The 105,109-nt window shown below is 43.8% G+C and overlaps 5 protein-coding genes across 8 annotated transcripts; 3 read left to right on the top strand and 2 right to left on the bottom strand.

Annotated features, from left to right (window-relative positions):
- Nucleotides 1-426: 426 nt before the first annotated feature.
- LOC124009850 (retinal guanylyl cyclase 2-like) lies at nucleotides 427-34,361 on the top strand. Its single transcript, XM_046322058.1, has 19 exons — nucleotides 427-1,383; nucleotides 1,868-2,166; nucleotides 2,572-2,941; nucleotides 3,060-3,138; nucleotides 3,267-3,381; nucleotides 3,706-3,825; nucleotides 4,064-4,147; nucleotides 4,274-4,450; nucleotides 4,551-4,707; nucleotides 5,274-5,423; nucleotides 5,567-5,715; nucleotides 29,421-29,584; nucleotides 29,781-29,973; nucleotides 30,165-30,339; nucleotides 31,199-31,297; nucleotides 32,019-32,113; nucleotides 32,440-32,525; nucleotides 33,299-33,391; nucleotides 33,708-34,361. Exons 1-18 carry the CDS (start codon nucleotides 573-575, stop codon nucleotides 33,381-33,383), a joined length of 3,408 nt encoding a protein of 1,135 aa, XP_046178014.1. The 5' UTR covers nucleotides 427-572; the 3' UTR covers nucleotides 33,384-33,391; nucleotides 33,708-34,361.
- A 3,464-nt stretch (nucleotides 34,362-37,825) lies between these two features.
- On the top strand, nucleotides 37,826-46,051 carry LOC124009859. 2 transcript variants are annotated; one of them, XM_046322069.1, is made up of 3 exons: nucleotides 37,826-38,144; nucleotides 42,655-43,641; nucleotides 44,796-46,051. In XM_046322069.1, exons 2-3 carry the CDS (start codon nucleotides 42,664-42,666, stop codon nucleotides 44,979-44,981), a joined length of 1,164 nt encoding a protein of 387 aa, XP_046178025.1. In that variant the 5' UTR covers nucleotides 37,826-38,144; nucleotides 42,655-42,663; the 3' UTR covers nucleotides 44,982-46,051. The 2 variants fall into 2 exon arrangements, with proteins under 2 accessions (XP_046178025.1, XP_046178034.1); XM_046322078.1 differs by lacking the exon at nucleotides 44,796-46,051 and adding an exon at nucleotides 43,757-44,584.
- Nucleotides 46,052-51,211: 5,160 nt separating this feature from the next.
- On the bottom strand, nucleotides 51,212-53,846 carry si:ch211-284e13.5 (uncharacterized protein LOC793850 homolog). 2 transcript variants are annotated; one of them, XM_046322110.1, is made up of 4 exons: nucleotides 53,521-53,846; nucleotides 52,719-52,731; nucleotides 52,249-52,608; nucleotides 51,212-52,017 (listed from the first exon to the last, which is right to left on the bottom strand). In XM_046322110.1, exons 3-4 carry the CDS (start codon nucleotides 52,580-52,582, stop codon nucleotides 51,437-51,439), a joined length of 915 nt encoding a protein of 304 aa, XP_046178066.1. In that variant the 5' UTR covers nucleotides 52,583-52,608; nucleotides 52,719-52,731; nucleotides 53,521-53,846; the 3' UTR covers nucleotides 51,212-51,436. The 2 variants fall into 2 exon arrangements, with proteins under 2 accessions (XP_046178066.1, XP_046178057.1); XM_046322101.1 differs by having other exon boundaries at nucleotides 52,719-53,843.
- Nucleotides 53,847-59,027: 5,181 nt separating this feature from the next.
- LOC124009869 (insulin receptor substrate 1-B-like) lies at nucleotides 59,028-72,871 on the top strand. The gene is made up of 3 exons (XM_046322090.1): nucleotides 59,028-59,620; nucleotides 61,321-64,611; nucleotides 70,644-72,871. The coding sequence occupies exons 1-3, from the start codon at nucleotides 59,260-59,262 to the stop codon at nucleotides 70,649-70,651; spliced, it is 3,660 nt and encodes a 1,219-aa protein (XP_046178046.1). The 5' UTR covers nucleotides 59,028-59,259; the 3' UTR covers nucleotides 70,652-72,871.
- Nucleotides 72,872-75,747: 2,876 nt separating this feature from the next.
- Nucleotides 75,748-78,377, bottom strand: LOC124009888. Of its 2 annotated transcripts, none has more exons than XM_046322133.1 (6): nucleotides 78,153-78,377; nucleotides 77,901-77,999; nucleotides 77,573-77,611; nucleotides 77,064-77,144; nucleotides 76,804-76,893; nucleotides 75,748-76,695 (listed from the first exon to the last, which is right to left on the bottom strand). In XM_046322133.1, the coding sequence occupies exons 3-6, from the start codon at nucleotides 77,576-77,578 to the stop codon at nucleotides 76,555-76,557; spliced, it is 318 nt and encodes a 105-aa protein (XP_046178089.1). In that variant the 5' UTR covers nucleotides 77,579-77,611; nucleotides 77,901-77,999; nucleotides 78,153-78,377; the 3' UTR covers nucleotides 75,748-76,554. The 2 variants fall into 2 exon arrangements, with proteins under 2 accessions (XP_046178089.1, XP_046178079.1); XM_046322123.1 differs by having other exon boundaries at nucleotides 77,064-77,206; nucleotides 78,153-78,376.
- Between the last annotated feature and the right edge of the window lie 26,732 nt (nucleotides 78,378-105,109).

Here is a 105,109-nt window from a genome sequence, read left to right on the forward strand (position 1 = left end):
TGGCAGCTATAGTTTAATATGTTATGTAATAAACCTATATTAATGGTAATATAAGTTCAAGTCCAATTATTATAGAAACAGTGAATTTCTGAGCCTCTGGTGACACTGTAGCTCACCAACAAAAACAGAGTTTTGTCCTAGAAAATTGAGACAGTAAATAATACATGTGTCAATATTCTAATTTTGTTCTCTCTCTCCCTCCCTCTTTCTCATATATTCCATGGAAGCAGTAATGGCTGGGAGTCCAGTGGTGACCTTCCCAGCTCTGGGCTAGTGCCCTACAGAGCGCTAGGGGTCAGAACACACACACACACACACACACACACACACACACACACACACACACACACACACACACACACACACACACACACACACACACACACACACACACACACACACACACACACACACACACACACACACACACACACACACACACACACACACACACACACACACACACACACACACTTCCCTCCCTCACACTCTTCCACACACACAAACTTCCTCACTTCCAACCCTCCACTCCTCATCTGTGGTGTCTGACTAGATAGAAGCCCTGTAGGAGAATGGCAACTCACAGAAACTCTAGTTTTCTCATCAACCTCTCCCACCACCCACGATGGACACAAGATCCCTCAATGAGGGAGAGAAGGAGACAAAGAAGGACAGAGGATACAGACCCATTGAACAGTACAACCCCCACATCTAAATCTGCAGTGCTACGCTCCAGAAGCTGGTGGGGCAACTGGCTTATGTTGCCCCTGCTGATGGCCACCTATCTACCGTGTGAGGCCTGGGGTGCCACTTTCACTGTGGCCGTAGTTGGGCCCTGGACATGTGACCCTATGTACTCCAAAGCCCTCCCTGACCTGGCTGCCCGCCTGGCCACCGCCCGCCTCAACAAGGACCCCTACACTAAGAAAGGCTACTGGTACGACTATACTCTGGTCAATGAGGACTGTAAAACATCCCGCGCTCTGGCCCGCTTCACCTCTCTGGAAGGCTATGGCTCAGCTTTTCTCGGCCCTACTAACCCAGGCTACTGCTCTTCGGCTGCCCTGTTTGCGAAAAACTGGAATAAGCCCCTTCTTTCCTGGGGCTGCCTGAAACCCAACATGGAGGATGGACAGTATCCCACCTTTCATCGGCCACTGCCTCTGTCCTCCCGGGTTCTGTTTTCTATGCTGCGGTACTTCCGCTGGGCCCATGTAGTCATCGTGACGTCAGAGGATGACCTGTGGGAGGCTACGGGACACGAACTGGCGGCCTCTCTGAGGGCCCTGGGCCTGCCGGTCAGCACTGTGGTCACCATGGAGCCTGACAAAGATGGGCCCACAAAAGCCTTGAAAAGGATACGGGAGTTCGACCGTGTCAGAGGTGTGTATGCGCATTTGTGTTTGTTTGTTTGTTTATGTGTGTGTGTGTATTTGTTTAAGTGTGTGTGTTTGTGCATGCATGCATTCTTGTGTGTGTGGTAAAAGGTGAGAGGAAAGATACACAACATCACTGACTAACTGTCATCTATTCCATTGTATGACACTGCCACACTGCAATGACTAATAATTGTCTCTACTATTTCCTTCTTCTGTCCCCTATCTCTGACTTTACTAACTTTTTACTCTCCTCCTCCTCTTTTCCTGCTCCTCCTCCTCTTTTCCTGCTCCTCCTCCTCCTCCTCCTCCTCCTCCTCCTCCTCCTCCTCCTCCTCCTCCTCCTCCTCCTCCTCCTCCTCCTCCTCCTCCTCCTCCTCCTCCTCCTCCTCCTCCTCCTTCTCTTCTCCACCTTCTCCTCCTCCTCTTCTCCACCTCCTCCTCTTCTCTTCTCCTCTCCAACACCCCCTCCCCTGCCTCTGGCTCTGCAGTGGTCATCATGTGTATGCACTCAGCTTTGATCGGTGGTGTGGCCCAGTATCAGCTCCTTACCTCTGCCTTGAATATACGCATGATAGATCGCGGCTACGTTTTTATCCCCTACGACACCCTCACATACTCACTGCCCAAGGGCACAAACTTTAATACCCTGACCAATGACAGCTTGTTGAGAAAAGCCTACGACGCAGTTCTCACAATCACCATGGATTCTGGCGAGAATACTTTCTATCAGCGCTTCAAAGATGCTCAGGAGAAATTTGAGATCCGCACCAGCATTCCACCAGAGCAGGTGAGACATCCCAGAACACAGCTCCTGGGATATTCATCTAGTCATCATTAGTCACACATGCCATGGACATGCAGCACTGTAGCAAGCACCTTTGGATGAACAACAGTCCTCTTGAGTTTTAGTTCTTCACAAACAGGTTACCTATAGGTCTTTGGACCTCTCCAGCCTTAAAACCAAATACATATGAATGTTGTTGGATTGTTTCATTATTGATGATAATGACCAGTGGTTTGTCAGTGCTGGACCACTGTCTTAGTAATGGTATGTTCCTCTATTTCTGTACTCCTTGCCTAACATCATCAAAACCCTTAGTGCCAGTCTAAAGAGTCTACAGACAGAGTCTTCAATAACAGTCGGTCAGATAAACGACTTATACATTGTCCCCACTCTTCTCCCCTGACGTAGGTGTCTCCATTTTTCGGAACCATCTACAACATGATATATTACATGGCCTATGCAGTGGAGAAGAGTCGGACGGCAGCGGGGCGCTGGGTGGATGGGGAAACCATGCTCGAGAGCGATGGAGGGGTCAAATTTGAGGGCTTCAACCAGCACATCTCATCCGACAAAGATGGGTTGGGGATGCTGGCTCGCTACGTGGTCCTGGACTCAGACGGGGGAGACAAACTCTACATGACACACACTCTGGAGGCCCCCCACACCCTTGGCAAATTTGGGGCGGTCAAGTACAATGGGCGCTCCATCCACTTTTCAGGCAGTAGCCCCAGCACAGACTCCCGATGCTGGTTCAGTCCATACATCACCTGCGGTGGGGGTAGGTAGTCTAGCGTTGGGGTCAGTGATGTACCAGTAGCCTATGGTAAAATGAGGTCTGTGTTCCCTCAAGCTATTTCTCTTCATAACTCTTTCTCGATCCCCCTCTCTGCCTTTAGGAATGGATGCGGGTACTATTCTCTTTCTGTTTGTCCTGTTCTGTGGGTTGGTTGGAGGTGGAGCTGCCTTCTATATGAAGTAAGTTAAGCTTAAACACAGAGAGGAGTGTGCCAATCAGTGGCCAATTTTGTCTTCTGCATTGAACAAACTTTTGATTGTAAATGAGGTTGCTGATGTTTTGGAGTTTTCCCTTTGTGTCTGACCAGGAGAGGTGGCCAGATTGGAATCAGCTTTGGAGGATCAGGGGAAGGAGAAGGGTCCTTAAAAGTAGTCTTGAATCTGAATGACCTGATTTTCATCAATACCCAGACCAGCACAAGGGTCAGCTTGATGCCTATCATACCATAAAAGGATTATAGCCTAAATACTGTATTTGTATGTGTGTGTGAGTTTTTCTGTTTAAAGTCCCTTATCTTTGATGGACTGTCTATTCTTAAGACATTGTAACCTCTCTCCTCTCCTCTCCTCTCCTCTCCTCTCCTCTCCTCTCCTCTCCTCTCCTCTCCTCTCCTCTCCTCTCCTCTCCTCTCCTCTCCTCTCCTCTCCTCTCCTCTCCTCTCCCTCTCCTCTCCTCTCCTCTCCTCTCCTCTCCTCTCCTCTCCTCTCCTCTCCTCTCCTCTCCTCTCCTCTCCTCTCTCTGAGTAGAAGCTGAATGAGGACAGTATGATGAAGAGTCAGCTGGATGTGAAGACGCCTCGCCACTCAGTGTCAGGACGCAGCTACTTTGCATCAACCCCTGACAGCTCCAACGTCGCCGTCTTCGAGGTGGGTCACATGTTAATGTGGTGAATCTACTTAAAACTACTTTCAAACAGAGACAGCAATCCAATATTCCAATGTGTGATGTGCTGCATGAAGAAATAACACCCAATGTTGCTCATTTTGCCTGTCTTGGTGACAAACAGTTATAAACAAATACATCTCTGTTTAGTGTCCCTGTCCCTAGCTTTCGGGGTTTTCTAGATAAACATTTGCTAATACCTTTGTATTATGTATTCACTAGGGTGACTGGGTGTGGTTGAAGAGATGTCCCAATGGAAACACTGTGTCTAGTGTCAGTAATAGCACAAAAACTATTTTCACCAAGGTGAGTGAGTGACTGACTGAGTGAGTTAGTTAGTCAAAACAGCAAGACATTGAAGCGCTGTCTGAACGCTGCACTGTTCCTCTGTCATAACCTACTTCTCCTCTCTAACCTCTCCCCCTCTCTCAGCTCAGGGACATGCGGCATGAGAATCTCAACCTGTTCCTTGGCCTGTTCCTAGACTCAGGGATATTTGGTATTGTGACAGAGCACTGTACAAGGGGCAGCTTGGAGGACCTTCTCAACAACGAGGAAATGCGTCTCGACTGGATGTTCAAGTCCTCCCTGTTGATGGATCTGGTCAGGGTGAGGAGGAAAACAACTCTCACATTCATAGACATTTCTGACCATATCTCTCTCCTCGTTGTTTACACTGTCCTCAATCTTTTCTGACCCTCCCTCCCAGGGAATGAAGTACCTGCACAACCGGGATGTCATCCACGGGCGCCTGAAGTCCCGAAACTGTGTGGTGGACGGACGCTTTGTGCTAAAGGTGACTGAGTACGGCTTCAACGAGATCGTATCCACCCAGAGCATCAACTTTGACAAAGGCAGGCCTGAGGGTAAGTCCATGGGGACATGAGTACTCAACATATCAGAGACAGCAAATCATCCTCATCATTTACCAAGTAATTACAAGAACCAAAGACACTTGTTCGTTTATCCCTCTAGTCAGGATGTGTGTGAAAAACATTTAATCTAAAACGCTACTTTTGTGCCCTAACTCCCCAGTCCACCTAACAGATCACTTAATCCAACCCTCCACTATTGTCCCCTAACTCCCTGGTCCACCTAACAGATCACTTAATCCAACCCTCCACTATTGTCCCCTAACTCCCTGGTCCACCTAACAGATCACTTAATCCAACCCTCCACTATTGTCCCCTAACTCCCTGGTCCACCTAACAGATCACTTAATCCAACCCTCCACTATTGTCCCCTAACTCCCCGGTCCACCTAACAGATCACTTAATCCAACCCTCCACTATTGTCCCCTAACTCCCCTGTCCACCTAACAGATCACTTAATCCAACCCTCCACTCTTGTCCCCTAACTCCCCGGTCCACCTAACAGATCACTTAATCCAACCCTCCACTCTTGTGCCCTAACTCCCTGGTCCACCTAACAGATCAGCTGTGGGTGGCTCCAGAGCTGCTAAGGAACTCCAAGCTGATGAAGAGAGGAACGTTCCAAGGAGACGTCTACAGCTTCGCCATCATTATGCAGGAGGTCATCGCCCGCTGTGCTCCCTTCTGCATGCTGGACATGCCTCCCAAGGGTTAGACCTCCTATCAAACAGTACCACCATACATGGGGCTAGTTGTGTCAGATGTAAAACCTAATACAGCAGGAATGGCCTCCATGCCAATGTGAACAATACAATTATTGGAGAGTATAGGTGTGTGTGTGTGTGTTTGACAGAGATCCTCAGTAAATTGATATCCCCCCCACCACTGTGTCGGCCCACTGTGTCAGCGGATGAGGCTCCACTAGAGGTGATCCAGGTCATGAAACAGGCCTGGAGTGAGGAGCCAGACAAAAGACCCACCTTCGAGGAGATATTCAAACAGGTAGCCTACTTTACTTTTCTAAAAACCTGTTTTTTGCTTTGTCATTATGGAGTATTGTGTGTAGATTGGTGAGGGGGGAAACAATTTAATACATTGTAGAATAATGCTGCAACGTAACAAAATGTGGAAAAAATCAAGGGGTCTGAATACTTTCTGAAAGGCACTGTATACACATACACATGCAGTGGGGCAAAAACGTATTTAGTCAGCCACCAATTGTGCAAGTTCTCCCACTTAAAAAGATGAGAGAGGCCTGTAATTTTCATCATAGGTACACTATGACAAAATGAGAGAAAAAATCCAGAAAATCACATTGTAGAATTTCTATGAATTTATTTGCAAATTATGGTGGAAAATAAGTATTTGGTCAATAACAAAAGTTTAACTCAATACTTTGTTATATACCCTTTGCAATGACAGAGGTCAAATATTTTCTGTAAGTCTTTTTCACACACTGTTGCTGGTATTTTGGCCCATTCCTCCATGCAGATCTCCTCTGGAGCAGTGATGTTTTGGGGCTGTTGCTGGACAACACGGACATTCAACTCCCTCCGAAGATTTTCTATGGGGTTGAGATCTGGAGACTGGCTAGGCCACTCCAGGACCTTGAAATGTTTCTTACGAAGCCACTCCTTTGTTGCCCGGGCGGTGTGTTTGGGATCATTGTCATGCTGAAAGACCCAGCCACGTTTCATCTTCAATGCCCTTGCTGATGGAAGGAGGTTTTCACTCAAAATCTCACGATACATGGCCCCATTCATTCTTTCCTTTACACGGATCAGTCGTCCTGGTCCCTTTGCAGAAAAACAGCCCCAAAGAATGATGTTTCCACCCCCATGCTTCACAGTAGTTATGGTGTTCTTTGGATGCAACTCAGCATTCTTTGTCCTCCAAACACGACGAATTGAGTTTTTACCCAAAAGTTATATTTTGGTTTCAACTGCCCATATGACATTGTCCCAATCTTCTTCTGGATCATCCAAATGCTCTCTAGCAAACTTCAGACGGGCCTGGACATGTACTGGCTTAAGCAGGGGGACACGTCTGGCACTGCAGGATTTGAGTACCTGGCGGCGTAGTGTGTTACTGATGGTAGGCTTTGTTACTTTGGTCCCAGCTCTCTGCAGGTCATTCACTAGGTCCCCCCGTGTGGTTCTGGGATTTTTTCTCACCGTTCTTGTGATCATTTTGACGCCACGGGGTGAGATCTTGCGTGGAGCCCCAGATCGAGGGAGATTATCAGTAGTCTTGTATGTCTTCCATTTCCTAATAATTGCTCCCACAGTTGATTTCTTCAAACCAAGCTGCTTACCTATTGCAGATTCAGTCTTCCCAGCCTGGTGCAGGTCTACAATTTTGTTTCTGGTGTCCTTTGACAGCTCTTTGGTCTTGGCCATAGTGGAGTTTGGAGTGTGACTGTTTGAGGTTGTGGACAGGTGTCTTTTATACTGATAACAAGTTCAAACAGGTGCCATTAATACAGGTAATGAGTGGATGGCAGAGGAGCCTCTTAAAGAAGAAGTTACAGGTCTGTGAGAGTCAGCCACAATTGGTGGCTGACTAAATACTTTTTTGCCCCACTGTACATACAGTACATTGTTATGGAATATGTCAGGTAGTTTAGACAGCTCACTAATACTTCCAGACTCCATTCCCCCAGGGGGCAGCACCAACTTGTCCAACTTGTCCAAGTGTATGTATATGCACATCAGGTTCCATCACTTAAGGTGATCATCAGTCAGAGTGGCATCTTGGTGTAGTGAGGCTGCTGGTTGGTTTGGTGGAGAATAATGCCTTTAGTTTGGTTTTAATTCTTTACTTTGGGCATGCCGTTTGTAGTTTTCCTTTTTGTGTATATTTATTTTTGTCACCATCTGTACCAATCAATGTCATGCAGGTGAAAGAGGACCCAAACGCGACTTAACAGAAACAGAGTTTATTAATGCTCAAAACGGAATAACTGAAATCCTCTAGATTTGTAGAGGGGAAAACAACTGGAGAAGCGGCCACAGACTGCAGGTCGCTTCGGGTAGGCGCAGGCCGTAGTCGACTGAGACACCTGCTCACACGCAGCGTCTGATGAAGGCACAAAACACGACAGGACAGGGTGATACACAATCACGGCAAAAAACACGACAGGACAGGGCGAAACGCAATCACAGCATGGTGAATACAATGCAAGGAACCGACGGCACAGGAACGGAACACAAAGGAATAAATAGGGACTCTAATCAGGGGAAAGGATCGGGAACAGGTGTGGGAAGACTAAATGATGATTAGGGGAATAGGAACAGCTGGGAGCAGGAACGGAACGATAGAGAGAAGAGAGAGCGAGAGAGTGAGAGAGGGAGGGGGAGAGAGAGGGATAGGAGGGAAAGAACCAAATAAGACCAGCAGAGGGAAACGAATAGCATGGGGAGCACAGGGACAAGACATGATAATAAATGACAAACATGACAGTACCCCCCCACTCACCGAGCGCCTCCTGGCGCTCTCGAGGAGGAACACTGGCAGCAACGGAGGAAATCATAGATCAAACGGTCCAGCACGTCCCGAGAAAGAACCCAACTCCTCTCCTCAGGACCGTAACGAAAAACGATAAAAAGGGAAACTAGGGTACTACTCTAAAAAAAAAATGAGAACTAGGGACAGACTGAGACACAGCAAGGGCAGGGACAAGAACAGGAGAGATGCGATGGCAGGGAACAGACTGAGACCCAGCAAGACCAGGAGCAGAAGCAGAAAAAAAATTACCAGACTTCTTCTGCGCGCAGTCTGAACACGCAGCCACGAAACGGTGCGCGTGTCACGCTCCTGAGTCGGCCACCAAAAGCGCTGGCGAATAGACGCAAGAGTGCCTCGAACACCGGGATGACCAGCTAACTTGGCAGAGTGAGCCCACTGAAGAACAGCCAGACGAGTGGAAACAGGAACGAAAAGGAGGTTACTAGGACAAGCGCGCCGCAGTGTGCGTGAGTGCTTGCTTAACCTGTCTTTCAATTCCCCAGACTGTCAACCCGACAACACGCCCATAAGGAAGAATCCCCTCGAGATCAGTAGAAGCCACAGAAGAACTAAACAGACGGGATAAGGCATCAGGCTTGGTGTTCTTGCTACCCGGACGGTAAGAAATCACAAACTCGAAACGAGCGAAAAACAACGCCCAACGAGCTTGACGGGCATTAAGTCGCCTGGCAGAACGGATGTACTCAAGGTTCTTATGGTCTGTCCAAACGACAAAAGGAACGGTCGCCCCCTCCAACCACTGTCGCCATTCGCCTAGGGCTAAGCGGATGGCGAGCAGTTCACGGTTACCCACATCATAGTTGCGCTCAGATGGCGACAGGCGATGAGAAAAATAAGCGCAAGGATGAACCTTATCGTCAGACTGGAAGCGCTGGGATAGAATGGCTCCCACGCCTACCTCTGAAGCGTCAACCTCGACAATAAATTGTCTAGTGACGTCAGGAGTAACGAGGATAGGAGCGGACGTAAAACGTTCTTTTAGAAGATCAAAAGCTCCCTGGGCGGAACCGGACCACTTAAAACACGTCTTGACAGAAGTAAGAGCTGTGAGAGGGACAGCAACTTGACCGAAATTACGAATGAAACGCCGATAGAAATTAGCGAAACCTAAAAAGCGCTGCAACTCGACACGTGACCTTGGAACGGGCCAATCACTGACAGCTTGGACCTTAGCGGAATCCATCTGAATGCCTTCAGCGGAAATAACGGAACCGAGAAAAGTAACGGAGGAGACATGAAAAGAGCACTTCTCAGCCTTTACGTAGAGACAATTCTCTAAAGGCGCTGTAGAACACGTCGAACGTGCTGAACATGAATCTCGAGTGACGGAGAAAAAATCAGGATATCGTCAAGATAGACAAAAACAAAAATGTTCAGCATGTCTCTCAGAACATCATTAACTAATGCCTGAAAAACAGCTGGCGCATTGGCGAGACCGAACGGCAGAACCCGGTACTCAAAATGCCCTAACGGAGTGTTAAACGCTTTTCCACTCGTCCCCCTCTCTGATGCGCACGAGATGGTAAGCGTTACGAAGGTCCAACTTAGTAAAGCACCTGGCTCCCTGCAGAATCTCGAAGGCTGATGACATAAGGGGAAGCGGATAACGATTCTTAACCGTTATGTCATTCAGCCCTCGATAATTGTGAATCACGCAGGGGCGCAGAGTACCGTCCTTCTTCTTAACAAAAAGAACCCCGCCCCGGCCGGAGAAGAAGAAGGCACTATGGTACCGGTCAAGAGACACAGACAAATAATCCTCGAGAGCCTTACGTTCGGGAGCCGACAGAGAGTATAGTCTACCTCGAGGAGGCGTGGTCCCTGGAAGGAGATCAATACTACAATCATACGACCGGTGAGGAGGAAGGGAGTTGGCTCGGGACCGACTGAAGACCGTGCGCAGATCATGATATTCCTCCGGCACTCCTGTCAAATTTCCTCCTGAGTAGTAGGGAGAGAAGAAACGGGAGGGATGGCAGACATTAAACACTTCACATGACAAGAAACGTTCCAGGATAGGATAGAATTACTAGACCAATTAATAGAAGGATTATGACATACTAGCCAGGGATGACCCAAAACAACAGGTGTAAACGGTGAACGGAAAATCAAAAAGAAATAGTCTCACTGTGGTTACCAGATACTGTGAGAGTTAAAGGTAGTGTCTCAAATTTGATACTGGGAAGATGACTACCATCTAAGGCAAACATGGGCGTAGGCTTGTCTAATGGTCTGAAAGGAATGTTATGTTTCCGAACCCATGCTTCGTCCATGAAACAACCCTCAGCCCCAGAGTCAATCAAGGCACTGCATGTAGCACCCGAACCGGTCCAGCGTAGATGGACCGACATAGTAGTACAAGATCTAGATGAAGAGGACTGAGTAGTAGCGCTCACCAGTAGCCCTCCGCTTACTGATGGGCTCTGGCCTCTTACTGGACATGAATTAACAAAATGTCCAGCAACTCCGCAATAGAGGCACAGGCGGTTGGTGATCCTCCGTTCCCTCTCCTTATTCGAGATGCGAATCCCTCCCAGCTGCATGGGCTCAGTCTCAAAGCCAGAGGAGGGAGATGGTTGCGATGCGGAGCAGGGAAACACCGTTGATGCGAGCTCTCTTCCACGAGCCCGGTGACGAAGATCTACCCGTCGTTCTATGCGGATGGCGAGAGCAATCAAAGAGTCCACATCTGAAGGAACCTCCCGGGAGAGAATCTCATCCTTAACCACTGCGTGGAGTCCCTCCAGAAAACGACGAGCAGCGCCGGCTCGTTCCACTCACTAGAGGCAGCAAGAGTGCGAAACTCAATGGAATAATCCGTTATGGACCGTTCACCTTGGCATAAGGAAGCCAGGGCCCTAGAAGCCTCCCCACCAAAAACTGAACGGTCAAAAACCCGAATCATCTCCTCTTTAAAGTTCTGGAATCTGTTAGAGCAATCAGCCCTTGCCTCCCAGATAGCTGTGCCCCATTCTCGAGCCCGGCCAGTAAGGAGTGAAATGACGTAAGCAACCCGAGCTCTCTCTCTAGAGTATGTGTGGGGTTGGAGAGAGAACACAATCTCACACTGCGTGAGAAAGGAGCGGCACTCAGTGGGCTGCCCGGAGTAGCAAGGTGGGTTATTAACCCTGGGTTCTGGAGGCTCGGCAGGCCAGGGAGTAACAGGTGGCACGAGACGTAGACTCTGGAACTGTCCAGAGAGGTCGGAAACCTGAGCGGCCAGGTTCTCCACGGCATGGCGAGCAGCAGACAATTCCTGCTCGTGTCTGCCGAGCATGGCTCCTTGGATCTCGACGGCAGTGTAACGAGCGTCTGAAGTCGCTGGGTCCATTCCTTGGTCGGTTCCTTCTGTCATGCAGGTGAAAGAGGACCCAAACGCGACTTAACAGAAACAGAGTTTATTAATGCTCAAAACGGAATAACTGAAATCCTCTAGATTTGTAGAGGGGAAAACAACTGGAGAAGCGGCCACAGACTGCAGGTCGCTTCGGGTAGGCGCAGGCCGTAGTCGACTGAGACACCTGCTCACACGCAGCGTCTGATGAAGGCACAAAACACGACAGGACAGGGTGATACACAATCACGGCAAAAAACACGACAGGACAGGGCGAAACGCAATCACAGCATGGTGAATACAATGCAAGGAACCGACGGCACAGGAACGGAACACAAAGGAATAAATAGGGACTCTAATCAGGGGAAAGGATCGGGAACAGGTGTGGGAAGACTAAATGATGATTAGGGGAATAGGAACAGCTGGGAGCAGGAACGGAACGATAGAGAGAAGAGAGAGCGAGAGAGTGAGAGAGGGAGGGGGAGAGAGAGGGATAGGAGGGAAAGAACCAAATAAGACCAGCAGAGGGAAACGAATAGCATGGGGAGCACAGGGACAAGACATGATAATAAATGACAAACATGACAATCAATAATCTATTTGGACTGGCTGACCAAGAAGTCAAGATGGACAGAGCTGGTCCTGGACCAAGATAAGATTGCTGCCTCCCTGGGAACATGTACACCTAGATTCATACACAGATTTTTCACATAGATGCACATCTTAAGTTAGGTTACAGACCAGTTAACTAGGCCTTAGAACCCTACACTTAGAGAGAGCAACAATATTAGTATGCTAGTTAATCGTTTTCGTAACAACATTTTGTAGAAGAATGGTGTAATATGCTATTGTTAAGGACACCATGCCACTTCCTCCCGATTCGGACCATACCTGGCGCGAACTCGGGACCTCTTCCTTACTAGCACACGTGACTGTCCTCGCTTAGCCAATTGCTCCACCTCAAAATCTAGCTCATGAGGGGATCCAAGCCGGACACATAAGGCTGAGGAATAAGTTTCACACATCCCCATGTGCTACAGTATGATACATGTCTAATTCATTAGGTTATTCATTGACAATATTACCTGTGAAGGTCAAAGCACCACCTACTCTTTTGTAGTTGGTAGGAAACAATAAATAGCTACAGTTATACAGGGTAGGTCCTTGCCTGTTGCCCTGGGCCAGACCTTAAAAATACATATTTTCCAGGACGTTCAAAAGGCATATTTTCTCGATGTTGAAAAATACATATTTTCCGGACATTGAAATCAGGTTCATTTTCAGTTCTGAATGAAAGTTGAAAATATGTCATTTATAGACGTCTATATTGTGCCAAATCCAGACCGGACAAAATCTGTACCAAAAATGTATGTCCGTGGACGTTGAAATCAAGTCCTGTCTGGACCGCACCAAATCTGAACCAAACATAGACATCCTATGATTGGTCCAGATTTTGTATGGACCAGACCAAAAACCAATGTCCATGGATGTCCAGACTGTACCAAAAAAAGATGTCCAAAATGCATGGTGTCGGACCGTGCTTACTGAGGTGTAGCCTAGTGTTGCCTGAAATATCATTTTATGAATGTCCATCTATATGGTAAGCCTACTGTTTGTAAAATACAAAAAATGACAAAAAAAAGGTGTTGGCTCGTGCTTACTGGGGTGTAGCCTACCATGTCAACCGCAAAGAAATTTGATGAATGCCCATCAATGTGGTAGGCCCACTATTTGTAAAACAGGCTGTTGCGTTGGCATTATTCGTCCTGAATCCTGTGAATAATCTGTTTGGCTATTTAAACTCTGAATATCAGCTACCCAACTTCATCAGGAGGTATCGTGTCGCTATTTGCAATGTGTTTATATGGCAGGAAATGCAGAAGTATTTTCTTTTTCGCTATGATCAGCTTGTTAGAAATGGACGGATAAAAACGTGAACCCACTGTTCATGACAATGGGGTGAAACTCCTGGACAACAGTTGTGATTGTCCATTCCATATTGTCCATTTTACATTGACCTGTTCTGTTTTTCTGATATGTTGTTTAACATGACAGCGCATTTCTTTATCGATTGGGTGCCATTTTGGTTAGGCTATTTGAAAAAAGTATATATATTATGTTGCCATCACATTACACTGTCACACATTTTATCTCCAGCCTATAGGCTACAGAAAAGGCCACATACTCTTTCTACCATATCTGCTACATGATTTATGTTAGATAGTTTCTTTGATGGAACGTTGGTGGAGCGCCCCAGCGCTGCGTTTCTCCCACAGCACCCTGCCCCGACCTTTGACAAAATGGGCATTTTTTTAAACCTTTATTTAACTAGGCAAGTCAGTTAAGAACAAATTCTTATTTTCAATGACAGCCTAGGAACAGTGGGTTAACTGCCTGTTCAGGGCCAGAACGACAGATTTGTACCATGTCAGCTTGGGGGTTTGAACCTGCAACCTCCCGGTTACTGTTTTTTGGATTGGCTGACAAGGCGCCATCAGCGCTCAACTGAAAAACCCATATTCCACTGGTAGTAGAGAGTATGTCATTGTTTTTGTGCAGAATTATGTGAGGTTTTATGTGTTGTTGGAGGTGCGTTTTGGTCCGTTTAACTCAGAAAATGCCGCTCTCGTCAATCTGTCGCCATTGGCAGCCACCTAATGCTGCCTATTGTGTGGGCCGATCTTGCAATTATAACTAACTACAATTATTATAATTCTGAAAGCAGTTGAGTTATTGAATGACAAGACAAATTAATCTCTCAGAGGCAGTGAATGCTTTATAAACTAATAAGACTTATTTTAAGCGCATCAAGATAAAACAATTCATTTTACAGGATTAATGATTAATGAAGGATTTGGATCAAAATGATACAATAGGGTTACAGATTCAAAATCAACAGGGAAAAGGGGAATTAGATAGTCAGGCAAGCTGTTGTTCTAATAATTCTAAAATTAAACAACAAGGAATTTCTAGGAGAAAGATAGTAATAATATAGATGTACACACAGATTTACATGCTCAAACCAATCAGGGATTTAAGGGATGAGAAGACAACATTGAATGCATTAAAGTAAACTCTGTAGTGTCCGAATGGGTTTCTACCCTGTGTTTTGTATACGTGTTTGTTTGGTCTTCGTCTCCATGCCTTTTACATGGCACGCTGTAATTTGGGAAATAAAAACCCCTATTACGCATTCCTGCGCCTGTCTCCCGATCCTTCACACCAGCGTGGCAAATAAGGCACCTTGGGGGTTTGTAATATATGGCCAATATACCACGGCTAAGGGCTGTATTCAAATGGCTACCCATACTATTCACATTGACCCCCTCCCCTCTCCACACCACTGCTACTCTCTGTTGTCACCTATGCATAGTCACTTTAATGAATTCTACCTACATGTACATACTACCTCAACTAACCAGTGCCCCGCACATTAACTCTGTACCGGCACCCCCCCTGTATATATTGTTATTTTTTTAACGCTCCTCTTTAATTACTTGTATCTCTTATTCTTATCTGTATTTTTTGAAACTGCACTGTCAGTTAGGGGCTCGTAAGTAAGTATTTCACTGTAAGGTCTACACCTGTTGTATTCGGTGCATGTGTAACGGTTTTCCTCCTCCTCTTCTGAGGAGGAGTAGGAAGTGTCCATGTTAAATTTATTCAATAACTGAACACTGAAACACAAAGTAAAGACAAGCACAACCGAAACAGTCCTGTCTGATAGAGACATAGAGACAGAAAACAATCACCCACAACCAAAATGGGGAAAACAGGCTACCTAAGTATGATTCTCAATCAGAGACAACGATCGACAGCTGCCTCTGATTGAGAACTATACCAGGTCAAATACAGAAATACAACATAGAAAAAATAACATAGACTACCCACCCCAACTCACGCCCTGACCAAACTAACACAAAGACATAATAAAGGAACTAAGGCCAGAACGTGACAGCATGTGACTAATACAATTTGATTTGAAACAGACGTTAGGCAGCAATAGAGCTCGCCAGCTTGCAGTCCTAAAAAACAGAAATAAGTTCCCTCTGGTTCATTCAGCCATTCATTTGAGGGAAATTAATGAGGAAATAATGGGGTTTTGGAATAAACGCCGACAATAAGGTCTGAGGTTAACAGGCTTAGGAGATTGTATGTTTTGTTCTATGAGATAATATCAGTCAGTTAACATGACCATAATTAATTCTGAAGCCTTTATGTGCTCATTTTGATTATATAAATGCTTCAGAATTCACAAAATTATCTCATAGAACAAAATGTATAAGACCCTATTTCGGTGTTTATCCCCCCCAAAACTACAAAAAAAACATACATTTTGTGTTTATTTTTATTTAACGAGGCAAGTCAGTTATTAAGAACAAATTCGTATATACAATGACGGCCTATGAATAGCAGGTTGCCTTGTTGTAAGGGGTGCGTACTGGCAGCAGAGAAGCCAGGCGCAGGAGAGCAAAAACTGTGTTTACAACGGAACAGTTTAATAACAAAAACTACCGGAAACAGAACAAACAATCAATCAATCAATGGGTACAAAACCCGTCGCACACCAGATAACCGTACACATGCACTTACAAGAAACTATTATTGACAAGGACAGAGGGTTAAATACACAACATGTAATGATGGAATTGAAACCAGGTGTGTGGGAAGACAAAAAAAAATGGAAAATTAAAAGTGGATCGATGATGGCTAGAAGACCGGCGATGCCGACCGCCGAACACCGCCGAACAAGGAGTGGAACCAACTTCGGGGGAAGTCGTTACATTTACATTTACATTTAAGTCATTTAGCAGACGCTCTTATCCAGAGCGACTTACAAATTGGTGCATTCACCTTATGACATCCAGTGGAACAGCCACTTTACAATAGTGCATCTAAATCTTTTAAGGGGGGGGGGTGAGAAGGATTACTTTATCCTATCCTAGGTATTCCTTAAAGAGGTGGGGTTTCAGGTGTCTCCGGAAGGTGGTGATTGACTCCGCTGTCCTGGCGTCGTGAGGGAGTTTGTTCCACCATTGGGGGGCCAGAGCAGCGAACAGTTTTGACTGGGCTGAGCGGGAACTGTACTTCCTCAGTGGTAGGGTCGTGACACTTGTTCAGGGGCAGAACAACATATTTACCTTGTCAGCTCAGGAATTCGATCTAGCAGCCTTTCGGTTACTGGCCCAACACTCTAACCACCTGCCTCCCCAATTTCCCAATAAGCTTTGGCCAAACAGCCATTGTGGAGTTAGTGCCTACAAAAATACACTATTACTAGTGCTCTTTATGCGCTGTTTTCGTGAAACGCTTATGTAGTCCAGTTTGAATGGAGAGCAAGGGTGGAGTCAAGCATGCATCAACAACAAAAAAAATTGATTTTGCCCCACCGATATTTATCCTTGAAAACAGTGCAATTATATGAAACTATATGTATTTGTATTTACATTAGTCTATAGCCTACTGGTTCAACTTGTTCAAATCAAATAATTTTATTTGTCACATGCACTGAATACAACAGGTGTAGCAGACCTTACAGTGAAATGCTTACTTACAAGCCTTTAACCAACAATGCAGTTCAAGAAACAGAGTTAAAAGACATTTTTACTAAATAAACTAAAGTAAAAAATAAAATCAAAAGTAACACAATAAATAACAATAATGAGTCTATATGTCTGAATCGCCGCATCCCCAGCCAGCCCAACCACTCACTGGACCCATATTTACTTTCAATCTCTTTTCAATTTTTAATTCGATTATACCTCCCGGTAACCTGCCTCACCCAATGTGATACGGAATCGCTATTATTTTTTACTTTTAGAACACATTCAAGAACCTCCAGAAGCTAACCAGCTAACTAGCTACAAGCTATTTAGTCATTGTTAGCCACTGCTAGCGGCTTTTACCTTCTGCACAGCCAGCCAGTTTTTTAAAAACCTGGATAATACTCGCCAGTCCAGCTTCCCTGCCCCATCCACCGCTGCCCCCTGGACACTGATCACTTGGCTACATAGCTGATGCATGCTGGACTGTCCATTAATCACGGTACTCCATTCTGCTTGTTTATGTTTTATCTGTCGGCCCCAGCCGCACTCAGGCTCTGTGTGTAGTTAATCCGACCCTCCCTGCCTAGTCAACGCCATTTTACCTGCTGTTGTTGTGCTAGCTGATTAGCTGTTGTTGTCTCACATACTGTTTTAGCTAGCTCTCCCAATTCAACACCTGTGATTACTGTATGCCTCTGTTATGCAGGTGAATGAGGACCCAAAAGCAACTTGGCGAAAACAGAGTCTTTAATCCAGTAAAGTAATTCTACAAACATAAGACATAATTCCACTCGTAATGACGAGAACAGACTGGAGACTCGATCTTGAACAGCAGGTTGCCTCGGGAAGGCACTTGAACTTAGCAGACTCAGACACCTGCTCACCACGCAGCATCTGAGGGAAACACGACACGACAGGGCGATACACAAACACAGCACGGTGAACAATAGACAAGGATCCGACAGGGCAGGAACGGAAAACAAGGAGAGAAATAGGGACTCTAATCAGGGAAAAGGATCGGGAACAGGTGTGGGAAGACTAAATGATTGATTAGGGGAATAGGAACAGCTGGGAGCAGGAACGGAACGAGAGGGAGGGGGAGAGAGAGGGATAGAAAAAGGGAACGAACCTAATAAGACCAGCAGGGGGAAACGAACAGAAGGGAAAGCATAATGACAAGACAATATATGACAAAACATGACAGTACCCCCCCCACTCACCGAGCGCCTCCTGGCGCTCTCGAGGAGGAACACTGGCGGCAACGGAGGAAATCATAGATCACAAACGGTCCAGCACGTCCCGAGAAAGAACCCAACTCCTCTCCTCAGGACCGTAACGAAAAACGATAAAAAGGGAAACTAGGGTACTACTCTAAAAAAAAATGAGACACGGGTAGAGAACTGAAAGCTTTAGAGCAAACAGGACCAAACAGGCCAGGAGAGTAACAACTAGGGACAGACTGAGACACAGCAAGGGCAGGAACAAGAACAGGAGAGATGCGATGGCAGGGAACAGACTGAGACCCAGCAAGACCAGGAGCAGAAGCAGAAAAAAAATTACCAGACTTCTTCTGCGCGCAGTCTGAACACGCAGCCACGAAACGGCGCGTGTCACGCTCCTGAGTAGGCCACCAAAACCGCTGGCGAATAGAAGCAAGCGTACCCCGAACGCCGGGATGGCCAGCTAACTTGGCAGAGTGAGCCCACTGAAGAACAGCCAGACGAGTAGAAACAGGAACGAAAAGAAGGTTACTAGGACAAGCGCGGCGACGCAGTGTGCGTGAGTGCTTGCTTAACCTGTCTCTCAATTCCCCAGACAGTCAACCCGACAATACGCCCAACAGGAAGGATCCCCTCGGGATCGGTAGAAGCCACAGAAGAAATAAAGAGACGGGATAAAGCATGAGGCTTGGTGTTCTTAGTACCCGGGCAATAAGAAATAACGAATTCGAAACGAGCGAAAAACAACGCCCAACGAGCATGACGCGCATTCAGTCGTTTGGCAGAACAGATGTACTCAAGGTTCTCTTGGTCAGTCCAAACGACAAAAGGAACGGTCGCCCCCTCCAACCACTGTCGCCATTTGCCTAGGGCTAAACGGATGGCGAGCAGTTCGCGGTTAGCCACATCATAGTTACGTTCCGACGGTGACAGGCGATGAGAAAAATACGCACAAGGGTGGACCCCATCGTCAGTATCGGAGCGCTGGGACAGAATGGCTCCCACGCCCACCCCCGACGCGTCAACCTCAACAATAAACGGTTTAGTGACGTCAGGTGCAACAAGGATAGGAGCGGATGCAAAATGCTTCTTGAAGAGAACAGGACAACAATCATACGACCGGTGAGGAGGAAGGGAGTTGGTTCTGGACCGACTGAAGACCGTGCGCAGACCATGATACTCCTCCGGCACTCCTGTCAAATCACCAGGTTCCTCCTGAGAAGAGGGGACAGAACAAACAGGAGAAATAGCAGACATTAAACACTTCACATGACAAGAAACGTTCCAGGAAAGGATAGAATTACTAGACCAATCAAAAGAAGGATTATGACACACTAGCCAGGGATGACCCAAAACAACAGGTGTAAAAGGTGAACAAAAAATCAAAAAAGAAATGGTCTCACTATGGTTACCAGATACAGTGAGGGTTAAAGGTAGTGTTTCATATAATATACTGGGGAGAGGACTACCATCCAAGGCAAACATGACCGTGGGCTCCCTAACTGTCTGAGAGGAATGTCATGTTCCCGAGCCCAGGCTTCGTCCATAAAACAGCCCTCCGCCCCAGAGTCTATTAATGCACTGCAGGAAGCTGTCCGGTCCAGCGTAGATGGACCGGTAAAGTACAGGTACTTGACGGAGAGGACCGTCTAGTAGCGCTTATCAGTCGCCCTCCGCTTACTGATGAGCTCTGGCCTTTAACTGGACATGAAATGACAAAATGACCAGCGGAACCGCAATAGAGACAGAGGCGGTTGGTGATTCTCCGTTCCCTCTCCTTAGTCGAAATGCGAATACCCCCAGCTGCATGGGCTCAACACCAGAGTCAGTGGGGAAAGATGGTAGTGTCGGAGAGAGGGGAGACACAGTTAACGCGAGCTCTCTTCTATGAGCTCGGTGACGAAGATCTACCCGTCGTTCAATGCGAATAGCGAGTTCAATCAAAGAATCCACGCTGGATGGAACCTCCCGAGAGAGAATCTCATCCTTAACCTTAGCGTGGAGTCCCTCCAGAAAACGAGCGAGCAACGCCTGCTCGTTCCAGTTACTGGAGGCAGCAAGAGTGCGAAACTCTATAGAGTAATCCGTTATGGATCGATTACCTTGACATAGGGAAGACAGGGACCAGGAAGCTTCTTTCCCAAAAACTGAACGATCAAAAACTCTTATCATCTCCTCTTTAAAGTTCAGATAATTGTTAGTACACTCAGCGCTTGCCTCCCAGATAGCTGTGCCCCACTGCCGAGCCCGACCAGTAAGGAGTGATATGACGTAGGCAATCCGAGCTCTCTCTCTTGAGTATGTGTTGGGTTGGAGAGAGAACACTATATCACACTGGGTGAGAAAGGAGCGGCACTCAGTGGGCTGCCCAGAATAACATGGTGGGTTATTAACCCTAGGTTCCGGAGGCTCGGAAGAACCGGAAGTAGCTGGTGACACGAGCCGAAGACTCTGATACTGTCCTGAGAGGTCGGAGACCTGAGCGGCCAGGGTCTCAATGGCATGCCGAGCAGCAGACAATTCCTGCTCGTGTCTGCCGAGCATCGCTCCCTGGAACTCGAGAGTAGAGTAGAGAGAATCCATAGTCGCTGGGTCCATTCTTGGTCGGATCCTTCTGTTATGCAGGTGAATGAGGACCCAAAAGCAACTTGGCGAAAACAGAGTCTTTAATCCAGTAAAGTAATTCTACAAACATAAGACATAATTCCACTCGTAATGACGAGAACAGACTGGAGACTCGATCTTGAACAGCAGGTTGCCTCGGGAAGGCACTTGAACTTAGCAGACTCAGACACCTGCTCACCACGCAGCATCTGAGGGAAACACGACACGACAGGGCGATACACAAACACAGCACGGTGAACAATAGACAAGGATCCGACAGGGCAGGAACGGAAAACAAGGAGAGAAATAGGGACTCTAATCAGGGAAAAGGATCGGGAACAGGTGTGGGAAGACTAAATGATTGATTAGGGGAATAGGAACAGCTGGGAGCAGGAACGGAACGATAGAGAGAGGAGAGAGAGGGAGGGGGAGAGAGAGGGATAGAAAAAGGGAACGAACCTAATAAGACCAGCAGGGGGAAACGAACAGAAGGGAAAGCATAATGACAAGACAATATATGACAAAACATGACAGCCTCGCTGTATGTCTCTCTCAAATGTCAATATGCCTTGTATACTGTTGTTCAGGTTAGTTATCATTGTTTTCGTTTACAATGGAGCCCCTAGTTCCACTCTTCATACCCCTGATACCCCCTTTGTCCCACCTCCCACACATGCGGTGACCTCACCCATTACAACCAGCATGTCCAGAGATACAACCTCTCTCATCATCAGCCAGTGCCTGGGCTTACCTCCTGTGTACCCGCACCCCACCATACCCCTGTCTGTGGATTATGCGCTAGATATATATCCTACCGTGCCCAGAAATCTAACTCCTTTTATTCTTTGTCCCCAACGCTCTAGGCCACCAGTTTTGATAGCCTTTAGCCACACACTCATACTACTCCTCCTCTGTTCCGCGGGTGATGTGGAGGTAAACCCAGGCCCTGCATGTCCCCAGGCACCCTCATTTGTTGACTTCTGTGATCGAAAAAGCCTTGGTTTCATGCATGTCAACATCAGAAGCCTCCTTCCTAAGTTTGTTTTACTCACTGCTTTAGCACACTCTGCTAACCCTGATGTCCTTGCCGTGTCTGAATCCTGGCTGAGGGAGGCCACCAAAAATTCTGAGATTTCCATACCCAACTATAACATTTTCTGTCAAGATAGAACTGCCAAAGGGGGAGGAGTTGCAGTTTACTGCAGAGATAGCCTGCAAAGTAATGTCATACTTTCCAGGTCCATACCCAAACAGTTCGAACTACTAATCTTAAAAATTACTCTCTCCAGAAATAAGTCTCTCACTGTTGCCGCCTGCTACCGACCCCCCTCAGCTCCCAGCTGTGCCCTAGACACCATTTGTGAATTGATCGCCCCCATCTAGCTTCAGAGTTTGTTCTGTTAGGTGACCTAAACTGGGATATGCTTAACACCCCAGCAGTCCTACAATCTAAGCTAGATGCCCTCAATCTCACACAAATCATCAAGGAACCCACCAGGTACAACCCAAATCTGTAAACAAGGGCACCCTCATAGACGTCATCCTGACCAACTGGCCCTCCAAATACACCTCCGCCGTCTTCAACCAGGATCTCAGCGATCACTGCCTCATTGCCTGTATCCACCACGGAGCCGCAGTCAAACGCTCCCTAAAACACTTCTGTGAGCAGGCCTTTCTAATCGACCTGGCCCGGGTATCCTGGAAGGACATTGACCTCATCCCATCAGTTGAGGATGCCTGGTCATTCTTTAAAAGTAACTTCCTCGCCATTTTAGATAAGCATGCTCCGTTCAAGGAACCAATACACGCAGTCAGTCAGGAAAGCCAAGGCCAGCTTCTTCAGGCAGAAATTTGCATCCTGTAGCTCCAACTCCAAAACGTAATGGGACACTGTGAAGTCCATGGAGAACAAGAGCACCTCCTCCCAGCTGTCCACTGCACTGAGGCTAGGTAACACGGTCACCACCGATAAATCCATGATCATCGAAATCTTCAACAAGCATTTCTCAACGGCTGGCCATGCCTTCCGCCTGGCTACTCCAACCTCGGCCAACAGCTCCGCTCCCCCCGCAGCTACTCGCCCAAGCCTCTCCAGGTTCTCCTTTACCCACATCCAGATAACAGATGTTCTGAAAGAGCTGCAAAACCTGGACCTGTTCAAATCAGCTGGGCTTGACAATCTGGACCCTCTATTTCTGAAACTATCCGCCGCCATTGTCGCAACCCCTATTACCAGCCTGTTCAACCTCTCTTTCATATCGTCTGAGATCCCCAAGGATTGGAAAGCTGCCGCAGTCATCCCCCTCTTCAAAGGGGGAGACACCCTGGACCCAAACTGTTACAGACCTATATCCATCCTGCCCTGCCTATCTAAGGTCTTCGAATGCCAAGTCAACAAACAGGTCACTGACCATCTCGAAACACACCGTACCTTCTCCGCTGTGCAATCTGGTTTCCGAGCCGGTCACGGGTGCACCTCAGCCACGCTCAAGGTACTAAACGATATCATAACGGCCATCGATAAAAGACAGTACTGTGCAGCCGTCTTCATCGACCTTGCCAAGGCTTTCGACTCTGTTTTTCTGATGACTGCCTTGCCTGGTTCACCAACTACTTTGCAGACAGAGTTCAGTGTGTCAAATCGGAGGGTATGCTGTCCGGTCCTCTGGCAGTCTCTATGGGGGTGCCACAGGGTTCAATTCTTGGGCTGACTCTTTTCTCTGTATATATCAATGATGTTGCTCTTGCTGCGGGCGATTCCCTGATCCACCTCTACGCAGACGACACCATTCTATATACTTCCGGCCCGTCCTTGGACACTGTGCTATCTAACCTCCAAACGAGCTTCAATGCCATACAACACTCCTTCCGTGGCCTCCAACTTCTCTTAAACGCTAGTAAAACCAAATGCATGCTTTTCAACCATTCGCTGCCTGCACCCGCATGCCTGACTAGTATCACCACCCTGGATGGTTCCGACCTTGAATATGTGGACATCTATAAGTACCTAGGCATCTGGCTAGACTGTAAACTCTCATTCCAGACTCATATCAAACATCTCCAATCGAAAATCAAATATAGAGTTGGCTTTCTATTCCGTAACAAAGCCTCCTTCACTCACGCTGCCAAACTTACCCTAGTAAAACTGACTATCCTACCGATCCTCGACTTCGGCGACGTCATCTACAAAATAGCTTCCAACACTCTACTCAGCAAACTGGATGCAGTTTATCACAGTGCCATCCGTTTTGTCACTAAAGCACCTTATACCACCCACCACTGCCGACCTGTATGCTCTAGTCGGCTGGCCCTCGCTACATATTCGTCGCCAGACCCACTGGTTCCAGGTCATCTACAAGTCCATGCTAGGTAAAGCTCCGCCTTATCTCAGTTCACTGGTCACGATGGAAACACCCACCCGTAGCATGCGCTCCAGCAGGTGTATCTCACTGATCATACCTAAAGCCAACACCTCATTTGGCCGCCTTTCATTCCAGTTCTCTGCTGCATGTGACTGGAACGAATTGCAGAAATCGCTGAAGTTGGAGACTTTTATCTCCCTCACCAACTTCAAAAATCTGCTATCTGAGCAGCTAACCGATCGCTGCAGCTGTACATAGTCTTTCGATAAATAGCCCACCCAATTTTACCTACCTCATCCCCATACTGTTTTTATTTATTTACTTTTCTGCTCTTTTGCACACCAATATCTCTACCTGTACATGACCATCTGATCATTTATCACTCCAGTGTTAATCTGCAAAATTGTAATTATTTGCCTACCTCCTCATGCCTTTTGCACACAGTGTATATAGACTCTTTTTAAAATATTATTTCTACTGTGTTATTGACTTGTTAATTGTTTACTCCATGTGTAACTCTGTGTTGTCTGTTCACACTGCTATGCTTTATCTTGGCCAGGTCGCAGTTACAAATGAGAACTTGTTCTCAACTAGCCTACCTGGTTAAATAAAGGTGAAATAAAAAAATAAAAAGTAAAAGATATATACAGGGGGTACCGGCACCAAGTCAATGTGATGGGGTACAGGTTAGTCAAGGTCATTTGTACACAGGAGTAAAGTGACTATGCATAGATAACAAACAGGAGAGGGGTCAATGTAAATAGTCTGGTTGGCCAATATATTAATTGTTCAGCAGTCTTATGGCTTGGGGGTAGAAGCTGTTGAGGAGCCTTTTCAATCTGGATTTGACGCTCCAGTAACGCTTGTAGTGCGGTAGCAGAGAGTACAGTCTATGACTTGGGTGACTGGAGTCTTTGACATTTTTGGGGGCTTTCCTCTGACACTGCCTAATATATAGGTCCTGGATGGCAGGAAGCTTGGCCCAGTGATGTACTGGGTTGTGCGCACTTTCCTCTGTAGTGCCTTATGATCGGATGCCGAGCAGTTGCAATACCAGGCGATGATGCAACCTGTCAGGATGATCTCTATGGTGCAGCTGTAGAACTTTTTGAGGACCTAGGGACCCATGCCAAATCTTTTAACTTCTTATGGCTTGGGGCAGTATTGAGTAGCTTGGATGAGTATAACAGAACTCATATGGCAGGCAAAAACCTGTGAAAAATCCAACCAGAAAGTCATTGCCTATCGAATATACAGTGTCTATGGGGTCATATTGCACTTCCTAAGGCTTCCACTAGATGTCAACAGTCTTTAGAACCTTGTTTGAGGCTTCTACTGGAAAGGAGGAGAGAATAAGTGCTGATTGAGTTAGGGGTCTGCCAGAAGGCCATGAGCTGATCACAAACGCACACGTGAGAGTTAGCTTATTGCATTTCTACATTTATATTTCTGCTTTTTGTGACTCCTCTCTTTGGCTGGAAAAATGGCTTTGTTTTTCTGTGACTAGGTGCAGACCTAACATAATCGTTTGGTGTGCTTTCGTCGTAAAGCCTTTTTGAAATCGGACACTGTGGTGGGATTAACAACATGTTTATCTTTAAAATGGTGTAAAATGCTTCTATGTTTGAGGAATTTTAATTATGTGATTTCTGTTGTTTTGAATTTGTCCCCCTACACTTTCACTGGCTGTTGTCATATCGATCATCAGATGACACTCATAGGACTTCATGTTACACAATACATGTATGTTTTGTTTGATAAAGTTAATATTTATCAAAATATGAGTTTACATTGGCGCGTTACATTCACTAGTTCCAAAAACATCCAGTGATTTTGCATAGCCACATCATTCAACAGAAATACTCATCATAAATGTAGATGATAATACAAGTTATACACATGGAATTATAGATATGCGTCTCCTTAAATCAACCGCTGTGTCAGATTTGTAAAAAAATTTACGGAAAAAGAAACCCATACAATAATCTAAGACGGCGCTCAGAAGAAAATGTCACAATAGCCACAATGATGGCATCAACATAAACAAGAAATTACATGATAAATATTCCCTTACCTTTGATGATCTACATCAGAAAGCACTCCAGGAATCCCAGGTCCACAATAAATGTTTGTTTTGTTCGATAATGTCCGTTATTTATATCCAAATACCTTTTTTTGTTAGCGCGTTTGGTATAGATATCCAAACGCTCATTCTGGTCAGCGTTACATCGGACAAAAACTTCAAAAAGTTATATTACAGGTCGAAGAAACATTTCAAACTAAGTACAGAATCAATCATTAGGATGTTTTTAGCATATAGCTTCAATAAAGTTCCAACTGGAGTATTCCTTTGTGTCTTCATGAGCAATGGAACGCAAGTGAATACCATGAGGAATAGGCGTGATCAGAAAATGGCTGACTGCCAGACACCTGATAGATTCTGCACTCATTCACTCCCACAACACCGTAGATGTCTCATTCAAATTTCTATACATGGTTGACATCTAGTGGAACACCTAGGCAGTGCAACATCATTAATATCTCAAGGGGATTTCATTGGGGACTCTGGTGAATACAAACAAAGCTCAGATTTCTCACTTCCTGTTTTGATTTCTGCTCAGGATTTTGCCTGCCATATGAGTTCTGTTATACTCCCAGACATCATTCAAACAGTTTTAGAAGCTTTAGAGTGTTTTCTACCTAACACTAATAATAATATGCATATATTAGCAACTGAGACTGAGTAGCAGGCCGTTTACTTTGGGCAAATTATTCATCCAAGCGACTCAATACTGCCCCCCAGCCATAAGTTTTAGCAAGTCGGTTAGGACATCTACTTTGTGCATGACACAAGTCATTTTTCCAACAATTGTTTACAGACAGATTATTTCACTTATAATTCACTGTATCACAATTCCAGTCGGTCAGAAGTTAACATACACTAAATTGACTATGCCTTTAAACAGCTTGGAAAATTCCAGAAAATGATGTCATGGCTTTAAAAGCTTCTGATAGGGTAATTTGAGTCAATTGGAGGAGTAGCTGTGGATGTATTTCAAGGACTACCTTCAAACTCAGTGCATCTTCGCTTGACATCATGGGAAAATCAAAAGAAATCAACAAAGACCTCAAGTCTGGTTCATCCTTGGGAGCAATTTCCAAACGCCTGAAGGTACCACGTTCATCTGTACAAACAATAGTACGCAAGTAAAAACACCATGGGACCACTCAGCCATCATACCGCTCAGGAAGAAGACGCATTCTGTCTCCTAGAGGTGAGCGTACGTTGGCGTGAAAAGTGCAAATCAATCCCAGAACAACAGCAAAGGACCTTGTGAAGATGCTGGAGGAAACAGCTACAAAAGTTTATTTTATTTATTTTACCTGGCAAGTCAGTTAAGAACATATTCTTATTTTCAATGACGGCCTGGGAACAGTGCGTTAACTGCCTGTTCAGGGGCAGAACGACAGATTTGTACCTTGTCAGCTCGGGGGTTTGAACTCGCAACCTTCCGGTTACTAGTCCAACGCTCTAACCACTAGGCTACGCTGCCGCCCCAAAGTATCTATACCCACAGTAAAACGAGTCCTATATCGACATAACCTGAAGGGCCGCTCAGCAAGGAAGAAGCCACTGCTCCAAAACCACCATAACAAAAGCCCAATTACAGTTTGCAATTGCACATGGAAACAAAGATCGTACTTTTTGGAGAAATGTCCTCTGGTCTGATGAAACAAAAATAGAACTGTTTAGCCATAATGACCATCGTCATGGTTGGTGAAAAAAGGGGTTGGCTTGCAAGCCGAAGAACACCATCCCAACCGTGAAGCACATGGGTGGCAGAATCATGTTGTGGGGGTGCTTTGCTGCAGGTGGGACTGGTGTACTTCACAAAATAGATGGCAGCATGAGGAGGAAAATTATGTGAATATAAAGCAACATCTCAAGACATCAGTCAGGAAGTTAAAGCTTGGTCGCAAATGGGTCTTCCAAATGGACAATGACTCCAAGCATTACTTCCAAAGTTGTGGCAAAATGGCTTAAGGACAACAAATTCAAGGTGTTGGAGTGGCCATCCCAAAGCCCTAACCTCAATCCTATAGAACATTTGAAAAAGTGTGTGCTTGCAAGGAGGCCTACAAATCTGCATATTCCCATGAATATGATGGATATAAATCAAATGTTTGGCATGGAGATGCAGTTTGGACTTTAAGGTTGCCTATGCCTAACTTGTTGTTTGAGGGTATTAGAAATATAACGTTTTCTTGAGATAATACGTGGGTATAGGCAGACATTACAATTGGAGGATTCATATCATGCATATTCTATAATGATAGGTTATTCAATTGGCTACGTCTGTCAGTAAAAACTTTGATTGAGGAAATTACATTTTTATCGCTCCGTCACCTAAAAAAATACCACTACACCACTTTATACTATATTTCCTCACTATGAGGTTGGAATAATACTGTGAAATTCTGAAAATGTAGATAATACACTTTTAGCGCAAGAGCTGTTTCAAAAGGCCGCCTGTAATTTCAGCCTGTTTTGTAGGGTTGGAGTTTTGGCCTGCCAGGTAACATCAACATCAAACAGTTCCAACCCTCTATGCCAATAACAGTTTCCTCTTTCCACTCAGAACACTCCCAGACAATACTAGCAACATTCTTGCTTGCTCTTTGCCAAGAAGCTATTTTTGTTTATTTTTGACACTTTTTATTGAAAACAACTGCAGAAAAGGTACTTAATTGTTACCCAGAAATGATCTGATATTTAGATAAAAATGGCTGCATTGGACCTTTAATCCTGAATGTGTCGGGGAAGGGGGAGAGAGTGATTAGGTCCTGTCTTTCATCTCTGCTTTTGGTGAGCAGCTCTGCTGGTTCCAGGCACCTCGGATCGGCCTGGTATTCAGTCAGCCATATGTACAGAGGGGTTGAATTGACCCTACAGTTTTTTCATAGACATGCATGAGCACACATCTGAACACAATGAACTCAGTCTCAAGCTAACAAGAACTCAAAACAACATGCTTTTTGTTAACTATATTACAGTAATATGTAACATACTTCACTTCCTCACTGCATGCTGTGTTTCCCTTTCATACTTTAGTTCAAGAGTATAACCAAGGGGAAGAAGACCAACATCATAGACTCAATGCTGCGTATGTTGGAGCAGTACTCTACTAACCTTGAGGACCTGATTCGGGAGAGGACAGAGGAGCTGGAGGTGGAGAGGAAAAAGACTGATCAGCTGCTGGCCCAGATGTTGCCCAGGTCAGTCCCCCCCCCCCCACTCCTCCCACTTCACATTAAAAGCTGAACTCTTAAAAAATGTCTCTGTATTGAGAATATTGAATTGTATTACTGTGCAAGGCAAAAAACAATTTTATTCATTGGCCGCTGGTAATTTATTCTCCTAACCTCTATCCACATCCCTCTATCAACTCCCTTGTCTTATTTTACACCATAGGTCTGTGTGCCTGGCCCTGAAGACGGGCAAGCCTGTGAAACCAGAGCACTTCTCTGAGGTCACTCTGTACTTCAGTGACATTGTGGGCTTCACTACCATATCTGCACTCAGCGAGCCCATTGAGGTGGTAGACTTACTCAATGATCTCTACACACTCTTTGATGCCATCATCGGGCAGCATGATGTCTACAAGGTGAGAATCCTGTCCTGCTGCAAAATAGTTGTGTCCTATTAGTGATGCAATGGAAGCTTGTTCTACTTTCAATACAAATCCTGGAAGTAAATGGCTGCATTCCTTAGTGTGCATGAGTTTATGTCACCTCCTCCTAATTTTGACAAATTTCCCAATTGGGACAATAAAGATATTGATTGTGTGGCCTTCAGGTGGAGACCATCGGAGATGCCTACATGGTAGCCTCTGGAGTTCCAAACCGGAACGGTAGACGCCACGCAGCTGAGATGTCCAACATGTCCCTGGACATCCTCCACTGTATTGGAACCTTCAAGATGAGGCACATGCCTGATGTCAAGGTCAAGATTCGCATCGGCCTTCACTCTGGTGCGTGGACCATCTAAAATTCTTTGTCATATTTTTATCCTCTGCCTCATCGTTCAAAATGTAGACTAATTGACTGGCCTTTTCTCTTGAAAACCACAATTCTTCATTTGTTTTTTAGCTAAACGGTAGCCCTGCCACTTGGTTGGCTATTAAGCTGGGGGATAATATAATAATAACAACATATTCCATTTACTAGATACTTTTATCCAAAGCGACTTACACTCATGCGTGCATAAATGGGTCTGGAGACATGTTACTGTCAAATTCATAGATGGAGCTATAGACTGGCAGTCCATGAGATCAACTGCTATGCATTGCAGTTCATGCATATGCAACAAAGTCATTAGGTGAATAGTACAATTCAATACATAAGCAAACTATACTTTTGACATGTTATATTTAATGACATTTGAGAATGAGTATTGGAATTCTATAGAACATGTCAGTCTATTGGAGCAAAAGTGTATTTTTACCTGATCCCCATCTGGAACATATTCCTGGAATGGTGCAATGTCATCCACTAAGCCCTGTCATCCTGTTAGTCTTCACTGCCTAATGCTTTCTTCTCGTTACTCTACCCTACCAATTAATATAGAAGGTTTTGCGTGTTTCTAGTAACACAGAATTGACTACTTTTAGGTATGGTAAAAGACATAATTGACAAACAATACAAATATTCTAACATCTCTGCTAAATAATGAAAGGATATTCTGCAATTAAACTAAATTTGCCATTTTTTCTCCAGAGACTTTTGTGAGATATTGGAGGCTTTTTGAATGTCATGAATAACAAGTCATAAATCAGGACATATGCTACTTCTTATCTTATCAGTATGTCTGTGTGTTTCTGTGTCCACCAGGCCCTGTGGTGGCAGGAGTGGTGGGTCTGACGATGCCTCGGTACTGTCTATTCGGAGACACTGTCAACACGGCTTCTCGAATGGAGTCAACAGGGTTGCGTGAGTACCTCACTCTCGTTGTTGGCCCATCAAGCCGTGTGAGGTCACTAAGGATAGGGACAGGTGTATTGCCGTTTGTGTGCATGCAACAAGAGGCTAAGGAGGGTTACGATGAGCAGTCCTGACTAATCCTTTAAGACTATCAGTAGAATTAGTGGGCAAATTTAGGGTTCAATAAAAATATCCTCCGTGTACGGGCTTCCCTCAGATATCCTTTCACCACCAATTCTGCTAGTACAGCAATGGTAAACTTCATAATGTGTTGAGATTTGTATGTGTTATGAGTTAAAGTAACAACTATAAAAACCATTGGCGTGATGATATGAATAAACAACCTCCTAATCTTTTCATTTTTCAAGACAATATATGCTTATTTAACTGCTGATTGCTAGCAACACATAGAGTATTTCATAGAGTATAAACTGTATGTACTAGTCAGTGACATGAGTACAGGAAATTTCACATCTACTCCCATCAAGTGGCCATACATATGAATTGCTGCACAAAAAAAACTGCTCTTGTGAGTATTGTCAATGGGCTCACAATAAATTATATTTTGTTACTCAATAATAAATACATTTATGATCAACCAGTGAATGAAAATATAAATATATGTAGGATATGCGAGTACTGTATGATGTCACAAGTGTTGATGCTCTATAGACATGAATAACTAATGGTAATTGTTTACTGTTGTTGCTGTTGTTGTTTGATATCCCAGCTTACAGAATCCATGTCAACCAGAGCACAGTCGATATCCTGCATGAACTGAAAATGGGCTACAAAATAGACACCAGGGGCATGACAGAGCTGAAGGTAGACACACACACACACACACACACACACACACACACACACACACACACACACACACACACACACACACACACACACACACACACACACACACACACACACACACACACACACACACACACACACACACACACACACACACACACACACACACACACACACACACACACACACACACACACACACACACACGGACCCAACTAGTGAATTCACTTAACTTACCACGGAAATATCTCATTTTTATTTGTCACATGCTTTGTAAACAACAGGTGTAGACTAATAGTGAAATGTTTACTTCATTCTGTTATTTCCTACTTCTCTTTCAGGGGAAGGGAATTGAAAACACATTCTGGTTGGTTGGGAGAGCTGGGTTCGACAAGATTCTCCCAAGACCGCCTGACCTTACTCCAGGGTAAGATTTGACAAGCCTTCCTGCTCTATTTATGCTGTACTTTATGTTTCTCCTAACTATACTCGTATTGACTCTCAGTCCTGCCAGCTGCTTGTCCCAGGCCCCTTATCAGTAGTACTCATGAAATCCGTTCACATCAAAGTTGATTTTCATCTAGGTCATTGTGGATATAGAGGATAAGATGTCCGAAAAGAATTGTAAAAAATCTGATAATGTGCTGACCCATTGACCATTTGTCAGATTGTGTGGCTGGAACTAAACGTTTTATAAATCACCTGACCTGACCCTTGTGTCATAGTTCAGTTCACATGTTGACCCAAACGTAAAATTCTTCATCTTTTACCTGTCTGTTGAACTTAATGAATCCTTACCTCCCACTACCACTACATGTGTGATGAACGCTCTCCCTGGCATTCAGCAAACATCGCTGTAATGTTTTAACACACTACCCTGGTGGTTGCCTCATTTAGACCTGTCCAGATGAACATTTTAGATCTGTGTTAAGAGTTCAAACATCGCTGTAATGTTTTAACACACTACCCTGGTGGTTGCCTCATTTAGACCTGTCCAGGTGAACATTTTAGATCTGTGTTAACAGTTCAAACTCAGTTGTAATGAACATTCTGTTGTCAACAGCAGTCAGTGTGGACATTGCTTTTGTTGCTTCATATGCTGGGATTGACATGTTTAAGGCCTATTCCAAGAGTCTGAGTGCTCAGTGTGCACTGCCAATCAAACAAGACATTAAGCCTTCTGTCTTTGACTTTCCTCAGGGCAAGTAACCATGGCATCAGTTTGGAAGAGATTCCTCCAGATAGGAAACAGAAATTCCTTGACCGGCAGGCGAGGAATAAGTAGCCTGTAAGGTACGCCTGGTTTAGCCATCATATTCTAGATTTACAATGACTTTATTTCCAAAATGATTTGTAATGTAAGGGATGTCACTGATGTCACTGCATTTATGATATCCCTTTATGATATCCCTTTATGATATCCCAATTCAGGTACATATGTACGCTGTCCCTGATGCAGTGAAAATAATTACAAAAATGTAATAAAGAAGTAAGCGTTATGCGACAAACCCATTACACCTTTTTGTTTGTCTCAATTCAGGTACATACCAATGAATGCTGCATTTATGATATCCCTTTATGAGATAATATATCAGATTTTTTTCCACAGATTGTGTTGCCCAGTCCTCCTACCTGTTGGAGTGAAAGACCAGATAGGTGAATTGACCAGGTTGGTTGAGAGGATGGGTTAGGGGTGTGTCTGACAGACAGTCTGTCACATCACCCCATGTGTCCTGTCGAGTGCTGATCCACATTGCACAAATAAGCCAAAGTCGGAGAGACACTGTCTGTCTTTAACACAATACATTTGTTTGCACAGAGCAAAGATGAGTTAAAATAAGAGTATTTCTTAAATTTAGCAAATGTGGGAAATAGGAGGGATAAATAAAGGTGTATTACAATCATGCACAAAATACCAAATATATTGATTTAGGAGTCACTGTAGAATGAAAACATCACAACACAAACATGGGAAGAGATTGGCTCTTTGCTTGAAATAAACTATAAATGACCATGATATTGTGTGTAATATACTGTATGTATCTCTACGGTCTCTTTTGCTTTGTAGAAATATTTGACAGAGTATAGAAAAGTGTTCATACTCCACTATATAACAAGGGTATATTTAAGCATTAAGGCATGAGAGGGTGTGGTATATGACCAATAAACCACTGCTAAGGGCTGTTCTTCAGCACGACGCAACGCAGAGTGGCTGGATACAACCCTTAGCCATGGTATTTTGGCCATATACCACAAACCCCAGAGGTGCCTTATTGCTATCATAAACTGGTTACCAATGTAATTAGAGGAATAAAAATAAAAGTTTTGTCATACCTGTGGTATACGGTCTGATATACCATTGCTGTCAGCCAATCAGCATTCAGGGTTCGAACCACCCAGTTTATAATAAAATGTAGCACATGCTCTATTTCAAATGTGGTACTGTAATCTCTCTCAATGATACATTCATCTTAGAAGTAATGTATTTCCTTAAAGGTATATAAGGTAGGCTGTGGAAGAATCTGGTCCAATGCGTTTTTTAAATGTCCTTATTGTCATGCTTCAATGATTACGCCTTCTGATTGTTTGAATGATATTTGAAAATTATCAACCCATTAGAAAATATTCATTTATATTTTTTCAAACATTTGCCAGCTGGAACATTTAATTGAATCATTTTCAAATAAAATAAATGTATTGCAAAATCACTGTTCCCAAAATGAAGCTTCACGTAAACAGATTATTAGTAAAAACGTTCACTCATACATTTATCTCTATAGAGATACAACTATTTCTATGCCCCTCTCTTTAAAATCATGCTTCATTCATGTTATTACTGTATTTATTTTCTTATTCAATAAAATTCACATGTATAGGCAGTATATCACACTTTTTTTTAAACTGTAAATTTGTTTTAACAATATGCATTTTCTTACAACAAAGAAATAAACTGAGCAATGGGTTGAATAAATGTTCCAATGGGAAACATTTAGATGAAAAAAATGAGACCAAATTGTAAACTTTTCAGGTTACAAACTCATACCAACAGCATACCACCCTGCATTCCACTGCTGGCTTACCTCTGACGCTAAACAGGGTCTGTTTTGGTTGGTCCTTGGATGGGTGATTAGATGCTGCTAGTAGTGGTTTTGGAGGGCCAGTAGGGGGCACTCGTGTCTAACAGAAATCCCAATGCCCCAGGCTAGTGAAGGGGACATTGCCCTGTGTAGGGTGCTGTCTTTCAGATGGGATGTTAAATGGGTATCCTGACTCATTGGTCATTAAAGAATCCCATGGCACTTATTGTACGAGTAGGCCCCATTCCATCACGGCCACCTAATCATTCCCCTAATTGGCACAAATCAAACCTCACCCTTCCAGCTGATGTGTGGTGAGTGTTCTAGTGCACAAAATGGTTGTAGTGCTTCACCCAGGTGGGTTGGTGGTGGATGATGTGAGTTTCTCCCTTGCTTTGAGTACCTCAGTAGCTAGATAAGTGCTATATAAAGCCAATCAACTACAAACTCAATTCTTATAGGGTCTGGTCAACAGCATGTTGCCTTTCACTCAAGCTATTTTCTGCTCTATGAATTGGTTCAAATATTACATTTAAGTAACGTAAAATGTTGGGGGAAAATAATGCCAGCACTCTTTTTGATTTCTACATATTCTACACCTTTGAGTGATAGGGGACTGCTTACAATGTGCATAAACCACGGTATATGGCTACCCATCTACATCGCTCCGGCCACATGTTATGCCCACTAACGTTTTTTCTCCATGATGAGTCAGGATTTGCCTCCCTCCTCGACAACTTCTGGAATGCGAACACATTCTGACTGTTCTGATTGATCTCAAAACCCGATGGGTTTGTGATTAAACGATGGGTTGGGCCAGAGCCGGCCTACATGATGACGATATCAACTTTGATACTCTGACTGGTTAGATTTGTTAGAGACAATCCAATCGCTGATGAATTTGTTTTGTTACGACGCCCCTCGTTTTGACGTAACACCAACAACTTCTATGATAGCAGATTCATACTAAATGTATGTAGCGTTCAATAGAGCAGTGGAATTCAATTCAAGATGGGTCGTCAGGCAAAATGTAAACACCAGCTTGTCCTGTACATGGTTCCTATTAGGAATGAACTTATTAAACAATGAGCTACATGTGTTTGGTCTAACATATACAGACTTTGTCTATTAAACCCAAAAAGCAATGTTTAGTTTGGCATTATGATGACTGAATTGTACATCTTGATGTGTGGTCTTATGTGTGCTTGTGTAAATAAATAATGGTTTTAGTGTTGTTTTATGTCTAAATGTACTTCGGTTTTTACATACAACACCTTTACATACAACACATAACATGACCTCATTACCAACTGCACATATGAACATGGACAGAAATCCTTGAGCTTGATCCCCTTGGTTGATGGTTTCAGGATTGAGAGAAAATCTTAACGTTTAATTGAATGTTCATAGTATTGTGAATGACTACACATAGTAAAGGAATAATACGTTGTCGCGATCAGCGATGATCTCATTCTGTATTCTCTGCAATAAACATCCATCATTTTTGCTGCATTTCCAATTCCTGGCTGGTTTAAGAAAAGTCATACAAAGAAACATTATGAAAGCACAAACAATATACAACTCAGAGGAGTACATATAGTTTTATCAAAAGGCGTAGAGGTTGAAATGATGGTCCTGGGAGGGAAGACCTATGTCATGACTGCACAGGGGGATAGAGCCCTATGTCATGACTGCACAGTGGGATAGAGCCCTATGTCATGACTGCACAGTGGGATAGAGCCCTATGTCACGACTGCACAGTGGGATAGAGCCCTATGTCATGACTGCACAGTGGGATAGAGCCCTATGTCATGACTGCACAGTGGGATAGAGCCCTATGTCATGACTGCACAGTGGGATAGAGCCCTATATCATGACTGCACAGTGGGATAGAGCTACAGAACACTAAGAGCTAGGAACTATACCATCCAGTGAAATTGGAGTATGCTTATTTTGGATGCACACTAAGCATATTTCGTAAGGCTACAATCCTGAGTTTGTATTTCAGCCAAACAGCAGCCCCACCACTTGATTTTAGTAGAAAGCTGAGGGGTGGGGCTGGAGAAATGTAACCACTCTCAAAATCAAAGACTGGACCAATGGATGCAAGGACTGACAATCCATGAACATTAAGCATAATTACATATTTTGAAGATATACATTGACTCAACTGACAAAAAAAAGAGACAATATCACCTATTTTGCTTGGCTTATTATAGGGTAATTAGGCAGCTGTAATCCAAACCTATTAAGTGTATATTCTTAAAGAATAAATGGGTATATCATTATTCAAAATGTGTCTTCAAGGTAATACATGAGTAATTACATTGGTGTGAGTATAAGGCAAATTCTATGCACATAAATAATTACTAATAAATAAAACACCTAAAAGCAATTTTGGTTATCTGCCGTCTGTAATATATAATCTGCCATGTAGGATTATATATGAGTGAATGCGTGATATTGCCCATCCTAATGGAGAGGACACTATCTGAACTGTATTTTGAGCGCGAAGACTCCGCCTATTAAACTATAACTAATTTGAACATTGGTCTGCATTGTTTTATTTAGATAAGGATTCCGTGGGCGTGGTTTGACTGTACTAAATCTGATTGGTTTGAGAGTCTATCAGTCAAGGTAGCAGTAGCGCTACAGGCTTTTAGAGATACTTCATTTAATAACTGTTACTGGTGAGCTGTCATTGATATCGAACGATCAAGCTATTTTTTAAAAATCTGAAACTAACCGGTAGCAGGTGTCTTCAACCACGCTCAAAGAGTCAGCCATCCAGCCTTGGTCATTTTTCTATTCGATTTGCGGCAAAACCGAAACGTCTGAGCAATTAGGCTACTGGTTGATTTGCATCTTGTAACAACACTATTTCATTGCACACAATGCAGGACACAGCATCACCAAGACTCAGATTCATTACGCGTTTCACGGATTTCCAAGAAGACCTATAACGAAAGGTAAAACTTGGATAAAGAAACGCATGGCATAGACACATTTTATTGTACTGCTAATAATTATACATTTGTCAATTTACTATGTTTTGATGTGTATATGCGCCAGTCGCCCACTAGAACTCGCGTTAAAGCCTATTGGACATAGTCGGTATGAATTAAACAGTCCTGACCCCACTTTTAAATGCATATTTATGAATTTACAAGTGAAAGACTGTGATCCATATGGAAATAATGCAACCGTTTGCCTCCACAGTTATTGCGACGTGTCATTGTATTTCTACTACCAATCTAGGATAAATGTCATAAAATGGATATGGAAATGATCAAAATGTAAGGGTCCGTTTTGTTTCAAATATGGATATTGCTGTAGTCCAGTTACTTTTGTACTGTTGAGCCCACGAGGGCGGGGCCAGCCCAAATATATGTGGGGAGGGAAAAACGAAGACAACAAATCCTCCAAATGTAGGCCACCGTGCATGACCCAAATCCTCTTGCGAGTGTATATGGAACACGGCGTTCCCCCCGCCCCTCGTCACGGTTCCAGAGCAAATCTTTCTGTGTATAAGTAGGTTATCACGCATATATAAGATTATATTGGGATTCCTCCTATTGCTGTTATTTCACTGTCTCTAATGACGATGGCAACAAACACACAAAGTATTTTAAAGAAACAAAAGAACAAATATATTGTGAAAGTCATGCTAGCCATACTTATTGCAGTGAGCAGGGTGAGGTTTGTATAAAAGTATCGTGGCTCAAGCTTGGCATTTGTTGCAAGGCCAATAGATTGTGCTGCTGTGTGACAGGTCTTTTGTTTTGGCCCCCTGGCAGTGTGATCAGTCTGCCTCTGACCTACTTTCCTCCTAACTTCATACATGTAAAGCCATTTATCTCCCTGGGGTTGGAGGAGCAGCACACAGCATCTTCAACTGGACCCAGTTTTACCCTTGTTGTCAGCATCTGGTCAACCTATATTGGTCATACTGGTCAACTTACTGTACACTGATTGTACAAAACATTAAGGACACCTACCTAATATTGATATTCACCCTCTGAATGGCACACATACACAATCCTTGTCTCAATTGTCTCAAGGCCTAGAAATCATTCTTTAACCTGTCTCTTCCACTTCATCTACACTAATTGATGTGGATTTAACAAGTGATATCAAATTAAGCTTTATTTATACAGCACAATTCAGACATGGAACACAGCGGCATGTAGCCTAGTGGTTAGAGCATTGTATGAGTAACTGAAAGGTTGCAAGATCAAATCCCCGAGCCGACAAGGTAAAAATCTGTCGTTCTGCACTTTTCTTCAGAAGGGTTCACCATAGAAGTTTTTAGTGCAGTGGGGAAAGTGCCTGTGAACAAGGGAGTGATTAACAATAGCTTGCATTTCTTCAGATATGCAATTGAAAACTGTTTTAAAGAAGGTGGTGGGGATAGGATCGAGCAGGCAGGTAGAAGGTTTAAGTTGTGATATCACTTTTCTGAGCATGTCTGTGTCAACCAGGGAAAATAAATCCATAGAGCCTTTGCGTGGTAGGCTAGGGCACAGGTCAAACTTCTCATCAGGTCTTGCTTGACTGCTACCCAGCCTAATGTTTGTTATCTTATCTCTGAAATATGCCGCAAACTCATCACATTTACATATGAAAGAAAGTTCACATAAGTTTGCTGGGGTAGGATTTATCAGGCCATCAATGTTCGAGAAGAGCACACTCAAATTGTTCTGATTATTAGGGATCAAGTTAGAAAAATGAGCCCGTCTGGTATTTCTAATTGCTTTATTGCTCTCTCAGAATATCATAATAGACCTGCAACTTTGATTTCCTTCACTTCTGCTATTCTGCAATTTCCCTTTAATCTATTAGTTTCCTCACTCATCCCAGGGGCTCTCCTTTTGAATGTGGCCTTTTTCAACTTTACTGGAGCTGTAGCATCAATGGTTGCCCTTAATTTTCTATTAATATGATCTACTAAATTATCAAAAGAGGAAGGCAGAATAGATGATGGAGTATTGCTCATACATACACTCAATGAAATCTGTGGAGGTAAGATCTTCAGTGGTAAGATAGCATTTCTTAACTTCTTGAGTGTAGGGGGCAGGATTTTTCGTTTTTGACTAAAAAACAGGAGAACAGGAGGGGGCCAGAGATAACTATTATCTTCCCTGCGCTAACGAAAGTCTTTAAAAAAAATTGTGGTCCTCCCTCAGTTCCTCAAATCGCCTAAAGCGAAGGTTCTTAAAACCTATGTGAGTGAGGATGGTGTCAATATTGGAGTTGTTGGCCAGAACCGTGGGCAGGAGAGATTTGATGTCATGGACATGGGCTCCTGGGTAACAGTGGACCTTGGTCGGTCCACAGACCATAGGCAGGCCAAAATCTCTCACCATCGAGCTGCCCACAATGATGGGGGTAGTGATAGAATCCGATGGATTACCTGCTGACTCTCGGGGCTCGTAGGTCCGTCTGAAGTGGGGCAAAGCTGTTTGATAGCTGGATCGGATCTTCTTGGACAGACGGGTGGCCAGACTGCCTCCCCGATCTCCTACGCCTTGCAAGTGTCCTGTCTCCCATGGGCCATGGAGTTGAGCCTAACATCTGTCCGTTGGATTGGGACAGATCAACGCCGCCGACTCATCAACAGCTTTGCTATAGGAGGAATTTTAAACTGAGATTTGGTTTGCCTGGGTTACAGCAAGGTCGGTGTACTTAGAAAGCAGGTTTTCCTGTTCTTGAGCTGAGATAACAGCCAGAGAATCTCTTCCCTAAGATGCTTGATGGTGGTGCATTTAGGGGAGACAAATCCCTGTCCAGTTTCCAGGTCCACCGTATCTTCATCTTGTGATTGTGTGGAAATCTCATCTCATACCTTAAGTCTTTATGCCCAGCGGTGGATAAAAACACCTGTGGGCTAGCACTGCTCCATTTTCATGATGGCAAGCACTGCTCCATTTTCATGATGGCTAGCACTGCTCCATTTTCATGATGGCTAGCACTGCTCCATTTTCATGATGGCAAGCACTGCTCCATTTTCATGATGGCTAGCACTGCTCCATTTTCATGATGGCAAGCACTGCTCCATTTTCATGATGGCTAGCACTGCTCCATTTTCATGATGGCTAGCACTGCTCCATTTTCATGATGGCAAGCACTGCTCCATTTTCATGATGGCTAGCACTGCTCCATTTTCATGATGGCAAGCACTGCTCCATTTTCATGATGGCAAGCACTGCTCCATTTTCATGATGGCAAGCACTGCTCCATTTTCATGATGGCAAGCACTGCTCCATTTTCATGATGGCTAGCACTGCTCCATTTTCATGATGGCAAACACTGCTCCATTTTCATGATGGCTAGCACTGCTCCATTTTCATGATGGCAAGCACTGCTCCATTTTCATGATGGCAAGCACTGCTCCATTTTCATGATGACTAGCACTGCTCCATTTTCATGATGGCAAGCACTGCTCCATTTTCATGATGGCTAGCACTGCTCCATTTTCATGATGGCTAGCACTGCTCCATTTTCATGATGGCAAGCACTGCTCCATTTTCATGATGACTAGCACTGCTCCATTTTCATGATGGCTAGCACTGCTCCATTTTCATGATGGCAAGCACTGCTCCATTTTCATGATGACTAGCACTGCTCCATTTTCATGATGGCTAGCACTGCTCCATTTTCATGATGGCAAGCACTGCTCCATTTTCATGATGGCTAGCACTGCTCCATTTTCATGATGGCAAGCACTGCTCCATTTTCATGATGGCAAGCACTGCTCCATTTTCATGATGACTAGCACTGCTCCATTTTCATGATGGCAAGCACTGCTCCATTTTCATGATGGCTAGCAGCTAACTGCTACTTAACAGGAATCCGGGACACAAACTTGTGGTCCCAACCTCGTCACAAATCAGTAGCAATACAAAAACATTAGCTATTATTGAAAACTATTTCATTTACGTGATTTCATAAAAACAACAAACCGAGTGTAGGCAGTACTGTACTGTTGCGTGTTCTGATGACGTCTGTTCAATAAGGGATCATAGCTTTCACCTGGATTCATCTGGTCAGTCTATGTCATGGAAAGAGCAGGTGTCCTTAATGTTTTGTGCACTCAGTGTATATCTGTACTATACAGCTGCTTATGGCTATTTCTGACAAGAAGAAACCCCTAAACTAATTATTGTGGTCAGGTCAGGGCAGCATACTTAACAATATGTTGCTTAGCAGAGAGGAACTGGACAGGACATGCGATTCTAAGTGAGGAAAAATACAAACAGCTGTGAATTTACATGTATTTGATTGACACATCTTAGGCAGAAAAGCAGGACGTACATTTAAGCAAAGTAGAACAACCTCCAACAACCTCCAGTAGAATAACCTCTGCCACAATAACATTACTGGATATATTTGGAAATGGTTTCTGATATTTGAAGCATGGTTTTACCAATTGGGGGTTAACCAACATGTTATATTTAACTGTGTTTGGTGTGTTTTCAGAGGCCAGCCATGGAGGACAGGAGACTTCCCCCTACAGTGCCCTTAGTGGTCAAAACTGAGCCAGACACAGAGACCCGTAGGGTGAGAGAGGAGGAACAGCCTACCATTCCCATCAGGGTTAAAAAAGAGGACCTCTCTGAAGTGCCCCTCAAATTGCCCAGATTCAAGTACGTGGACTTCCCTTCGCTACACCAGTGCATCCAGCAGCTCACCGTGCCACCCCTGGACAGCTGGCTGGAGGGCTTTCCCCTGGCTCTGGGAAGACCCTCTGGAGGACACACCCCTGTCACTTCCAAAGAGAGGGTTCCCAAGTTTCGGTATGTAGATTATCCCTCTCTGCACCACTGCATCCAGCAGCTGTCTGTGCCTCCTCTGGAGAGCTGGAGCTCGGGGTTGGCCAGGTCAGGGTGTGGGGTGACAGGGGGACCTGGATCCACCAACTCTCAGCCCAGCTCTGTGAGGGGGAACCGGACAATACCGGGAGATGGTTCAGCATCGGCCTACAAGCAGGACGAGTATACTGCTTTCCCCTTTCCTGGTCCTGACTCCGGCTCCATCCAGTGTGTGACCTCCTCAAACAAGGCATCCCATAAGCCTCAGCGGCTTCAGCTGCTCTTGAGCAGTCCACCTGGATCCAGGCCTGCATTAAGCTCACAGGGGGAAGAGGTTCGCCATAACGTGGTGTGTTCAGATCAGCTGTCTCAAAAGTTCTCTAATCCCAAATCTTGGGTTGCTGGAATGAAGCGTGTCAGAGGAGCGGGACCACTCCATCAGAGCAATAGGAAGTCAGCTGGTGATGATGAATGGCATGCAGACTTTAAAAAAACTCCACAAAGTCATCAAGAGGCCCAAGTAAAGCTAAGTGACTCTCCTGACCTAGGACAAGGGTTTTGGAGAACCATCCCAGAGTCTGTCTGCCCCTTTTGCCAAAAGATGTTTTCAGATCCAGAGGAATTGCAGATCCACCAGAAGAGTCACAGAGAAAAGGTGAGTCCGTAGTACCCTGAACATTTTCTGGATATGTGACAAATCCTTCTTTAACTGATCAAATTATGTATCAAAAAATGATGAATCTTGTCTCATGTTTGTCATATAATTTCAGAAGCCTCATTGATGTCTTGACCAAGGAAATGTACAGCTGACAACAATGAACATCTTAAAAACTGTGCATCTACTTCAGTACTTGCTACACAGGCGTGGACTAGGGCAGGCTTCTCCACAAATTATTGGTCACCTGATAAGAGTTCCACTGAGGTTGTTTTGAGTGTTCAGTGTTTATCTTGATGACCTAAGTGACTGACTACAAACAAACCACTTTAGCGAAGGGCTTCATTCATAATTCAGTCTAGGAATTAAGCTCTCAATGTGAAAGACTGACCTGCAGTGGCTCTTGGTGGTCTTACAACTCCTTATTTACCAATGGGTTAATTTGCCAGGAAGTTGTACACATTAGATGAGATATAACAAGGAAATTAGCCATTTGATGTTGTTTAAATTAAAATGTCAGGAATTAGATTGAAATGCATTGTAGTGCATACATTTTTGTATTACTGTAGTTGAGAATTAGGCTTTCATTTATATTCCTTAAAAGGGATGCCAATGTTTTCCTGTTTCCAAGCTGTTTTTGGCAGAAACATGAATAAGTGGGGGTATCAGCACCTTGTTCACTGGAGATGACTGCCTGTTCCAATATTTCAACATAATTATCTAGATTTGGGTGCCTATAAAACCTTTAACATTTGGCTTATGCTGTGAAACAACACTTGCTTCTTTATCATTTCTTATCTAATGTTTTTATGCTTTGTATTTTAATGTTTCTTTTTTACAATGACAATTATATATATATTATTGATTGTATTGTCTAGAAATAACTTTAAACTTTGTTTTCAATTCTGTGTACATTAAAGATTTTCTAGTAAAGATTACTCTACTTTACATCTCCAACAAATGCTTTACACTTACAAGTGTCACGTTCTTTTCAGTACATACTATACACTACAGCGTCATCTAGAAATTTCCAAGAAAACAACCATGATTATTTAGAGCTCATCCTTTATTATTATTTTTGTTAATTTACCCTGTTTTCTCCACAATTTCATGGTATCCAACAGTCTTCTCTTATCGCTGCTCCTTCCGTACAGACTCGGGAGAGGCGAAGATCGAGAGCCAAGCGTCCTCCGAAACACAACCCAACCAAGCCGCACTGCTTCTTGACACAATGCCCACTTAACCCTGAAGCCAGCCGCACCAATGTGTCAGAGGAAACACCGTACAACTGGCGACTGCATCAGTGTCCACTGCGCCCGACCCGCCACAGGAGTCGCTAGTGCACCGTTCCTGCCGGACAAACCCTCCCCTAACCCAGACGACGTTGGGCCAATTGTGCGCCGCCCCATGGGTCTCCCGGTTGTGGCCGGCTGCGACAGAGCCTGGACTCAAACCCAGAATCTCTAGTGGCACAGCTAGCACTCCACTCGAGAGGCCCATAACAAAATGATTTATAATGATTTATGGCTATGATTAAGATCTAGGCCTATAACATTAAAAGTTGTAAAGTAAACCAGTCCAGACCATAACTAAATGTTTTTTATGTAAACAATGTGGCATCACTGTCATCCCACATTAAAAAATACTTACGTTTACTGGAATACTACAGTACTTACTATAGCATTTTGTACTAAACTGTAGAATACTATCCTACAAACTGTAGTATCCCTCGAGCATGTGTAGTACATATAGAATGTTGTAGCATACTGTAGAATACTATAGTAAATATTGTAGTATACTGTAGAATACTATAGTAAATAGTACAGTAATGTTTCCAAAAACACTAGTCTGCAAAAACAAAACTTTTTAAACTAAAGTAAATGCTAGTAAAATATTAAAGAAACCCAAGGGGTATGAATACTTTTGCAAGGCACTGTACAGGTTATAGAACATGTGCTCTTTTAGTATTTATCCAGTAGGCTTCCTCAAGGAGATCGCTTCACCTGCTATGTCAAAGATAAAACAAAAAATACTATAGTAAATACTACAGTAATGTCTGCAAAAACACTACAGTAAATACGTCAGTATACTGCAGTATGTAAAACATTACAGTAAATACTACAGTATACAACACACTGTAAAAATACTACATTACTATAGTATGCACTACAATTATTTTAATACAGGATTTATACTATAGTTAACTGTAAATACTACAGTAAAGTCTCCAAAACCACGACAGTGAATACTATAGTATTTATATCATAATATACTACAGTATTTTTTCCATATGGGATGGCTGTCACGCCCTGGTCAAAGTATTTTGTGTTTATCTTCATGTATTGGGTCAGGCCAGGGTGTGGCATGGGTTTTTGTATGTGGTGTGTATATATTGGGATTGTAGCTAGTGGGGTGATCTAGCAAGGTCTATGGCTGTCTGGAGTGGTTCTCAATCAGAGGCAGGTGTTTATCGTTGTCTCTGATTGGGAACCATATTTAGGCAGCCATATTCTTTGAATTTGTCGTGGGTGATTGTCCTTAGTGTCCTTGTTCCTGTCTATGTGTTAGTGTACACAAGTATAGGCTATTTCGGTTTTCGTTACGTTTATTGTTTTTCGTAGTGTTTGTATTTAGATTCGTGTTACGTTTGTTTATTAAAACATGGATCGCAATCTACACGCTGCATTTTGGTCCGACTCTCCTTCACCACAAGAGAACCGTTACAGAATCACCCACCACACCCGTACCAAGCAGCGTGTCAACAGGCAGGAGCCACAGGAAAGGCAACAGAGGCAGCAGCAGCAGGAGCAGCAGCAGTTGCAGTGGGAGAGGCTGCACTACCTGGAGAAATGGACATGGGAGGACAAACTGGAAGGTAAGGGACCCTGGGCTCAGCCTGGAGAATATCGCCGCCCCAAGGAAGAACTGGAGGTGACGAAAGCTGAGAGGCGCAGGTATGAGGAGGCAGCAGGGCATAGCGGATGGAAGCCCAAGAGTCAGCCCCAAAAATTGATTGGGGGGTGGCTCACAGGGAGTAGGGCTATGCTAGGTAGGAGACCTACGCTAACTTCCTGTGGTTACCGGGGGCCTAGAGAGACCGGGCAGGCAGCGTGTTATGCAGTGGTGCGCACGGTGTCCCCAGTGCGGGTGCATAGCCCGGTGCGGTATATTCCAGCTCCGCGTATCGGCCGGGCTAGATTGAGCGTCGAGCCAAATGCCATGAAGCCGGCTCTACGCATCTGGTCCCCAGTGCGTCTCCTTGGGCCGGCTTACATGGCACCAGCCTTGCGCTCGGTGTCTCCGGTTCGCCTGCATAGCCCAGTGCAGGCTATTCCACCTCGCAGCACTGGCAGGGCGACCGAGAGTATTCAACCAGGTAAGGTTGGCCAGGCTCGGTGCTCAAGAGCTCCAGTGCGCCTGCACGGTCCGGTCTATCCAGTACCACCTCCACACCCCAGCCCTCCGGTAACAGCTCCCCCACCAGGCTTCCTGTGCGTGTCCTCGGTTCAGTACCACCAGTGCCAGCACCACGCATCAGGCCTACAGTGCGCCTCGCCTCTCCTGCGCTGTCGGAGTCTCCCGCCTCTCCAGCGCTGTCGGAGCCTTTCTCCTCTCCTGCGCTGCCGGAGTCTCTCGTCTGTTCAGCGCAGCTAAAGCTGCCAGCCTGCATGGAGCAGCCAGAGCTGCCAGCGTGCATAGAGCAGTCAGAGCTGTCCGTCTGCATGGAGCAGTCAGAGCTGTCAGTCTGCATGAAGCAGCCAGAGCTGCCAGTCTGCAAGGAGCTGCCAGTCTGCAAGGAGCTGCCAGTCTGCAAGGAGCTGCCAGTCTGCAAGCAGCTGCCAGTCTGCAAGGAGCTGCCAGTCTGCAAGGAGCTGTCAGTCTGCATGAAGCAGCCAGAGCTGTCAGTCTGCAAGGAGCTGCCAGTCTGCAAGGAGCTGCCAGTCTGCAAGGAGCTGCCAGTCTGCAAGCAGCTGCCAGTCTGCAAGGAGCTGTCAGTCTGCAAGGAGCTGCCAGTCTGCACGGAGCCGCCAGAGCTGCTAGTCTGTAAGAAGCCGCCAGAGCTGTCAGCATACATGGAGCAGCCAGAGTCGCCAGTCAGCGTGGAGCAGTCAGAGCTGCCAGTCAGCATGGAGCAGCCAGATCTTTCAGAAGCACAAAGTACATTTGGCAGCAATTACAGCCTCGAGTCTTCTTGGGTATGAGACTACAACCTTGACACACCTGTATTTGGAGAGTTTCTCCCATTCTTCTCTGCAGATCCTCTCAAGCTCTGTCAGGTTGGATGGGGAGTGTCACTGCACAGCTATTTTCAGGTCTCCAGAGATGTTCGATAGAGTTCAAGTCCGGGCTCTGGCTGGGCCCCTCAAGGACATTCAGGGACTTGTCCCGAAGCCACTCGTGCATTGTGTTGGCTGTGTTCTTAGGGTCATTGTCCTGTTGGAAGGTGAACCTTCACTCCAGTCTGAGGTCCTGAGCGCTCTGGAGCAGGTTTTCATCAAGGATCTCTCTGTATTTTGTTCCGTTCATCTTTCCCTCGATCCTGATGCTGCCACCACCATGCTTCACAGTTGGGTTGGTGCCAGGTTCCCTCCAGACGTGATGCTTGACATTCAAGCCAAAGAGTTCAATCTTGGTTTCATCAGACCAGAGAATCTTGTTTCTCATGGTCCGAGAGTCTTTAGTTGCCTTTTGGCAAACACCATAAGGGCTGTTATGTGACTTTTACTGAAGAGTCTCCATCTGGCCACTCTACCATGAAGGCCTGATTGATGGAGTGCTGCAGTGATGGTTGTCCTTCTGGAAGGTTCTCCCATCTCCACAGAGGAACTATGGAGGTCTGTCAGAGTGACCATCAGGCCCTTCTCCCCCGATTGCTCAGTTTGGCCGGACAGCCAGCTCTAGGAAGAGTCTTGGTGGTTCCAAATTCCTCCCATTTAAGAATGGAGGCCACTGTATTCTTGGGGACTTTCAATGCTGCAGAAATGTTTTGGTACCCTTCCCCAGATCTGTGTCTCAACACAATCCTGTCTAGGAGCTATACAGACAATTCCTTCGGCCTCATGACTTGTTTTTGCTCTGACATGCACTGTCAACAGTGGGAATTTATATAGACAGGTGTGTGCCTTTCCAAATCATCTCCAATCAATTTAATTTAACACAAGTGGACAGCTCAAGAATGATCAATGGAAACAGGATGCACCAGAGCTCAATTTCAAGTCTCATAGCAAAAGTTCTGAATACTTATGTAAATAAGTTATTTCAGTTTTTATGTTTAATACATTTGCCAAAATTACTAAAAACCTGTTTTCGCTTTGTCATTATGGGGTATTGTGTGTAGATGAGGAATTTTGTATTTATTTAATCAATTTTAGAATAAGGCTGTAACCTAACAAAATGTGGAAAAAGTCAAGGGGTCTGAATACTTTCTGAATGCACTGTACCACCTTGACAACAGGCATGCAAGCTAAGATAGTTCGACAAACTAGCTACTCCAACTTGATTAATAGCCTGAATTGGCTTCTTGCTAGCTAGTTATGAGGTAAGGTGATTGGTAACCTATCTGGGCTAGCTAAAGCCACTATTACAGACGACAAGACTTAAATGTAAATGTAAATGTAAGTATTACAGAAAAACTAATGTAAATAGAAAATGTACAGGACAAATCTGAGGGGGCCTGTGTCCCATCTGGTTTGCTTAATATAAGGAATTTGAAATTATTTATACTTTTACTGTGGGTACTTAAGTATATTTCAGCAATTATATTTACTTTTGATACTTTAGTAAAAGTATTTGGTTTTAAGTATACTTAAGTAGTATTTTACTGTGTGACTTCCACTTTTACTTGAGTCACATTCTATTAAGCCACAGTATCTTTACTTTTACTTATGCAGTTGGGTACTTTTTCCATCACAGAAAGAATGGCGATATTCCAAGGTGGATCAGTGGTTCAAAACTGTTAAAACTATTGTCGTTCTCTCTCTCTCTCAAGTAAACTACTCACCACATTTTTTGCACTGCAGTGCTAGCTTGTTGTAGCTTATGCTTTCACTACTAGATTCATTATCTGATCCTTTGATTGGGTGGACAACATGTTGGAGGACATCCTCTGGAACTTGTCATAATTACTGTGTAAGTCTATGGAAGGGGGTGAGAATTATGAGCCTCCTAGGTTTGTATTGAAGTCACTGTACCCAGAGGACGGAACCTATCTGTCCTCTGCCAACACCATGGTGCTACCCTAAAGAGTGCTGTTGAGGCTACCTTCATTACAAAAAAAGTGTTTTTATCAATTATTTGGTGACATATATTTAGTATAGTTATGTCTAAAGAAAATATGTTTAAATGTTTTGCCATTTATCCTCCAAGGAGTCTCCACTGGTGGTGGTATAGCTGGATCCTATGATTCTCCTGACCTTAGATTAAAACTAGGGAGGAGACCTTTTCCATATACATGCTGAGGCATTTAGATCCTCAACTAAAGCTGAATCATTGAGGAACTCCCAGATCAGTACATTAGATTGCAGTAATCCGGGATTCTTAAAGTTGGTCCTGGGACCCCACATGGGTGCACGTTTTGGTTTTTGCCCTAGCATTACACATTAAAATAACCAACTCATTATCAATCTTTGATTACATGAATCAGCTGTGTAGTGATTGGGCAAAAAACAAAATGTACACCTGGAAGGGGGTGGGGGGCAGGACAGAGTTTGGGAAATCCTGAAGAAATGTCTGATTTGTTTTGACAGAATACATCTAGCATGAGATAATAAAGACAAAGGATACAACATCTGTTTTGTGATGTATTAATACATAAATATGTCAATCTCCATGGGACTCCTTCATTACAGTAAAATAAGCGAGGCCATGGTACAACACCAGTTGATTTCATGTGTATGGGAAGACTGTCATTTAACAGGATATTTCAAGCCCTACATTAGTCTACATCAATGATCCATCTCATCTCACCTTGAATGAACCGGACTAACAACTGTGCTCCACACAAAGTTCTGCCTCCTTTGACTCCAATTATTTATGTTCCTTCCAGTAAAACACAGGATAAATGTATGAACATTTACAGTAAGCTTTAACACATAAGAGCTACACCATCGAGAGCATCCTGGTTTGCATCACTGCCTGGTATGGCAACTGCTCAGCCTCTGACCACAAGGCACTACAGAGGGTAGTGCGTACGACCCAGTACATCACTGGGGCCAAGCTTCCTGCCATCCAGGACCTCTATACCAGGCGGTGTCAGAGGAAGGCCCTAAAAATGGTCAGACTCCAACCACCCTAGTCATAGACTGTTTTCTCTGCTACCGCATGGCAAGCGGTACCGGAGAGCCAAGTCTAGATCAAAAAGGCTTAACAGATACTACCCCAAACCATAAGAATAGAATAGCTAATCAAAGGTCTACCCCCCCTCCTCCACTGCTGCTACTCTCTGCTTATCATCTATACATAGTCACTCTACCTACATATATACATATTACCTCAACTAACCCGTGCCCCCGCACATTGACTCTGTACCGGTACCCCCTGTATATAGCCTCGCTACTGTTATTTTACTGCTGCTCTTGAATTATTTTGTATTTTAAACATTTTTTACTTAACACATTTTGTCTTAACTGAATTGTTGTTTAAGGGCTTGCAAGTAAGTATTTCACTGTAAGGTATACCTGTTGTATTCAGTGCATGTAAAAATTTGATAACAGTAAATGTTTCCCCCTCTGCGTATATCTCCAGTGCATTTCTTGCTCTGTCTTTCCATCCTTTACAGTCCATCATGAAGGCCTTATCAGCCGAGCCCTCCCATTGAGTGAGTACGTTGGTGAAAGCGCAGACCCCCACAGTTTCGGAAAGTCTTGCCACACTGGCTGCAAGTGTAGGGCTTCTCTCCTGTGTGAATACGGAAGTGTCTTGTGAGAGCCCAAGAGTGACGGAAGCGTGCATTGCACACGGTGCAGGCATAAGGCCTCTCTCCAGTATGAATACGCTGATGGATCTTCAGGTGCTCCATGCGATTGAAGTCTCGACCACACAGGGAGCAGTGGTACGGGCTCCGCCCAGGGGGGTAGAGGTTGCGCTTGGGGAGCTTGTTCATATCCTTTGGGTGAATAAGACTACGATGTCGCCGTAGCTCCTCAGACAGATGGAACTCCTCTCCACAGATCTTGCAGATGTGCTGTGCTGCAGCCATGTTGTTCACTTCACCTGTCGGAGGGCTGTACATCTGGTGTGAGTGAGAGGTGGAAGCCCCAGCAGTCTCTCTGGGTGGGTACTGCTGTTGTTTACCAAAGCCTGCATGGAGACCTGTAGCTGAAGAAGACGATAGGATGTCCAAGTCTGATATGTTTGGGGTGAAGATGGGAGAGTCCGCTTCAAAGTCAAAGAAGAGAAAATGAATCAACCATTAACCACTTGAAATGCTATCATCATCATCATCACTGACATGAGATCAAAACCAATTTACTACAGAACTACTTGGGATGGGGTCCCAGACAACTTAAGGCTAGTCCGGGACTAAACATTCTCTATTGAAATAGCTTTTTCAGTCCAGGACTAGGCTTAATTTGTATGCAGGAAACTGGTTCTTAGTGCGGGACTTACATAGAGAGTGGCTAGTGGAGGGGGTGAACGAGTCTGGGTCACTGAGTGGGAGCTGTAGTGCCGCTGGCCTCCAATCCTCCAGCAGCCTGGTTTGAGCCAAGGAGAGACCGTCTGGACAGTAGTCCTCTTCTCCCCCTCCAGTATTGGGACCACAGTTCCTACTGCTTCCCAGGTCTACAGACTCCACCTTCACCTCAACCAGACACTTCACAACTGCATCCTTCATGGTACCGTCAGGGAAGGGATGGCCGTCAGCATGGGCTCTTGATGTATCATGTCCCGTGGTTGGCTCTGTGCACGCTCGGTTAAAATCTTCATGGTTGTCTGAGTACATGTTTGAGACAACCTCTTCTTTAGTCCCTGTGAATAAATATTTACATAGATAACATGCATTATAGCTTTGCTGAAATAATAAGTTACAGAACATTTTAAATGTAAATAAATAGTAGTGAGTGACAGTCCCAACTTACCAGCTTCATCTTCCTGATTTAAAGTAAAAAAATCTGGTTTAATATCTTGAGTGCACACCCTACCATCCTCACGGATCTCACAAAACGACTCGTTAAGAAATGCAGGGTTATCAACAACTTCTGATTCAAATTCTTCATAACTATCCCCAACATTTGTTGTACCAAGAGACTGATTGGATTCAAGAACTCTGTGCTCTCCTTCGCTTCCTGGTACTATTTTATTTTGTGAGACGTTTAGAGAATTCAGCTGCTGATGAACCTGTTGGATTCTGCTATTGGTGCTGTTTTTTTCCCCTATTATTGATTGTACTTGATGCTCCTCTCCTCGCGCTGCACATATTTCAAGTTCGGCTGCTTGCAAGCGAAACTTTAAGGACTTATTGTCCCGCAGCGTCTCGTGCATTTGATCCCGCACGTCCCTCAACACTTGGCCGACTAGTTTTGTAATCTCAACCACCGCTATCTCCACTGCTACTCCTAGTGCATTTTGAATAGTAGCAGTCAATTCATCCTGAAACGAGAAAGATAATTCCGCTACTAAAGCAGTGTTTGGAGGACTCACGTTTGCCGACATGTTCGTGCTACACTCGTCAAATTCTGACCCCCGAAGTCATTACTTATGAAAAATACTGATGTCCAGAGATGTTTTCAAACCAGGTAAACAAGCTAACTAGTACCTAAGTGTGTTAGCTTGGCTAGTTACATAGGCCTGCATAATAAGCAGCTCTATCTGGCAGGGAGTGTACTCACTATAATCACTCCTTGCCTAAACGCTGTCCCTTCGCTTGTTCACTTTACTTACCTAGCGAGTAAAGCGTTTAGACTGTACCTAACACTTAGTTTCACATTCTTTTGTGACTATCATTTCAAGTTACGTTTAAATAATTATTGCACGCTTTCCATTTCGTATCTTTCCTCGACTCTAAGCGGAAGTTTCTTCCTGTTTGTGGTTAGGGCCAACCGGTGTCTGTACCTTCAAATTGTAGACTACAACAGCAATATCTTTCAAGAGGATAAATAATAGATCATGTAACTATAATTCGTTTAATAGAAACTCCGAATTTAGAATATACACGATTAATGTTATGTGTTTATCAAGTCATGTGAAAAACAAACGCAAATGTTAAACTCTGGGCTGAGTCTTACTTGGCCGTCTATTTCACATCAAATGGCCCTGTTCGAATACGTGTTCGCCAAATGCATCCTTCCTTCCTTCCCTGTTTGAAATGATGACTACTGACACATTAGTGAGTAAACCACTATTGTTTTGATCATTGTGGGGAAAGAGTTAAACAAATGAAGAATTAATGCCCTTTTAAAGGGCGTATGATTTAAAAAATATATATACATAATGTCTTATGCCTTTGTTAGCCACACAACAACACAGGTCATTTAGAGCTGACCAAGGTGCTGGTCAAAGAGCCTATACAGAAACAGTTTTTCCAATAGAAATCCCCGAACATGCTTGTAAGCGATGTCATGGCAACATGCTAGCTAAACTCATGCACAGAAAGACGTCATTGGGCCTAATGGTTATGTTTTACTGAACTGTGCATGTGCAGGCCATCAAATCAAAGGCATTACTTCACTAAAAAGTTGTTTTTGATGGAAATTCAAACGTGTGGGTTTGTAACTAAGTTTTCAAGATACATAACTTTCTAAATACAGAAATACAACCAGTATGAAATACAGCCGACTCTATTTCTGTATTTAGAAAGTGAGATCTCTTAAACTTGATTGCTGACATGCAAAACATTTTGGGACAATATTAACAATGGACTAATGAAAAAAATACCAAAAGATAGTTTTGGGATGGAATTTTCCTGTAATAAGACATTGACTCAAATCTAGATTGTGTCTTAGAATTTGAGAAAATGTACAATTTAGGATACAAAGAAGAGGAAGGGAAGTGCTACTAAGGTTCCCAATAGTACATTTTGGTAGACAGAAGGTGCTCTTTGGTAAAAGGGGTAAATTGGTCATCAAAAAGAAAGGAGGACCAAGGCCCTCTTCATATAATTAATTAAAATGCCTTTATTTGTATAGAAACAAAGTTTTCAAAATCCGCCACGTTTCAGGTGCATGGCCTTTGTCAGGGAGTACAAATAAATAATACAATGTCCTCTTTTGAACAGCTTTTCCAATTAGCTCTAATTTGAAGAGGGCGTGGTTACAAAATTGATTGGACACACCTGGTAAGCAATACTATAAACATTAAAAAGTGAAATACTGTAGCTATGTTATCAAAACATTTTACTCCAAGCTAGAAGTATCAGAATGCCTAGAAAGGTAGTTCTATCCTTAAATATGACTGGGAGAAGTGTCAAGAAAAAGAAAGCAATATATTCCATACTACACTAGAACACAGCAAACATTAACAACAACAGTCTAACCATAGCTGAGGGCAATTGAACAAAATATCCACTAGATGACAGCAAATGGACCTATCACGACGCCAACAGGAAGGATGAGAAAAACATATCTTCATTTAAACCAGGGTACTTAGTGGCCTGTAGTTTGTAAATCCCCAAACTTTCCTTTTGGTTAAACTGTTTAAGACGGCCCTCTTTTCTAATTGAGGCCGGAACATGATCAATACCCATAGCTTGTAGGGAGGCAGGGTTGCCATTGTGTAAGGACTTGTAGTGCCTTGCCATGGGGTAGTCTTCATTGCCTATCCGTATGGCGTACTTGTGTTCCACTAAGCCTTCTTGAAGGTGTCTCTTTGTCTGTCCAATGTAGAACACGTTGCACTGTGGACATTCCAATCTATAGATGACATGAGTGGTTTTGCAGTTAATGAAATGTGTCTCAGGGAAGACTTGACGTAGTAGCGTATCACTTTGGAGGATTCCAAAAAACAAAACAAACAAAAAACACCTTTATTTAATCAGGTAGGCTAGTTGAGAACAAGTTCTCATTTACAACTGCGACCTGGCCAAGATAAAGCATAGCAGTGTGAACAGACAACACAGAGTTACACATGGAGTAAACAATTAACAAGTCAACAACACAGTAGAAAAAAAGAGAGTCTATATACATTGTGTGCAAAAGGCATGAGGAGGTAGGCGAATAATTACAATTTTGCAGCAAATGGATGGCACTGTGATAAACTGCATCCAGTTTGCTGAGTAGAGTATTGGAAGCTATTTTGTAGATGACATCGCCGAAGTCGAGGATCGGTAGGATAGTCACTTTTACTAGGGTAAGTTTGGCGGCGTGAGTGAAGGAGGCTTTGTTGCGGAATAGAAAGCCGACTCTTGATTTGATTTTAGATTGGAGATGTTTGATATGAGTCTGGAAGGAGAGTTTACAGTCTAGCCAGAGACCTTGGTACAAATATGTCGTTCTGCCCCTGAACAGGCAGTTAACCCACTGTTCCTAGGCCGTCATTGATTCTTTTAATGTTCTCTGCTTCAGTGCTGTATTTCGTAACAAAATACACTCTCTCTGATGTATCACGAGGCTCTCCCCTTCACAACAAGTTCTCTCTGTCATGTAATCCAGCCCTTTTTTAAACTTTTTTAAAACCTTTATTATACAAGGCAAGTCAGTTAAGAACAAATTCCTATTTTCAATGACTGCCTAGGAACAGTGGGTTAACTGCCTGTTCAGGGGCAGAACGACAGATTTGTACCTTGTCAGCTCGGGGGTTTGAACTTGCAACCTTCTGTATTCAACCAGAAGGCCCTACGGAGGATGGTGCAGACGGCATGATACATCACTGGGGGTGAGCGACCTGCCCTCCAGGACATCTACACCAGGCAGTGTCTGAGGAAGGCCCAAAAGACAGTCACCCGAGCCGCGGACTGTTCACTCGGTTACCATCTGGCAAGAGGTATCGGAGTATCGGGTCACAGACAAAAAGGCTCAGAGACAGCTCCTACCACCAGGCCATCAGACTGCTGGTAGGAGGCCATCAGACTAAACCTAGCTGTCTCTCTGCACAGACTATCTGCACCTTTGACCTGCACAGACTATTTGCATCGAAGAGACTATCAGCACCATAGAAATGATTTGCACTGACTACACACACACACAACCCCTACACACAACCTTACACACAAACACCCATAAACACACACACACACAGTCAATGCTGCTATTCTATTCTATAATATTGATTCCACAACACACTTAATACACTACAATACCTAAAGTATGTGGACACTTGTTTGACGAACGTCTCATTCCAAAATCATGGGTATTAATATGGAGTTGGTCCCCCCTTTGATGCTATAACAGCTTCCCCTCTTAAGGGGAAGGCTGTCCAATAAATGTTGGAAAAATGCTGCAGGGACTCGTTTCCATTCAGCCACAAGAGCATTAGTGAGGTCGGGCACTGATGTTGGGCGATTAGACCTGGTATGCAGTCGGCGTTCCAATTCATCCCCAAGGTGTTTGATTGGGTTGAGGTCAGGGCTATGTGCAGGCCAGTCAAGTAATTCCACACCGATCTCAACAAACCACTTCTGTATGGACGTCGCTTTGTGCAAGGGGCATTGTCATGATGAAACAGGAAAGTGCCTTCGCCAAACTGTTGCCACAAAGTTGGACGTACAGAATTGTCTAGAATGTCATTGTATGCTGTAGCGTTAAGGTTTCCCCTCACTGGAACTAAAGGGCCTAGCTCGAGCCATTAAAAAACAGCACCAGACCATTCAGACCAGCGTTCTCCTGGCAGCCGCCAAACCCAGATTCGTCCGTAGGACTGCCAGATGGTGAAGTGTGATTCATCACTCCAGAGAACGCATTTCCACTGCTCCAGAGTCCAATGGCAATGAGCTTTACACCACTCCAGCCGACGCTTGGCATTGCGCATAGTGATCTTCGGCTTGTGTGCTACTCAGCCATGGAAACCCATTTCATGGAGCTCCCGACAAACAGCTATTGTGTTGATGTTGATTCCAGAGGCAGTTTGGAACTTGGTAGTGAGTGTTGCAACCGAGGACAGGCAATTTATACGTGCTACGTGATTCAGCACTCTGCGGTCCCGCTCTGTGAGCTTATGTGGCCTACCGCTTCGCGGCTGAGCCGTTGTTGCTCCTAGACATGTCCACTTCATAATAACAGCACTTAACAGGGCAGCTCTAGTAGGGAAGAAATTTGACGAACTGACTTGTTGGAAAGGTGGCATCCTCTGACAATGCCACACTAAAAGTCACTGAGCTCTTCAGAACGGGCCATTCTACTGCCAATGTTTGTCTATGGAGATTGAATTTCTGTGTGCTCGATTTTATACACCTGTCAGCAACACCTGTGGCTGACATGGCTGAATCCATTAACTTGAAGGGGTGTCCTCATACTTTTAGTTTATTTGTAAATAGTGTAAATAAAGCATTATTACTATGCAGACTACCTCTTCTATTACTTCATCTACTTGTTACTTTTTACTTGACTCTTTTGATTGTTATTGATGATTAATGTAATGTTTTGTTGAGGAAGATAGCACATAAGCATTTCGCTGCACCTTTATACCTGCTGTAAACTGTGTATGTGGTTTGAAAACTCTGTGGCAAGGTGCTGAGTAATTGACTGTGGCCCTGTCCGCAGATGTGGTGCTGAAGGGCTGACCACGGAGCTGTTCACAGTCATGGTGCTGAAGAGTTGACTGCAGCGCTGTTAACGGTGGTGGTGTTGAAAAGCTGACTGTGGCACTGTTCACGGATGTGGTTGCTGAATCAGCATGAATCTTTTTGCTTTCAGCGCTGACCGCGGTGCTGTCCACGGTGCTGAATGTTTACTTATGCGCCCAAAAAGGGATACTGTTGGTATTGCCTGTAGCTGCTCCCGGGCAGATCAATGCAATCTGCTTGATGTATAGATCACAAAATGTGCAAAAATATAAATCCATACAGGGAGTGACCAACGGGTGTCGCAAACGCTCTGAAGAAAGCATGATTTGATAAATATGTCAATGCTCAGGAGAAGGGATTCCGCATTGAATAATTTAATACAAAATGTTGGGATAGAAATTGAGTGATATGGCTAGCAAAAATATATTCCGTAGTTGACTGCTCTTATTTTCTCTTTCTGGCTAGTTAAGAGGTGCACTTCTGTAAGCACATAAATAGGCTAATTATAGGACTTAGCCTATTGGCTAACATATGGATATTTATTGATCAGTCCATCGATGGTGAAACATGCGATAACAGGCTATCACTGTGCAGTAGATGAACATGCATAGAGGCGCATCAATGTGAGAGTCCATGCAGAGTAGTAGGTCAGGCTACAGTAAATAGACTGAGTAGGAGTAGTCCTAGTACTCCAGCAAGCAGCATAGGTTGGCTATAGGGAGCAGTGTGCAGACGTCGCTCGCCGCATGTGCACGCCTGTGTGTGCACGCAGACGAGGGGAAAAAGCTGATTTGATATGAATAGCACATGTTCAAATTAGCTCGCTTATTCCGGGCACGCACGTTGGATGCTTTACTCTATGGATAATATGAGAAGGAGAAGAGGAATGTGGCTATAATTAATGAATAGTCTGCTCGTTTTAGTGGGGATATTTTAAGCAAGCAAAACAAGAGACCTGTCTAGTAATGGAGAACCATGCAGCAGAGCTGCTACAACAGCAGCAGAGCTACGAGGACGTTCGGAAAAGCGGGTATCTCCGTAAGCAGAAATCTATGCACCGGCGATTTTTCGTTTTGAGGGAAGCCTCGGAAGAGGGCCCTGCTCGTCTAGAATATTATGAGAACGAGAAGAAATTCCGAAGCAAGTCACCTGTCCCGAAAAAAGCGCTGAATCTGGAGACTTGCTTCAACATCAACAAGCGGGCGGATTCCAAGAACAAGCACATGATAGTGATGTATACCCGCGGGGAGAGCTTTGCCATTGCAGCAGACAGTGAGGATGTCCAGAATGAATGGTACCAGGCCATGCTGGACCTTCAGTGGAAATGTAAGCCATACAAGGGTTTACTATGCCCAATATTCTCCTTGCACATTTAGTCTGCATTGGCCAATGTTGGTCCAGCTAGCCATTCTGGATCGACATCAATTTCACATTCAGATCTGTAACGCGATAACATGTTTTTTTATTTTTTTTATTGCCCATCACATGTGGGATGCTCTTTGTAGAAATTTGGCGTATATTACCTTTAATACGGGATATTGCTATTATAAATATTACATACAGGCCTATCCAATGAACAGTTGCATATCAGTTCAAGAGAGGTGGTGGACCACTGCATGCGGTGTGTCTGAGCAGTAGCTTATCTGAATCATTTATTGGTATATTAACCAATATGTTTTACCATTTTCATTTTGCTGCATGTTAGCCTACACAATTATTGCAACGTGCATGAACCAATAGGATGTTTTCTTCGTATTCGCGACCGAATAGGCTGCAGCCCAACATCGTTCAACGCGTTTACTGCAGAGGACGCAGCCATGCACCCGAGTGCTCTCTGTTTTTGTTTTTCTACACGTCCCTCTGCATGTCGTGCGCATAACCTACATTTCTGTGCTATGGCGTTGCCTGGCAGGGAGGAAATCCGCAGCGTCTGCGTGCTTTCATTGGAAAACTGGTTTCTATCGGTTTCCCTCGTGTTTAGGTTGTTATGCTGTAACATTAACCCCAACCCTGCTATCGTTTCAGTAGTAATGTGGAATCAAGAATCTTAATAATGATTGTAATAATGTGGCTATATTTTATTGCATATGATTTGTATGATTTCTTCTTTATTTTACACCTCTGGTTATAGTATTTTGTATTTTATTTTAAATAGGCCAATGTTATTAACGTATATAGACTACAGCTTTTACACGAATGAAACAGTAGACCTAGCAATAGATGTGGGTTCCTTCAGGGGAGCAATAATGTTGCTAAATGAAACACATCTGGAGTTACAATGCGATGGTCAGTATTTTATATTTACATTTGACATTTTAGTAATTTAGCTGTCTCTTCTTACTCGAGCCATTCGGGTTAAGTACCTTACCGCACATCGAAATATTTTTCAGCTAGTGGGCTCAGGGATTCGAACCAGGAACCTTTCGGTTACTGGCCCAAGGCTCTTAACCGCTAGGCTACCTTTTGTAATAATCTGTAGTTACAGAGTATTTACATGTTGTAGGTTATAAAGATTGATCATTTTCATGATTATTAGCAGTCTTTATTGTACCAACCCAATAATATTTTTGAAAGAAATGGTGTTGAAGAACGGCCTTATTCACACAATATCAAATGTCAATCCACCACACGCTCTAAACCATCATGCAGCAGGATGGGTTTTTGTTACATGAGTGTTTTTGTTCAATGAATGTTTATTATGAATGCATTCATGAAACAGAACCTGCATGGATGAATGATGCAGCTCGTCACATATTTAACCAGTTAGAGTTCAGTGTCTAAATGTACTGAATGTGCTACAACTGACGGTCACTCTAACCTTGATAATATATGAATATTGTATACAATATTTTTGTCTCCTGACTGTCAACTCTCGTCTTGTGCTACCCCATGATTCCTCCGAATATTGTTTCAGTCGTCAATTCTATTTCCAACATTTGTCTGGCTTTCTCTGTCTCTATATCTAATTGCATAGTTTTCTGTCTTGTTGTTTATTGAGATGTGTCTTCATTCCTGATTTTCTGCAGGTAAAAACCCAGAGGACTGTGGTAGTGGTGGAGAGTGTGGTCTCCCCTCTCCTCCAGGCCCCACCTTCAAGGAGGTGTGGCAGGTCAAGGTGTGGCCTAAAGGGCTTGGCCAGGCCCGAAACCTAGTGGGCATCCACCGTCTGTGCCTGACCGACAAGACGGTCAACTTCGTCAAGCTCAACTCTGACGTGGCCGCCGTGGTCCTACAGCTGATGAACGTGCGTCGCTGCGGCCACTCAGAGAACTTCTTCTTCATCGAGGTGGGCCGCTCGGCCATGACGGGGCCTGGGGAGTTCTGGATGCAGGTGGAGGACTCGGTGGTGGCCCAGAACATGCATGAGACTCTGCTGGAGGCCATGAAGGCACTGAGTGAGGAGTTCCGCCAGCGCAGTAAATCCCAGTCTGTGGGTGCTACAAGCGGCGGGGGCACCGCCTCCAACCCCATCAGTGTCCCCACCCGCCGCCACCACCCCAATCTGCCCCCCAGCCAGGTGGGCTTTGGCAGACGAGCCCGGACTGAGACCCCTGGAGCAGGTGGGGCCAACTGCACCAGCACCTCACCAACGCCACGCCACGGGTTACCCAGGGCACGCACAGCCAGCATTGGGGGAAGGACAGAGGAGGGTGGAGGTGGAGCCAGAGGGGCATGGGCAAGCTCCAGTCCCAGCCTGAACGGATCTTGTTCCACTACACCCACCCTGAGACCTAAGCCCACCAGAGCTCCAACCCCAGCTAAGATCACTCTCAGCCTGGCCCGCTACACCCCCAACCCAGCCACCTCCCCAGCCCCAAGCCTCTCCTCCAGCTCTGGTCATGGCTCAGAGTGTGGACTAGTCGGAGGGGCAATGGGAGGTGTAGCGATCTGTTCTTACACCCGCGTCCCTCAGAGAGTATCTGTGTCGGGTTCCCCTAGTGACTACGGCTCCTCAGACGAGTATGGCTCCAGCCCTGGAGAGCACTCCCTACTGGTCCCCAGTCTACCTGGGGGGTCCAATGGTGGAATGGGACACCATGCTCATGGAGAGGGCTCTTCCAGCTACATAGTGATGGGCCAGAGAGAGAGCCTCCCTGGGTCCCATCAGCGTCCTCAGGGCCGCAGGATGCTGCGGCGCTCCTCCAGCAGGGAGTGTGAGGCAGAGCGCAGACTCCTCAGCAAGAGGGCCTCCCTGCCCCTGACTGCCCACGAATGCCTGGCCCCTCGTAGGAAGGAGGAAGAGGAGGATACGGACCAAGAGTATGCCGTCATGTCACGGAGTGTTAGCAGGGACGCCTTTGTGTCACGGCGGCGCGGATCAGGAGGCTTTGCAGCAGGGGGCTTGGAAGCAGGGGCCGTCGTTGGGGAGACCCAGGTGAGGGTTGATGTGGTCCGAGGACAGGCGGGAGGAGGAGGAGCGGGACCAGTGGACAGTGGCTACATGTCCATGTTACCTGGAGTGACGGCTCCTCCTTTTTCCCTCTCCTTGTCTGTGGCCGTGTCTGACGTCAGCGCCAAGCCTGGGGCTGATGATGAGTACATGGCCATGACCCCCAACAGCAGCGTGTCCCCCCCCGAGCACATCTGTCTGCCTGTTTCCGAGGGCTACATGGTCATGTCCCCCAACAGTAGCTGCTCCCCAGACATGCATGGAATGGCCATATGGGGGAGCCGGGGCAGCATGGAGACCCGGGCTGGCAGTGACTACATGAACATGTCTCCTATCAGCATCCGCTCGGCTTGCAGCACACCCCCCTCGCAACCTGAACAGAACCCGCTACAACACAAGATGGTCTACTCCTACTTCTCTCTGCCACGATCCTACAAACACACGCTCTCCACACGCTTTGAGGATGACTTGGATCAAGGGAAAAGTAAGGAGGGGGGTCATAGTGACCAAGACAGTGCTGGAAATCGGGGTGGACAAGTGGGCTACAGCAAGAGGGACACAGCCACAGTTGGCCCTGCAGGAGGCTGTCAACTCTCCCTCTCCTCTTCCTCCTTCTCTTCCAGCTCAGCTAGCAGTGAGAGCCTGGAGGATCGGCCCATGTCAGTGGCAGCTGGGGGAGGGCTACGACTAACAAGAACAGGGCCAGGGTTCAGGAACGGGGGAGCACGCTCTAAGGATGGATCCTATCAGCAGAAACGTGTATCGCATGGCCCAGGGGGCCAGCAGAGGAAGCCTCGTCCCCTCAGTGTGTCTGTGGACATGTCTAAAGCTAACACCTTGCCCAGGGTTAAGGAGAACCTCTTTCCCACAGAGCCTCAGAGCCCCGGGGAGTATGTCAGCATAGTGTTCAGGGGTGGTGACGTGGGGGGTAGGAGAGGGGGCCAGTGGGGGCCAGAGCACGGACTGTCAGTGACCCATGGAACCCAGAGGCCCCGTCACCGTCCAGCCCTCTGCCACGGTGGCTCCACCAACCTCCCCCGCAGCTTCTCTGCACCGCTGGCCACCTCCGCTGCCTTGGCTGCCTCTACTGAGTATGTCAACATGGATTTGGGGTTGGGAAACTCCCCTTGCCCCTCCACTGGGACCCCTGTTAAATCACCTTTTTGCCCGCCCCCAGCTATTGCCCCCAAGCCCCCAGTTGTGGCCCGTAATAGGCCCTCTCCTAGGGCAGCAGAGGGCAATGTAGGTGGGCATAGGGCTGCAGTGCCAACAGACTTACCCACTTCATATACAAACTACATAGAGATGGCCTTCAGCATAGTTTCAGAGCCTAACCCTGCTGCGCCCGCCATGCATGCTGCCCAAGCTACATCAATGGAGCAGGAATCAGGCTTGGACTTCCCCTCAGCAAGGTCCTACGCATCTCCTGACCAGAACCAGAGCAGCAGGCTGGCCAGAGACAGGGTTGGCAGGGGCGACCAACTGGGACGGAGACGCCACCGCTCTGAGACATTCATCATTACTCCTCCCCCTCTCCCACTCCAGCTGTCCTCCTCAGGCTCCTTGTTCTTGGATAGTGCCCAGGCAGCAGCACCTCATCGACAAGGAGGACTAGAGAGGGGTTCACCATGGGAGAAAGCCCGGTCAGATGCAGCATCCCAGGCTTCGTCCTCTGGGTCTTCTAAACAAGGCCTTAACTACATTGATCTGGATCTGGCCTTTAATAAGGACAGCCCTCAAAATGAACTGGAGGGGGGAGCCACTGCCCCCCATAACATCTTCGCTGCAGTCCACAATGGGGCTGGTGGGGGAGTCATGATGGGAGACATTACTGGTTTGGGGAACAACCCTGGCTACGCCAGTATTGATTTCTTCAAATCAGAGGAGCTGAGGGCACTTCACCAGAGCAGCAGGAAAGATGGAAAAGGTACTCAACACCTGTTCTCTCTCTGTGTTATCACTCAAACACACACTAATGGGTATGTTAGTAATTTATTTTACCAAAAATAGGGTGTCTTGTCCTTAAATCTGCTCCTGCATTCATCCCAGTCATCAGCAACAGAGCATTGTGATACATTGTCTGACATCAATGTGTGCGTAAATACAATGATAATTTAATTTGGTCAATAAAAATATATATATACAGTACCAGTCAAAAGTTTAGACACATCTACTCATTCTAGGATATTTCTTTATTTTTACTATTTTCTACATTGTAGAATAATAGTGAAGACATCAAAACTATGAAATAACATATGGAATCATGTAGTAACCAAAAAAGTGTTGAACAAATCCCAAAATATTTTATATTAGATTCTTCAAAGTAGCCACCGTTTGCCTTGAAGACAGCTTTACACACTCTTGGCCTTCTGTTATGACGCTGGGTGTCAGATAAAGTGTTACCGAAATCTTTGTTATGGAGTAAATTTCTTGCACACAATTTCTTCAAATCAAATTTTACGCATGCACTGTGAAATGCTTCTTTACTTCCTTACAAGCCCTTAACCAACAATGAGAAAGAAAAATAAGAGTTAAGAAAATATTTACTAAATCAATTGAAGTAAAGAAATGTATACAAAAAATTGCAGGGTTGAGGCTCAGAGTTGAGGTGTTGGCCGGCATCCTTACTTAAAATGACTTCTGCCTCCCTTGAGTTGAAAAAGCATATTATATCACCATCAGAGTTAGCAAGGGCAAAGTCATTTCTATACAGAGGGAAGCATGTAACACAAATACTCCTTTCTCAAATAAACCCTGTCACCTTTTTGTCCTTCTCTGAGCAGCCTGGTCTCCTAGAATACACGTAACATAGTAAACTTAAATCCGTGACACTCAAATTACGTTACATTTGATATGGTCACATAAAACAGATGGTTACTCAAGGAAAAATCAAAAGTGGAGTGGATAGGTGGGCGTATAACGCAAATGTCTACCAACACAAAGGTTGTGTTCAAATCTCATCGTGGATAACTTTAGCATTTGAGCTAATTAGAAACTTTGCAACTAATTAGCATGTTAGCTAACCCTTCCCCCAACCTTAACCCTTTTAACTAACCCTTCCCCTAACCCTAACTTTAACCCCTTTAATCTAACTCCTAAACCTAACCCTAACCCCTAACCCATAGCCTAGGTAACATTAGCCAGCTAGCTAGAATTTGTAACATATGATACATTTAGCATATTCGTAACATATAATACAAATTGTAATTCATAACATATCATATGAAATGGGTGATGGACATTCACAAAGTAACACATATCATACGAATTGTAACATAGCATATTAAATGGAGAGTCATGGATTACGTACATAATAATACGAAATGCTATGAGATCAGGATGTTCTAGACAATGGATTGTGCTGGCTTATGAAAGCTCAAATGTAGCCCAATGATGGCTGGATAAATAATGGCTTCCATTGTATAGGGGTTGCAGTAGATCGGAGTGGCACTGGCACCCAACTATTATGTAAAATTATTAGCATTAATAGTCTAATAACACAGCAGATGCTGTGTGTGGTAAACTAGCACTGTTTTAGTTTAGAAAACCTGATAAAGGCCTACCCTGGCCCCACCACCTCTGGATTACACTGGTATTTAATTGGGTAGGGAGAGAAATACACACAATATTTACCTCCCCCTTAATTCTACCCAAATACAGTTAATTAATTCTTAATTCTGGAGTACACACAGAAAAAACGTTTGACTGTTTGTTTTGTTGTAACCTTTACCCTCTTAGCTGTTTTACATGGTGATTGCCTTTATAAATGCTATTGTTACTGTTGCAAGGACGCCCTTTCCTAGAGTGTTTACTGCTGGTCTAATTAATGACTACTTCTCAGGTCAAGGAGACCCTTTAGGCTGATTTACCGTAAGCCGTGTATAAAGAACTGTGGAATACAGGTTAGGTTACATGATATCCTCCTTTAGAACCAGATGACTGAAGTTGAACCATAAACTATGACATGTCTGGTGGTCAGCAGGCTGTGTGTAGAACCATGTCATCCCCTGGGCCCTGACCAGTGTCAGTGGTCTTCATTACCTGTGGTAGAGATTGTTTGCTGTCAGCATACAGTGGGGCAAAAAAGTATTTAGTCAGCCACCAATTGTGCAAGTTCTCCCACTTAAAAAGATGAGAGAGGCCTGTAATTTTCATCATAGGTACACTTCAACTATGACAGACAAAATGAGAAGAAAAATACAGAAAATCACATTGTAGGATTTAATGAATTTACTTGCAAATTATGGTGGAAAATTAGTATTTGGTCAATAACAGAAGTTTATCTCAATACTTTGCTATATACTCTTTGCTATATACTCTTTGTTGGTAATGACAGAGGTCAAACGTTTTCTGTAAGTCCTCACAAGGTTTTCACATACTGTTGCTGGTATTTTGGCCCATTCCTCCATGCAGATCTCCTCTAGAGCAGTGATGTTTTGGGGCTGTTGCTGGGCAACACGGACTTTCAACTCCCTCCGAAGATTTTCTATGGGGTTGAGATCTGGAGACTGGCTAGGCCACTCCAGGACCTTGAAATGCTTCTTACGAAGCCACTCCTTCGTTGCCCGGACGGTGTGTTTGGGATCATTGTCATGCTGAAAGACCCAGCCACGTTTCATCTTCAATGCCCTTGCTGATGGTAGGCTTTGTTACTTTGGTCACAGCTCTCTACAGGTTATTCACTAGGTCCCCATGTGGTTCTGGGATTTTTGCTCACCATTCTTGTGATCATTTTGACCCCACGGGGTGAGATCTAGAGTGGAGCCCCAGATCGAGGGAGATTATCAGTGGTCTTGTATGTCTTCCATTTCCTAATAATTGCTCCCACAGTTGATTTCTTCAAACCAAGCTGCTTACCTATTGCAGATTCAGTCTTCCCAGCCTGGTGCAGGTCTACAATGTTGTTTCAGGTGTCCTTTGACAGCTCTTTGGTCTTGGTCATAGTGGAGTTTGGAGTGTGACTGTTTGGGGTTGTGGACAGGTGTCTTTTATACTGATAACAAGTTCAAACAGGTGCCATTAATACAAGTAACAAGTGGAGGACAGAGGATCCTCTTAATGAAGAAGTTACAGGTCTGTGAGAGCCAGAAATCTTGCTTGTTTGTAGGTGACCAAATACATATTTTCCACCATAATTTGCAAATAAATTCATTAAAAATCCTACAATGTGATTTTCTGGATTTTTTTCTCATTTCGTCTGTCATAGTTGAAGTGTACCTATGATGAAAATTACAGGCCTCTCTTATCTTTTTAAGTGGGAGAACTTGCACAATTGGTGGCTGACTAAATACTTTTTTTGCCCCACTGTATGTCAAATAATGACTCCTGAGCCCTGTGTCAGCAGCATGTGCAGTATGTTACAGAGCCTGGAGAAAGGAGACAGGTATTTTTGGTTCTTTGATTTTCCTTACGTCAAAGGAAGTCCTATTCGCTTCGTTTCCTTAGTAATGCCACTGAAAGTGTTGTTGTTTTTGTTCTGATCCTTCTGCCCCCACCCACCCTTGCCAAATTGCCCTGTTCCACCCAGGCTGTTTTCACCTTCACAACCTATTTTCACACTATCTTCTTCATCTCCTCCTTGTTATGAAGCCATTTCATCAACCCCAAGGCGCTTATCCTTTAGTGTGTGATTAAACAGCCCACACAGCTCTTGTGTGGTAACAACAATCATCAAACATAAAGTGGTTACTCCTCTCAGTGCAACATTCAACACTCAGCCAGCCAAATACACTTGATCTATGGATCCTTGTTTTCACCCTAAAGCTTTCAGCCATGTCTGATGTGCAGCTTGGATTCCGGTCTGTGAGAAGAAGTGTTGAGCTGTCTGCCAGGCTGAGGGTTGTATAGCTGTCTGCCAGGCTGAGGGTTGTATAGCTGTCTGCCAGGCTGAGGGTTGTATAGCTGTTTGCCAGGCTGAGGGTTGTATAGCTGCCTGCCAGGCTGAGGGTTGTATAGCTGCCTGCCAGGCTGAGGGTTGTATAGCTGCCTGCCAGGCTGAGGGTTATATAGCTGTCTGCCAGGCTGAGGGTTGTATAGATGTCTGCCAGGCTGAGGGTTGTATAGCTTCCTGCCAGGCTGAGGGTTGTATAGCTGCCTGCCAGGCTGAGGGTTATATAGCTGTCTGCCAGGATGAGAGTTGTATAGCTGCCTGCCAGGCTGAGGGTTGTATAGCTGCCTGCCAGGCTGAGGGTTGTATAGCTGTCTGCCAGGCTGAGGGTTGTATAGCTGCCTGCCAGGCTGAGGGTTGTATAAAGAGAGTCTCATTTTCACAAGTGGGCATTCAGAGAGCGAAGCTAATTGATTTGTCTGCTGGTAATGAGCCATTTCACATGGGTGGAGGTGGAGGGGCCAGGACTGTCGCCAGGTGTTTGTGTTAATGTGTGGGTGTCTTGTTGTCTTTTGGCTTTCACCTGGCAAATACCGTAATATGTTGTGTTTGTATGTGTTATAGAGATGGATTCCGGAGTACATGATCCATTGACTGGAGGTTCTTTGAAAGGGAACAAAGCCTGCATTGGAATAGAGGATGATGCAGGAGACGAGAGAGGATTCTGGATTGTCATTGACATTTTCTTTACTGCCGTCAAATTGAGATATGAATAGTTGGGGCTGAACGATTTGTATTTAGTTGTGGATGTTGAAATATTGAATTATGGCAACAGAATGCAGATGATTTTGTAGTGGACATGAGTTGGACATGGTCACTTGTTTAGGTAGTAACTATGCCTGCAAACTTTGAAACCAGTGTCTGCCCTCGAGCCAACAGGGAATTTCCTCTTGGTCTAATGCTCTAAGATGTTGGTTGCTCCTGTTGGAGACCTGGGTTCATATCCCGCGTGTTGCACTTTGTAATCAAAAGGAATTAGAGAGAAGAGTGCTGAGAACTCTTGAGGAGTGTGGTAAGAAGGAAAGAGAAGCCCTTATTTCAGCTCTTTACACAAGTGCTTGTGTTGAGAGTTTCCAGCGCTGACTGAGGGAACTACAGAAGCATTAACTGTGACAGTGGAGGGGACATGTGGCTGGTGGGCAGAACAAAACAGCATCACTCCGATCTGAGGTGGATTCACGAAGTCTTTTTGTCTGTGCTTCTTGTGCTGTAGATGAGTAGTGAGTGACCATAGGCTACCCGGTTTAAAAACGGTTTCTTCAGACTGTACAAATATTTTGTTATTTTCAAAATGTATAATTATTTGATTTGATCACATTATAACGGGTCTGCTGTTGTTATTTTGTTGACTCATATCTAGTGTAGCAGGAGTGGAATGTGTTGTGTTGTTGCCACCACTGAAACACTTCCCCAGCATGCCAAGCGCCCCTTGTTTTGTGTTTGGGTTTAGTGTTTACTCCCCTTTGCCCTGCTTGGCTCCAATCCTCATCCCCAAGCTGGTTGCTCCCAAGCAGAACCCTGATATCCTTCTGTGTCGTTCTACTTACTCTATAGTGATGCCCACAAACATCCACTTCAACACTTCCACGAGAGATCATTCGTCACAGTGGCCCTGTGACGATTCTCTTTTCTTCCTGAATGTTCTATTGTGCTGTGTGCAATTTGTCTGTTAACTAAACCTGCTTTACTTCAGTGATACACTCACAGATGTAATGTTAATTTATCTTTCAAAACCCATGCTTTTGTAATGCTAAATCCAAGACAGAAATGTAATTTATTTGTTGCAGGCTTTCAAACATGTCACATAATGAAATGGGTGGGGGATTCCGTATAGCTCACTCTCAGACTGAAAAAGATCCTAGTGGCATTGCTAAATGACCTGTGTACAGACAGCGAGGAAGACAAGAAAAACGTTCTATTGATTGACATTACAGTTACAGCCATATGTGAGCGAGATGGAGAAAGAGATTTTCCCAGTAGGCTACGAAGGTGTAAATCCTAGATCCAGGCTTCTCCGTTTCGCTTTTGTTATGATTTGTTTGTTGACATCTACATTTCCTCTTTTCTTTCAGAATGTTAATGATCCATCTTGGTCTGAACATGGCTCCTGGCGTTGAGCAGCACGGTCCTAACTAACTATTGATGGGATTGGTTGGCAACAGTCTTCACCTTCTGACCTTTCTCACTAGAAGAGGAGTAAGAGAGGGGAAGGCAAACCCATTAAATCATCATTAACTCTTTGTCATCCTGTCCAGTTGTTGCTATCCAATACTAATGTGTGCCAAAAGACTACTGGTCCAAACCAACACAACAGGGTTCGCTGAGGTAGAAGAATATAGCCAATCAAGATTACTTTTTTTTTTCTTCCCCTTAACATAATCTTATGGAAATTGTTATACAAATGTGAAATAGTAGAAAGGTACATACTAAAAAGTATATAGTATACATATGTTGATGAAAGCTACATAAATAAATACATCTATATATATATTATACTTTTTAAAAAGTGCCTAATGTTTTGTTTGTAGACATTTTTACACAGGGAATCTGGAACTGGTCTGTGAGAGGGAAAACTATGTTTATGTCTCAAATGTCATTTTGTGTTAAGCATATTGTAAATATGTTGAAAATGACAGGAAACAGAGTTTTAGTTATATAGTAAGCATAATCAAACTGCCTTACTGTGTTTGAACTGTGCTAAAAGAATAGCCTCTTTACTTTATGCTGTGCCTCACTCTTCGGCCACAATGAACGCTCTGGTTTCCTCTCCTGCCTGAATCCTACCAGTACCAGCTGGAGCTAAGCCAAAAACCAGCGCTGTATAATGCCAACCACACACACACATTTGAATAGTCATCCGTGTGGTTCAGCTGAGTAGGTGAGGTTGATAGTCTTCACATTTACTGCTGTGACATTTACTACTTGTGTTTGCCAGAATATTATGACACTAACAGGCTGAGAGCGGTATTGAATGTGTGATCAATGTGATTAAAGAATGCTGTGCGTGCAGGTGCGAGAGAAAGAGCATGATTACAGTGGTGCTGGATATCAGTTATTGAAGATATTTCCAGACCACGTTATGGCCTCCCACAATGATCAACAGGGTCATTGTTATTTATGGAATAATAATATTAATTTCTTTCCCACATGCTTTATAACCACAGTGACTGAAAATCATATCACACACACACATCCATCCCCTGTAGCCTGGTTCGAGATCTGTTTGTTCTTTCTTGCCAACTCAAGACAGCACAAACAGATCAGGCACCAGGCTACGTCCTCTGTGCATCTGAAAAAGACACTCAAGTGCCTGGCTGCCTGTGTTATTTGGTGTCCACACACTAACGGTTACCCTCACTCATTCTCACGAAGTCCCCCCTTCCCTCATATCCCACTTCCCTTCCCGTACCAGTTAGATATTCTTGCAGAAAAAAACAAGTGGTATTTTTGATGTGGTGATTCAGTTTTATGAAATCCCTTTAACCATTTGAACATAGCCCATTACTGCCAGTATCTTGTGCTTTAATGCAGAGAACTTTAGTGCCAAAATCCTGTATAACATAGGCTGTGTTCACACAGGAAGCCCAATTCTAATCTATTTTTCAGTCATTGGTATTTAGACCAATCAGATCAACTATGAAAAAAATCTCATGTGAAAAGATCTTATGTAATCGGTCGAAAGACCAATTAGTGGAAAAAATATCAGCATTGGGCTACCTGTGTAAACACAGCCATAGATCAATGGATTACTCATACTTCACTATGGTAGACTTACTCTGTTTTTGATCTTAAGTTTGTCTCACCATACAGGCCAATGGCATTGCTTGATGTGACTTTTATAATATACCTTTTCTTTTTTATTCTCTTCAAATTATTATTATTAATTGGGGATTTCCATTAATGAGCTTCTCTTACCTCATAATCATGTCTAAAGAATTTGAACAGACGTGACAGTTGGTCTTAAATCCCCAAGGTCGTCTGAGAAGGTCCCCTACGCTTTGGTTCACTTAACTACCGTGGCCAAGGCCAAGTCCAGTTAAGAGTCTTTCGGTTGGACTGGGTATCGTTAGACCATCTTTTAATGCCTTATTATTTTCAATATTAACTCTCACATAATACCACACAGCAGCTGTATAAAGGCGCTTTGCATTCTAGAATAACCAGAATTCTGACAAGTCTGAAGATTCTTAGTTTGGTGATCTGCAGAGACGTGTACAAAGGGATGTAGAAATGAGACATACAGTACCTGTCAAAAGTTTTGGACACACCTACTCATTCAAGTTTGGACACACCTACTCATTCATTTTTTACCATTTTCTACATTGTAGAATAATAGTGAAGACATCAAAACTATGAAATAACTTATAGGAAATCATGTAGTAACCAAAAAAGTGTTAAACAAATCAAAATATCTTAAATTTGAGATTCTTCAAAGTAGCCACCCTTTTCCTTGATTAACGCTTTGCACAATCTTGCCATTCTCTCAACCAGCTTCATGAGGTAGTCACCTGGATTGCTTTTCCAACAGTCTTGAAGGAGTTGCCACATATTCTGAGCAGTTGTTGGCTGCTTTTCCTTCCCTCTGCAGTCCAACTCATCCCAAACCATCTCAATTGGGTTGAGGTCGGGTGACTGTGGAGGCCAGGTCATCTGATGCAGCACTCCATCACTCTCCTTGGTCAAATAGACCTTACACAGCCTGTAGGTGTGTTTTGGATCATTGTCCTGTTGAAAACAAATGATAGTCCCACTAAGCACAAACCAGATGGGATGGCATATTGCTGCAGAATGCTGTGGTAGCCATGCTGGTTAAGTGTGCCTTGAATTCTAAATAAATCCCAGAAGGTGTCACCAGCAAAGCACGCCCACACCACTTCCTCCATGCTTCACCGTGGGAACCACACATGCGGAGATCATCCATTCACCTACTCTGCATCTCACAAAGACAAGGCGGTTGGAACCAAAAATCTCAAATTTGGACTCATCAGACCTAAGGACAGATTTTCACCGGTCATTGCTTGTATTTTTTGACCCAAGCAGGTCTCCTCTTATTATTGATGTCCTTTTAGTAGTGGTTTCTTTGTAGCAATCAGACCATGCAGGACTGATTCACTCAGTCTACTCTGAACAGTTGATGTTGAGATGTGTCTGTTACTTGGACTGCAATCTGAGGTGCAGTTAATTGCAGATTCCTGAGGTTGGTAACTCTACTGAACTTATCCTCTGCAGCAGAGGTAACTCTGGGTCTCCCTTTCCTGTGGCGGTCCTCATGAGAGCCAGTTTCAGAGCTAGATGATTTTTGTGACTGCACCTGAAGAAACCTTAAAAATTCTTAAAATGTTCCGTGTTGACTAATCATCATGTCTTAAAGTAATGATGGACTGTTGTTTCTTTTTGCTTATTTGAGCTGTTCTTGCCATAATATGGACTTGGTCTTTTACAAAATACGGCTATCTTCTATATACCAACCCTACCTTGTCACAACACAACTGATTGGCTCAAATGCATTAAGAAGAAAAGAAATTACACAAATGAACTTTTAACAAGGCACACCTTTTAATTGAAATGCATTGCAGTGACTACCTCATGAAGCTGGTTGAGAGAATTCCAAGAGTGTGCAAAGCTGTCATCATGGCAAAGGGTGGCTACTTTGAAGAATCTCAAATTTAAGATATTTTCATTTGTTTAAAAAAAAATATTACTACATGATTCAATAGGTGTTTTTTCATCGTTTTTATGTCTTCACTATTGTTCTACAATGTAGAAAATAGTAACAAATATAGAAAAACCCTTGAATGAGTAGCTGTCCAGACTTTCGACTGGTACTTTATATACTGAGACCCCTCGCCGGATCAAAGGTTACACCTGTTGTTGTGGGAAAAGGGTCTTTTAAGTACAATCAGGGTAATGTAGGAGAGAGCTGTGTACTTATTTTAATGCTATTAATAATGCTATGACTGACTGATGTATTCTATTGTAAAGAGGAGAAGGACAAGGATCTATGAGTATGCACAGAATTCTGTGTATAAGGGGGTAGGCTTCAGGGGAGGGATATGGGCATGAGGTTCATGGAAATGTTATGGAAAAGATTTCTGTTCAAAACAGAATAATGTTGATGATTATTGCCTGTGATGTAAACAATGTCACTTTGTTTCTTTGAAAAGCTACGAAATGAAATGGAATGAACAAACTTTGTTTCACATGTCTGTTTCCTAGATATATGACAGTGTTATTCAGATCTAATTGATGCTATAATTCCCTAAACAAACAAAGCATTCAGTCAGTCTAGCCCATGGGGTGTCAAACTCCTCCCATGGAGGGCCTAGTGTCTGCTAAACAACCAGGCGAGGGGAGTTCCTTACTAATTAGTGACCTTAATTCATCAATCAAGTAAGGGAGGAGTGAACCTGCAGACACTCAGCCCTCCATGGAATGAGTTTGACAAGTGGCCTAGACTCTAATAAGCCATCAGTGAGTACACCGTGAAGGAAGGATAAAAGGCGCGATCAATCCGATGTCTGCATTGGCCGTGCAGCATTTACAGTGATATGGCCTCTGCAGGGGTCAGGGCATTCATTCTTCTTGCGCTTTGCCGAGCAGCGCAGAACTGTTGTGAAGGAAGTTGTCAACAAAGTGAGTTTGTGTTCATACAGGACCTTCCGCCTCCACCTACCATCAACCAATCATGCCAATGCGGAGCTACACGGAGCCCTCCGTATTGTTACAAAATGTGAGAGACACACAGCGATGCGGTACAGAGCTCAATTTGGCCTCTGCATGCCTCCCGAGGCTCCGCAATTGCCTCACGCCATCCGTACTGCGCCTCCGACCACATTTGCAGATCATGCATAAATGAGTTTTAAGCCTGGGGGACAAAGGGGGTGCTTGGCTGTATGTGTGTATAATCCCAGTCTCCCTAAACACAGACAGTCCCAGTCCTTCCTCCACCTTATACACATACAGTATGTCACCTCATGGCATCAGAGGCTTCTGAATCCACACAACATACACACAGTGTTGGTAAGGACTATGTAAGGGTGGTTGTAACACAGATACACAGCTATTTCTTCCCAAACCTTCTATCACTATTTGAGTGGAACTTAATGTGATTTGGCATACAATATAAAACCGTGATTATGGATGAAGTTGTGCAATAGGAAAAACAAGACGAGGAGACATAATTGAGACTGTTTAATGTTTCAGCTCAGGTCTATCTGAAGACATTTCACGAAGATACATTTTTATGGAAAGTGTGTTTCGCTAAACTAATTTGAGTAAATGTCTCAACATTTACAGTTATTTCTTCATACAGTCTACTGTGGTTTGGACTAAAATAAAAGTACATTTTTAGATGAGAATATATCTGAAGTGTTGGGCTCCCGAGTGGCGCAGCGGTCTAAGGCACAGGCAGTGCGAGAGGTGTCACTGTAGTCCGTGGTTTCTAACCAGGCTGCATCATATCCAGCCGTGATTGGGAGTCCCATGGGGCTGCGCACAATTAGCCTAACGTCATCCAGGATTGGCTGGGGTAGGCTGACGTCATTGTAAATTAGAATTTGTTCTTAACTGACTTGCCCTAGCTAAATTACTATACTTTTTTTAAAACAGATGTTTCAGCTACATTGTGTAGTGCTTCAGTCATCATTAGCAAACTAGCAAACGTATGGCTTTATCTACAGGTCAGTGACTTATTCTGCATGTAAAGAAAACGTGTGTATGTTTCATTAATTTTCTCCTGTGAACAAAATGTTCTTTGCAGACCTTATTGAATCTCTACAATTACATAGCACCCTCTTGTGTTCACTGACACAAGCGGTTGCCCTGCAATGCAGGATAGAATCAAAGCATATTAACTACCAAGACATTTTGGTCATTAAAACAAGGACATTGTTCGATGAATTAAAAAAACTATTCATATTGTGACAAAAAGTGAAAAAAATCAAGGAAAAACTGCTTTCCTTCCTGAATGGAATACATTCGATCTTAATGATTTCCAGAGACGTGTGGTAGAGAGGCCTTCCTCTCACACACCCACCCCTGGCTCTCCATGTGGGCTGGGCTCATTGAGGGCTGGGTGGGATCACCAGTCAAAAGGGCACAATCAGCATCATTTTCAGAATCATCCTGAGGAGGATAAAACAAAGGTTCAAATGAACTTATTACTAAACATTTTCTTAATGAAGTACTGTACATAATACAAAAAGGATTATGAGAGATTGGATTATTCTGAACCTCTGTGGCACCATCTGCAGAACCCTCTGTCGTATCCCTCAGCTCAAGGACCCAAAGCTGCTGTCCTCTGGCCCTGGCCAACAACCAAACCTATGTATTCAAACTCATGCGTTTAATCTTTATGCATTTTACAACTTTAGCTCAGTATAAATATTTTTGAACTGAAAATGTATGACCGGACACTGAAAGTTAATTGTATTCTATATACCTACACTGCAAGCATATACAATTTCACAGACAGAGTATACATGCTGACATACCGTGTTGTGTGGCTGCAATGTGGTCAGAGTTGCGTTGTTCTGCTGACAGAAGCTATCAGCAGCTAAGCAATCCCCCACACTCTGCCAGAATAGATAGAACCCATTGTGATGGAGATGCCACACTTCTTCATTCTGTCTGAAATCTGAACATAAGCATACTCGTATTGGCAGTTAGGGCTCCTCCATGCTGTTGAAATATTCCAGTGTGAAAGGTAACCACGTCAAATGTGGTGAATATATCATGCTAGTGGTGAATCCTAACTTCCAGTTAAATCCTTTTTTTTTTTTTTTTTACATCATGCATTAATGTCAATGAGAGACGAAGTGAAAATGTGACTTGGAAGTTAGGATTCGCCGGTAATGAAATAGAACACAGTACTTTCTAATTAAACAACGAAAACTACAGCAAGACATTCCACATGTTGTGTTTCCTCTTGATCTACTAAATAGAGGTCATTTGTGTGATTTATTGAAGTTATACAGTACAGTAGCCATATGAAGTCACCTACCTCCATTTTTAGATGACAATGCCCCGGCGAAATGGGAATCTAGCAAAACACAATAAGAAAGCTGCTCTTTAAAAATATGTATTTAATCCTGAGACGACTAATAGGTTGAACAGGTTTGGGTCTTGTATAGTTTAAACCGACCAATAATATTCAGGTTTCAGAGTATGAACTACAAGAGTAGAACACTTGGTTAGGAACAGTGGTTGGTGACAGACGTAGCTGTCTTTTACACCCAAACCCCAGCTATACTTCATTTTTAGAACCTCACACAATAATCATCACATCAATCAAATATTCAGTAGTGCATATTGTTGATTCAATTACTTACAGTGAACTCCAACAATTACCAGAATGATAATCAGTAAAAGTGCATTGAAGAGGAGTAGAGGGAACACAGGCGTTTTCCATTGCATCCTGTTATGTGGCTCTGAAATGCAGAAGTGACACAATTAGATGAATACTGTCGTGTCAATAATACTTGATTATCAGTCATGCAGGCCTACATAGTCATTTAGTCATTTAAAGTCACACCTGACCGATTTCATTTGAGTGTACTAGAAAATATGAACAAAATACTCACTTGCCGGTCTCTGTATTGACGGTATGTTTGGAGACCGAAGAGACTGGTAGATGTTTTCTGTTCCAGGTGTCCCTGCACCTGGGGTCTGTAAGTCTGTGGCATCCTCATAATCATTCATTGGAATGCTGCACCTTTCAGACAGCTCCATTGCGTCCCAATCTAAGTCAAATACCCAACTGACAGAGAAAGCAGAAGCATGAATGTTCTTTCAACATTCGGGACCACAACCACAAAACTGAGTCATTTTTTCCTCTTTGCACTTGCTATCTTGTGACGAAAGCAAAGTTGTCATGTCCGCGATTTTTTCTGCGAATTGGTCTACTTTGAAAAAGATGTCGCAGATGAAAATGTCTTTGTGGCATACTTGGCATACTTCTCAATTTCACCGCAGCCGACATGCCATTTCTCGTATATGCTATATATATATATCAGGCAGTGAGCATGCTGTTATTGGGTGAGTGAGTAAATGGTGGGGGAGGGGTGTGTTTATTAATATGTTCATAAAACATATTAATGCCCAATAACTGATATAACAGAGACAAAAAGCTGGAAGTTATGGAACTCCCTAGCATGCTTATGTTATGGGGAAAAGTCCACAATATAAATTACATTAAATGTGGAGAATGAAAGGCTACATTTTCCTCAGTTGGCCATCAAATAGACTATTCATTTATATGCCATTGTAGGCTACTGTAACCTCCTATTTGATACAATAAATATGTTGAAATTAAGATATCACTGGAGTCATCGCAAATCAGTTTGTGCCAGTTGTGTAGCGTACCTGAAGCTGGCAAACAGATTTAATAAACAGCATATTACTCTATTGTTGTAGCCTTGTGTTATTATGCAATTATTAATGGCCATGTTTAGTTAATTCAATTCAAATCATATTGTATTTGTCACATATCCCTGAATACAACATGTGTAGTAGACCTTACAGTGAAATGCTTACTTACAAGCCCTTAACCAACAATGCTTTAAGAAGTTTTAATAACAAAAAAATAAATAATGTGTTAAGTAAAAAATAGAAAATTAAAGTAACAAATAGTTAAACAGCAGCAGTAAAATAACAAGTGAGGCTATACACATGGGGTACCGGTACAGAGTCAATGTGCGGGGCCACCGGTTAGTCGAGGTAATTGAGGTAATATGTGCGTGTAGGTAGAGTAGAAGTGACCATGCATAGATAATAAACAGAGAGTAGCAGCAGCGTAAAATAGGGGTCTGGGTAGCCCTTTGATTAGCTGTTCAGGAGTCTTATGGCTTGGGGGTAGAAGCTGTTAAGAAGCCTTTTGGACCTAGACTTGGCGGTCCGGTACCGCTTGCCGTGCGGTAGCAGAGAGAACCGTCTACGAGGGATGGCTGGAGTGTCTGACAATTTTCAGGGCCTTCCTCTAACACCGCCCGGTATAGAGGTCCTGGATGGCAGGAAGCTTGGCCCAAGTGATGTACTGCGCCAATTATCAATTAAAATTATCAATTGAGATCATGGTCACAGCTCTATTGCAAATGTATCATCCTCTGCATTTAATGTTTCATCGTGGACATTTCCCTGAAACTAGATGTTGGCCTATCAGTGGCTATAGGCTACCTGCATCTAACTCAGCAAACCATGGCAAAGTTGAATTACAATTATAAACCCACATTTTAGTCAGTAGCAGTGTCTATTGAAATAAAAAGTAAATCTCGCAAATAGGCTATTTCTAACAGTTTGTAGTCTTAACATCTGGCACATAATAACTAATAATAACACATAATAACACATAATAACACATAATAACACATAATAACACATAATAACACATAATAACACATAATAACACATAATAACACATAATAACTAATAATAACACATAATAACACATAATAACTAATAATAACACATAATAACACATAATAACACATAATAACACATAATAAAGGCCCAGTTGCCAGAACATAGGCTAACATTCTTTAAAAAAGTTTGTCTAGTGTTTCTCGCACAGACATTTTGAGATCTTCCATCCAACTTTCATCACTCAAACTCTCCTGTCGGATTTATGTACACAAATGTATTCAGAACGTATTCAACCCTTTGATGTTTTCCACATTTTGTTACTTTACAGCCTTATTCTAAAAGGGATTAAATAAGAAATATCTGAATACTTTCCCGAGGGAACTCTATAGGGTCACTCCGGTACTCATCATATCAGATGACACACCGCTGCAGCCCCCACCCCACCCCCACCTGGGCCCCAAGGAGATGAGGGGATGTGGGGGGTAGCATGAGGTACTGTGGGGGTGGTGTTGGGTTAGAGTGGGGGGCTTTGGGGGTGATGGAGGGGGTCAGGGGTTCTTAGATAATCAGTGGCGTCTAATGACCCCTCCAGAGAGACTGTTTCTAATCCCCTACACCCTAGAGAGCTAAAGGGGTTGCCACACACACTCACACGCACAGACACACAAACACACACACACACAGATACACAGCGCCTCATCCCCACACACATCTGTGGATGAGGTCCTTGTTGCAGTATGGGGCCAAGCTGCCGCCTAATCACCTCAACTCATGTGTGTGATTATCATTTTGCTGGGTCTGTTCACACATCAGACCAACACTTCCAACACCACACACATGCATTTTCAATGACAACCATAAGGCAACACAGGCATGTAGGTGTGATCACTGCCCCACCGTATCATAATGTGATAAACACAGTAGCCCAGTGGTGGTGAGAGGGGTTGTGAAAGGGAATGAGGCTACAGAATAATAGGAAAAAGTGTTCTGAGGGACAAGAGTAAGGAAGGTAGTATGGCTGAAGAGAGACAAGACTTATCCTTTTTTTAAACTAGGTAATTCAGTTAACAAATTCTTAATTACAATGACAGCCTACACTGGCCAAACCCAGAAGACCCTGGGCCAATTGTGCACGCCCTATGGGACTCCCAATCAAAGCCAGTTGTGATACAGCCTGGATTTGAACCATGGTGTCTGTAGTGATGTGCCTAGCACTGAGATGCAGTGCCTTAGACCACTGCACCACTCATGAGCCCCCAAACAATTGGGGATAGAGGGAGAGTAGTGTGGCTGAAGAGAGACAAGACAATAGGGGATAGAGGGAGGATAGTGTGGCTCAAGAGTGACAAGACAATAGGGGATAGAGGGAGGGTAGTGTGGCTGAAGAGAGACAAGACAATAGGGGATTGAGGGAGGGTAGTGTGGCTGAAGAGAGACAAGACAATAGGGGATAGAGGGAGGGTAGTGTGGCTGAAGAGAGACAAGACAATAGGGGATAGAGGGAGGGTAGTGTGGCTGAAGAGAGACAAGACAATAGGGGATAGAGGGATGGTAGTGTGGCTGAAGAGAGACAAGACAATAGGGGATAGAGGGAGGGTAGTGTGGCTGAAGAGAGACAAGACAATAGGGGATAGAGGGATGGTAGTGTGGCTGAAGAGAGACAAGACAATAGGGCATAGAGGGAGGGTAGTGTGGCTGAAGAGAGACAAGACAATAGGGGATAGAGGGAGGGTAGTGTGGCTGAAGAGAGACAAGACAATAGGGGATAGAGGGATGGTAGTGTGGCTGAAGAGAGACAAGACAATAGTGGATAGAGGGAGGGTAGTGTGGCTGAAGAAAGACAAGACAATAGGGGATAGAGGGATGGTAGTGTGGCTGAAGAGAGACAAGACAATAGGGGATAGAGGGAGGGTAGTGTGGCTGAAGAGAGACAAGACAATAGGGGATAGAGGGATGGTAGTGTGGCTGAAGAGAGACAAGACAATAGGGGATAGAGGGATGGTAGTGTGGCTGAAGAGAGACAAGACAATAGGGGATAGAGGGATGGTAGTGTGGCTGAAGAGAGACAAGACAATAGGGGATAGAGGGATGGTAGTGTGGCTGAAGAGAGACAAGACAATAGGGCATAGAGGGAGGGTAGTGTGGCTGAAGAGAGACAAGACAATAGGGGATAGAGGGATGGTAGTGTGGCTGAAGAGAGACAAGACAATAGGGCATAGAGGGAGGGTAGTGTGGCTGAAGAGAGACAAGACAATAGGGGATAGAGGGATGGTAGTGTGGCTGAAGAGAGACAAGACAATAGGGCATAGAGGGAGGGTAGTGTGGCTGAAGAGAGACAAGACAATAGGGGATAGAGGGATGGTAGTGTGGCTGAAGAGAGACAAGACAATAGGGCATAGAGGGAGGGTAGTGTGGCTGAAGAGAGACAAGACAATAGGGGATAGAGGGAGGGTAGTGTGGCTGAAGAGAGACAAGACAATAGGGGATAGAGGGAGGGTAGTGTGGCTGAAGAGAGACAAGACAATAGGGGATAGAGGGAGGGTAGTGTGGCTGAAGAGAGACAAGACAATAGGGCATAGAGGGAGGGTAGTGTGGCTGAAGAGAGACAAGACAATAGGGGATAGAGGGATGGTAGTGTGGCTGAAGAGAGACAAGACAATAGGGGATAGAGGGAGGGTAGTGTGGCTGAAGAGTGACAAGACAATAGGGGATAGAGGGAGGGTAGTGTGGCTGAAGAGAGACAAGACAATAGAGGATAGAGGGAGGGTAGTGTGGCTGAAGAGAGACAAGACAATAGGGGATAGAGGGAGGGTAGTGTGGCTGAAGAGAGACAAGACAATAGAGGATAGAGGGAGGGTAGTGTGGCTGAAGAGAGACAAGACAATAGGGGATAGAGGGAGGGTAGTGTGGCTGAAGAGAGACAAGACAATAGGGCATAGAGGGAGGGTAGTGTGGCTGAAGAGAGACAAGACAATAGGGGATAGAGGGAGGGTAGTGTGGCTGAAGAGAGACAAGACAATAGGGCATAGAGGGAGGGTAGTGTGGCTGAAGAGAGACAAGACAATAGGGGATAGAGGGATGGTAGTGTGGCTGAAGAGAGACAAGACAATAGGGGATAGAGGGAGGGTAGTGTGGCTGAAGAGAGACAAGACAATAGGGGATAGAGGGAGGGTAGTGTGGCTGAAGAGAGACAAGGGAGTAGAGTTGGAGGGCTAGAAGGGGTGGGGTGGACGGAGGGGTGGAGGAGTAGAGTTGGAGGGGGTGGATGAGTAGAGGCGGAGAGGTATAGGGGGTGGAGGGATGGAGGGCTAGGCTGTGGTGGTGACATTGTGACTGTCTGTCCCCAGAGAGATTTCTCTGAGGCTATGGGTTTGAATGGGCTCCTTCCAAGGGGTAAGCTAATTGGTAATCTAAGAGACACACACACACACACACACACACACACACACACACACACACACACACACACACACACACACACACACACACACACACACACACACACACACACACACACACACACACACACACACACACACACACACACACACACACACACACACACACACACACACACACACTTAACTAGATGTGTGTATGTTAGGCTATGGGGTCCATTTTGCATGAAATAAACAAGGGTTAGGTCCTGCCCATAACAGGAAAGCAGGAAATCACTGCTTGCTTTTGCGACAGTATAGATTTGAATCAGCTTGGGTGCTGTTGTAATATGAAGACTAAAGAGTACTAAGTACTAAAGAGGACCTGATGAGTACTAAAGAGGACCTGGTGAGTACTAAAGAGGACCTGGTGAGTACTAAAGGACCTGGTGAGTACTAAAGAGGACCTAATGAGGAAGACTTCACCCGCTCTCTTATTTAATGGACATTTTAAAGGATCTCAACCCTGTTTACAAGCAATGTTTTACAAGAAATTCCATAAAATGCTTGAGAACCAAACAAAGCAATTAACAAAAAGCAGATATCCTCCTTAAGTTTTCAATTTTCATGTTGCAGTTTTATATGTTGTCATGGGATATTTTTGCCTTTTGTCCAGGGTTGCCAGGTTAAGCAGAAGTTTCTAGAACAATGACCCCTCAAAACCCTCCCACAAGCCCAAAAACTAGCACAAAAACTGAAATACCTTATTTACATAAGTATTCAGACCCTTTGCTATGAGACACACAATTGAGTGCAGGTGCATCCTGTTTCCATTGATCATCCTTGAAATGTTTCTTAAACTTAATTGGAGTCACCTGTGGTAAATTCAATTGATTGGACATGATTTGGAAAGGCACACACCAGTCTATATAAGGTCCCACAGCAAAAACCAAGCCATGAGTTCGAAGGAATTGTCCGTAGAGCTCAGAGACAGGATTGTGTCGAGGCACAGATCTGGGGAAGGATACCAAAACATTTCTGCAGCATTGAAGGTCCCCAAGAACACAGTGGTCTCCATTATTCTTAAATGGAAGAAGTTTGGAACCAAGATTGAACTCTGAATGCCAAGCGTCATGTCTGGAGGAAACCTGTTGCCATCCTTACGGTGAAGCATGGTGGTGGCAGCATCATGATGTGGGGATGTTTTTCAGCGGCAGGGACTGGGAGACTAGTCAGGATCGGGGCAAAGATGTATGGAGAAAAGTACAGAGAGATCCTTGATGAAAACCTGCTCTAGAGCGCTCAGGACCTCAGACTGGGGCGAAGGTTCATCTTCCAGCAGGACAACAACCCTAGGAAATACAGCCAAGACAAGGCTTTGGGACAAGTCTCAATGTCATTGAGTGGCCCAGTCAGAGCCCGGAATTGAACCTGATCGAACATCTCTGGAGAGACCTGAAAATAGCTGTGCAGCAATGCTCCCCATCCAACCTGACAGAGCAAGAGAAGATCTGCAGAGAAGAATTGGAGAAACTCCCCAAATACAGGTGTGTCAAGATTGTAGCGTCATACCGAAGAAACTTGAGGCTGTAATTGCTTCCAAAGGTACTTTAACAAAGTACTGAGTATTTAAGTGTCTGGATACTTATGTAAATGTGATATTTCACTTTTTAAAAATATAAATGAGCAAACACTTCTATAAAACAGTTTTTGCTTTATCTTTATGGGGTATTGTGTGTAGATTGATGGGGGGTGATTATTTAATCCATTTTTGAATAAGGCTGTAACCTAACAATATGTGGAAAAAGTCAAGGGGTCTGAATACTTTCTGAAGGCACTGTAGCTATATCCTGTAGAAGGGGTCTGGAGGGCTTTGAAGAGATTATTTAGATGAGCAGTCCTCCATGCACCAGTCACCTCTCACCAGATGGTGGCAGTCGAAGAAGCTATTTCAAGAGGTGGTTTGAAGGGGTTTGGAGGTGCATAGGGTTTTAAGGAAGACACTTGATTTCCCATCAGCCATATCAGAAATCAGTCCCTAATTAGAAGGCAGATTAAAATAGGTAGATTGCAGCCCTTGAGGACTGGACCTGTGCACACCTGCCTGCTTCCATTGACCTTGGTTCAAGATATCCTCTCCCCATACAGTCCTCCCTGCACCAGTTCCCCTTCCCCACTAGATGGCAGACAGAGATCGATGATGTACAGAAACCCTGGATTGAAGCAACGATACAGAGCGACAGTAATGGTGCATTTTTGTAAGCACAAGTCTATAGGGAAATGAATGTCATTTCTGTATGGGGTTTTGGATAAACGCTGAAAATGAGGTCTGTGGTAAACAGGCTTAGGAGATCTTATACGTTTAGTTCTGTAAGATAATGTTTATCAGCTAGTGTCACTTTTGTGCATTTTGATTCATTTATGTAACCAAAAAAGTACATAAAGCACATAAAAGCTTCATATTTCATAAATATCTTGTTAACTGATTGATATTATCTTATGGAATAACACGTATAAGATCTCGCAAGCTTGTCAATTTTTTAAACATTTCTTTGGAGGAGTACCAAAATGGCTGCAATACAGCGCCCCCTGTCAGTCATCCAAGATATATACACATCATTGATAGACACGCAGAGTGTTTGGCAAAGGGCCATGTTTATATTAGGGACAAGTTATTCTGCTAAATTTGCACCTGATGTTCTCCTTAATGAAGACAGAGGAAAAGCCCCGTAGAGAGCTGTGCTAGAGCCAAGTCTCAGGACAGAATGTCATAACAATAAGCAGTAATTAAGACATCAGTATGTACACACAACACACACAACAGACACACACACATACATTGAGTTGTGAGAGGATAAATTGAACAAAGCCCTTTCCTCAGCCCTGATTTGGAAAACAAATCAAGTGTGATAATAAATGCATCTGTCAACTCTAATGTATTTATGTATGTTGTGCATTGTCAGATTGTCCATCTCTATGACACAATATCATATTTTAAGGTGTTATTTTCAATTGAGGGTGATATGATTATCTTTTTGCATGAATCAATCTAAGTAGAATATTTAACAAAACTGTAGACTATTGAACGAAACAGTAGACCATTGAACTTAACAGTAGAATATTGAATGGAACAGTAGAATATTGAATGAAACTGTTCTTTTCAATATTAGAGTATATACAGTATGAGCAAGAGTTGTTATGCGGGTGTGTGTGTGTTTGTGCTCTGTCAGGCAGTGTTCATTAGGCTCAGAGTAGAGTATAGGTTCATCGGTCCTGGGGCTTTCCTGTATTAATCACCCTGCAGCCATTAGGAAGTGTCCATTAGTCTGCTTTCTATCCCCTCAACAAACCACTCCCTCTTCAGTACACCTCAGAGACACACAGTCTCTCTCTCTCTCTCTCTCTCTCAATGAAAGGTCTGATGTTAAACAAATATGCAGTGTAAGTGGCGGTTCAGCACCACTGAAGCGGACAGCGGCGTGATTGGAATTCCAAAGTTCAGCACCACCAATTCTCCAGCTACAAATATGGCCTTGAGTTTTTCCTGTTTAGGTCACATGGTCTGACAAAAACCCAGGGTCCAATTCATGAAGTGTTCCTGCACTGCATGTCAGTGAATGGGACCCAGCCCAATGCTGCAGTGCAGGGCCTTTATTTGCTGTAACAGTGCTTTGTTACTGTACAGCCAGCATGTTTTACATGAAACCCTCTACACCTGAACAGCCCTTTTCTCCACCCCTCTACCCTTCAACACATCCCTCCTCCAACCCCTCCACCACAACCCTGTTCCGCCGTAGAGCGAGATATGAAGACAAGACATCACTTTTTCATCGGGAGGAGTGAGATCAAACTCTTGGCCTCTTCCTTCCCTGCGGTGGAATTCCCACACAGTGTCGGCTTGATGGGATACATTTTTCATAGGGCGCCATGTGCCACTGTGTCACTCCTAGCTGTGGGGCATTGGAAAGGCGTATTATATGAAGAAAAATATTAAATATTAAAGTCTCACTCCTCCGAGCGGAGAACACTAGGAGCCACTTGTATCATGGTCCCAAAATAAAGAAGAGCATAGAGAAGAGAGAGAGAAAGAGGGGGATCAGCAGAGCCAGGGGAAGTAGGGGTGCTGAGGGTGCTGCAGCACACCCTGAACATTTTTTTAAGAAGAAAATTGCAGCACCCCCACCCCCACCCCCAAACTACTTCCTTTGGCTATGGGGATCAGGGGTAAAGTTCAGAGGACATAAATCAGGGGTCAGTGGATGGGGTGTGTGCAGAAGATAAAAACACACCCGGGACATGTCCATATGACAAATTAGCCTGTATGAGACCGGTCTCCTCTCACAGCATTAACATAACGATCTGTCTATCTGGGATATTACTGGTGCCTTAAGAATATACAGGTGCTGTGTGTGTGTGAAGTGAAGAGAGCAAGCACACAGTCAGTCTGTCTGTCACTGTCAATACACTGCGGTAGGATCAGAGCAGGTACACAGTGCTATACCATATAGCCGTCAATCACAGGAGATCACAGATGCTGAGGGACTCTCAGTGATCCACCAATGACAGGCCATCAAACTGATGACACAAGCATAACTCGACATAACCCCCTCTGGCATAAATGTATGAAATTTGAATGATATATTGTACTGTTAAACACACGCACACGCACACACACACACAAATTGCTAATGAATTCTACAAATCACTATACATATGCTTATTTTTTACATATGGTGACCAATACTGTGTAAAAAATATGGATGAAACATTCGATTTTAGAGGCTCATTCCCCTTGAATGCATTTTTTAATTACAGTAGTCTGTAAATATTCTATGATCCTTTTGTAGGTTTATACTAATTCATAACTCACTTAAATGTTATTAAATATAACATTAAAAACATTTCCCTGAATGCATCAAACACTACAGAATGGAAGGACCAACCAATCTCATGAAGAAAATACTGTTTGAGTTGCAATCAAGCTAATATTTTAAATAGTAAGTTTATTCTATGCAGTAATAAGTGGCAGATGCTTTTGGTAAAGGATTAGTCAAAGGAATGAGACATTCATGCTGTTCCCTGTCTCAGTTTAATTTATTTGAATTCAAATTCTGCTTCCGATGGGGAAGCAGAACGCACACGCACACACGCACACGCACACACACACACACACACACACACACACACACACACACACACACACACACACACACACACACACACACACACACACACACACACACACACACACACACACACACACACACACACACACACACACACACACACACACACACACACACACACACAGCTATGGCCATATGATTCAGAAACCGCCTACCGCTGAGAGTTGACACACGATGGGGCTTGAACAGTGGGAGAACTAACAAGAGAGAAAGAGAGAGAGAGTGAGAAGAGAGAATGAAAGAGTATCAAATCAAATGTATTTATATAGCCCTTTGTACATCAGCTGATATCTCAATGTGCTGTACAGAAACCCAGCCTAAAACCCCAAACAGCAAGCAATGCAGGTGTAGAAGCACGGTGGCTAGGAAAAACTCCCTAGAAAGGCCAAACCTAGAAAGAAACCTAGAGAGGAACCAGGCCATGAGGGGTGGCCAGTCCTCTTCTGGCTGTGCCTGGTAGATATTATAACAGAACATGGCCAAGATGTTCAAATGTTCATAAATGACCAGCATGGTCAAATAATAATAATCACAGTAGTTGTCGAGGGTGCAGCAAGTCAGCACCTCAGGAGTAAATGTCAGTTGGCTTTTCATAGCCGATCATTAAGAGTATCTCTACCACTCCTGCTGTCTCTAGAGAGTTGAAAACAGCAGGTCTGGGACAGGTAGCACGTCCGGTGAATGGGTCAGAATTCCATAGACGCAGGCAGAACAGTTGAAACTGGAGCAGCAGCAAAGAGAGAAAGAGAGAAAGAGAGAATTAGATGAGAGAAAGCATACTTAAATTCCCACAGGACACCGGATAAGACAGGAGAAGTAGTATAGTATAGACAGGTGAAGTAAGATATAACAAACTGACCCTAGCCCCCCGACACAAACTACTGCAGCATAAATACTGGAGGCTGAGACAGGAGGGGTCAGGAGACACTGTGGCCCCATCCGATGATACCCCCGGACAGGGCCAAACAGGAAGGATATAACCCCTCCCACTTTGTCAAAGCACAGCCCACACACCACTAGAGGGATATCTTCAACCACCAATTTACCATCCTGAGACAAGGCCAAGTATATAATGTACTCTATATCATCTACTGCATCTTGCCATCTTCATGTAATACATGTATCACGAGCCACTTTAAACTATGCCACTTTATGTTTATATACCCTACATTACTCATCTCATATGTACATACTGTACTCTATACCATCTACTGCATCTTGCCTATGCCGTTCTGTACCATCACTCATTCATATATCTTTATGTACATATTCTTTATCCCTTTACACTTGTGTGTATAAGGTAGTAGTTGTGTAACGGTTTTCTAGGTGTGGTGAAGGAGAGTCGGACCAAACTGCAGCATGTAGATTGCGATCCATGTTTAATGAACAAAAACGTAACACGAATCTAAAACATAAACACTACAAAACAAAGAACGTAACGAAAACCGAAACAGCCTATACTAGTGAAAACTAACACAGACAGGAACAAGGACACTAAGGACAATCACCCACGACAAACTCAAAGAATATGGCTGCCTAAATATGGTTCCCAATCAGAGACAATGATAAACACCTGCCTCTAATTGAGAACCACTCCAGACAGCCATAGACTTTGCTAGATCACCCCACTAGCTACAATCCCGATATATACATACCAAAACCCCAAGAGAAAACACACCACAATACAAAAACCCCATGCCACACCCTGGCCTGACCCAATACATAAAGATAAACACAAAATACTTCGACCAGGGCGTGACAAGTTGTGGAATTGTTAGGTTAGATTACTCGTTGGTTATTACTGCATTGTCGGAACTAGAAGCACAAGCATTTCACTACACTCGCATTAACATCTGCTAACCATGTGTATGTGACAAATACAACTTGATTTGATTTGATTTGAGTATAGCCCACAAAGATCCCCGACCGGGACAACCCAAGGGGAGGCGCCAACCCAGACAGGAAGATCACGTATCAGGGAAGGAGAGGGGTGATTGACTGTCATAATAACACAGCAGCTGAAAATTAATCAATCAATCAGTCAATCAAATGTTACTTATAAAGCCCTTTTTAGGTCACCAACATTAGAGTTACGTCATGAAGTGGCCGTGTAGCATTGATGTGTGTGAATGGGAGTGTTCGTGTGTGTGTTTGTGTGCATGTGTGCTAAGGTGCTGGGAGTGAGTGTAAGAGAGGTTATTGCTATGGTTGGGGCTGAACAGTGATGAGGACATGAAGGTGGGGTTAGGCTTAAGGTAAGAACCAGGATGTGAGACCATGATGTCTGTGTGTGTCTTAGGGTAACACAAGTCAGTCAGCCAGTATCTGATGGCTGCATCCGGAGACTCCCAACCTTGAGCCCAGGCACAGACCCAGGCACAACCCTAAGACATCATTTAAAGAAACCTTACCTGGGCAGTTGTCACGCCTTGGTCATTGTATCTTGTGTTTTTGTTATATGTTTGGGTAGGCCAGGGTGTGACATGGGTTTATATGTTGTATTTCGTATTGGGGTTTGTATTAATTAGGAGTGTGTATTAGTAGGGGTGTGTCTAGTTAGGCTTGGCTGCCTGAGGCGATTCCTAATTGGAGTCAGCTGATTCTCGTTGTCTCGGATTGGGAACCGTATTTAGGCAGCCTGAGTGCACGTTGTATTTCGTGGGCGATTGTACCTGTCTCTGTGTTAGTCACCAGATAGGCTGTATTAGTTTCACTCGTTTGTTGTTTTCGTATTTTCAGTTATTTCATGTACCGTATTTTCTTCATTAAAAGTCATGAGTAACCTACACGCTGCATTTCGGTCTGACTTTCTACAAACAACAGACGAAGATCATTACAGAATCGCCCACCACGATTCACAGACCGAGCAGCGTGTGAACTGGCAGGAGCTAAAGGAGGACGATAGATATGGACGGCAGAAGCAGGGATTATACGACGTGGGAAGAAATCGACAGGTGGGCGGCCGACCCAGTGCGAGTGCAAGAGCCCGCCTGGGATTCCCTACAGCAATGCGAAGAGGGCTATACACGGATGGAATCGAGAAGGAAAGCATTGCTATACAGAGAGAAAACTGAAGGTAACAGGGGAAAGCGCAGAGAGAGAGTGGCTGAGTCAGGAAACAGACCTGAGCCTACTCTCCCTGTTAATCGTGAAGAGCAGTTGCAATGGGAGAGAATGCATCATTTGGAGATTTGGACATGGGAGGAGGAATTAGACGGTCAAGGACCCTGGGAGCAGCCGGGAGAATATCGCCTTCCCAAGGAGGAAATAGAGGCAGCTAAAGCGGAGAGGCGTATGTATGAGGAGGCAGCACGGCGACGCGGTTGGAAACCGGAAAGTCACCCCCCAAAAAATATTGGGGGGGGGCTAAAAGGGAGAATAGTTATGCCAGGTAGGAAACCTGCGCATACTCCCTGTGCTCACCATTGGGCTAGAGAGACCGGGCAGGCACCGTGTTATGCTATGGAGCGCACAGTGTTTCCAGTGCGGGTGCAGAGCCAGCTGCGACACATACCAGCCCTTCCTATTGGCCGGGCTAGAGTGGGTATCGAGCCAGGTAAGCTTGGGCAGGCTCGGTGCTCTAGAGCTCCAGTGCGCCTGCACGGTCCGGTCTATCCAGAGCCACCTCTACACACCAGTCCTCCGGTAGCAGCTCCCCGCACCAGGCTTCCTGTGCGTGTCCTCGCGCCAGTACCACCAGTTCCAGCACCACGCACCAGGCCTCCAGTGCGCCTCGCCTGTTCAGCGCAGCCAGTGCTTTTCTCCCCTCCTGCGCTGCCGGAGTCTCCCGCTTGTTTAGCTCAACCAGAGCCTTTCTCCTCTCCTGCGCTGCCGGAGTCTCCTGTCTGCCCAGCGCCGCCAGTCGGCCCAGCGTCACCAGTCTGCCAGGATCCGCCAGAAGTGCCAGTCTGCCAGGAGTCTGCCAGGATCCAGAAGTGCCAGTCTACCAAGATCTTCTAGATCGGCCAGACAACCTTAATCATCCAGGTCCACCAGCCAGCCAGGATTTACCGAGGCCTACTACCTGCCTGAGCTTCCTCTCAGTACTGAGCTTCCTCTCAGTACTAGGCTCCCTCTCTGTACTGGGCTCCCTCTCAGTACCGAGCTTCCTCTCAGTACCGAGCTTCCTCTCAGTACCGGGCCTCCCCTCAGTACCGGGCTTCCCCTCAGTACCGGGCTTCCCCTCAGTACCGGGCTTCCCCTCAGTACCGGGCTTCCCCTCAGTACCGGGCTGCCCCTCAGTCCCGGGCTGCCCCTCTGTCCCGGGCTGCCCCTCTGTCCCGGGCTGCCCCTCTGTCCCGGGCTGCCCCTCTGTCCCGAGTTGCCCCTCTGTCCCGAGTTGCCCCTCTGTCCCGAGCTGCCCCTCTGTCCCGAGCTGCCCCTCTGTCCCGAGCTGCCCCTCTGTCCCGAGCTGCCCCTCTGTCCCGAGCTGCCCCTCAGTTATGTGGGGATCAGGGTGAGGACTATTAGGCCATGGTCGGCGGAGAAGGTGGATTATCCTAGGACGCGAAGGGGAGGAACTAGGACATTTATGGAGTGGGGTCCACGTCCCGAGCCAGAACCGCCACCATGGACAGACGCCCACCCGGACACTCCCTATGCTCTTGAGGTGCGTCTGCATTGGCCCTTTAAGCCTGAAGCAGGGAGTGGTGAACATGTCTTTGTTGGTAGATAGCTATGAGCTTGGGTCTGGGACTGTTGGCCTTCTAGGAAACCAGAGAGCAGGGTCATATCAGAACTGAGAGGAGATTTCTGAAGGTGGCAGATGTTTTATTGACTACTGTTCCCCCTGGAAGGGATGGGTTGTGTAATAACCCACCTACTGGTTTACACACTCAACACTCCTCCCCTGACAGAAGAACATGCCCTGATATCAACCCAACTTCAATAACACTCAGAAATAAATAAATCATTTAAAAAACAATTACTTTGCCAACATATTTGCATAATGTATTGTGTAGCATCAAATGGTAGCTAAGTGTATTCCACAGAATAAGGTCTGATTCCTCTTTCTCTCAATCTGCTGCATCAACGGCTCACTTACTGGCACAACCATCTCACCCCATAGAGAGAGAGAGAGAGTGTGTGTGTGTCCCCTCTGCTGCTCATCCAGAGAGGACATCCCTCCACTCTATGCTCTCTGCTCCAGGGCCCAAACTCCCCTCCAAGTCCTGTGATCACACACCTGCTGTTGGCATGGTGGAAAGAGTGTGTAGGTGGGGAAAGGAAGAGGGGTACACAATGGAAACAGATTGTGCTATTGTCACAGTAAGGACTGTAGCAAAACAATATACTAGTCCCCTGTTCTCCCCCCTCATACCCTTTTCAAAGAGTGTCAGCTTGAGTCTTTTATCAGCGTCTGTGGGGTGTTGGAGGTAAATGGTAAATGGCAGGCAGGTAGGTGACTAAATGATGCAGATCTGGTCTGGCTGTTCAGGGAGCAGTGGCCATGACAGCTCTAAAGCAGTGGTTACTGTGCTGAGGGCCATCCCTGATCTTATCAACTCTCTCATTTGACAAAATTCCAGAGTGTAGAGATACAACAACTGATCATTTCACATAAGAGGTACTTAATTAAACAAACTATTAAACAAAAATCACATTATATATATATATTGTTGATTTTTTTAATTGTATTTTTTTATATGTTATTATTGGCACATCCACATCCTCTTAGGAGGAAAAAAGTAACTGTTTTACATAAGAGTTTTCCAGCGTTTTTGATACATGTACATATTACATGCCACTATATATTTACATAAACTGGGGAAGAGTGATTTAATGTGGTACTTAAATTAATACGGGAACAAGTTCGTTTGTCCTTTAGATAATATATAAACAAATGTAAACATGCTCAGTCAAGTTCTTTAGACACAGCTATTGCGGTCACAAATCAACTCAACAAAGCTTGGCGTCTTCTTGTTTTCCATCAATGTGAAATTCAAATAAAACCCAGTGATGAACTCCAAACGACCATCTAAGTGGTGCAAATGTGTGTCTGTGTGTGATTGTCCCAGGGGATTGTCTGCTCTGTGATCCAGGTGATGTGGTGACAGGGACGGGCAGAGACGACAGTGCTAGGCTAACGAGAGGGGAGCTCCATCCATCTTTCCCAGCCAGGTTATTGATCGGGAGGGAATCACACAAAGCTGTTTTCCGACTGATCCCTGACTCCAACAGCCTGGTGACAAGGCTCCCCAGACACACTCCCTGTCCTGGGAACGCCTATGATTTAGGAATGGGAACAATAAGTATCATTCCCAATGAAAGACTTTGGGTGCATCTCAATACTCTAAAGTGGCTTCCTCTCCTTGTTTCTTCTCCTTTATTTTGCTTGTACTGATCTGATTTAGCCAGAATAAGTGATGTCAATATAATGGATGCATGCTACGCCACGTGTCTGCTTTCATCTGTACTATTCGTTGACATCAATACAGATGAAGGAAAGGAGACAAGGAGGCGTGTAATACCAGAACTTTAGAGTCCTTTTTTAAATGTGTTCCTTGATTTGGTTTGTTGGACTCATGCCCCATTATTCATCCAGTTTGGTTGCACTTCAGATAGGTTTCACTGGTTTTTGCATGAATCATTAGAGACATTTCCCTACCAGGTCAGTCAATAGTGGTCACATATGATCTGCAACTAACACTTTAGAATGGCTTCCTTTATTGGCATTCACTTTAAACCCAGCATATAATTAGAGCTATTGACAAGCAAAGAACAGCTACTATTATTCATCTTCACTATAATCAGAATTACCATTCTGATGCAAATGTTTGTGGTTCACCATGATACTCCATGGAATATGTTATTATGGTGCTAGAGATGACCCACCTCAAAACATGGAAAAACATCCTACATCTATTTACAACAGCAGCAGCAGATAATAGTATAGACAATATGGTGTGTTCACCAATGGGTATTGTAGACTAAATAACAATATGGTGTGTTCATGAATGGGTATTGTAGATTTAATACTACTGTTATTTAATAATGTTATTAATAATATTAATAATGTTATTTAATAACGATATGGTGTGTTCATGAATGGGTATTGTAGACGAAATAACAATATGGTGTGTTCATGAATGGGTATTGTAGATTTAATACTACTGTTATTTAATAATGTTATTCATAATATTAATAATGTTATTTAATAACAATATGGTGTGTTCACCAATGGGTATTGTAGACTAAATAACAATATGGTGTGTTCACGAATGGGTATTGTAGACTAAATAACAATATGGTGTGTTCACGAATGGGTATTGTAGACTAAATAACAATATGGTGTGTTCAACAATGGGTATTGTAGACTAAATAACAATATAGTGTGTTCATGAATGGGTATTGTAGATTTAATACTACTGTTATTTAATAATGTTATTAATAATATTAATAATGTTATTTAATAACGATATGGTGTGTTCATGAATGGGTATTGTAGATGAAATAACAATATGGTGTGTTCACCAATGGGTATTGTAGACTAAATAACAATATGGTGTGTTCACGAATGGGTATTGTAGACTAAATAACAATATGGTGTGTTCACCAATGGGTATTGTAGACTAAATAACAATATGGTGTGTTCACGAATGGGTATTGTAGACTAAATAACAATATGGTGTGTTCACCAATGGGTATTGTAGACTAAATAACAATATGGTGTGTTCATGAATGGGTATTGTAGATGAAATAACAATATGGTGTGTTCACCAATGGGTATTGTAGACTAAATAACAATATGGTGTGTTCACGAATGGGTATTGTAGACTAAATAACAATATGGTGTGTTCACCAATGGGTATTGTAGACTAAATAACAATATGGTGTGTTCACGAATGGGTATTGTAGACTAAATAACAATATGGTGTGTTCACCAATGGGTATTGTAGACTAAATAACAATATGGTGTGTTCACGAATGGGTATTGTAGACTAAATAACAATATGGTGTGTTCACCAATGGGTATTGTAGACTGAATAACAATATGGTGTGTTCACGAATGGGTATTGTAGACTAAATAACAATATGGTGTGTTCACCAATGGGTATTGTAGACTAAATAACAATATGGTGTGTTCTCGAATGGGTATTGTAGACTAAATAACAATATGGTGTGTTCATGAATGGGTATTGTAGATTTAATACTACTGTTATTTAATAATGTTATTAATAATATTAATAATGTTATTTAATAACGATATGGTGTGTTCATGAATGGGGTATTGTAGACGAAATAACAATATGGTGTGTTCATGAATGGGTATTGTAGATTTAATACTACTGTTATTTAATAATGTTATTAATAATATTAATAATGTTATTTAATAACAATATGGTGTGTTCACCAATGGGTATTGTAGACTAAATAACAATATGGTGTGTTCACGAATGGGTATTGTAGACTAAATAACAATATGGTGTGTTCACCAATGGGTATTGTAGACTAAATAACAATATGGTGTGTTCATGAATGGGTATTGTAGACTAAATAACAATATGGTGTGTTCATGAATGGGTATTGTAGATTTAATACTACTGTTATTTAATAATGTTATTAATAATATTAATAATGTTATTTAATAACGATATGGTGTGTTCATGAATGGGTATTGTAGACTAAATAACAATATGGTGTGTTCATGAATGGGTATTGTAGATTTAATACTACTGTTATTTAATAATGTTATTAATAATATTAATAATGTTATTTAATAACGATATGGTGTGTTCATGAATGGGTATTGTAGACTAAATAACAATATGGTGTGTTCATGAATGGGTATTGTAGACTAAATAACAATATGGTGTGTTCATGAATGGGTATTGTAGACTAAATAACAATATGGTGTGTTCATGAATGGGTATTGTATACTAAATAACAATATGGTGTGTTCATGAATGGGTATTGTAGACTAAATAACAATATGGTGTGTTCATGAATGGGTATTGTAGACTAAATAACAATATAGTGTGTTCATGAATGGGTATTGTAGATTTAATACTACTGTTATTTAATAATGTTATTAATAATATTAATAATGTTATTTAATAATGATATGGTGTGTTCATGAATGGGTATTGTAGACTAAATAACAATATGGTGTGTTCATGAATGGGTATTGTAGACTAAATAACAATATGGTGTGTTCATGAATGGGTATTGTAGATTTAATACTACTGTTATTTAATAATGTTATTAATAATATTAATAATGTTATTTAATAACGATATGGTGTGTTCATGAATGGGTATTGTAGACTAAATAACAATATGGTGTGTTCATGAATGGGTATTGTAGACTAAATAACAATATGGTGTGTTCACCAATGGGTATTGTAGACTAAATAACAATATGGTGTGTTCACGAATGGGTATTGTAGACTAAATAACAATATGGTGTGTTCATGAATGGGTATTGTAGACTAAATAACAATATGGTGTGTTCATGAATGGGTATTGTAGACTAAATAACAATATGGTGTGTTCATGAATGGGTATTGTAGACTAAATAACAATATGGTGTGTTCATGAATGGGTATTGTAGACTAAATAACAATATGGTGTGTTCATGAATGGGTATTGTAGACTAAATAACAATATGGTGTGTTCATGAATGGGTATTGTAGACTAAATAACAATATGGTGTGTTCATGAATGGGTATTGTAGACGAAATAACAATATGAAAAAGTCAGTTGGTCTACTGGAGATGTTCCACAGACATGGACAGACAGTACAGACAACACGCAGAGACAGTAAGGTCATTAATAGTGTTGAGTCAGGTCAGAGACGGTAAGGTCATTAATACTGTTAATAGTGTTGAGTCAGGTCAGAGACAGTAAGGTCATTAATACTGTTAATAGTGTTGAGTCAGGTCAGAGACGGTAAGGTCATTAATACTGTTAATAGTGTTGAGTCAGGTCAGAGACGGTAAGGTCATTAATACTGTTAATAGTGTTGAGTCAGGTCAGAGACGGTAAGGTCATTAATACTGTTAATAGTGTTGAGTCAGGTCAGAGACGGTAAGGTCATTAATACTGTTAATAGTGTTGAGTCAGGTCAGAGACGGTAAGGTCATTAATACTGTTAATAGTGTTGAGTCAGGTCAGAGACGGTAAGGTCATTAATACTGTTAATAGTGTTGAGTCAGGTCAGAGACGGTAAGGTCATTAATACTGTTAATAGTGTTGAGTCAGGTCAGAGACGGTAAGGTCATTAATAGTGTTGAGTCAGGTCAGAGACAGTAAGGTCATTAATACTGTTAATAGTGTTGAGTCAGGTCAGAGACGGTAAGGTCATTAATACTGTTAATAGTGTTGAGTCAGGTCAGAGACGGTAAGGTCATTAATACTGTTAATAGTGTTGAGTCAGGTCAGAGACGGTTAGGTCATTAATACTGTTAATAGTGTTGAGTCAGGTCAGAGACGGTAAGGTCATTAATACTGTTAATAGTGTTGAGTCAGGTCAGAGACGGTTAGGTCATTAATACTGTTAATAGTGTTGAGTCAGGTCAGAGACGGTAAGGTCATTAATACTGTTAATAGTGTTGAGTCAGGTCAGAGACGGTAAGGTCATTAATACTGTTAATAGTGTTGAGTCAGGTCAGAGACAGATGTGTCAAGGTTTTGTAGATTCATGGTGCATTATCTCATTCACAGGGGAACCTACTCAACACCTTTAGGGACCCTTAGGGACCTAACAAAACACAATGGAATCACCTAGTGCCCACACACACCTTTTCAAATCCCCCGCCACACTTGCAGGCTGCTCATGCAAGACAAAGTTGTCAGGATGTCACGTTCTGACCTTAGTTCTTTTGTTATGTCTTTGTTTTAGTATGGTCAGGGCGTGAGTTGGGTGGGTTGTCTGTGTTCGTTTTTCTATGTTGTGTTTGGCCTGGTATGGTTCTCAATCAGAGTCAGGTGTCGTTAGTTGTCTCTGATTGAGAATCATACTTAGGCAGCCTTTTCCCACCTGTGTTTGGTGGGTGATTGTTTCCTTTTCCCACCTGTGTTTGGTGGGTGATTGTTTCCTTTTCCCACCTGTGTTTGGTGGGTGATTGTTTCCTTTTCCCACCTGTGTTTGGTGGGTGATTGTTTCCTTTTCCCACCTGTGTTTGGTGGGTGATTGTTTCCTTTTCCCACCTGTGTTTGGTGGGTGATTGTTTCCTTTTCCCACCTGTGTTTGGTGGGTGATTGTTTCCTTTTCCCACCTGTGTTTGGTGGGTGATTGTTTCCTTTTCCCACCTGTGTTTGGTGGGTGATTGTTTCCTTTTCTCACCTGTGTTTGATGGGTGACTGTTTCCTGTTTTGTTGTTTGTGTCACCATTCAGGACTGTTTCGTTTTCATTCACTTTGTTATTTTGATATTTTGTCGTGTTCAGTGATTATTAAAGTATCATGGACACTTACCACGCTGCGTATTGGTCCGATCCTTGCTACTCCTCCTCAGAAGAGGAAGAGGAAAGCCGTTACACAGGACACGCACACCTTTTCAATTCCCCCGCCAATGCTCAAGGTTGGTCATGTGATACACACACGCCAGGCTGGACACGCACACCTTTTCAATTCCCCCGCCAATGCTCAGGCATGTCATGTGATACACACACGCCAGGCTGGACACGCACACCTTTTGAAATCCCCCGCCAACACTCAAGGTTGGTCATATGATACACACATACACACACACACACACACACACCTGACAGGACACACACAAAATGAATGCTGGGAACAATGGGTACAGACACACCACACAATGCAGAGGAGATAAGAGAGGAGTTGGACGGTTTGGACTGACATGATCCCTCCGGCCCCAAGACAAAGACACACTGGGAAATAAAGGATTTACACAATCCACCATGCTACACCACTCCACACCAAAACAACCTGTTGGAGTCTCAAACTGAAGTTACATTAGAGAGAGACAGATTGATGAGTGAAAGAGAGAAAGATAAAGAGAGTGGTATGACATAAATAAGGAGAGGGAGTGATAGAAAGAGAGAACAATGAAATATAGATAAATGACAGTCTATTGACTATAAGCAACAGTATAGAGCACTATGGAACATTACCCATAGCAATGGGCGGAATTTGTCATCACGTGTAGCAGTGTGTGTGTGTTCAAATCAAATTTTATTTGTCACATACACATGGTTAGCAGATGTTAATGCAAGTGTAGCGAAATGCTTGTGCTTCTAGTTCCGACAATGCAGTAATAACCAACGAGTAATCTAACTAACAATTCCAAAACTACTACCTTATACACACAAGTGTAAAGGGATAAAGAATATTTACATAAAGATATATGAATGAGTGATGGTACAGAGCGGCATAGGCAAGATGCAGTAGATGGTATAGAGTACAGTATATACATATGAGATGAGTAGGTAAACAAAGTGGCATAGTTTAAAGTGGCTAGTGATACATGTATTACATAAAGATGCAGTAGATGATATAGAGTACAGTATATACGTAGACATATGAGATGAGTAGGTAAACAAAGTGGCATAGTTTAAAGTGGCTAGTGATACATGTATTACATAAAGATGCAGTAGATGATATTTAAAGAGTACAGTATATAAAGATGCATAGATGAGATGAGTAGGTAAACAAAGTGGCATAGTTTAAAGTGGCTAGTGATACATGTATTACATAAAGATGCAGTAGATGATATAGAGTACAGTATATACATATGAGATGAGTAGGTAAACAAAGTGGCATAGTTTAAAGTGGCTAGTGATACATGTATTACATAAAGATGCAGTAGATGATATAGAGTACAGTATATACGTAGACATATGAGATGAGTAGGTAAACAAAGTGGCATAGTTTAAAGTGGCTAGTGATACATGTATTACATAAAGATGCAGTAGATGATATAGAGTACAGTATATACGTAGACATATGAGATGAGTAGGTAAACAAAGTGGCATAGTTTAAAGTGGCTAGTGATACATGTATTACATAAAGATAAAGATGCAGTAGATGATATAGAGTACAGTATATACGTAGACATATGAGATGAGTAGGTAAACAAAGTGGCATAGTTTAAAGTGGCTAGTGATACATGTATTACATAAAGATGCAGTAGATGATATAGAGTACAGTATATACGTAGACATATGAGATGAATAATGTAGGGTATGTAAACATTATATTAAGTAGCATTGTTTAAAGTGGCTAGTGATATATTTTACATCAATTCCCATTATTAAAGTGGCTGGAGTTGAGTGCTTACCCAAATAGGTCCACAGACGATGCAATCTCAACCACACTGCACACTGCCCTAACCCATCTGGACAAGAGGAATACCTATGTGAGAATGCTGTTCATCGACTACAGCTCAGCATTTAACACCATAGTACCCTCCAAACTCGTCATCACTACACAAGTGTTTGTGTAGTGAGGCTGGCTCTAAGGCATACAGACACTTCCGTATGGCCCAATGACAAATGTCTTGCTGTGGATCACTTGTAGAACACTCGGCTGACCTGCAGGTTCTATTGTCCTGCTCCAATCAGGCACAGTGGGAGAGGGGCCCCAGGGTTAGGGGTCACCATAGAGATTCATAGACAAGCCTTGTTCTCCAGCCGACACACCCCTTGAACACTCCCCCCACCCCGTCTTCCCAGTTGAACTCCCGTCACCTCCCATTTACAAACATACAGGCATTGGAGTTAATTACCAGACAGAGAGAGGAACAGAGAGAGAGGAGGCAAAATGTTGATGAGAGGGAAAGAGAAATATATACAGTTGAAGTCGGAAGATTACATACACTTAGGTTGGAGTCATTAAAACTCATTTTTCAACCACTCCACAAATGTCTTGTTAACAAACTATAGTTTTGGCAAATTGGTTAGGACATCTACTTTGTGCATGACACAAATCATTTTTCCAACAATTGTTCACAGACAGATTATTTCACTTATTTCACTGTCTCACAATTCCAGTGGGTCAGAAGTTTAAATACACTAAGTTGACTGTGCCTTTAAACAGCTTGGAAAATTCCAGAAAATTTTGACATGGCTTTAGAAGCTTTTCATAGGCTAATTGACTTAATTTGAGTCAGTCAATTCGAGGTGCATCTGTGGATGTATTTCAAGGCCTACCTTCAAACTCAGTGCCTCTTTGCTTGACATCATGGGGAAATCAAAAGAAATCATCCTGTAACGTTCGTCGTCTTCCTCTGATGAGGAGTAAGAAATGTCAGACCAATGCGCAGCGTGGTAAGTGTTCACAATAGAAAACAGGCTACCTAAATATGGTTCTCAATCAGGGACAACGATTGACAGCTGCCTCTGATTGAGAACCATACCAGGCCAAACACAGAAATAGCAAACCATAGAAAAACTAACATAGACAACCCACCCAACTCACGCCCTGACCATACTAAAACAAAGACATAACAAAGAACTAAGGTCAGAACGTGACACAGCCAAGACCTCCGAAAAAAATTGTAGACCTCCACAAGTCTGGTTCATCCTTGGTAGAAATGTCCAAATGCCTGAAGGTACCATGTTCATCTGTACAAACAATAGTATGCAAGTATAAACACCACGTACGTTGATGCAAAAAGTGCAAATGAATCCCAGAACAACAGCAAAGGACCTTGTGAAGATGCTGGAGGAAGCAGGTACAAAAGTATCTATATCCACAGCAAAACGATTCCGATATCGACATTATCTGAAAGGCCGCTCGGCAAGGAAGAAGCCACTGCTCCAAAACCGCCATAAAAAAGCCAGGCTACGGTTTGCAACTGCACATGGGGACAAAGATTGTACTTTTTGGAGAAACGTCCTCTGGTTTTATGAAACAAAAATAGAACTGTTTAGCCATAATGACCATCGTTATGTTTGGAGAAAAAAGGACACTATCCCAACCGTGAAGCACGGGGGTGGCAGCATCATGTTGTGGGGGTGCTTTGCTTCAGGAGGGATTGGTGCACTTCACAAAATAGATGGCATTATGAGCGAGGAAAATTATGTGGATATATTGAAGCAACATCTCAAGACGTAAATCAGGAAGTTAAAGCTTGGTCGCAAATGTGTCTTCCAAATGGACAATGAACCCAAGCATACTTCCAAAGTTGTGGTAAAATGGCTTAAGGACAACAAAGTCAAGGTATTGGAGTGGCCATCACAAAGCCCTGACCTCAATCCCATAGAAAATGTGTGGGCAGAACTGAAAAAGCATGTGCGAGCAAGGAGGCCTACAAACCTGGCTCGGTTACAGCAGCTCTGTCAGGAGGAATGAGCCAAAATTCACCCAATTTATTGTGGGAAACTTATGGAAGGATACCCGAAACGTTTAACCCAAGTTAAACAATTTAAAGGCAATTCTACCAAATACTAATTGAGTGTATGTAAACTTCTGACCCACTGGGAATATGATGAAAGAAAGAAAAGTTTAAATAAATCATTCTCTCTTCTATTATTCTGACATTTCACATTCTTAAAATAAAGTGGTGTTCCTAACTGACCTAAGACAGGGAATTATTACTAGGATTAAATGTCAGGAATTGTGAAAAACTGAGTTTAAATGTATTTGGCTAAAGTGTATGTAAACTTCTGACTTCAACTGTACAGACAGACAGACAGACAGACAGACAGACAGACAGACAGACAGACAGACAGACAGACAGACAGACAGACAGACAGACAGACAGACAGACAGACAGACAGACAGACAGACAGACAGACAGACAGACAGACAGACAGACAGACAGACAGACAGACAGACAGACAGACAGACAGACAGACAAGACAGAGGATCAATGAGAGAGAGAAACAAACACAAAGGGAAATAGTGAATGAAACCTGACTATGCAGACAGACACTGTACAGACTTTGTTGATCAAGCTAAAAGCACAGCAGCACAAACACGGAGTACCACACAGAGTAGCAGCTGACCCTAGGCCCATTGTGTCCCGTCAGTGGGGGTGAGCTGTAATGAATATAGGCTAAGCTGGTAATTGGTAGGGCAGGGCCCAGCCCTCTCAGCCTCTCTGCCCAGCCGACAAAACCCTGAGCTGGGCTACAGCATGGCCACGCACAGCCCACAGCCAGGCCTCCCAGCCAGGCCTCCCAGCTGACGCAGCAGCTCCACACCACTATGGACCTGGGAGGGACACCCCATCGCCCATCATATGGCATGCTTGGAGGGGTGGGGGGTGGGGGCGGGAGGAAGAGGAGAGGAGGAGTTATATGAGCACACCTATAAAACCAGAGATAGTCATCATCACCTTCCCTCCCCCTTTCTCCCTTGTTTCATCCCTAAGGGGATGTTTATTCCTCTCTCCCGTCTCTCTTTCACTGGATCCCTCTTTCATTCATGATATCTTTTGAATTCCCTCTGTGTGTCTGGGAACATAAAAATCACTGATAATCTGCATCTTGCTGGTATTGCTGGGGTTAATGACTCCATGCTGTCAGGCTAAACATATTGCTAAACAACGCTGGTTTTGACTGTACCTTTGTCTGACAATTGTACAGGTGTTTTCAATCCCACATACTGTGGCAATTATATCTTTATCAACTCCGAAAGGCCTGGACAGAGAGACACACAGCAGGTCTACAATGAATCCACCCAGGACCGAGGCAGCATCCAGGCC

Source organism: Oncorhynchus gorbuscha, linkage group LG02 (genome assembly GCF_021184085.1).
Source record: "Oncorhynchus gorbuscha isolate QuinsamMale2020 ecotype Even-year linkage group LG02, OgorEven_v1.0, whole genome shotgun sequence".
Classification (NCBI taxonomy): Eukaryota; Metazoa; Chordata; class Actinopteri; order Salmoniformes; family Salmonidae; genus Oncorhynchus; species Oncorhynchus gorbuscha.

Excerpts from the sequence above, each read along its gene's own strand:
- LOC124009869 (XM_046322090.1), top strand. The coding sequence starts at position 59,260 with ATGGAGAACCATGCAGCAGAGCTGCTACAACAGCAGCAGAGCTACGAG. Across the intron at positions 59,621-61,320 it reads GCTGGACCTTCAGTGGAAAT|GTAAAAACCCAGAGGACTGT; the intron begins GTAAGCCATACA and ends GATTTTCTGCAG.
- LOC124009859 (XM_046322069.1), top strand. The coding sequence starts at position 42,664 with ATGGAGGACAGGAGACTTCCCCCTACAGTGCCCTTAGTGGTCAAAACT. Across the intron at positions 43,642-44,795 it reads AGAAGAGTCACAGAGAAAAG|ACTCGGGAGAGGCGAAGATC; the intron begins GTGAGTCCGTAG and ends CCTTCCGTACAG.
- si:ch211-284e13.5 (XM_046322101.1), bottom strand. The coding sequence starts at position 53,292 with ATGTCGGCAAACGTGAGTCCTCCAAACACTGCTTTAGTAGCGGAATTA. Across the intron at positions 52,609-52,718 it reads AAATCAGGAAGATGAAGCTG|GGACTAAAGAAGAGGTTGTC; the intron begins GTAAGTTGGGAC and ends ATTTATTCACAG. Across the intron at positions 52,018-52,248 it reads CTCCACTAGCCACTCTCTAT|CGGACTCTCCCATCTTCACC; the intron begins GTAAGTCCCGCA and ends TTGACTTTGAAG.
- LOC124009850 (XM_046322058.1), top strand. The coding sequence starts at position 573 with ATGGCAACTCACAGAAACTCTAGTTTTCTCATCAACCTCTCCCACCAC. Across the intron at positions 3,139-3,266 it reads GGAGCTGCCTTCTATATGAA|GAGAGGTGGCCAGATTGGAA; the intron begins GTAAGTTAAGCT and ends GTGTCTGACCAG. Across the intron at positions 4,148-4,273 it reads CAAAAACTATTTTCACCAAG|CTCAGGGACATGCGGCATGA; the intron begins GTGAGTGAGTGA and ends CCCCTCTCTCAG.
- LOC124009888 (XM_046322123.1), bottom strand. The coding sequence starts at position 78,300 with ATGGAGCTGTCTGAAAGGTGCAGCATTCCAATGAATGATTATGAGGAT. Across the intron at positions 77,207-77,572 it reads ATTGTCATCTAAAAATGGAG|ATTTCAGACAGAATGAAGAA; the intron begins GTAGGTGACTTC and ends GCTTATGTTCAG. Across the intron at positions 76,696-76,803 it reads CTGCAGATGGTGCCACAGAG|GATGATTCTGAAAATGATGC; the intron begins GTTCAGAATAAT and ends TATCCTCCTCAG.